Raw genomic sequence first — 140,752 nt, 5'->3', positions numbered from 1 at the left:
ACTGGTGAAATGGTTTTGGATTTGGGCTGCCTTGCAGCAGCCTCATTATGCCCCACCTAGGTCATGTGCAATATGAACTGTCTTGATGAAGGACAAATTGTTTATTTTTGGTTTAACCCTGTAATCGGTTTATGTATTTGCACAATTTCAAGCAGTGGGTGGGAAGAAGGGAATGTATGAAGGGAAAGCTGCGTCTCAACTTTACCGCTGCTGACTGAGTTGTTTGTTGAATGTATTTACCAGAAATTACAGGAGTCATAGGAAACCAAAACCCTAAATATCTGGCATTTGGTGCTATGTGATCCATAAGATGAAGCTGGAAAGACATTTCCCCAGTTTTCTCTCAAGGCAGTGTATGAAATCGAGCTGTTTGGATCATATTTGGATCATTAAGCATCTCGGCTGGGTGACAGAGCAGCTCCCCCCTGACACAACCTGTTTAGACACCTCTGTGCTGCAGGGAGCACCTGCCAATGCAGGGCATGGACTGGGAGCAAGATGAGTGCCTGGAATAGCCTTGAGAAGGTCGAGGGTTGTGTTCAGCATCTGCCCTGCTCACACTGCTGTATCATCAGACCAGACCTGTGCGGGGAGACCCCCCAACCCTGCCTGAAGAGCCTGTCCAGATCTTCCCCCAGACAGAGCAAATAAGTCAGGGACATGATCCTGATGGCACAGAAGGGTTTCCTCCCACCTGCATGTGTGCTTCTCATACCTGCAGCAGGACTTCTGCATGTATTTCTCACACTGCAGGGTAAAGGGATGCCCTGAGCTAACATATTTTGCAATATGCTTGTCCTTCACTGGGACAGGGACTTTGTTTCCCGCTCTAAACTGCTCTGTCTGTCTGGATCCTCGTGTCTCCCTGCATCATCGTGTCTCCCTGCATCCTCGTGTCTCCCTGCAGTTGCATCAGTTTGGGTTTGTTAACCCTCACCTGTGATTAACAGTCTGAGCTGCTGTGCAGAGTACATAGCACAGTGAACTGTGGGGTGAAGTTTGCAATATGTCCTCATTTCAACTTTAAAATACTAACCTCTTAAATAAAACCAGCTGCACAGAGCAATTAGGAGGCATGAAAATTAAAAGAAAGCTTAAAAATTTGATTTGGGAAGACTCTGAAAAGTCTGTGCTCCTCTCCCTGGGAACTACAGCCTTACAAGTTCAGTAAGTAAATGACATATTTTCCCCTCATCCAGGCACAAGAGAAATTTTATTTCATACAAGAAGATTTAAAAAGAAATATTAGAGAGTCATGTATACATGCACAGAAGCACACATGTGCTTACACGTCCCAATTAAGCTGCTACAGCTGTAGCTATAGGGAGACACATTTGGATATTGGAGAGTCTGCTTTGCTTAAGAGATATGGGAAACACTTTGGGAAAGTGTTAAAGAGCATCTAAGTTGCATGCTGGAGCAGTGTAGTGCCAAGGTGTTTTCCTGCAGCATAACTAGTGACTATTTATAATGGCAGTGCTTGCAGCTTGCGCTGAAGAGACTGCAGCTTTTTTAGGTAACTTGGAGAAGTAATGGGAAGAGAGTCTTCCCTGGGAATTTCACTAGATTTTCCTATCCAGAGGCAAACCCCATTCCCCCTTCAGTTAACAAGGAAGGAGCATGCTGAGACATCCTTATTGCCTTTCAGTTGGTCATAGGGGTTTTCTAGGTCCATCTAGGACTTGGCACCACTGCTGGGAGTGCTGCTGCTTTTGCACCTCCTTTGCTGTCACCATGGAGGTGTCACCCTGTCCCTAGCACTGCAGCTCGTCCAAGGACATTGGGGCCAAGGCTGCCCACTGGTTTTCCATCACTCATCACTGTGTGTCTTGTGATGGAGAACTTTGGGGGTGGATATGGAGGCAGACAGGTGGTGCCGCCCTCCTTCCTTCCTTCCTCCTCCCTTTTCTGTTCGCCTAAATTAAAACTGGAATGGTGGTCTTAAGCAGACACCCAGGGAAGAGCAAAAACTCCTTCAGTGTATACAGTGTTTCTCCCAGTACTTTCCCAGCCTTCAGCTTCTCCAAAATCAGGGATTTTCTGAGCCTGTTCAGCAAAGCTCTGTTTCAAGCCTCTCCATAAAGCTGTATGGCACATCAGCATATCAGCCTAACTCAGAATTAAATCCTCCCACAGGAGCTGTTCCTCAGTTCAGCCAGGCCACATCTTGGTGGCAACTGGCACTGACCAACATCCATGCAATGATGCTGAAGGTTGCAAACAAGCAGCAATTTGCTGGGGAATGTCCAGCCCCACTGCCTGGCCCCAGCGGGGCACCAGGGCTCTACCTCTGCCACAGAAGAAGCAACCACAGAAGGCTCCCAGCTGCTCCAAAACTGTCATTTACTCTCCTAAACTACCTCCACCACCTCAGTTTGCACTTGGTGGCTTCTGGCGAAGCTGCATCACCTTAACCCTTCCACCTCAGCTCTGGGCACAAGCACAGGTCAGTGCAACAGCCCTGCTCTGCAGAGGGACGAGCTGTGCTTCCGCAGAGGCTTCTCTGCAGCAGACCCTCCTGAGCAGAGCCCTCCCATCCCTGCCTCTTCCCGTGTTTTATTTCTCCCCCATGCTCCTTTACCCCATAGCTGCAGGCTACAATTACTAATACTAACTAATAAAGTGGCAGAGCAGCTCCAGATGAACCTGGAGAGGTCAAGCTGAAAGCAAGGGTTTAAGAGCAGCCAGAAAGCAATTGTCCAAGAGCAGCCTGAAAGCAATTATACTGCAGCTAACATTACCCTTCCACATAAATAACTCCTCCTGACCTCTCCAGGCCTTTGATTTGCTCTGTTTGAGGAGCTCTGCTGCTGCTGTCCCCCCCAGCAGGTCTCACCTCTCTGTCTCTCTCTCTGCACAGACGTTCAGGATGGAGCTGCACCTCTGCCCACACCAGCTCACCTGGAGCAAGTGACCTGAGCAGTGTCTGCTCTTCCATGGGCTCCTGGCAGCTCCATGTGATGCATCAATGGGCTCCTCACAGTGCTCTGCAGCATCCCTTCAAGGCTCCTTGGATTATTTTTACCTTTTCCATGGGTCTTGTAAACATACAGTTTTGGGCTCGAAGCTTTAAAAGCTCCTGTTTTGTTTCTACAAAACCGAGTTTTCCCGTTTTTTTCCCCAAGAATGCTGTACAAGTGGAAGGGGCCATTCAGCAGGTAGTTGAACAAGGTAGACACCTTGTTGCCAAAAAAACCAAAACACCTTTAAGCCAAAAAACCCCCCACCATTTCCACATGACCTTATGATTATTAAGCCTTCACATGACTTCAAACAAGTAGCTGAATGAATTTGTACCAGACAAAAGCCCAAAATACCAGAATTCATACCAGATAAAAGTGGGTATGAAATGCAAAGTACATTGCTCTGGTGCAGAAGGCCCTGTGCTTTGAGTGAGAGAGGCTGAGAGACCACTGTGGCTAGGCTGGACACCTGCTTGCCCCATTCCTATGACCTGCCTTGACCAGGTGGGACAGTGACAGGGATGGGACCCTGGGCAGGGTGGATGTCTGAGCCCACCTGGTTGTGTGCAGCAATCCCTGTGCTCTCTTGTAGTGAGCAGTCAGACTGCGGGGGCAAAAACTTCAGCAGCTTTTACATGATAATTAATATATTTGTAAGGGAAATTGCACAATGTGGTGACTACAGTGCAACCTCTTCATCTTTTAGACTCCTTCCTGCCTCTCACTCCAGTCACAGCCATTCCTGAGTGTCTGGTTTGAAGGCCTGATCCATGTAATATCAAATAGAAGCTCAAATCCCTTGTATTCCCAGGAGCAGGGCCAAAAATGAAACGCCTGTGTTTTGTTTGGATTCAACCCCAGTTTCTTGCTGATATTAGAGATACCTGGAATTTGGCCCACATGATTTAAAAATCTCAGGAGCTTTGAAGAAAGTGGGAAAGCAGTGTCAGATTTTTGACAAAAGTATATGCTGGGGAAAATCCTCCAGGTTTTAGCTGAAGTTCACACAGTTACCCCTGTTCTGGATGAATCACAATAAATCCTTTATCCTAATTGTACTCAGGATTTCATCACAGAGCTCTCTGCAGAGATTATGACTTAAGAAGAAGAAAATGGTTGCAAAATATGGGAAATGCAAAAGAGACTTTTGCATAGACTTATGCTCTGTAACAATGAACCAGCATTGCCCAGGTCCCCAGTAAATATTCAGAGCATTTTATAAACACAAGAAAGTTTGTGAGTTAATGAGAACACAATATCTGGGCACTGCAAAGCATTTGTACTAATTAGATGTACATCCTTTACCCAAACACAAGGATGAAAAGTCACATAAAAGAAGTAGCAATGAAAATGTTGTAAATGAATGCCTAAATATAGGGGTTTTTATCTATAGTAAGAGTGAAAGTCTGTTGTTTGGTCTTCAGAAAAGGTGTCAATAAGCAGTGTTGTTTCCCAGCATGTTTGAAATTCAGAACACTGTTTAAATACCTCACTGTGGAATTAAGAGTCTATTTAAGGTTTTGCTATTGATGTTTCACCTGGTAAATATTTGAGGAATTTGCAATAATTTTTTTTTCCCACATTTTTTCTCTGTTGAGTATAAATCAACAAGTCCTGTGAATTTTTAAAGGCAGATTTGTGTTGCTCCCTGCTGCACAGTATATAAGAACTCCAGGTACTTTATAGAAAAATACAGAATCTATCGAGACTTGCATATGAGTTATTGCTATTTTATGATAAAACACATTAGTTAGGTGTTAATGTTCTGATCTCGCAAATATTTACTCCAATAAATAACTTGAGTCAAAGGGGAAACATGGCTTACATGTGTGACATTAGTTACAACCATAAAAATGTACAGGATGGGGGTTTCATCTTGTAAACCTTCATTTGCTGAAATTAATATCATGAGAGGTCATGTTATTATTAACAGCATACAATTGGACAATATCTTTTGGATATTTTATCTCATAGGGCACCATCCATAATTTGATGGTTTGTTATTGGAGTGGCTCTACTGCAACCAGGTGACAGGACTGTTTGTACCTTCTGCCTGAAGGAATACAGGATCACCCTTCTGATTCAGTCTCCCTTGTGTTTCACTGCAGCTGCCCAGAACTGATCTGGGATCTCAGCAGCAAAAGCCTTTTCTCCAGGAAATGTCAAAACACAAAATCTAATATTTTTTCAGAAATATATTGGGTTTGATCAAACCCACTTTGAGAGTTACTTTTAACGGTAAAAAAAACCCAAAACCCTGATTAAATTTAGAGAGGTCCACTGCAGACTAGCAGAGCAGAGGAGTATCTACCAGCTTTCAGGAACCCTATATCTATTAACCGGTTTGGCTTAGACAGAGTAGGGACTTAAACCTTATTTCCACACATGGGCAGCCTGGCTGTTTGGTTTACCTTACTCTTCACTTTCCACATTTTCTGGCCAGTCCCAAGGGTGATGTGTACTCCTGACACATTAGTACATGCTGGGAATTTCAGCAAACGCATCGAGTACTGCAAGCTCTTTAGCAGGGCAGCAGCACCACACCACGAGTACATTTGTGCCCCAGGATTGCCTGTGGACAGTAAAGTGCTAAAGAACAAAATTACACAAAATGCAAGCCATCAATAAACACATTTTCATGCTGGGAACTCTGTGAAATGGTGACCTCTTGTTTTCCAAAGGGAATCTATCCAGCTGCCTACCAGGTTATTACAGCATCAGAGTTGCATCATTCCCAAGTACACTGCAGAGAGCACCAATATAAAGGCATCAGAACAATGAAATAAGACTGTGACAATTATTATGTGGGATGTAGCTCTTGCCTCATTAAGCAATCGGTTTCCCACTCCTTCAGGGCAACCTGAGCATGCTTGCAGCGGTCTTGCTTCATTCTCTGGCAGGACAAAGATTACAAGGCTTTTAGAAAAGAGCCTGAGTTGGGAGAACCCTTTTAAAACTATTTCGGGACTAGTTCAGTCCCTGGAGAAAATTTGTTTTAGGTAAAGACAACGTAAAACCAGATCAACAGGAAATTCTTGTCAAGGACTTAGAAACAAACAACTGCTGCACAGAGCATCCTAACTTCAAACACCTTAATGCAATAATTTGTTTTTAATCATCCATGAGATGGAAAATATGAGGAAAATGTAATATAAATATCCAAGAATAACAGCGGTTAGTTGTTTGGATTTAAAATCAAAGGCAGTTTCCACGCTGTTGAAGGTTTCCATACCCATGGGCCTGGGGGGACTCAGGGTGCAGTAGGCTTCCATCTGCCAAGGACAGGAATAAGTTGCGCTTGTCCTCCTCATATCCTCCTGCAGCTCCATATGCTGGGATAGCACTGCAAGGAACTGTGCTGATGAGGCACTGTGGCTTCACTGACACTCCTTGGGGAGAGTGAGACTGGTTTGAATCATTCCTCTTGTGGAGATCCTTACCTGGTGCCAAAGTTTCGCTCCAGTGATGCCTGGCAGCAACCTCACCTGGACCCTGGGAGTGTCTGCAGGCACTGCCAGCACTGTGACCCCACCGAGCACTCAGAGAGGTCTAGAGACAAAGTAGTTAGAGGTCCACCTTGGAAAGACCCCTCTTATTTCCATGGTGATAAAAATAAAATGTTTCTACCCTCTTTGCAGGGGCTCTCAAACCTGGTTTGGGATAGAAAGGAAATAAATTTTTATCGTGGGGAAATGGAACACAGAAAATCTCCAACGCACCTGTCTGCTTCTTTTGGTGCCTAAATACCTTTGAAAGTCCTGCCCTGAGTGCCAAAGCGATGATGGATCACACAGTATTTCCTTTTTATTATTGCACTGCATCCTTTGGGCCTCACATTAACATAATTAGGGCCATATGGCACCAGAATCTTTGTTGGTTCAAACTGATGCAGTTCCTTTGAAGTCAGAGAGCCTGTGCCAGTTTATACCTGCTGAAGATTTGGTTTATGGTCTGGGAAATAAGGGAGAGAAGGGGGGAAAAGGGACCCAGGCACTTTTTGTAGTTAATTAAGAACTACATAGATGTATTTGTGCCCTGCTGCTGCTGTCCACTGGGAGCAGGGCCTAAAGTGCCTCCATGGCTTAATATCCTCTGCGTGATTACCTCTCACTGTCAGCTGCTGTGCCTCTCCTTGTGACTCAGAGTGTTTCAGTGGCTGCAGGTAAAACTGCATGCAGTGAGTCAGAGCCAGCCAGCCACCTCTGGATAGCAACCAAAAACATCCCATTCCCATTCCCATTCCCATTCCCATTCCCCTTCCCATTCCCATTCTTGGTCCAAAGAATTGCCTGAGAGACTGTAGTTGCTGTGCAGAGGAATTACTCTCACTTTCCCTCTTGAATTTATTGTCAAAACACTTGACACTTATAAGTAAATGAATTCTTATAAAAATATCTACAGGATGACATCAAAAAGATAACAAAACATAGAGAAAGTAAGTTATGTAAATCCAAAGCACAAGGCCGTGGAATTAGAGCCAGGAAATAGAGAAATATTGTGACTAGATGAAGCTTCAAAGCCCAGGACCAAAATTTACACTCCTGAATCCTTATTCAAGGCACCCAGATAAAAGTAACTTAATGTCAGAAATGTTGCAGCCGGAGTCACTGAAAGCTCTGCGCTGCCAATGCCTGGAACACTCTAGTAACTGGCACCAGGAAAGTAGAGCCATGTATTTTGAGACACTGAAATATGGGTTTGTGCAGCTGCATTCTGCCCAGTTCCTGTAAGGATCCCAAAGGGATGTTTCAATTCCAAACGCTTCCCAGTTTTGAGGCAGTTCATATTCACATCAAACCCAGGCTGATCTTGAGTGGATCAGACACCCAAATCCTGCAGCCAGCCAGGGTCTGAGCCAAAGGGCTGTCTGTCCCCCACCCTCTGCCCCAACTCACACCCAGCGCTCAGACTCATCCTGGGATGCAGCAGCCGAGGTCACCCCTGCACACATGAAATGCATTCCTGGAAGTTCCCCAGCAGCCCCAGCTGGCACCAAAATGGGCCCAATAAGGAGTTTTCTGCATTGCAGTGCTGTAGGTCACATGGAGAGAAGGATAATCTGAGTGCTTAGCTATGGGCAGCAAATACCCAAGCTAAGTCTGGAGCCCAAACATGCCTTGGCCACTTTGCAAATATCACACAGGACCTGTCAGCTGAGCCACTCTGTGGTCACTGCCTTTTAAAGATCCCCTTTTAATCATAGAATCACACAACTTGCTGTGTTGGAAGGGTACTCATCAGGGTCATCAAGTCCAGCTCCTAGTGAAGGAAGGCAAATTTTGGTTTGAGTAGGTCCTTGAGACATGTAGCAAAAGGGGTCTGAGACTGCACTGTCTATCTGCTTTTCCCAGCTCTCTCAGTTTGCCTAAGAACATGTGTCACCACCCCATGCAACACAAGCTGTTCCTGTGTCCTTGGGTGAGAACAGCAGCACTGGATCTCTCCATGTTCTCAGGCACCAGGATTTAATTTGGGGTGTTTACATCACTGGCATATCCATGACAGTGGAAGCTGTCCCTGCCCATGGTGAGGGGCGTGGAACTGGATGATCTCTAAGGTTCTTTCCAACATAAACCATTCCATGGTTACATGGTTCAATCCAATGTAGAGGCAGCTCCTGAGAACAGGGAAACAATCAGCTCTTCCCATGAGCCAGCAGGGAGAGAGCACCAGCAGGACAAGGTGCAGAGGTGCCAGGCAGAGCCCTTGGCAGCCAGGCACAGTGTGCAAGACACTGCTGGAGCCAGGGATGCTGTGCAGAGGTTTGTGTTTGCTCTAGGTGTAGCTGATTTTCTAGATCACATCTGTTCTTAATCTTCTTCCACTACACACAGTTAAATATTTCACAGTGGTTTTATCAGCCAGCTCTCAGCTGGGACTAGGAGATAGTTATTCTGAGGAATTTCCTGCTTCTAAATTAGACTGTCACAGGGCAGAGAGGGCTCATCTCTGACCACAGCTTCAGCACATGAGGACCTCTTCCATGTCTCACTGGATGGCAAACTAGTTTTATGTGGCCATTACGTCTTGGTAACAATGATGAAGATTAGCAGCCCTTTGTAAGAAGATGCTCTGGAAATGTTAAGCTTTGAACAGACTTTAGACAATGAGACTTTAGACAATAAAATCCTTTGAACAGGATTTAGACAATGAGACCAAAACTTGGTCTGTGTGAGAAACTTACTTCCCCAAGAGAAATTTTAAAGCCCTCCATCTCATATCTCATCAATGCAAATCAATCTAATCCAAATATAGGGAAATTTTACCACTGAGATGAACAGATTGCAAAAAGACTTGGCTAGTTGTGAGGATTTCTAAGCAGGGGAGAAGTGTAGGTCATCAGGCATGGCTATTTAGTGTCAGTCATACAATATGGGATCAGTCAGTCCCTCATTCATGGGAGGAGAGGAAGTTCTGGCTCAGGCAGGTTGGTGGAACGAGGGATAGTACCTTCCTCCATCCTCTTCCTCTATGCGATGCAGAAAAAGTGGAGAATTGTGTTCTGTGGAGTCTGGTACACCTTGCTGAAGTAATAGCAATACACAGAGTAATTATCAAACTGGAGTGACTGTTTTACCATAAAAATCAGCAATTGATTCCTTGTCTGCATACACAGTAATGTGAGTGAGGAGGTTAAATTCTTAGCATTTTTGACTACCCCAGTTTAAAACATCCTAGCTTATCTTCAGTGTTTTGGTGTTGATGCCGCTGTTTTCATGTGGTTACATAACTCACAGCAATTAAAAGCTTTTCATTAAACTTGTTTTGCAGGTTACATATCACTTTATACTTCACAAGTGCCCTCCATCAAATCATCTTTGTACTTTTCGTAAGCATTCATTATATCCCGTGCTACTCCAGCAAGGTTTGGCAGCAGTGTCACAGTCAAATTGATTTGGCAGAGCAGTCATACACCTGCAGGTGCTGGAAGAGATCAAGAAGATTGTTTTGGGGGGCTCAACACTGCATAATTCACACTTCTTTACCCTGTTTTGGGGGCTCAAAACTGCATAATTCGGACTTCTTTAGCCCTATCCCAAACCAGCATAGGGTCAGAACAGTGGAAGATACTGAGCTTTGACCTCCAAAAGCCTTTGTGTATTCAGGTTTCAGAGCAGGGCATCCTGGACATGGATGAGTAGCAGAACAGAGATAACACAGCTTAAAATGTAGGTGTTGGAGAAACAGGAGTGGGAGCTGTTTTGCTTGACTGCAACAAGCCGAAAGTCTGGGGCTAAACCCTCCCCTCTCCTGGTCTAGCTTTGTTTTGCCTAACGCTGCAATGACACAAAATGCTCCTGGCAAGGGGCAGACATGAGTTTCCATCTGCCCATGGTGAGGACAAGGTCAGACCTAGACTGGTTATTCCTTGCTGGGAGTGCTCCCCAAGCTGAGATGTTTCTGCACTCACTCAGGCATTGAGGAAGCCACTGTGGCTTCTCTGGACTTCTCTGGCCTTTGTGCCTTGTGTTGGGGGCAGGAAAATGACCAACCCCTTAAGCAGAACATGGTTTGAGAGGAAACTACTTGGCACGAGGAGGGAAAGCAGGAGAGACATGAGAAGTGGTTGATGATAAGAAACAATGCAAGTAGGGAATCATACTCATAATTCCACATAAAGCTTTTCCTGGCTGGCAAGGGAACAGGTATGTCCTGGAGCATATCACCAAACTGGTGCTTATGCCAGGCTGGCAGAATTGGCAGCCATCTGACAGTTCTTCACTCCCTGTCTGACTCCATCACAGACACCACCACCAGCAGTCCTGACCTTGCTTTGTGCTGTCTGCTCTTCCTCCCACTCCTCTTTTCTGTCCTACACTAGCTAAAAGTACCCAAGCTTTCTGAAAAGCATCAAGTTGCAGCAATGCCCACCTCCAGGTGACCAGAATCCCCAGTAAATACTGTTCTAACCTATTTCTCACTTGAGTCCAAGCAGTCCCAGCTTGTCACCATTGACTCTTTTAGCATAATTTGGTCACCTTCCTCCTGGGCCTGTGTCCCTGTCATCTAACTTCAGCACCAGGCAGAGGAGCATAAGGTTGGAGCACTCCTTTGCCTCCTCAGGGGAGCATGACGGGAGGGAAAACAGTCAAACCCCTTTGGACCTCATATCCCTGGTATAATACCATTAACTGACTTGGCAGGAGTAGCATAAGGCTTAATTAGTAGCTATTTGTAAAGAGCATACAGATAATTTGAAGTGCAAGATGATGTATTAACCTGAAGAATTAGTCCAATTAAATGCTTGAAATTGCTATTAGATACCTAACATTATTAGACTAGAGGCTTTATATCAATATTGTAATGCAAACACACTTTTGATTTTCTGTTTTGAAAATGACTGCCATAAATTTTTATGTTTATTAAATTATTAAATAGCTGGTTAATTATTTTATCCCCATTAACAATAGTAGTATGTTACAATAATGTTGGTTTCTCTATGTCTTTCATGCAGACATGACTAATAATCGTTTTTGGTTCTAAGAAATTAATGTCTGAGCTGAAAACACAGGAAAAGATCAATTTTTTTTCCCCAAAATCATCTTTCAAAGGACTATAATATGCAAATTTGGCTCCACAGTGAAGTGATATGGACAGAGGTGTAAACTCTCCATCCAGGGAAATTCCGAGTTTTCTGGGATGGAATTTCATTATTCAGAATCTAACAGCAGCTCATGAAAAGCATACTTCTCTCTCCCATCCCATCCCATCCCATCCCATCCCATCCCATCCCATCCCATCCCATCCCATCCCATCCCATCCCATCCCATCCCATCCCACTGTTCCCTTGGACCAGTAAGAGTATTCTGACCTCATTGTGAACCACATTGTGGTACTCACCCTTGGGAACCATAACCCCATAATATAAGAAATCATTGCTGGGGGACTGAATCCCTGAATCAGCTTACTGTGGAGTAAGACAAGTGGCAGAGCAGAGAGGTGGCAAGAGACTGTGCAGCCAAGGGTGGAGGAGAAAGCAAAGCAGGAGCACTGTTTTCAACACCAACTCCTCCCAAAATGGCTTTATCGTAACATAAAGCCATGCTGTGAGAGATGAGGAGCAGCCCCCATGGCACACTACTGTCAAGCAAGGAGAAAACAATTAATAGCAATGCAAACCACTTGTGATCAGAGATGCAGCTGATCTCAGGCCAGCTGAAATATAGATTTGCCAAGGACAGGAGCCAGGGATAAGAACAGCTCCACTGAAACCTCTCTCCTGCTTCCCCATCCATGCAGTACCAAAAGGAAGCAGGTCAACAGCCTGTGTTTTTTGGTGTAATGCTGACAAAACCAAGCAGATGTGCACCTACTCTGCACAAAGAAAGAAATCATTTATGCCAGCTCCAACCAAAGGCTCAGCCAGCCCATGATCAGCTTGCCAACAGGGATCAAAAATGGACACCTGGGGAAAAATATAAGGAAAATGCAAATGTAGCAAGACACTTGCCCCATGTACTCTGTCAGCCTACAAATGCCCTTAGCTTAGGCTCAGGCACTGTGTAAAGAAGCATTTCATTTTGTGAGTTTTGAATTTGCATTTCTTATCTTTGTTTCACCTTGTAGTGACAGTAAAAGGCACTTCTCAGCTGGTCCTCCTCATGATTTTACAGACAGGTGTCTGTAAAAGTTCTCAGTTGCCTCTCATGGCAGATGAATTGAGGCACACGTGGGTCTTCCTCAGGTGGTAACCACCTTCTGCCTCCTCTCCTCCCTGCTGGCTTTCTTGGGTATTCCCTTTCTGTGTGTGGGAAGCTGGATCCTTTATAAATAGGAGAAAGGACAATATTCTGTAAGGTGTAAGGTGATAAGCAGGACATAAAAAGAGGAGAGCCAATATCATCAAAATATTGGTCACTTAACTCCCAGAGCAGGTACAAGTGAGAAGACTGGGGATCCTATTCATGTTCCTATTCTTTATCAAGATCTGTCAGTAAGCTATCCTTCAGACTTCTAGGGAAAACTGCTAGCTTTTTCCTGGTTTTAAGACTATTTAAGGAAAATTCTACTGTTCCTTTTATTAGCTGAATACTTTGAAGACTTTCCATACAGTCATGATTGGTCACTACTGACACATCCCATCTACAGTGCTCTCAGAGCTTCACACCATGCCCACTGTATGACCTCTAAGGGAGTTGTTTAAAATGTATTTGAGTGAATTACAAGCTGAAATTCTTTTTAAGAGGTACTCCAGGTGCTTAAGGTCAGATGTTTTAAAGACCTAAATGAGCAGGTAATGGGTTTACCAGAATTTGGATGTGAGTGACACATGTACATCACCCACTTAAGCACTACAGAAAACTGCACAAGAACTGGAATGTCCATGAAAGTCACACTACAACCCTAAGACACTGTGGAGAATTTGGAAACCATAGTCTATAAAACATTTATTTTATAGATATTTCTATTTTACTTTTTGTGCCATTTCCTTAATGTTTCCAGCCTATAAGAAGAAGCAAGAATGAATGAAACAAGGTATTTAAGAGACAGGGACACATTAAGTGAAGTATCACCAGAAAAGAAAAAAAAAAAAAAGAGGAAATATCAGTATTGTTATGCAGAGCCTCAATAAGACCTCGTTTGGTCATCCTAAGGTAAGAAAAGAAGGATTCAAACTGGAGCAAGCTCAGAGAAGAGCAGCTTGAATGTCTGGAAGAACTGGGATTCTATTAGACATGGAGAAACAAAAACACCTTGGCTCTTTCACCCATCACATCCAAGACTGTGTTGTATAATATGGCTGCTATACAACATGAGAGTACATGTGAGACATGGAAAAGATGCTTAAGGAAAAGGAAAATGTTAGTGCAGCAAATTATTTTTAAGCTAACCATGAATAAAGCTAGGATTGAAATTGGAAAGAAGTTTCTTCCAGAGGAATGTCACTCTCTGAGCCTTTCCCAGAGAAACAAACAATCCAGTCTAAGCTTAAACAGTTTGTGAAAGGGATTATATCATAAGGCCACAAGATTATATCACAGCAAGTCTCTGCCAGTCCTATTTGCCAACATCCTTATACCCAGATAGAGCTGAGCCAGACGAAAACAGCCTACATGAATGGGGAACTTGGCACAGGGACCAGACTGTGAAACTTCCTTGTAAAATCAGAAACCTCCTTTTGGGAGATCCACGGAAGAAAGCAAAACCATTCAGTAAGTATTTCTGTACTGGCAAGAAAGAGAACAGTGGGTTTCTGTGGCTTCCCAGTCCATTAACAGCACAATTGTGAACATGTTGGAGAATCAGCAGGTCCAGGTAATTTGAACTCGAGAACTACAAAGGAGTTAGGAGAGGGAGACTTAAAGCACTGATGATAAACACTGGAAAAGATGGAAAGTTCAAGAGGGATGAAAATGGGCTCATTTTAAGGCAGTCACATCAAGATTATTTGCATAACTACAGGCCAGGTATCCCACCATTCTCAGACAAGGTAATGGGAAAAATCCCATTAGCAAGATTAATTTTGCAAAGAAGGCACCAAAAAGAACATAAATCATGGTTCACTGTCTTATTCAGACTAGTTTGATTTAATTATTGGGGGAACTGAACAGCTGAGTGGTGATGGTAAAGAGGGCTTTTTAGAGACTGCTGTAGCTTTGCCATTATAAAGATCAGCATACACTGCCAGTAAAGCACACATTAATTGGACTGTGAACATGCTAATTGATAGTGTAGTAGTCTCAAACAGTGACTGTCAATGGGGAATCATCTAATGATGAACTGCAGCCATCAGTGTATACTCAATGCTACTCAACATTTTCTGCACTGTTCTGGGAGCAAATATAAGAAACACTGCTGAGATAACTTGCTGTAGGTGACACAGTTTGACAGAATGATAAATCATGATGAAGATAAGGCTGTCATCCAGAATCATCTGGATAGAGAGCTAAATTGAGCTGATTCAAACAACCTATGTTTTAAATTAGAGAGACAGAAAATGACAGATTTCATAGCAAACAGAGGTGACCATCTGCAGAGTGAGGCTGCCTCTGAAAAGCCATAACACTGGAAGGATTGAGAGGTTCTCTCTGTCAAGCAACACAATATGAGCTGCAACAGTGACAGAAGAAGATAAAGCAATTTCTGTCTGCACAAGCAAGGAGGTTGTTTAGTAGCAGCACAGAAGATGTTTTGCCTCTCTAATTGTCCAAAGTTGATCCTGAAAAAATATTTTTGCAGTTCTGGTGCCTTTTTTAAAGTACTCTGGCAGACTGGAGAAGTCAAAAAAAAGTGTCATGGGAATTAGTTGAGCAAAACACTTCTAATGAGAAATACTGACTCAGCCTCCTCAAATTATCAAAAACAAGAGTGAAGGGAGTTTGATTACAGTATATGCATTTGTTTTGCAAAACTGAAACCTGAAAAAAAGAAAGGGATAATAAAAGCCATGGCTGCACACTGTAATCAGGTGAATTTTGAGGAAAGAAAAGGCATTTTTCTAACAGCATGTGTGTTGCAGTATTGGAAATCACAACTGTGGTGTGCTCCTCCAGCGAGGAGGAACTGCACACCTCGGCAGACACATGTGAGCTGCAGGGCTCTGAGGAGGGGAAGTGTGGAGTTGTATTAAGTTCTAATTCCATTAAGTTTGGAGAGTATGGTTGCTGTGTATAATGGGACAGGAGTTTTCCCTGGACTGTGGATGGATGGCATGGCATATGCCTGACCCATGGTGTGCATGAAGCCACTGAGCACATGCCCTTCACACACTCAGGAATTGGCCTTATTTCTGTCTGCAAACCATTGTGGGATGGAAAGAAACAATTTGTGAGTTGGGTCACATAACAAGACAATGCATAACGATAATAATTGAGCCTGACAGCACAGCACTTCAAATGTTGATGAGTCCAAGCTTTTTAAAGCGCAGGCCAACATCCTCATTACAGCCAGAGCTCGATGCTGATTGAAATCTGACGTTTTGTGCTCCTGGAGAGCTCGGGGCTGTGGGCATCCCTCCCAGCCACCACACTGTTTGGTCCCATCCTGGTCCAGCCCTTTTATGGGAGGCTTGTGTCAGTTCTGCCTCTTGTGTGAGTGGGTGAGTAGCCCCACAATAGTCAGACTGAGAGCAGAGAAGCAGGTATAGGAGAGGCTGCTCTGGCAGCTCAGGAAGGGTTGGCACTGACCACAGGGTGACAGGATGTTGGAGGACACTTGGCTGAAGCCTCTCCAGCGGGTCCCCAACACAGGGAAGGGAATGTCAACCTGGCTGTGAAACCAGAAAGCTGCGATGGAGGCTGAGCAAAAGCTCCTGGCCAGCATGTCTTTTCCAGCCTTTGTTTAATTTAACTGTGAGAAGTCTTTTAGGAAACCAGGAGTCTCAAAAGCCCTAAGTAAAGGCACTGATAACATAGGAATTTGATAGATCCCAGTGAGGACATTTTTCCATGGGTCATTTGGAGTCTGGACGTGCAAACAGAGCAATGGGTGAGCCCACGGGTGAGGAGCAGAGACACCCAGCTCTGAAGCTACAGGAAAGGCAGGCAGACAGCCTGCAAAATCAAAGCCACGTGTTGCTGGACAGAGCGTGCAGGAGAGAAAACCTGGGAAAAGCTCTCATAGTTTGGGAACTGCGATTCAAAGAAAGCCAGTTCTGCATGAATAGTAACTTGCTGCTCCTATCTTCAGGGAAGTAGGACTTTGTACTTTCTTGTGACAAAGCAGCCGTATAAAAATGTTTGAACCCATCTTCAGCTTTCTCTCTGTAACTGGATTTCTTTTTCAAAATCCTGAATTTTAGTGAGCTATTTGGGTTAAAAAGTTCAGTGGATGTTTGAGAGTTTTAACTTTGTGTGTGTGTGTGAATGTGAGTTATTTCCGCTTCCAATCGAGGGCAGTAACTTTCTCTGCAATGTCAGCAGCCTGACTAGAAGAGCATGTTTCTAATGAGGGAAATGCAAAATATAGCCAGAGAGGATTTAGGAGACAGACTAGAAAAAGACAACTTCAAAATATTGTTAGAAATGAGCTCATTAAATGTGCATGTTTTGATCTCTGCATCCCACACAGTACAAAGGGTCCACTGGCTGCATATCAAGGGGGCTGGAAGGATCAATTCCTATCAAGGACATCAGCAGAAGTAGGCAAGGATTTAGGTGTCTTGTTTCAATTGTGTTTTTTTAATCTTCTGCTTATGACTGCATTTCATTTTAAACTTTGAACCCAAGAGCAAAGGTGCACTGAGTGACAGATGTTGGGAGACTAAAACATGGCCAGGCAGCAGGGCCTTGGATGTCACAGCGTGTAAATATAGGCCATGGAACATAAACATGGGAGAATGGCAGGGTCACAGGCAGTAAACATGGGCTGTGCAAGGAGATCCTGTATAAACATGGTAAGTCTTGCAGGATATGCTCTGAACACAGGGCTTTGGCAGAAAGACTGAAGAAGTTAGGTTCCTTCTCCTTGGAGAAGAGAAGGCTTAGGAGAAATCTCATCACGGTGTTCCAGTACTTATGGGGTGGATGTAAAGAGGATGGAAAGTCTCCTCACAGGGGAAACACAATGATACTTCATTCACCACAGGAGTGTGGTGGGGCCATGAGCTACCACACAGAGAGGGTGAGGGAAGGAGGATGCTCATGTGTGTGGAAACAGCTTGTCAGGACATGAAACAGCAGCAGAACTCCAGAAGGGAGGGATTTGGGAAAGCAGCTCCCCTGCTTAGCAGCACAGCAGTGCTGCATGGCAAATGTGACAGCACAGGGAGGAGGCTGTAAGGCTGTTCAGTCCTCAGATGCTCTAAGGGTAAAAAAGGTGTGAAAATCATCCATGCCTTCTTAAGGATGTGTGTATTATTGGCCATAAAAAGCAGCGTGAGACAGGTTGCCTTTCCAAAGGGAGAGAGACACTTTGGAGACGAAGTCAATATGAACATAAAGGAGATCCTCTTCTGGAGGAAATTGTTCTGTGGAGGAAAATGAACTGTTAACTTGGTAACTGATGCTTTACTGGTTAAACTGGAATTAATCTCATGTGCTTCTGCTTCTGATCTCATTGTTTCCACTGGATTTCATTGGGCTGAGCGTGGGAATCTCACTTCTGTTACCACACCCATAACGATGATCCATGCTGGGAAGATGATGCCTTTGCTCCACTCACCACATTCACAGGGAAGCTGTTCTTGTACCAGATTTTTAGGGAGCAATGTGGGAAAAACAAACATGTCACTCAGACAGAGACAAGGGCATTGGATTAAACCAAGTGGATAGAGAAAGAGACTGGATAATTAGGACTTTAGCTAGAGCATCTCAGTTGGTTGGCATGAATTCCTTCCATCCTCTCCTGTCTCATCACACGTGACAAATCCATGAGTTCCTTGTATGTGGCTTGTCTGCACCTCATCCATGGAAAACATTGAGTAAGAGGTGATGTGAGCCAGCCTATGTTAAATCAGGTCAGAGCTGCTAATGGGGTGCAGAAACCGTCATGGTAATTTCTGTGCTCCACCCATGAAGGACTACAGTATATATTTCTATTTATATAATTAGGGAAAAAAGTTATTAAATGGGATTCCAGCTGCAGATCTACTTGTTTGTCATAAGAGAGGTCATTGACATGAAAATGAATCAAGGAAGATGACCAAGAATTTAAGAAATCTGGGCATGTATTATTTATGGAAAGAGAGGCTCAGTGAGGAGCTGTGTGGCAATTTCTGGGGGAGGAAAGACTCATAGTGTCTGGGTCAGAAATACTTTGTGTAATCTGTCTAGGAAGGGAGAAGTCACCTGATTCAAGGAGAAAAGTATAGAGATAACTAAAACAACCTCAGGAGGCTGCAGCACAAAGGCTCCCAGGAAGAAACAGAAGGGACATTAGGATGCATTTTGGGAAACATGAAGCTCTGCAAAGCACTGAGCACACAGATGGGTCTGAGGTTTCTTTTAAAGTCTGTTCACCACAGCTGAGGGCAAAGCCCAGTAAACATCTGAGGCATCATCAAAAATCATAAAATGGCATAAACCACCCCCCACCATGATACACAGACCCGGCAGAAGTAAGTGCAGACATCCAGGGCATCCAAGTCTGCTCCACCCTCAGCAGCAGGGAGAGATCTAGGGGTCAGCCCTGAAAAAGCAGAGAAGCTCTGAAACACAAGGACCAGTGTGTGCCTTGGGCAGCAGCCCCTGAAAGGGGTAGATTGGCATTGGGGATAGGCTAACAGTTCTTTTTTCTTCTGCACCTTCTGGGTTTTAGGGTGGAACTGCTATTTTTCAGACCTCTGTTTTCCCTCTTGCTTTTCCAGAGTGACCCCATCTCCCCCGGGTGCTCAGCTCTTCCCTCAGCCTTCAGCCTGCCATTGCCTCAGCCCCTGGCAGGAGTTCAGTGATATTATAAATCCAAACTGAATTTGGTGGATTTAAGCCCAGCCTGCCTATCACTATGCTTCCCTACAAGCAGACATATCAATATCATTGGAAAATTATAAAGAAACTTAAAATACAAACCCTTTTGAGGGGAGCTAGTCCAGAACAAGTTTGAATCTGATCAAATTTTACGGTTTAAATATAAAACCCTTTAAGGGAAAAAGAAAAGCCAATAAACAGAAGAGATAATGTAATGGAAATAATGTTTCCCTGCCCAGGACAGAGCTGCCAGCCTGAGGCCTGGCTGGTGTTCACACAGAGCTACCTCACACCTACTGGGTGAGGATGAGGCCCCACAGCCACGTTTTATTGACACATTGATGTAGTGCAAATAAAGTAGGGCTGGAGCTGTGGCTGCTACAGGCAAGAGGAAAGGAAATGAGCCAACTATGATGTCTTTGTATACTTGCAGACTATAGGAATGTGTTTTGCTGGCCTTATGGTAATCCGGACTTTGAACTCCCGTTCATTCCCATTTCTCTCTCCCATGACATAAAATAATTCCTCAGGACTGTCTATAACCCCCAAACTCCTCGGAGCTTGTTCTGTGCAGTGTTACACCACTGGGCTCCTCACAGTATTGTGTAATGGGGTGAGATCACAGACGAGCTCAGTCCGTGTGGCTTGCGCTATCTTGCCCGCCTGATGGTTAGCTGCTCTTTAAAAACTAAAAAACCATTCCTGTAGGATTACAGCCATAATTCTTAATAGCAGCAGGAAATACAGACATGCAAGTGATACAGGCAAGCAAGAAATCCATTGATGTGGAGAAGTTTTCTGCTTATGTCTGTAAGTTCATATGCTGTGGCTGCAGTTTGGGAAATTCAGCCTTTATTTGTCTTACTGTGTTTTACAAACACATATGGATGGGTTAATTGTGGAGTCTGGAACAGGGGCAAGGACAAGAGCAGTGTCATGTTGTCAGATGTGGTGTTTGGCCTATAAAGGTTAAATAAAAACCTGAACAGAATTCATGGATTTAACCTCTCAGCAGATGCACCATGATGCTCAGACTAAAGAGTCTCTGAGAATCAGGAACTATCATCCCATGGTGGGGTTTTCCTCTGAAGTGAGTCATTGGCCCTTGCCAAACTCTTGTGTTAAAAGGCCATTGACCTATGAGGCACAGAGACCAAGCACTCCAGCTTCCTGGAGTTTGTCCTCATTGAACAGTCAGGGGGATTTTGCAGCCTTTTTGTTTACACAGAGCCTCTGGAAAATGCAGTTTGAAAATGAACCTGGAGTGATGTCATGAACTGTGTCCTGACTAGGAGGTCTGAGAAACAGGGATGGGGCTCAAAACTGTAGTCTTGGTGACTTATTTAGCTTTCTAACCACAATTAAAATCTCAGTGCATCATAATGTAAAAAGTGAGTGCACTTGATCAAAAATAAGGTTATTTGGAAGCTTCAGACACAGACTTCTGTGATGGTTGTCACAAAATCAGAGAATTCTAGAATGGTTTGGGTTGAAAGGGACTTTAAAGATCACCCAGTTCCAACACCCCTGCCATGGGCAGGAACAACTTCCACTAGACCAGGTTGCTCGAAGTCCCATCCAGCCTGGCCTTGAGCACTTCCAGGGATGTGGCATCCACAGCTTCTCTTGGCAACCTGTATATATTTTATATATATTTGCATCTCTTTTATTCACTGAAATTAAAATAACTAAAATTTGAAAAGGTTAGCATGTGTACATGTGAATACACTGATGCAGGACAGGAAAATAAGAACACACAGTGCAGTCACTGAAAATTATTTAAGTCCTCTGGGGAGTATAAAATCTGTCCTGGCTGAAGGGACAGGAGCACCAGGCTCCCAGCAGCAGCCTGGCAACTCATGGGATGTTTTGGTCTCCTCCAGGATCAGAGTTCACCCATCCTGCTGCTGCTTCCCTGATGTCTATTGCCTGTTCTTCACTGTTGACTACATACAGTTAATGGATAATGAAAACATACTTTGGGAGAGATTTATACAACCACATTTTATCACTGGGTCATTTTCTGTAGGCCTGTGTGGCTATAAACTGGAAGGAATAGATTCCTTTAAAATAAGCCCTTTGGTCAGAGAGGATGAGCTTAGGTTGCAAAATGCCATTCACTGTCTAACACAAGCTGAGAGAAGAAGATTGCAAATGCCCAAGAGCTTAAACATTTACACTTGGAAGTAAGACAATGACATTCAGTCTCTCTGGGCCTGGTGTTGGCATTGGCACCCTGCCCTCAGATCATTCTCTGGGCTGTTTTCTGTAGCAATGACATCCCAGGCTGATTATAGAGCAACCCAAGCCAGACAGAGGGCAGGACTGTGCCTGTGGGTCTAGCCTGAGTGCCACAAAATGAAGATTTGACAAGAAACTAGTTTCCTGTTTGCTTGATTAAATACAACTATCAAATTAAGATAAAACATGTCCACAGCCCACTAGAGGTGTGTTATGAGATGCACCACTAAATGCTTGTAAAGTGATTTGGATGTGAAAAACATGCTGCAACACAAAGCCCTGTTCTTATGAAAGACAGTTGGTTGCTTCTTTTATAAAGCAACAAAATCCAGAAAAATGGAGTGGAAATCAGCATGTCTCCAGATCTCTGGCAGCAGTCCTACCCCTGGCTCATGCCGGCAGCTGCAGCTGACATGACCTGATGCTGCAGTCTTTGGAGAGAAGAAAGTTGTCTAGCACTCTGTGACTTCAGGATGTTCACTGAGTCACTGTTGTTATTTATTCAGAGGGGCACTGCTGCATCCCCCAAATCAGGAGTTCAGGCCTTAATTCAGCTGCCATCACAGTGACTGGTATGACTTGAGAAAAACCTCATCATCCCTTATTGCCAAATCTGTAGTGTTTCTGACTCAAGGCCTGTGAGTGAATGTTTCTTCCAAAAAGCTGGCAATTGGTGTTCAGTGCCTACTATATGATGGCAGAACAAGCATTACTCTTGAATTTTCAGAAGCATTTGTGCTGTGAGGATCAGTGTTGGTATACATTTGTGAATCTATGGGACACAGGACCATGAAAATCTTGGAGGGGCAGGAATATATACAGTGCCTGTCAGTAGCTCTCTTGAAGAAGGTTAAATCCTTAATTTTATTGAAGGATCTCTGTAGGATATACTACCATGGAGACTGATAACTCCAGACCACAGTGTGGGCAGTTTATAGCTTGTATTGAGAAATCTAACTATGCAATGAGGTACAAAATATCTTCCTATTTCCTCATTACCAATATCCAGTTGCCCACCATACTATTTGAAATGTATTTCTGAACTGAAAGGTAATTGCAGAGATCTACTGAAACTGCAAAGAGCACCTGTGCACTGCTTGTTTGGCTTCTGAAGGGCTGTGGTAGGCATCCTACCCTGTTTGCTCTCACCTTCTGCTGCAGCTCACCACCCCTTCAGCTGTGCTGGGGCAGAAGAGGATGTTTTTATTTCCAGTGGGGATGATTTCAGTGATACTGTGGGTAGGAGGTTTTAGCACCAGTGTGCTCACCCTCCCCTCCTGGGCAGGGCTGTGCCCTCTGCTCCAGGGGACATGGGTGTTCATGAGATACAGCACTGCAGAGCCTGGGGTGAAGCTCTCAGTTTAACCCACAGCAGTGGAGTTATTGTGGACAGGGATGGTTGAGCCATTGGGAACAGGAACAGGAGTCAAGCACCATCTTTGCCAGAGCCAGCTCTGCTGTCCTGTGGGACCACCAAGATCACTGGAAAAGGTACAGAGCAAAGAGAGTATAAAAGTCATCACTTTCCCAAAGCCCTTCCCATAAATGTTGATTTAAATGCAATTCCCAATTTAAGCTTGCATTTCAGGATCATCACCAAAATGTGCAGAACAAAATGCCTTCCCTTCCCGCTCTGTAAGCAAGAGGCAAAATGACTTTTTAGGAAAGCCATGTAATTCCTGCCTGAAATTAAAGCACTGGTTCTTTTTGGTTCCTCCAAGCTATTTTTTTACCGTTCCTTAAGCCACAGATGAGAAGAAAAAAGCACAACAAAAATCCAATTAAGGAAAAGCCTTGGGAAAGAGAAAGTGCTTGTTGTTTAAACGTGAGCTGTAAAGGCAGCCAGGAAAGGTGGGTTAAATGCACAGCCTAAATATCCAGCAGCCATAAGTGTTATCTGAGCTTCTGCACCATTAGCGATGCAGCAATACTGGTTTGGGTTTTCCCCTCCACTCTCCAGGTTCACATGTGAGCAGGTCTCCACAAGCTCCTCACTTATTGGGCTGATGAAAAATTGGTTTGAAAAAATAAAACCCTGTTAGAAAAAGAAAGTGTGTGAACAGGCAAAGTAACAATCTTGGAGCTCTGAAAAAAAACCAAACTTGGCTCCAAATTATTCTACATGGAGAAAATTCATCAGGTGCCAAGAGCAAAGAACAAAAACCCAAAGGCCTTGTTTTGATTTCCACCTATTCCAGCTGATCACTGCTCTTCAGGCTGAGTTTATCTTTTTAAAGAGAGCTTCTTATTCAGTGAGCCCCAAGCAGTGACTGCAGGGAGAAAGCACAACCTAGATTTATGTAGGATATTTCAGCTGCCAGTGAAAAGATCTTCCTTTCCTGAATGTCGCAAAACCTACTCCACTGAAATGTGCCATAAGCGATGTGCATTGCAACAGGATTTCCTTGTACTCCACTAAACACAGACAACCTGAGACCCACTTACACCATTTACCCATGGAAAAGGAAATGGGATGAAGAATTAGAAGAAGGAAGAAGACAATGAATGCAAAAACATTTGCCATTCATTCCTCACCTGACTTTTGTACAGGCTCTTTCTCCTCTGCCTTGCTCTCCCTTTGACCTGTATGTTTAAAACCACTCTGGAGGGCTTCTGCCTTTTTCAGTTTGCTGGCCTTAGTGGAAAGAAAAATTCAGCTCTATTAATTTAAGGTATCTGGCAAAAGGCTTGTTTTCTCAGATGGCTGCACAGATGCAGAAGGCCACAGACTGAGCTGTGGTAATCTGCTAGGTAAAATGAAGACAGAGTTTTATGGGGAAGAAGTAGTTTTAGGTAGGCAAATGACTGAATCTGCAGTCAGACCAGAAGAAAATAAACCAGCTCACTGTGGATTAAATCCTGCCAGTGGCACAAAAAGGGAGCACAGCTGTAATAAGGGCAGCATTGGGCCCTGGGTGTACATTTGGTTAATTAGAGATTTTTCCTCCTTCCCAACCAGGATAGCTTTGTTTTGTGTCTGGACCTCTCCCTGGTCTAGCCAGCCCCAACATGATGGAAATGCCTGTTTCACACTGCTCAAAGGCACAGGGATTCCTGTCTTTGGCAGGGGAAGCAGGGAAAGCTGGGAAAGCTGGGAAAGCTGGGAAAGCTGGGAAAGCTGGAGAGTGTGTGTGTGTGTGTGTGTGTGTGTGTGTGTACGTAAACACACACACACACACACAAACATATATATATGTGTATACATATATGTATATATGTATATATATGTATATATATAAATCAGCTCTTCTGGAAGCTATGAGCACTGACAGCTCTGAGTTCAAACTGAAGTAGTACAGGTATATGCAGGAATGTCTTTGTATGTGTTATTGAAGTATGTATGTGCGTAGATATATACAAAAATGCACATATGGCTGCGTACTCCAAGTGATGTATTTCCACATAAACTCATTTATCTTGAGAGGCAGGCAAGGAGCAGTTTCTGGAGCAGTTTTCTCCTGGAGACTCTGACTGACTAAGAGTGATCTCCCTTTGGTCATTTAACAAGTGGTGGGGTCAGATTGAGATCTCTGAGGCTTTCGTCATTTAGACTTCTTTCTCCAACCTATTTGTCTTTCTTTCTCGTATTATGCAAGAGATGAGACGCTCTGATAAAAACCCTTCTTGTGGGAGAACATGACTCAGTTTTCACAAGTGGATACCCCACGAAATAGCCATCATCCCCTCACAAGTCTTCATACAACCAAAATAATATCAGAAGTGGAGGTAGGAGAGAAGCAGGGTCAGAGGGGTGAAGTGGGGGAGGAAGTCACAAACTTCCTTCTGTATTATTTGCACCCAGCTCCTACAGCCTCTGAATCACAACTATGTGCACAAATAACTCACAGTCATCTGCAGGAGATCACCGCAATTGTAGTCATCACCCTTTTTACTTCAGAATTTTCAAGGTTAAAGTATTAGTGTCATAATATATTTGTACACATCCAAATTATACCTCTATCGTGGTGGGCGGAGGGGGGAAGGGAGTCTCATTCCTCTAATCTCATTCAACTGTTGAGCATCTCTTGAATGAGCCTGGGAAGAAAATCTAATGGAATAAACCAGATCTTTATCCACCAAGGGAGATGAAAACTCGAAAACTCATTGTTCCCTCAGACCCAAGACTGGATATATCTAATTCAACCACAAATTGCTGGGCAGAGCAGGGTTCATGGCACAGCCAGGAAGACTAATTCCTTCCCGTGCAGGAATTACCATGTTAAACTCACTGACCTGGGTTACACAGGACGTCAGATTAGATTATCATTGTCCAAAATTCTGCTCCCAGAAACCAGTTTCCAGTGCCCATCTGGCAGCAATCCCAGGTAAACATGAAGAAAGAAACAAAGCAAGCCTGTGGTCAGGGTATCTCGTTTCTGTGTGCTGCGGTGGAAGGGCTCTCACTGCTGTCAGTAAGAAAGCAGCAGATCTTCCTGAAAACAAGAAAAACTTCAGCAGATGTCGAGGGGGACTTTTAGGGTCATCAGTGGTCACACGAGCCCTCCCAGCATGGCCTTGTGTGCATGCAGGCAGTCCCTGCTGCTGACTCAGGGGTCCCAGATGCCCTGAACATGGTTAAACACAGAGAAACTGCCCCATGGCACAGTGAGTCCCAGAGGGCAATGCTGCCAGGACTCTCCTCTGGGCCATTGGGTCCCTGCTGGAGAAGGGGATGCCACCTTGCCCTATGCAGCCACTCAATAACCATTTCTGCCCATACAAGCCCCAGTGACAGACCAAACAAGCTCTGCTGCCTGTGTTCTCTCCACTGCAAGAGCCAGAACAGAACACAGACTGGAATGGTGTATTCCCATGCCATGGATAACCACAGCCATGCCAGCCCCATACATCTGAAGGCCACAACATGACTGGAGGGGCAGCAGTTCCCTCCAGTCAGCCTAAGCAACAGAACTTTACTTCTCAAGGAGTTGCATGAACATCTGCTCAGTAGCTGCTCAGCTGCCAACACAGGCAGCAGAGCCTGTTTCCCTGGTTTGTTGGTGCTCACTTCCAGCTCACATTTATCCCTAAAGCTCCAGGATCCCTTTTTAGCACCTCCTGTGTGAAATGCCTAGGCAGACGGTACCAGCAAGGCTTAAGCTTTCTTTTGAGGTGCCATGAAATCACCTGCCCTTCCCTGATTACCAAACACTGGCCTCCATCCGCTGTCCTTTCCCCACCCCTGGAAAGCTGGTGAACTCAGAGCTGCTCTGTGACTAAGGCCAGCGTGAGCAAGCCAGGAGGCCATCGGCCATCCAAATCAGCTGAATCAGAAAGAGCAGGGAAAGGAAAAAAGCGCTGTGTGAACAAGCACTAATCGCTTACAAGCTGCAGCATGAACATCAGGCACATTAGTGACTCACGGGTGAAATGTGTGACAGTGACTTCGGAGAGTGCTGGGAAGGGCTTCACGCCTGGGCGGCGGGAGAGGAGGGCGTGTGGTGGAGACAGAGCCCAGCCAGCCAAGTGTTTCCCACGCACATTCCTCTACTCCACGCACTATGAAATTCGGTCAGAAGATAAAGCATGGAAGCAGAAAGAAATTCCTAGGAGGAAAGCGAAACAGAAAAACAAAACAGCATGGTAATTTCTTGCTTGTGAAGAGTTGTGTTTCCATGTGCAGGCTTGCTCCACCTGCAATTTTACATGTGTACAGTGATTTCTGATACGTGCCTCTGGTAAGAAGCTTGATCTGTCTCAGGAAAATCCCTTTCTTGTTAATTTATTATTTGATATATATGTAAAACAGCATACAATATAGCCTCAATCCACAGAGACTCATGCCTTCAGGGCTGCGGGTAAAGGAAAGAGTACACAAGAGATAAACCAGAGAGAGAACTGAGCAAACAGCTGAGCACCCTGGGTTCAGAGCAGCCCCTGGTGTTATTTGTGTCATGATTACCAGCACTGTGGTAGCACCCACAGGCTCAGCAGTGCATGGTGCTATAGTTACACACAGCAGGTACCTTCCCATGGGCATCCCTCAGCAGTACAACCCTGACAAACCCAAAAATCCACCCTAGAGATTTTTTGGGTAATGGGACCCGGACCCTTCAGTGGTGCTGAACTGGGTAAGCCTTTGAATTGGAAATGTTCAAGGTGCGGTTAAATGGAGCTTTGAGCAAGCTGCTCTAGGGGAAGGTGTCCTTGCCCATGGCAGGGGCCTTGGAACTGAATGATCACTAAGCTTCCTCCCAACCCAAACAGTTTGGTGATTCTGTGATTCAAAAAGTCCCCCTGTGCCTCCGTGCATGTGAACTTGTTGCAGCAGAAGAGCATTTCTGAAGGAGTGCTGCCTGTCTAAGGGCCCATACACTCCAGACCTCCCCTCAGAAGTTATCTGTGCATGATGTGTAAATCGGAGAAAAAAACCCTGCTCTGTAATGAGGAAAGTATTGTTTCAAGCAGTGACCTCACAGGCTGCCATGCGCTCCCCATGGTATTTCAGTCAGCTGCACTGACATGCAGGTACCTGCCGGGACACCGACCCCACACCCAGCCCTGGGGTGCTCCGTGCCCTGCAAAAGCAGAGCAGAGCTCCAGGACGAGCCAAACTGAGATTACAAAAGAACTCTGAGGTGCAAAGAAACCCCAAAATACAACAGCAGCACTGCAAACAGTGGCCCAGATCTCCTCCAGCCAAATCACTTGCTGGGTTTTGATGCAGCCAAAAAGGACTGGAAGCAGCAGCCTGGAAGAGACCCCCCTGGCCAAACCTCTGCAGGGGAGGGTCAGCCCTGTCCCAGCATTCCAGAGCATTCCCTTCTGCTAGGGCCAGCACACAGGATGAGCCTTCCATGCAGCAAGCTCTGATTGCAACACAATGACTTGCAGTGTATTAAAATTAAGCAAGCAATTAAATCATTTTCCAAATCAGGTCCTAACATGAGACAAGATGCAAAGACAGTTTAATAGAGGAAGCAAAGGAGGTGGAGGAGAAAGGGAGGCGCACTCCAGATGTGCTGTAAAATAAACCAACAGCGCACCCATCTTGATGGCTACCAATCTGGGTGTTTTTTCAGACATACCTGATAATGGGAGCTAAATACCAGAAGCCCAGGGATACCGAGAGCCCCCCACAGGCCCACAGGATGACCCATCTCCTGTGTGGTTCATGTTTATCTGCAGCATCTGCTCCCCCAGTGCACGGTGTGCAGTGATGCCTCGCGGTTGCAGGGCTCCACAGGTTTTGTGCTGTGTGGGCACAACCCAGCCTGAAAGCCCAAGTGTGCAAAGCTGTGTTGCTTGCAGAGGCTGCCAAGGCAAGCCCATGGTCCCTGCTGCTCCCTGCTCCCCTTCCTGCTGCCTGCCTGCAAAATTTTCCAGCGGTTCCACACATCTTTTGTTGTTTATTCTGCTGACCTTTGCACAAAAAACAATCTCTGTCTTTTGCAATGAGGAGGACACTTGCAAAGAGCTGACAGATGCACACTGGCTCCTGGAGCAGCTTTGGGTGCTAACAGAGTGCTGAACAGCCTTGGGCATCCCTGGTGCCTGTGAGTGACTGGCTCCAAGGTAACCTTTTTGTGGATGTGAGAGTTTTACTTCACGCTATCTCATACAGATAGCCAGAGGGGCTGTGGGACATGTGCAACAACCCTTCACAGACCCTTTCATTAGGTATTAATGAGTTACCATGACCCTGGCTTCCAGGTCTCCATTCAATTCACACCAGTTCCTCTCAGGCAGTATAATTTGTGCACCTCCACCACCAGTAGAGTAGCTGGCCACTTCTCTATCACAACTCTACACTTAGTTTTATAGCAAAGAGATTAAGCCTACTTCCATCCTAGTATGAAATGAACAGTACCCACAGTTCTCCTTTCCTCAGTTTTGTCTCTTGCCTCTCCACCATCATTGTATGGCAACAAGGACCTAGCTTCAGTCCCCTGAAATGTCTTTTGCATCCCAAGGATGTATTTTTCTAATTATGCCCTTCCCCCCCACCCCCCAAGAATTTTTTTTAAAAGCTTTTAATTGTGAGTTAGGGTGAGCCCATGGGACAGATGGGCAGAAACACAATGAGAAGGGGCAAGACTCTTCCTTTCTATAATTTTCATGTGGCAGAGGACATCTACAGTCCTAGCCTGGCCCCAGACTTAACTGCACAAACAAGATGGGTGGAGAGCCTGGCTAACACCTGCTGCAACCCTACCATGTCTGGCAGGTGTTGGAGAGGCTTGGGAGGCCAGGCACCCTGTCCATGATGGAATGGGGTTACAAGATCCCATGTCAAATGAAGCTGTGGCTAATGCAAGCTGTATCTGGGGCTGCTGTAATGAAACTGCAGTGAGCGCTGAGCTCCTGGTGCCACTGAAGCGCTCTGCCTTCCCCAAACTTCCTGGGAAGTGTTTTGAACTTTATTTTTAAAAGTGCAATTAATCACGGAGCAGAGCTTGAAATGAGTCCAAGTGCAATAAAAGCAGCCAAGCAGAGCCTACTCAGCCCAGTGAGCATTGTTCACCACGGCCTGACTTCAGGCATCAGGAAACTTCCAGATGTGTTAACTTTGCCGCTCCTGGCTCCTGCAGGAATCTTAACTGCTTCCATCTGTACGGGGAAAAGACTTCGGAAAAGCAGCTCTCCCTCTCCTTTTACTTACATTCCTCCGAGCAGCAAGAGTTATTATCCCACAGCCTCTGCAATTTCTGCTGGCTTCACCCTCATTGACTGAATACTGCACCCTGCAAAGGTGCCATTCCTTGCTGCTTCCATCCCTTGGCAGGGAACATCCTGAGAGAGCCCCTCCATGGGGCAACGACAGGCCCCTCCATCTGCTTCTGTTCTGCATGTGGTTTACAATACGCTACAGGAAGGCATTTTCTCACGCTATTAAGTTTTCACTAGATGCGGAGGGGGATCAGGAATGCCTCGGATGGTGTAAAAATTCCCTTCTTGGTTTGGTTATTAGGATCTAGCGGCAGCAGCAGGCAAAATTATAGCCTGCATGAAATCTGAGTCTGCTGCTCTGCCATGGGCGAGGGGTGCACCCTGTCCCCAGTCCAGGTACACTCAGAATGTCCTGGGCCAGCCCCAGAACCTCTTCAGTTCCTCCTCAGGCCTCCAAACACAGGAGTAATTTGTACCTGTGCAAGCTCCCTGTTTATGCCCAGAGTCAGAGGGTCAGGCAGCTTTCTGGCTAAAAGGCCCCGAAATAGCACTTCCATCTTAGTTGCTGCCCTGGGGAAGTTGTACTTCACTCAGTTAGCTGTTTTCTTTCCAAGAAGAGGTTGCTTTTTGCTTCATGTTTATCACCTTTTCCTCTTTCCCAAAGACTTCCAAGTAACAGCCCCGTGCACAAGCTGTGCAGATGCCCCTAATCATCCCAGCACATTTAGCATTATGAAGCACTCCGTGCTCTGTGAAGCATCAAAAGTGTCTCAGAAATGTGAATTAATTGATTTTTTTCACTCTCAGAGGGTGGAGATGAACAGGGGCTGCACTCCTTTTGCAGATGAGGAGGCTGACACAGGAGAGGTTCATGCTTCACACAGGGCCACACAAGGGGTTAGTGGCGCAGCTGCGATCAGAAAGCTCTGGCTCTTAAACTGAGCTCAAACCACCAAACATCAGGGCAGAGGCAAATGGGAAGGACTAGGTCCAAACCAGAAGTGAGCAGTGCCCAGGACTATAAATAATTTCATCTGACGCAGCTTTTGTGAGGCTTCTGTAAAATACAGAAAAGGCTGGTGTTGTCCTGGGGTTTATGACTGTGTTTCTTTCCAAAAGCCCACAGATCACTCAGCCCCACAGTACCCAGATGAGTCCTGGAAATGAAAACCCAGTGAAGCAGTTTGTGACCAGAGACCTTGTCTGTGGCCAGGGATTTGGGTGCTATCATAACAAAACCTGTAACAAAGTACAGCTGCTCAAAAGCAAACCTACACACAAGGCCTTGGAATAGTGCAGCAGTGAGTGAGAAGCAAGGAGGAGCACAGCAGAGAGGAATGGAGATGCTTGACAAGAGGAGCTCTGGCAATCCAGGATCTCTGGGGAAAGCTAAAATGCAGCAGTGTTTACCTGTCTGGCAGCAGTATGAGTGGATGTGTTTGCATCCAAATCCAGAGTGGAAGCTATGTGTTCAGAGATGTAACTCTGCCTGCCCTGTGCTCCTGGCTGGGAATAAACCTCATGCCCTTCTGTTTGGAGAAGGGGGAACGTGACTCAGCATGGAGGAGCTCCAGTCATCCTGCCAGCCTGCCAGAGCTGCTGTCCTGGGGCTGTGCGTGCCCCAGGGCCACATCTTCCAGAGCGGGGATGTTTTCATAGACACTGTGCCAAAGCAAAGGCAGGATGCAGAGACACACAAGTTACTCACCCTGGCTTAAACCCCACAGGATGTCTCAAGTGACTGAAGTGTAGGCTGAAATAGAGACTTAAACTATAAACTTGTGGATTTTGGCAATAAGTCACTGTCCGCAGGGAGGGCCAACATGAGGTGACCAAGTAGATAACATCAAATGACAGCAGAAAAAGCTGCCAGATGGAGTTGTCTGTTCCCGAGGGATTTTGGCATCACTAGTGACTGTCGATGCCCAGGCTGTATTACAGCAATATCAGAGCAGAGAAATTGTGGTCACAGGGGGAACAATGCCTATTTTTTGCTCATCTGTGCTGGGTGGTTTTTTTAGCTGTTTATAAAATTTTGAAATCAAGAAGTTTCTGTCTTCTCCGTTTTTTCTGCCAATGCAGCTTCTGTTTCAGAGAACAGTCCCCAGATGGGGAGCACTGGAAATGAGATGTGAAATGAGAATTCAGATTTCACATTAGAACCAGAAATTAGGAAGGACAGTTAGCTCACCCTCTCCACTTTCTATGCAGGACAAATTCATTCTCTCAAATTTTCAATGCTTTCAGTGTCACTTGCTTAATTTGATGGAAGAGATCTCTTATTTGAACATTAAAATGTTGTAGAGTGATTCATCAGGAAGCAGATAAAATATATTTAAGGAACTACGGTATATTATGATTTATCTAAACATGTATAATAAAGTGAGGATTTTTGTATCCAATTTATACAGAGGATTGTAAGAGATTTATTAGAACAGACATTCTAATGCACGTTAATTGTGGGTGTAATAACAGAAATGTGAAGCAAACTAGAAGGCAACACCTGTGACAGTTGTGACATAGTGGAAATAATTCAACACCACCCACTAAAGCTGAGCAAAGGAAAAGGAAACTGAGAAGTCAGGAAGATGATACCACAGAAGAAGGGAATGAGTTGTTGGTCCTTCAGAATCAGACATGGTTTCTGTCTTTGCCATTTCTTAGCTCATTACCCCTAAAACAGGCTCCAGCTGTAGTGCTTTGACTTAGCAGAGTCAGCCATCCTATTTCACAACTACCTTCTCATCAAGTCTCTCACTAGAAATGAAATCAAAACCACTTGTGATAGCTCCGTTAACTGCCAGCAATCTGCTCAGTGGATTTGGAAGCCGTCACCCTCAAACACCTTCCCACTTGTATGGTTTTGCTCACTTGTTTGGCTTTTTCCTTGGATTCTTGCTCTGTTTGCACCCATATATACAACAGTCTCACGGATGCCAGCTCCTCCACACTTGCACAGACTGCTGTCCCAAGGGGGCTCACTAATATCTGTGTGGAGTAGGCAGGATTATGATGTTTTAAATGCTTTCTAGCACTGGCTTTATTTACAATGCTCCTCGTTTCAAGGATTACTTGTGATTTCTTGTGACTGATAGTGCTACAGATGTTGCACTGGAGCTGTGATGGCAGCTGGAGCATTCAACGTGAGAACTGAAGTTCTGTTTAAAGCTTCTGCAGTAACCCAGGAAAATAACATTCATTTGCCTCCCATTCCATTCAAATACACATGTGTGGACACTGTGACCAGATGGCAGCCTGTACAACATTTATTTCTGCAGCTTTCTGAGATACTTTACAGGAGATTTTCTTTAGGATCCACATCGAATGGTGTTTGCTATACTAAACTTGCTCAGCTGGCCTGATTCACTCTGGTCAGATGTATAAGGTGTTTTTCAAACTTTTTTTTCATGGAAAAAGAAAGTAAATAAAAAAAGAAAAATACATCCTGGCTTAGTGTTGCATTTTGCAAAGGTCTGTGCTCTTCACCAGGGTCTATTTTGGCAAAGCAGCGTGCAGATCAGTGGATCTGCCTGTGGGTATCATCTCCAAGCATGTTTGCTGTTGAAATGATCAGCATCTGATCCCTTCCTATACAGAAATCTGGTTCCCATGATCTCTTTAGAAGTGGGAGGGAAATAAAAATGTGACCCAAACATCACAGTGCCTTGTATGAGGGCACCCTATGGCCAAGCTTCAGGACCTGTTTCCACCTGCATGGGGTCAAACCAAATGACATACAGAAAAAATCTGGACCCATTCTCACCAGGTACTAAAACCACAAAATCTGGGTCCAAGCTTAGAAAGTTTTTCATTATCTCTGTTCCAGGGATGGCTCCTGTGGATTATTGAGCAATTCAATTGCTCAGGAAGCCTAGCAAATGCCAGAGCCCCACAGCTCTGAGGTACCTGAGCAAAGGGTCCTTCAACTGCTCAGCCACTCCCTGCTGTGAGATGACAGGCACTGTGCTATTGCCTAAGCTCATTTTCATTAAGGTCTGTCATCAGTGTGTATTTGTTTGCCCAAACCAGCAGGGTTCTCAGGCTACACCTAATTCACTCAGGCTGCATCAAGGACTCGTGGCACCCTTCTCCAGTAAATGTGAGAGTCCAGTAAATTGCTGGTGGAGTAGGAGCTCCTTTTGCTTAGAGAACTTGAGAAACCCAAAGGTAATATAGGGTGACAAGTGCTGAGGATCCAGAGAGGAGTTAAAAAGAGAACTTACCTCTGTAACATAGAGCTCTACTGTTATAGCAAAGATAAATAATAACAGCAACCACAATAAAAGCTGTGACTAGGACAAAAGTGTTGATTCATGCCAACATCCTCAGGATACATAAATACGTATATACACACACACATAAACACACTCTTGAGCCTGCAGGTTCCAAAGTTGCATAGATAAATGTCCAGATATTTGTCACATGCATTTTACTTCTGTAGCACTTCCCTCTCAAGGATCTCGGGGATCTTTGTAGACATCCATGAACAGCTGAAGCAAATAAATATTGAACATGCAGCTCCAGTGAGCAAATCTTCTCCCTGCTTTGTGCAGGGATGTTGAACCAGGTGGTCTCCAGAGATCCCTTCCATCTCCAGTGAATCTGTGGAACAGTCTAAAACAACCTGGGAAATCTGGGTTAGGATCAGATCCCTTGAGTCAGTGTTGCTTTGTAAAGGAAAAGAATTGCAGCCAGGCTTCATCACAACAGAGCATTTCTAGCTGGAAATGCCCAGCTACAACAGCAACCTGTACCATTCCTTAGCTCAGTCACGGGTAAGGTCTGGGATGAGAGTTACACAGATGAACCTATCTTGGGAATAAAATGGTGCTGAGCACACCATTTATCAGATCACTTCTTAGAACTTGGATGGATGGAAGAAGTACTTCCCCTTTAGGAGGGCTAACATCAGGAATTTTATGCTGATCCCATCTACTACCTTCTAAGGAAGTTGGACTTTGATGATCCTTGAGGGTCCTTTTTAATTCAGGATATTGAATGTTTCTAAGGCTAGTAAAACTTCATCTTTTTTCAAAGTCTTAGAAAAATTATTCTCAACAAGGCAAAATTCCTTCTTTGAACGGGTGTTTCCAAATATCTCAGGCCTTGACTTGCTTCTAGTTGAATCCATGGGAAAAATCAACACATTAATTTGATAAGACTCGAGCTAGGTGGTCTATGGAAAACTCCAGCATGTAGCTTTTAGTGAAAAATTACTATTATTGCTAATAATCAGTTTTCTCTTTTGGTGCAATGGTGTACTCAGGTTAAATGATTGCTGCTCATTACAATAACAGGTATAACAGAGGTGTGTTCAGTGCTAGCTCAAGTGGCACTGAATCTGTTTTTCCTTTGTTCTCCAAATGGCAGTGCACAAATCCCTTGCACACAGGGACAGACAGACATTCATATGCACACAGCCCAAAATGACTTGAGCCTATCACCCTCCAAGCAGCACTAGTCCATGTTGTTGCATGAGATTATTCACGTTCTTTTTCTCTCCTGTGTTGTCCTTTTCCAGGGCTTCCTCACTGCAGCTTCTTTTCCTTTGCACACTGTATACCTTGTTCAGATAAGATATTCAGATTTGTATGTCTTAGTCAGCTTCCATGGTATGGAGCTCCACAAACCTCTCTGGTGAGGCAAACCAGGCTGCTTGCCTTAGTGGTTTAGTTTATCCTTGTCGTAAACCTTAAGGCTGGTGTGATGGAGTGTGTGTGGGGCAGTGGGACAAGCCAGTTGGGAAGATGCAGAATGGGAGAAGCCTATCACTGCTGAGAATATTTCATTCACCATTCATGGGGAAGAAAGGTCACTGAGAGCAAGCTATAAAGTGTATGAATTGCCCAGGCAAGATATACAGACGCCAGAGGTCGTACATTAAGTATGACACTTTTTATGAAACTCATTTAAAGGGGGGTTCTGTATATCCTAAATTTTATTTTTCTTCTGACACAGGAAAATTCCCTTAGGCTATCAGCATCAGCTGTTCTCTGTTATGCTGCCATCTGTTATGCAAAATAACTAGAATTCCTTTTTTCTCCTTCCCCAGTGGCTTTCCTGTTTTTCAGCTTTGGTCAGTTTTGTCTTTTTGGCTTCCTTTTATGATGCAAAAAAGCCTTTTACTTGTTAAATAAAATATTGCAAAACAGACTTAAATTATTTATCTTTACATATAAAATGAATCAATTTGGTTTACATTAGTCATTTGAGAAATACCCATTGCTTTGCTTTATAATTGCTGACTTAGATCACAATATATTCCAAAGTGTATGTGGCATTTATGCTGGGACTTGAGGCAAGTCCATTCTGGTGGTATGGTGGTGTGCTTCAGATCTAAATCCAGATTCAGACTTTTAAGCATTTGTGAAATGCAAATGTTATTGAATTAAGGGTTTGGATTTAGAATTTTCATTCATTTAAGATCCAATACTCTAATTAGTGGGCCAGGAAATAAATATATGTAATATTTATACTGCCAGTCCTTAACAGGGGACACCACAGATGGCATTGAAATCTTTGGGAACTTGTTAGGTTGATATGGACTTTGGAAATATGTGCAACACACTGTAAAACAGACTGCACAGTTGTGTTGTTGAAATAACTCTTTTCTTAAAACTCTAACTGTTCTTTATCTTTTTCTGGTGACCCTCAGACAATTTTTAGGGCAAACCCTCTGCACATCTGTGTATTCACTCTTTCTCTAAAACTGAAGAAATAATCACTGTACATGTAGAAAATTCAAATTCCATCTCACCAAAGGGGTTTTACAGAAAAATGACTCTTCTGCAGGTTTTCAGATGACTGTACTCAACCCAGGGTTCAACAGTCTGCACTGCCCTCAGAAGACAGAAGATGCTGTGATGCAATGTCTATCCCTCCAGCTCCCCTTCCTCCTGGGAGTCTGTGCAGCTCCCTCTGTTCCCTCAGCTGGTGGAAATGACCTTGGAGTGTGCAAAGTCCACAAATGTCTTTATAAATGTAAGGGAAGGTGGAGCTTTTCCATATGTTAACCTCTATTTTGAGCTAGATTTCCAGGAAAAGGGAAAATGTGATGGCATGGGATCAGCTACAGGAAATTACTGATCCTCTGCAGTTGTAAAAGGGACAACAAGAGAAAAGGTGTTTGCTGCCTCCTGCAAAATAGCTCTTTAGTGAACTTTTGTGGGGGAACTGGGAAGGAAGGGGCTGTGTTTGCCTCTTGGAGTTGATAAAAGAAAAGCAAAGAGGGAATGATGAGATCTGCTTTCATTGCAGACTGTTGTGTCTGCTGGCTTCCAGCAGATGAGCTGCTGGAAATAGCACAGCATTTGTAATTTTACAGATTCCTAAACCATTAAAACTCTTTTTTTTTAGTCTTTGAAATGAAAAACCCCAAAACTCACACAAAGCCTGCCTGTCTCTGTGTTTAGATGCCACTTACTTGTAGGTATTGTGGCTCCACAAACCTTTCCTGGATGGCTCTTGGTATTTAATTGATTCAGATGTGCTGCCTAGGAACTGTGACCATCCTAAGGGTAGCAGCAATAGGCTTGTGGGCCTCTGCTTCCCTGAAAGACTAAGAGACAGAGATGACAGGTATCATTCCCCTTCAATTCAGATATGTAAATTTTGTCACTTAGTTCTCAGCTCTTCTGAGCATCCTTTAAAGTCATTAGAGGTAAAATGGGAAGTTGGAGGAAAATTTTCTTCTTACCTAACTTTGACTTTTCCCTTTTAATGACAAAAATACTCCCTCAGCATGTTCCTTTGGCGCCACAGAAGGTAGAGGGAATCTAAACCTAACTTTTACACATTGAAATTTAGGTGAAGCTGATTCCACCTGGAGTCTGTGCCTGATGTGTACCAGGAGGGGCCTGAGGGAGACACAGCAAAGCTGAAAGCTGGCTGGCAGTGAGCTGAGACTGTGAGCACAGCAGACTGGGAGGTGGCATGAAGATGTTGACCACATCAGTGGCACCACCACAGACCCAACCAAACTTGCTTAAAGTCACTGTCAGCTGCCAGTCCCAGACAGAACCAAATGCAGCTCCACAGAGACATTCACTGTCACTCACTAAGGTCCCCTGGAGTAAAGCAGCAGTGTCTTTTAGAGGTTTCTGTGCTGGAGGTGTGCTCACTGGGAATTACCCAGACTTCAGCCTTGTAGCAACACTGAAGACATTTCCCTCTTTTTTAAGAAATCATGCTTTCTTGGTTCAGTTGGGGAATTTGGCAATAAATAATGGCTTTGACCTTTATGCCTTTAAGTCTACTAAATATGGGGAAATTACAAATATACAGTTTTTACTCTATGCAAGCCCTCTAAGAAGGGGCTAATCATCATGTATTTACTGAATTATTTTACAGGAATTCTCTGGGTAGGAAACTGCAGGACAGCTGTAACTAGTAAGTTACCCAAGCCCCAGGATAATGGAGTTTGCTCCATGAGATGTGTCTTTTGGGGGCTTTAAAGGGAGTTTAGAGAGATTTGTATATTAGGAAATTCGAGACAGGACACTCAGATAAACCTTCCTGTTACACAACAGGCACACTGAGCACTGTGGTGAGTTGCTGAAACTCCCCAGTCATGGCAGCATAGCATGTTCAGTATCACTAACAGAAACAAGGGATTTATCAGTGGGAAAAAGCCCAATAACTCATCCTGTCTGACACTTTAGAATGGTATATACTCAGATTTCTTCCTCTTCCACTGACTTGCAGCCACCTTCAGGGATGGGACGAGCAGCTGTTCAAACACCATGCAGCAACCCTAAACCATGCAAGGAAGTGGAAAGATTTATCATTACTCTCCATCTCCAAGGAATTCTAGGAAAACGGTGGAAATTACTTCTCATCCCCAAGCATACCATGTCTCTTATGGCAAGAGTATGCCAAGGTGTCTTTAGTGTCCAAGCACATTTGACTTCTTTGTTTTGTGCCCACCAAAGGAAGGCCCCACCATTGCAAGTCTTATGGAAGAAGCAACATTAAGTTTTCAGCTCAGTTTTGATAAATTGAGAAGAAGCCAATGTTATGACTGAGAAAGCCTCATTTAATGGAGACACTGAAATCCACATGCTCTGAATTTCATTTTTTCTTCATATCTCTGAAAATGCAGAAAATGCAAGAAATCTGGGTAAAACTCATTTTGTTTATGGCCATTTCTGACTCTCATGTTGACATATTTCTTGATCCCCTTCTCTGCAATCAAATTTTTTGTCTCTCAAAAGGACGTAGAATAGCTGTTCCCATGTGATTATTTTCAGGAAAATATTCCCTACTTGATGATACCACAGAGTATTTATCTAATCATGTTCTTCCAGCTGTGTTAAAGAACTACGCCGAGAAGTGCACTACAAAGGAGATGTACATGATCACACAGATAACACATCTACCATTGTACTGGGAAGGTTTGCTGTTAATTTAGTTAAAACTCAGACAGTGGCCTGGGCTGGCAAGACTTCTCTGCTTTGTTCAGGGTGCAGGAGTGGCTCCCGAGCCCTCAAAGCACAAAGAAAATCAGAAACAGAGAAGTTCTTTGCTGTGTCTGCAGGATCCAGACATGTGCTAGTGATACCTATCATCTATGTCACACAGGTAAAGGGTTTGATCCTTGGGCTTTGGATCTCCCCAATACCAGAGCAGAGCAGCTGAAAGTGAAAAGCTATCTGAGGCTTCACACATCTTTAATTTTGGACAATGAAGCCTCCCTCTCTGCTTGACAGATCCAGTGTTGCTCCTGGCGTGGATTTAAGTAGCTGTAATGTCAAGAATTTACAAAAATCAAGCAGCAGAGTATAGCCCAGGGCTTCAGCAAGCCCAGTTTAAATGATGTAATTAGGCATTTATTGAGACATTTTTTGGTGCAAATTGTATTACCTGTTCTTCACACTTGCTTACAGCCTTTGTTAGCAGAGGCAAAAGGTACCATCATAAGTCCTATTGAAACATTCAACCTACTTTTAATGCTGGGTTAGTAAATCCATAAATTGCAGCATTTTTAAGAAATGCCGTTTTCAGACCTTTACATGGAAACAGAAGCTGTTTATTACAAACCAGGTCCATTGCAGCTCACATGTTTTTTCAGGTATGGCCTACAGAAATCCATCCTGGAAGCGCAGGGGAGCAGGGCTGTCCTGGCTGACTACACTTGCTTTGCTGGAGACTTTTTGACCTTCCTCAGCCTTCATCTCACGTGTCTATCTGGACTCTCCCTCGGTCATACCAAGTAGTCCCAATGCAGACCAAGGTCTGTGAGCATTTCTCTAACATACAGATATAAAACATTTTCAGAGGAATAACAAGAATTTGGAAGTGGGAACTACTTGCTTTTCTTTTTGAGGTCCCTGCAATGGGAAATGCTTACCAATCTACCAGGAGCCAACAGCTCGTGTTGTCCTTTTTTCCCCTCTCACCCTGACCTTGATACAGCTCTGAAATGTCCAGATACAATATTCCTAGTATTGTTAAACCTCACTTCCTGAGAGACAAAAATCTTGGTTCTCTCCTGCTGAAAATGTGACTCACAGCACAAAAAAAAAACCTCACAGGAGGTCTACTCTTCCAGAATAATTCCTCTTAATTCTTCTAATTCTTGAGCTAGGAAATTATATCAGGAAATTATATAATACAAACAAAACACAGTTTAAAGGGGAAAGGGCAAACTTAGATTGAACAAATATCTTTCCTGTTAGGATGCTCACAATGAAAACTGCAAATGTCTGTCAAGGACAGCCCTTCAGCCAGGGCTGTGCTTTCTTTCCTGGACTGAATACTTTTTTCCTAAAAAACAGTTTACCTGCAATCTTACAACAGATGCTGAGTGTGAAGAAAGAATTAAATAACTGCAGTACAAATGTAACTTTTGAAACTATTGCCGATAGGTATTTGTACAAATAACTGAAGATCTGATTAAAGTCAGTGTAAAGGAAACCACCTGTGGAACAGAAGCATTCCACTTATGTCACCAGGGTACAAATAGTAAACGACTTTGGCTTCCAGCTACGTTTACCAATAGCTGACATATATATATAAAAGTGGATGTTTATTCTAGCACATTGTCTTCAAGCAAGCCTTTGAGGAGCACTATCAGCACCACGAGCCCAAAGGCTGAGCAGCCCTGGCTGGGCATTGCTGGTGAGTGTCCAGTTCCTGCCCCAGTCCTGGCCAGGATGCCAACACCACTCAGTTTGGAGTCCAGCACCTCTGGAACAGCCACAAGGTGTTTATCACTTGTAACTAACACACCCCAGTTTCCCCCTCTGTGCAATGTGTGCTGCTCTTTATCTGCAGAGTACATAAGACAAGAATAATTCAGTTATTGTGGCAGCTAAAGAAGCTAGAAAGGAAATCTAAGCTGTTTCAATTCTTCCTGTGCAATATGTTGAGCTTCAGAAAGGAGGGAAACATGCAGTGGCAAGTCTGACTGCGAATGTTTTTAGGGGGGGTGAATCTGTGGGTGTAACTGTATCTATCATCCAGTGCACCCAGGTTCACAAAACAGGCCTGTGAGCCTGAGAAAAAAGGGCATGGAAATAGAGACACAAAGAGGGAATATAAAACAGAGGGGAGGAGGGGAGAGAGTGAAGAGGGAAAGAGAAAAGGAAAGACAGGAAGGAAGGAAGGAAGGAAGGAAGGCAGGCAAGAGGAAAAAAGAAAGAATAGAGGAAGGCAGGGAAATTCATACATCTTGTTCAAAAATTATAACTTTTCTCATAGTCTAATTTTCATTACTGAGTCAAAATATTAAATATACTATTAAAAATATACTTAAGGAGTGTAACACAGCACATACCATAATGATGGAAATATAATCACAACAGTGTACTAAAATGAGTCAAGGCAGACCAGCTCTGCACACTAGCACCAAACACCTCTCCATCCTCAAATTTTAAGAGACAATATCAGGATAAATGAATATCTCTGAAAAAATTTTTCTTCCTAACTGTTCAACTCCATATCTGACCTCTGCTGGCCAGGTTTTTCCATGATCCATCTGCAGAACACTGCATGTCAGCTTCCCAGGAATGGCTGAGGCTGCAAAGTGATGTTTTTCATATGGCTATTTTGATTCTTCCCTCAGTGGAGTTTTTAAGCAGCTGAGGAATCCAACCACTGTTTCTAACTGTTTCCAAAGCCTGGGCAGTCAGCAGTCCTTTGGCAGATAGCACTGGGCAGGGAGAGGTGTGTGACTGCTCTCCTGACACAGGCAGCTTGCCTTCGTTTCAGTCGCCTGCCTGGGAACTCCCCGGGTCAGGTTTCCCACGGGCCAACACACCTTTACTGCCACCCATCCACCGGGACAGCTACGACTCTGCTGACACAAAAATCCCACCCCTTGTTCATAGAATGCTTTGTGGTCAGACTGTTATTAATGCGGATTTTCATGCTCATGTTCTTGCTGTGTTTATATAAAATGCAATTGACTTTACTTGCTAGTTTTAAACTTTTAGGAAGTGCAGAGAGAATGTGACGGCATGGGAACATGCTGGACTGGCCCAAAGTGGGGTGGATTCTCCTCTCCAACTGCAAACCTGCATCTGAAATGCATATGGTGAGGAGGTGATTAGTTTAATACATCACTGAGAGGCATTCACAGATGGGGTGTGCTATAGGGACCTGGGAGAGCACAAACATACCACAGTGAGATGCATCTTGCAGAGGTACAAGTCTCCACAAACATCCCAACCCTGTGCTCAGCCCTCCGCAGGAGCCATGGCCTTGTGGGGAAGCATTCCCCTTCCCAAGTGCTGCAGGAGCATCCCAGCTCTTCAGGAATAATAACTGAATAATTTCATGTGACCATCTGACAGTGACAGATCCGTGAACGTTAATCACAGGTAGCCTCTAAAAGTAGCTTCAGACACAAATTATTGTGTTCCTCAGAATTACCAAGTCCTGTTTTAATGGCAGAGTTTGTGAGCTCTTGAGCTTTAATATAAACCATATCATGCACAGGAACTGGGGGAGCTTTGCGTGAACTCAAAGCTCTTCTTTCACGCGTTAATATGTTTTGTTTACACTGTAATCCTCGGCTAACCACAAAACTCTGTAGATTTCTAGATGCTTGTCCCCTGTTAATGAGCCCACAAGACTGATTTCTTGGTGTTATGACATCAATGTGACCTCATATTTACATGGAAAAACCAGTGGCTGAAAGTATTGGTGCAAGTCAAATCCTGAAATCCTTTCCCAACCAGAAGCCTCCTCAAGATCAATAGGGCCCAAGATGTAAGAATTGCTCATGTAAAAGTTTTAGGGCTCTTCTTTCAATCTACATATCTAAAAAATACCTTTTAAAATTCGTCAGATCAGTTTGCTTTGTGTCTTTTCTTGCCAACTTGAAAAATGCCTTGATGATTGCACAATCACAGTCCTTCAAAGAATAGTTCTGATTTGACTTAAAAAAAGCTCCATAATGCTGGCTTTGCCACACAGACTACACTTGCCTTTGGGATGAATAAGGTACGTTCTGCCTATCGAGCCGAAATCCATGCAGCAGGGCTCAGATTTTAATGAGCAGAAAATCTTTGTTGGAAAGACAGGTTAGACTTGATTTATTTTTTTTAAGAAGAGAAAATATTGTCAGTAGCAGTGGGAAGGAGTCAACGTGTGTTCACTGGTTACAGCAGTTATAAGCCCTTGTATATGAAAAAGGATTAGAGCAGCATGAATTTTAACTTTTGTAGGGGTGGAAAATTTAGTTACAGATTCACATTGGTGAACAAATGCCATGAGCTCATCCCACTGCTATCAACATTAAGGGGAATTTTGCCATTCATGTCCTAAGGAACAACTTTTGGTTATTCTCTTTATTCCATGCACAAGAATGCCAACTGAGCAGCAGAGGGATTTAACTTCACAACATGCTCCTGGGACATTATAACACAGACAGTGCACAAAACCTGATTTTAAAGATACGTCTTAGTACAGACACTGCTGTAGGACCAGGGAATGAGCCTATTGTGTAGACAGCAGGCAGCCATGGAAATCAAGGACCGCAGACTGAATTTAAGTGGGTTCCTACTGTAAAGCAGGAGGGGATAATGAGATTCATGGATGTATGAACAAGGAAGTAGTGAGTAGGAGTGGGGAGCTGATCTTATCTCTCCCCACTGCTCTGGTAAGACTAATATTGGCAAAGTGCATAAAGTTCTGGTGCCTGTACTTTAAATTGTAAAAGCTGGAGACAGGTCAGAGAGGGGATGAGAGAAAAATGTCTCTCTCTAGTGAAAGCCTGGAAGGGATCTCTCTGCTTACCTTATCAAAAAGATGGAGACATGACTTGATTAAAGCATACAAGTACCACCACAACAAGATAATACCATATGCAAAAGATCTTCTTCATCTAGTGGAGAGAGCATAGCAGGAATCAACGGCTGGAAGCCGAAGCCAAACAAATTCATACAAAGAAACCCAGGCATGCATTATTAATAGTAAGAGCAATTAATCCTGGGAACTACTTACCAAAAGTAGGGCTGGATTCTCTGTCTCTTGATGTTTTCAGATCAAGATTGGATGTCTTCCTAGTAGAGATGCCCTGGGCAAACCCTCATGAAAGGGAAGCAAGGTGAGACATAATAGTCCGTGATACACCATCAGACCGGTTGAGTAGATGATCCTGTTCTTACTACTCACTGGCTCTATCTCTGCTAGTAAATTAAAGTGTCAGGACCCAGGCCCAGACTCCAGAGCAAGATCACCTATGCTATTAAATTGTTAGGATAGTCCTTCATATGTTGTTGACCAGGGTCCACTAGTCCTCTCTCAGACACACAGCACAGTTTGGGAACAAGCATAGTCCAAGGTTACAGGAAATTTGGACGTGGGTACTGTATTTTGGAGAGAAAAGGAATATAATAGTGGTACATGCTGACCAGACCACCCTCTGGTCGGCAAAATCCATTTTTGCCCACATTATTTGCAAAGATTTGATTTGGCTACAGTAGCTCAAGGTTCGACACCAACCAAGAGAAATGTCTGTGAATCAAATATTCCAGAGCCGCCCTCAAGTAGGTGGAATGATGTTGCCTCACTCACAGCTTTGAAGAGCTTTAAAAGGGCAAAAGGAAGAATGTTTTGACATTTTTTGAATATTCAGAAAGGCTAATTGTTTCCTGAAGTAACTGACATTCCATAGGAGTAGCGTATTCCTGCCCGTCATGTCCATACTAGATGGAGACACTGAAGCAGCACTTCCCACACAGCCCTGGCAATTAGGCAACATGGAGCCTGATAACTGGGATCTCTTAAATGTCAACACAGCTTCCTATTCCAGTACTCACTCTGCGCTCATTAGCAGCATTGAGTTAATGTGTTTGCTGCTGCTGGTGATGATGTACAGGGACACCAGTGCTACCCCTCAATGTCTGCTGTAATAGGAGAACAAGGAGTGCAAGTTCATTACAAGATTTAGTATCTCATCTCAGGGATCCCACAAGGATGCTCTTCACTGTTTCTGAGTGCTGGAAACATTTCTTGCCTCCTGAATATTAAACAGACACTAACCCTTAGGCTTTTTATAGAAGAAAAAATCCCATATACTCTGGCTAAAGCTTCAGCAGGCTCTAAACAATTTCTACAGTGAAATTGCATCTACAATTCATTTTTTTCCACCACTGTTGAACCTGGCAGCACAGTAAATATTGCATGGGCCATAAAGACAGTTGGGCAGTAGTTCCTGGGCTACCACTGTGCATATCAGAGGCCCCTAATACATTGGTTTGTCTACTGGGATACATGGGACAGAGGACTGGAATCATAGCAAGCCCCTATGGAAAGACTTCCAGATTTCATCCCTGTTTATAAATCAACCAACACAAAACTGCCAAAAAAAACCAAAATAGTGCTGCCACTTCTTTCTAATGGAAAAAATGAAGGCAGAAAGGCCAGGAGCTTTTGGTCCATGAGATGTACAAAGAGAATTGGAGGGCAGGTCTGCATTGCAAAGTCTTTGTGCAGAGACACCATGTAGCTTTATGGCCCTGGATACCTCCAAAACAGATGTTTTCCTCCATGCAGAGTACTGCAGACCAGGACTAACTTAACAGACAGTACCTGAATGGGGAGTTTAGCTTCAGTTCCCATATCTCCCAAAAACATTGTTCTTGGTGTGTATCAGGACTCTTGCCCAAGAAAACAGAACAATTCTGAGTCTCTCTGAGACTCTCCAAAAAAGCTCTACAGCTGCAGCAAGGGAATGCAAAAAGACCCTTTTCAGTTCTCTTTTGCAAGCCTGAAGATCCTCTGCTGACAACAAGGTCATCTATCTCAGATTAAGGTTTATTATTTTTGTGAAACTCAGATCACTCAACACCTGGAGGCAATTTCCTAAGCATCTGCACTTTTACAATGTGAAGCCAAGGTGGGATGAAAGGGCAAAACCCAGTCAGCTCTCAGAAAATCTGGCACTCCTGGGCTTTGCAAGCTTGCTTTAGCTGAGTAAAGTTGCATTTTGCAGGATATCTGTGAAAAGACTCTGGATTAAGTGAAGCAACATTGGGGTTGTGATTTTCTATATGAAATACACTTATTTTAGAAAATTTTATTCACATTTCATCCTGGCCTTAAAACATTATGTTGTCATGAAAGGTGGATATAACACTGACAAGCAGAGTTCTGAAAAGATGATACAAATACATGAGTGAGGTGTAGAGAGGCCCACGGTTTGGTCATTCCTCATCCCAGGCCAGCTTGCACTCCTGCAGTCACAGCTCAGCCACAGTTCAGGAGCTGAACCACTGCCAAGAGGCATTTAGGGTGGGGCCACTCACTTTTGGGAGAAGGTTGCTTACCTGTGGGGCCATGAGGATTGCCACAACTCAAGGCCATGGAACAGAAAGCAATCCTTGAACTACTTTTTTATTCACAGTGGTGCCATCTTAGGATTTATCTTGCCAGGACATGAGAGAAAAGGAGCAAATGAAGCTCTCAGAAATAATCAAGGCATCAGGACTTAGCAGAAGAGAAGTCATTACTAAATTTATTGCACTGTCTAAATCTGGGTGTCAACACGTGAGGCAAAGGAGAAGTAGTTTTTATCACCTGAGACCTTCTTGGTGCCTTCTGGGCTCTGGACAACTGTGCAAATATCTTTGGGACTGTGCTGTGTCAATTCTCACAGCACCACATAAAATTCCTGTGCATCCCAGGACATGTGTCTGGCCAGCTGAGCTGAGCCTATGGCCCCTCTTATTACAGAGCTGAAACCTACTCCAACCTTCTAAAGAATTAGTTTTTAAATTCATAATACTTGTCATTAATTTAAAAAGACAGACAAAGTCATATATTGGTCTTTTAATTAGGATAATTATAAAGATTAGGATACTAATGTTAGGTGTTTTATTCACAGCATAGAGAGTTATCATAGATATCAAGGACTACCACTGTGGATTTCCATACTTTGTATTACCCTTCATTCATTCTGCAATTCCCAGGCACTGAAATTGCCTGAGTGAGATGGCATTGCATTTTCAGACAAGGTCATGGATGGATCATGTCTCTGGATGCAGCAGTGGTCTCTAGTGCTTTTTAATATTTTCATAGAGCATAGAAAGCAAATGTGGGGATAAATTCCCAGGCCACATCTATGCTGCTACTGCCCATTCTGTGACAGTGACAGTGAGACTTCTCAGCCCGAGGGTGTGCAGTGTGAGACCTTCCAACAGAAGAAACAAAAGGACAATTGTAAGAGAGTGGTTTGGCAAATAGATGAGTAAGAGACTTTATTGGGCATATTCAGAGTTGCCAAACTGAGCCTGAACATGTGACCTGGCATCTGTCAGGACATGTCCATGTCCATGTCTATGTCCAGTTCATATCCAGTCTCGTGATGGACATTGTCCGGCAGAGGAATCTGACTCAGAGATCTTCACTCTGCTGTTGATGGTCTGCTGTATCATAGAATCACAGAATAACTCAAGTTGGAAGGGACCCATAGCTGGGTCACACAATTTCTTAAGGTGAACAGGGATCCTGGGAGCATCCCTCACCTCATCGTTGTCATCCCATTTTTTAGGTCTTGTCTTCTTACTTCTGTGACACTTCCAGCATGTGCTGCTGAGCTGGGTCCAGTTTTGAACCATGCATCCTTGGAAACTGGAGCAACCCTGTCTCAACCTAATATTCAGAAACTTGGGACACTAAATGGCTCCTTGGATTAGGCAGTGTTTTACCAGTCACAGCAGCAAGCTTTAGCAAAGTGTTTTAAATGAACAGAACTTTATTAGAGGGAAGGGAGGGAAGGAAACAGAAGGAAGCAATAGTCTGGGAAATCTGGCCCAGCCAGCCCCAGCCTTGCCCCTCAGCAGAGTTATAAAGGAATTAGCCTGGACTCAGCTTTCTGCTCGCAGCTGTGACAGCACTGAGGGGACAGCACTGCCCTCCTGCCTGATCCCATTCACCTTGAAACATGCCTGTGTTCAGGGTGCTTCAGTGGGGTGACTGCTCAGGCCATTTCCAGGGCTCTGAGTATCCCATGGACAACGTTCCTAGCCCTGCTGCTGGTTTCCCCATGGAATCGTCAGGCCAGACAGGTGCCCCAGACTGGAGCCCAGTAGCCTCCATGCCACTGGTTTTGCCAGGGGATGCTGTGGCTCTCAGGGGAGCTGTACCAGCTCTTGCTTACAGCCAGGAACCTGCCCCTTTCTGTAGTCATCTCTTGCTTGGGCCACCTCTGGGCCAACCCACCCGCAGCTCCCTTGAGAAGCTGGGGATGCCTCTGCTTCAGGCTCACCAATGGGGCCAGTGACCTCCACACCTTTTAGGACATGCAGCATCCTGGTTGCATGGTCTCCTACCATGGGTTTTCATCAGACCAAGGCCAAAAAATGGAGTCTCTAGCTATTACTATTGGAAGTCACAATGATGTGTCTATGATACACTACTACATTGTCCATGAGGGGATTGTAACTCTACCTAATGGCCAGAGGTGATGGGAGAGCAAAGAGGGTGGTGGGCTGAAGACTAACACAGATAGTGAACTGGTGGAGCACTGGCCACTTGGAGCATGTGGATGATATCCCTCAGCACTCTGAGGCCCAAGAAGATGGATGGATGCTCAGGTACAGGGGGAGGAATGACACAAAAGGAGGGTGAGGCAAGAAAACACAGAGAAACAAGAGGGAAAAAGAGTGAGCAGAGCACATAATATGAAACAGATCAAAAGAGCAGGATGAGGCAGAGAAACAGCCCATGTGGGACATGGTGCAGCTGTTTCCTACTCACAGTGTTTCATTTTCCCTGAGGATACCCCAGAGCTTTTCCTTCTTCCCCTACAAGTCTTCACTACTGGCACACTCTGTGACCCTGGGGCTGCAGCCCAGGACACCTCCTGCCTGGACAGCCACAATGGCACCAGTGCTAGTAACATCCAAAAGAGCCTGGAAATACTTGTTTCCACCCTCAGCATGCTTTAGCACTGATATTAGCCTTGAAGGTCTTTGTATCAAGAATGAAATGCATTTGGTTCAGGTTTGCCAAGTGCTGTTATAATCCACATTTTTATTTCTCCAAAACTGAGTCCTAGGATGTATTCTCCCTCTTACTACATGTTACAGGAACTCCCTTTGAGTTGTCTCCCAGCCCTGCACACACGGAGAAGTAGGGGGTTAACCGAGTTCTTCACAGCACTCAGATTTTGGAAAAACGGGCCGTGGGCACTGTATCTTTCAGCACTTTCTCTCCTGTGCGGAGGTGCGGAGCCGGAGCGCGCTGCGGGTGGCAGGTGTGGGTGACATGGGACAAAGCTCAGGCTGCTCAGAGTCCCTCGGAGCTGCCGCTGGGTTATGGGCAGTGCTGCTGGCTCAGCCCGGAGCGGAGACTCGGTGCTGTGGGGTCCCATAAGGGGATGTGAGATGCTGGGAGGTGAAGCCCTGGCAGACCCAGCCGCAGCAGGACCCTGAGAACACCGCTCTCCTCTCCCAGTGCCCCCGAGGAGGTGACTCATGGGCACACTAATCACGGGAAACGTGGAATATTTGACATTCCTCTCACCCTCTCACAGCAAAAAATACAGTAATCAAGGGAAACGTGAAATATTTGGCATTCCCCACAGCCTCTCACAGCAAGGAACGCATTGGGTTTCATGCCCTGCAGGCACCTCGCTCCCCAATGTCCGCGTTCCTCGGAGCACGGAAACGAGCAGCGGTGTTCCACCGGGGAAGGGAAATACCTGAGCCGTGCCAAGGATGGTGTGGGATGAGGAGGAGAAGAGCAAACAGCCGCAGCACCCGCGGCTGAGCGAGGCCATCCCTGCGCCTGGGACTTGCTGGCAGCCCCGGGGGCGTCAGGATGGAGCGACAGTGCCAAGTTTCTCGCAGTCAACAGGGAAGAGCTGTGAGATTGAAATTGAGACTTTCCATGTGGAAGAGTCCTGAACTTAAAAAAAAAAATCACATTAAGAAAATCATCTGCTGCCACATGCCTAGCTTGGCCCTGTTACAATTTGTGTGTGATTTTTGAGCAGCCTGCCCTGTGGCTGGGCAGGTATCAGCTATTTTGTGCTTAGGTACAAATGAAAGAATGTCTTATCTTTGTTTACCCATCGTCTGTCCTCTGTGTACCACATACAGCTGATCTTTATACATCCTTACTTTACAGGGAAGGACAAAACACTCAACAATTCACTTATATTGCGTTGAAGAGAATGTTTTAAAAAACCCCAAACAACAAAACCACAAACCCCCCACCCTGCCTCTGTTTCTCCCTCCCTCCCTCCCTCAGGTGGAGAAGAGATTTTGGGACTTTGCAATATCAATCTGGAAGTTTGGGCTCCTGTTTCAATGAAGTGTCTTCATCAAATAAATCTTACTGAAATCTGCTTCTCCATCACCAGAAAAGCTACTCTGGGCAAATCCCACCTCTCTCACTTCTGAAAATGGCTGTGATGATCTCACTCACCTGCTCTGAATCTGCGTGGCTTAAAGTTAGCAGCAATGTAGAGAAACAAAATTAGCATTTTTGCCACTTCTTTCTCAGATTCTCATTTCCTGATTTCTCTTTCTTACCTACACAGGAGAAAAGAAAGTGAAAGCCTTTCCGTCTGTGAGTCAATTAATTCATCTTTTAATTATGAGGCTGTTTTGTCATAAATGATTTAACTTCTACACAGGTTGTCTTCTGCACCTCTGACATCTTCTCAAAACCTTTAAAATATATAATGTGTAATTGCTTCATGGGCTCCCTAACTCCCCCATTGTGCTGCTTCTGGAATATACTCCCATGAGAATACCTATTAAGTCAACATTTTAAAAAATTATAGGGACTTAAAGCAATCCTTGTCCCTTCCTGTCCTGATTGCATTGCTGAGGACACGCAGGCCTGAGGCTGCCCCTCTGCCCCCTTTCTATGAGGTCTAGGTGGCCTGAATCCCTGCTTCCCTCAGCAAGGCTGCTTTCTGTGGACCAATTTCTTCATTTATCACCCCTGCAACAGCTTTTTCCATCGATGAAATGGGAAAGGAAATCACCCTACAAGTACCCCAGCAACTGGAGATGGTTAAAAGTTTCCTACAGAAACCTTCCCTGTCTGAAAATTTTGGTCAATATGAACCAAAATTATTTTTTAGACTATGTGCATCTGCTTTGGAGGGGGAAAAAAAGGAGTGATCTTTTGCTTAATAAAGGGGGAAATTATTGCACAAAGGTAACTAACAGATCAGGGACCTTTGCCTAGACCAAAATTCAAATGTCCTCTCTACAAATAACTGGACTGAGAATAAGGACTCGACTTTTCCTCTACAATCTATATCTGAGTACGAAAACATTTCCTGTTTAGGCACAGATTGAATGAACAGTTAGAGGGGAAATTTTGCTTTAAGTTGAACCAAGAAACAGAAGTTTGGGGTTTCGGGAGATGAGAAATACTTTTGTTAACATCTAAGATATTTTTGATCTAAACCAACATGCCTCTTGGGGGAGGTAGAACTTAACCCTTCAAAGCCTTTTATTGTAAATTTAAGATAATTTAAAAATTCAATATCGTTTTCTACAGTGAAAAGTGAAAAGTTTTGTTTAGCAAAAAGCCAGGAAGGGATACCAAAGTAATGTTTTCAAAAAATAAGCCTCCGTTTTGAGGATCAATATTTTTGGCCAAACTTAACCCAGATTTATAAGTAGATTTAGTCTTTCTAAACTTGTTCTGATTTTGATGTGGGTTTTTTTTGTTTTGTTTTTTGTTGGGCTTTCTTTTTCTTTTTCTTTTTTTTTTTTTTCCCCAGGAAAAAACAGACTGTTTGTAAAACTAACTTTAGAAAGCTTCCATGTCCTCTCACCACATCTGGAATAAGGATTGTGACTGTTTGGTTATGCTGGAGTAGGTGAGAGGCTTCTCCCTCACTCCTATTATTTTTTCATCTCTAAAAATAGTGGTTTCCTCCTGTGGTGAAACAAGTAATCAGTTTTCTAGCTGGATTTCTTGCCAAGCTGCGACTTGTCTCCCAGGGGGATGAACTGCATGGCAAACCTACTTTCTCATTTAATGCCTGGCCAAGGCATAGGAGCAGTTTTTAAACAGGAAGACTATCAGCAAACCCCCGTGCCCTTCCCAATCCTCTGGCGTCTCACCAGGCTGCAGACAGAGAAAAAGGTGGCAGAGGAATTATCTCAGGCAGTGGCAACTAATTCCTGAGGGAATTATTTGAAAAAATTGTCCTCCAGGTTTGAGGCTCTTACTGTCCAAGGAAGAGAACAAAACACTAGTGCACTACTTTTGGTGAGTTACCTGTAGGTAAAAACATGTTTAATTTCTTGAGCTGGATATCAGTTACACTATTGTGAGTAATATCAGCTGGATTACGTTGATTTTGCCAGTCCTGCAGAGTCAGAGGATGGCAAACTGAAATCACTGCCCTGATCTGCTCTGCCTGTTTGCTCTTGTGAAAAGGCTAGGGATGGGCTTTCGAGTGGGACAGGTTTTTGAGGGCTCATTGTCAAGAGCTGTAAGTACTTTCAGCTCAGCTCACACCCAAAGGCAGGTCAGCGAGCATTATTTTTTATTCCCTTGGAAATGTACTGAGCGACGCCAGAGATGCAACTTTATGTAATGCAGGGATGTGGTACAGCACTCTGCAGGCAATTTAGGGGCCTTATGATCTAGATTAGCATGAAGAGGCAAGGCTACTTTATTAAATGCTCACTCCTGCCTCTACTGAATCACCAAAACAAAAAGTTTTACTTGACTTCAGCTTCAGGAATGCTGGTTTTCAATGGCAGTGTGGTGCACTGGTGCACATGGCAACTTCAGTTTCACAGCCAAAGCACGTGCCACAAATTAGTACCAAAAAAATTTAGGCTTCCCCTATATTTAGAGAGCGAAAATTCTGCCGTGCATATGATTGTATCTTTAGATTTTACAACAGAAACCATACAGCCCCCCAGATAAATATAATTAAACCAAAGTAAACGCCAAGGGAATAAGGGCTACTATATGAACTGCCAAAAATCTGACTCCTCAATGGATACCTTGCTTTTATAAAAACCACTGAGTCAGAGTAGGACCCTGAGTGCTCACTCATTGCCTCCAGGCTGTCGTGGAGAAAGCAAAGGCTCATCTTGCCACCTGTTAATTCTCGAAAGTGCGTAGTGAAATACAACATCTGAAAGGGCAGGACTGAGCTTTGCATCACTTTTTAATTCAAAGGCTCATTCATTCAAATAAGATTTACAAAGACATTATGCAATTTTGCTGCACGCAGTCATCAGGGTTGTGTAATGAATATCTAACCCTCAGCCTGTGAGCATTAATTGGATCTACATCATCTCATGACCCTGGTCGGGAAGCAAACAGGGGCTGTGCACCGACTGAGCTTGTAAAAATGTGTTGAAGTCTCTGACTCAGTTGTTGTCTTATATAAAAGAGAAATGCTAGAGAATTGTGAAACCTCATGAGTTATGCAAGGAGGGAGTTTAATTAGTATTATTGAATTTATATATTTTTTGCACTGCTAGTAGCTTTTAATTACTCATTACATTTTGAGCACTTGACAATTAGAAATAAGAACTGCAGGTAAATTTGTCCTTGATGGTGCTTTTAAAGCAATGGAAAATTAAACCTATCTGTACAGGTTATTTTACAGAGATATTTTAATTCACACATCATATAATGAAAAAGAAAAGCTAACAAAAATCTTATTCACACATTTCTCCCTGAGTACTTGTCAAAGAGATTAAACGTTTCTCATTAACAGTGTTTTAACTTCTACTAGAAAGGTTTTCCCACCTTAAAAGACACCAAAATCATTTATTTGTTACCAAAAAGCATTTCTGGAGGTTGTAACACACACCCATCTATTTTCCGGCCTGCAGTTTACTGGTAATATTGACATGGTTTCTTGTAAATAAAAGATGTTAAAAAGGTAAAAATACAATATTTTTTGCTAAATGTATGAAAATCTAATAATAAAAACTTGACACAGTTAATTGGAAGAAAAAACTATTTATTTCTCATTTTAAAATTGTAAATGTATCATCAGGAAGGAAAAACAGAAACCTAAGTATGCCTCACTATCTTCCAAAGTTTTTGAATGCTAACAGAGTGGAAGCCAGAGTGCTTTGAATTTTTTTTACATGTGCATCTGCAACCATTCTTATAGAAAATACCAGAAGAAAAACAAGCAAAAATGCATTTGATAATGATTCATAATGATTGCACTTGTAAACATGGCACAAACACTCAACACAAGGAAATGGATGTCGTTTCTGTGGAGCTGTGGAAAGAAACTTAATGTACTCTAGCCCAGAAAAATTATGATTATTTCAAGTAATGCTGACTGTGGTCTCCCTTGTCCCTTAACATAATCCCCATGCCCATGGCAGTGACAGTGACTGGACTTAACTGAATTCTTAGTTACATTTGAGTTGCCACTACTGGGTATAATTTACTTATTTGGTTTATTAGGTAGCTAACGACTTGTGTGAATTCAGGTGTCTGTGATTATCAATACCAGTGTTGCTCAATATTTGGCATTGAGTCTCCATTGATTTTTTTTAACCAGTAAGGAGTACAGAGCCTCAATTGTGGCAACATGAAAAAAAAAGTATCACATTGGTGTCTCTGTATTTTTAAAGTCATCACTTTCCACTTAGTCTGTGCTCTGCACATCCTCAGGGTTGCAGCAATTCATTCTGGTGGCTGATCTCAGTTTAGTAATTTAATTTCTTCATTTCTCATGTAGCAGAGTGATGGCACATATAAAAAAAGCATGTCAATTTGATTTGAGTATTTTGATTTCTCTTCTGACATCTTTACAGCATGAGCACAACAATAATAAATCTCTGCTATTATTTATTTTTTGCACCCAAATGCCCTGGCCAGGCTCAGGAGATGAATATAACTTATTTCTGCACAGAAGTGATGATTAGGTTTTTGCCCTAAAGGTGCAAGGTGGCTATAAAAATAATTGAGTCACTACCCATGGAGGTATTTAAAAGAAAGACTTGCAGATGTGGCACTCAGGGACATGGCTTAGTGGGTGACTTGGCAGTGCTGGTTAATGGTTGGACTCTATGATCTTAGAGGTCTTTTCCACCCTACATGATTCTATGATTCTATGAATTAGCATAACTTTGAGGTTTATTCCCACAGCCAGGTTTTCCTGGTAGCCAGAAGGAGGTGGCAGGACATGGAGGGTGTTTTGGGGCTGGCTGTGCCCAGGTGCTGCACAGGACAGCACAGTGACCCAGGCCAGCACCCTGACACAGGTCCTGCTGCCTGTGCTCAGACCTGCTCCCTGCAAGCCTGGAGGCTGCTGGTGCCAACACACCCAACGAGGCTGGACTTCCAGCTCCAGCCACCTACCCGGGCTAGTTACAAAACAAGCCCCAAATTACACAAAGCTCACTCATCCCACCACTGGATATTTATTTAGCCTTGCCACTCTTGAGCAAAGTTTTCAGCCGGGTGGTGAAGAATTTGATGCTAGACACTGAAGCCAAAACCCCCAAAGGCTAAGCAGCAGTGAGAGGCAGTGGTGCAGAGCTGAGGATCCTGGCAGTCTGCGGTGCCCCTGGCTCTCCTGCCCCTGTTTTGGGTTACACAGTGTGGGTGACTCAGCCAGGGAGAGGGAGCCCCGGGAGGGGTTGGAAATAAATGTGTTTGGAGGAGGAAATTGAAGGAAGAAGAGTGTTTTCTGCAGGGGAGTAGAGTGGTATGTCGGACTGCATGGTGGAAATCCAACATAAGCCTTGCACAAGCTTGACTGCTATGATCCCCACGACTGTCTTCTCATTCCTTAAGTAATTGAGGCCTCAGCTCAGCAAAGCATTAAAGCTCAGGCTTCATTTTATGCTGTCAGTAAGTGCATTGCTGAACAGGGGCTTAAAGTATCAAGCTCCTTGCATGAGATTTATCCCACCTAATTTTAGACATTTGCAGTGCAGATATCTACACCAGAGCTAGTGACCCCAGGATCTCCCCATTATGAATGAGGACAAATGAGCATCTCCAGGGTGCTTTTCATTAGGCCTACTCTACCCTAGAACAAGATGTACCACTCAGTAGAAGTATTTGCAATCAGAGCTCAAAATAGCTAGATCAGATGTAAACAACTACAATCCATGTTTCTACATTCATTCACCTGAACCACAACAGCCTCTGACGACAGATGAGCAGGAAAAAACCATACCAATTGGGAGAAATCAGGAAAATGCAAACTGAATTTTAACAGAGAACGGAAATTGAACATTATTTTCTCCCTGAGAAAGTTACAGTTGGAATTGTTTTTAAGACAAATAGAGGAAGAACAGAATAGGCCATTGTTATTCTCTTGTTTAAGGCATTATTTCTTTTGTACTTTCGTTGTCTGAGATTGCTTCCCTGCCTCCATCAGTTACTGAGGGTTCCTGCTCACCCGCTCTAACTTTTAGAAAGCTGCAGTTAGGTGAGGTTAATCTCCTCCTGTGTCAGACAGATATTTTTGAAGAAGGAATCTCAAATATTTGAGACCTTTCTGCAAAGTTATTTGACTCAGAACTCATGTTTCTCTGAACACTGAAAACCACTGCTCTCCCTGCATAGGCAACTGGGATGTAAACTTCTCGGAATCACTGCAAATATGGGAATGCCTGGAATCCCTCTGGGAAAAACTGCAAAACCTTTAATCCTTGTTATCTCTGAGAGCACATATTTTTGTTTGCTTGATTAGCAGTGGGAGAGGATGAGCGATTGGTGTGTTGGGCAGTAAAGCCTTGTGCTGTTTCTCTGCTGCTGCCTCAGGCTGTCTCAGGGAAGATGCTGCTTCTTGGGCAAAGACGAAACACCTGAGCAGAAGAGCAGCAGCAGTGCTTGGTGTGCAGCAGTGGGGGGCAGGGAATGTGTGGCAGGGAATACAAAAAGCAGCAGCAGCAACTGTTGAAAGCACAACATGGCAACAAATACACTTCTGTTCAACTTCAGTGAGTTGGTGCTTAATCACCGAATCACAGAATGGCTTGGGTTGGAGTTCCAATCCCCCTGCCATGGGCACAGACAACTCCACTTGACCAGGTTGCTCAAAGCCCCATCCAGCCTGGCCTTGAACACAAGGGATTTGGCATTCACAGCTTCTCTGGGCAACTTGTTCCCACGTCTCCCCACCCCCACAGTAAATAATTTCTTCCTAATATCTAATTACGAAAAATATCTAATTAATGTGGTCTGCCTCCTATGACAGGAGTTTAGGAGTGCCCATTTAAGCACTGAATTGAGGAAGTGAGTCAGGAGTAAAATTTCTTGACATTTGCTTCTATGAACAGTAGAGACAGGGAGCTCCAGAAAATAATTCATCCTATCCCAAGGAAGAAATTTAAAATTTGTGGATTGAATCTCTCTCTGAATGCAACAGCCTCTTTCTAACTGCAAGAAAGTCACCAGATTCTTAACAGCAGTGGATAACCCAGTCCTTAAATATTGCTAATACAAACTACGTGCTTCTTTACACTGGAAAATTCTTTTTTTCTGCACATTGACATCTACAGAAATGAGGACCATGCTGAGATTTCTGCTTTCATGTGCTCTCACAGGGCAGCTGATAACAGAGCTCTGGGCTCTGTAAAGCCCGCAGAGGGAAAATTCATGTACAGGACTACAAGACATCTTTCTATTTTGGCATTCTAACTTAACTTTCTGACTCTAACATGAAAGCTTCTATCACAAGCTTGGAAACTACATGGAAACCAGATTTGGTAAAGAGTATATTTTACATGGGGACAGATTCTGTCTGGGTGTTTTGTGGACCTGAAGAAGAGGAAATGATTCACTGACAAAAAGGGGGAACAAATGCCTTGACTCACAGTTTCCTGCTCTAACCACTAGACAATTCCTCTAGCAATTCCTTAGTGCATCAAAAGGATGGATTAGTTTCTTAATTCCTTAAACATCATGAAATGGTTTTCCTGTATTATGCATCCAGGCTTACCATATTGCCTACTGGAGGAAGATCTCTAGATTTTATTCTGTAAGTTTGTGGAGAAAGTGCCAAATTAAGTGTATTTTCCTGACCTAATGCTAATTGCTAATGGAACCAAAGTGCCAGGTCTACTCTACTGCTTTCCACATATGTGGAGGGCTGATGACTATGGGGTTGATATACCCAAATTTCACTTAGTTCATGAAATTCCAAACATAACAGAACACATTTCTTTTGCCTAATTTGGTAAGATTCTGGATGATGGTTAAGAAACACAAAAGTGTTGTGTCCACATAAAAGCAAATTTAAGACATTACTGTTCCATTAAATCATTCTGGGACTTCACTTTCTTTCCAGTAAATAGAATTCCTTTGTATCTATGATCACTGTAAATGGTTTCTAGATCATACAAAGATGATTGAAAAAGTTATTTATAAGCCATGGATGTGAAAAAAAAATATAATTACACTTAACAACACTTAACACAATAAGCTGTCAGCTGTACTTGAGAGTCTTAAACTAAACTCTGCCTCTGTCAGAGTGTCTCATATATGCAGTTTATTTTATAAATTATTTCTTCTACAGAGAAAATACACTGTTTTCAAAACTGGCTTGCTTAGGCTGACAAATCAGTAGACTCAGTCCACAGGATCCTCTCGAGGCAGCGCCAGATTCACAGCCCAGTCAGTATTTCCCCTTGCAGGCTGATTTTAGTTTTAGGACTGTGCCATCTGCTGTTGGAATTGCAGATTTCCCCGGGTCTGCACAGTCTGCAGCAGTCAGCTCCGACAGCCTGGCCACACATGGCTGCGATTTGTCTCAGGTGAGGGAGACGAAGAGCGACTGCCATCCCTGTCGGAGGCTCCAGCCTTCCCAGGAACATTTATTTCACTGTTTTAAGGGCTCTCCTTTGGCATGGACACGTAAGGGCTGCCATTCTTCCCTCTTGTTCAGAAGTATCAGAGGTGGTATGACACACATGGGATATAGAGTCATAGTCTACAATACTAAATTTTAATGGAAAATTGAACCTCCTTTCTGCTTTTCAGTTCCATGAGCAGAGAAGGTGCACAGACAACTAAGGAATGGGCAATTTCACCTTCCCAGCCTTATACTTTAGTTCCCATTGTTTATATGCTTGTGGGATCACAGAGCTATTAAAAACTAGACTGAACAACAGAGATATTGTTCTGCTACTGAAACTGCATTGCACTTAACCACAAGCATCTCCTATCTGCCAACATGAAAGCAATTTCACTTTGGGAAAACTGAAAATGACTGTGCATTGGGTAGTCACATTCCTCACAAGGGTAACCTACATCCTCCGCAGAAGCATTTCTGACTCAGAGGTCTACCAGGAAAAACTGGCAGGGAAATATTCCCAAATGTATTTTCAATTTTAACATTTAAACACAGGGCACCTTCTTGGCTGTCACTGCAGAACAGGCATGCTGTGCTCCATGCCTATGGCAGTTCAAAAAATGAGGCAGTTGGTATATGGATGAGCTCTCCAAGGGAATAATGTCATATATTGAGAGACACAACTAGTTCCTGTTCTAACTACATCTGACTGCCTCACATCACCAACATACTTATCTATTGACACTATTAGGAAAGGAAATGTCTTACATTTTAGACACAGAATTATGTAAGTAGTTAGGAGGATTCTGTTACTGAGACCTACAGGACCTGGCATCTTTGGCATCTGGACTGTCTAATGCAGGGGGTGTATATGCCTAGGGATCAAACCAAGAACAGCCAGCACACCACACAAGAAGCTGTTTAAATGAGTTGGTTAGAGATACTGAGACATTTAAATTTATATCCTGTTCTGCTTCAGGTAGGCAGTTTTTAAGGCTTGTTTTCCTCTCAACAGCATGAAGAACTCCCAGCTCAACAAGCATCATTAATACTTACAGTTGGCATGACACCAGTGCTCCTCCAAGTACCTGTCTCCAAGGCTTTAGATGTCCATCCTACTATTAACAACTCCTGCACCAAAACATAATCCCACTGGCCATGCTAGCCCACCCCACTGACCACACCAGCTGACCCTGCTGGCCACACTAGCCCACGGCTGGAGAAACCTGCCCCGATGCTACTCACAGGCACAGCACATCCAGAAATTAAAGGAGAGCAAGGGGTGGTGTTGCTGTTGCCTTTTGTAGACCATGGGCTGGTGGAGTTTGGGGAATGCTGATCCGAGAAGACAAGCAGATGAAGGATGTGAAAGCAAAGCCATTAGCTCCTGAGCTGAAACGGCTTGGCTAGTGTTACCCAGCAGAGCTGGGAAGTGAACACAGCCCCCAAAGGTCATGTAAACCATGGTTTGTTTTCTAGTTGGGAAATAAAATGGAAAATATCAGGAACACAAATAAAAAATCCCTTTTGCAGACTGAGAATGTGGCTAATCTTACTGTTCCTCCTCCACTTAATTTAATCATCTTAGAGTTTGTTTATAACAGCAAGTGATTCATTTTCAGATAGAAACGTGATGAAGTGTCAGCAGAGACCCTTGACATAACAATATCCAGCATTTCCTTCAGGATTTGAGTTTTTCCCACAGGACATGCCATCCACACCAAACTGTTTTTCCATGGGAGCTGCCTTCCCCCAATACTGCCTGTAACCTAATTAGAGGAGAGCTGTAAAGAGGTCAAGTGATGCTGAAGACCTTTCCCAGTTTTCCTGGCTTCAGGAGGTTTCAGAGAGGACCAGAAGAAGCACTACATATTAAACAGGAGGGCTGAAAGCAGAAGGTAAAAGTAGCTGTGAACTTTGACCAAGAGGGCTTTGGTGAGAGCAAGACATGAAGGGAAGATAACTCCTCCTGGAGGGAGGCCTTGGGATCCAGCCATGGCTGGACAGACCTGGCAGAGGGACCTGGGCATGGGGGCACCTGCTCCTGCCCTCTTCTAGCCGTGCCGAGGCCAGCACAGCTCTGCCCAGCTGCAGCACAGCTCAGATTAAAAAACTGAGCCTTGGTATGACTGCCTACTTTTTCCAGCCTGGATTTCCTCCTGAGACACTTTGCTGCCCACATTCCTGAGGTAGACTTAAAAATAGGAGTGCCTCCCATCCATGCCGGGTAAACAGATCTCATTTTCGGGGTTTGCATGTTTGAATAGCATGTGTGGCATGGTATGTAAAGACCATGGCAAGCAGCAGGCAGAACAGTTTCTGGAGGTTGAGAAAAGACACATCTCATCTCTGGAGATGCCTCATACAGTGAATTTAAGTGAATTTGGCTTCAACACACACTCCTACAGACACTCAGAAAATTGCAAGATACACCCTTCTGAAAAACAGCTACCAAATATGCAGCCTTCCCTTCTGAAATGCTGCATTATTTGGGAAGAAACGTGGAAGAACAACCCTGTGCATGGGAGTCTCCAGCAGCACGGCTGCAACAACATGTTGCTGTATGGTGTGGCTGGCAAGCTGGTGGGATGGCTCTGAGTGCTAAATTATGCTGGTTTTTTGAGAGATACAGCCTCAGAAATTAAATGTTATCAGTCCAAGTTACAATATAGTTGCCATGGCAATTATAAAATGGGAAACCATCGATGTCATTTATTTCATTGTCACATGCCTTGTGGTGAAATCTTGGCACCCTGGGTAGTAGGAGGAGACAATACATGTGGGGTTTATCCCAAATGGTTGCATTATTTTTGTGCAGGCTGAGCAGAAGAGCAACAACCCAAACAAATCCTGACTGTCTGGATCCTTGGGGCACAGCTCAGGGACACAGTCTTGGTACCTAGACAAAATGGCAGTTTGAAAAACCGTAGGACTTAGTTGCTAATAGAGATTTCTGCTAAAAAGCCAGATCCAGAATCTTCTTTGTGATGACTCCAGTCCTTTGACTGGCTGCTCACAGGACAGAGCCCTTGTTAGAGCAAACCTATGTTAGAGCAAACCTCAAACCTGCCAGCTGTGGAGGAGCCACAGCCCTTAGGAGTGACACCTCCTTCAAAGGAACCAGGGTCACACATTACATTTAACTGAAATGAGTAAACTGGCTAGGAAGCAGAAAAAACACAAGCAGCCAACTCCACTGGTGCCCCTCACATGCTGGTGAGCAAAAGAGAGCTAAAATGATCCCACACTATGTGCCTAGGAACATATGAATAGGTTACAAAGGTATCAATGTCACCTCTCCATAAGACAATGCAGAAAAAGGATGTCAAGGGAATGTGCAAAATAGTAGCCTCCAAAAGCAGCATGAGACTTGTTGGAAATGCCTTTTGGTGAGAAACAGAGTTTTAATGTCTTTTATTTATCAGAAGTGAGTTTAAGAGGTAATGTACTTGTGACACTGAAGCACTTTCTCAGGAGGAACACAGCAGATATGAGAAAGATAGCTCTGTCAGAGCAAATCACAGAAATCAGTGGTGGGAAACCAAAGCTAGATAACATTAAATTAGCAACAAGATGTAGGTTTTTTCCACATGGAGGATGACTAAAGATGAGAAGAAACCATGGAGGATGTGGTGGATGTGGTACATTTTTCAGACCTCCACATCTCCAGATCAAAGTGGAAGGTCCTCTTCAGATGCGAAGCTTATCTGAGCATATCTTGGGAAAGCCATGCCTTTGATACCCAGATCACATGAGAGTGTGATATTGCCTGAACACTGCAGTGTGAGCCACACTTTTACCAGTGGATGTGTATTCAGACACTTCTGACACTAAAGCCTCCCTGAGGGCAGTGATGGCTTCCCTCCTGCGTGTCTGTCAGCTGCATCTCTCTGAATGCTGTTTTTGATAGCAGCAAACTGTGTGTCATCACTCATTTACTCCATCTTCACGGTGCCAGTTTGGAATAAAGCTAGGAGAGACATCTCGATTTTAGGAGATTTCTCTGTAGACATCATGTTCCTGTAAAATTGCACACGTGCTGTTGGTTGCTGATGAAGGGACCTAGGAAGTTTTAAGGCAGGAGTTTGAAGTGTTTATCAAAAGGAACAGCAAATTACCAGCTGGTTTCCCAGACAGCTGGATGTGGGACACAGGCTGAAAAGCACTGAGAATAAATATGCATGGAAAGAACATAATAAAGCCCTGTCTTTTGCTGCTAAACAAATCCATTTATTACTTGCATAAAATATTTATAATAGTATGTTGTAGGTTGCACTCAGCTTTTTTTTTTTCTTTTTTGCAGAGGGGAAGGGAATAAATTTTCCTGCCAGACTCCCAAATCACCACTGCTGAGGAGCTGTACAGAAGACCTACTGATCCTGCTGTATATTCATGCAGCTCTGCACAGGCTTCCACCCAGGGGAAGAGTGGGTGCTAAGGGTGCAAGTGACCTGGGGCACTTAACAGCTTCTTTCTGAATTGTTTGACAGGGATGCAAACCTCTTCACCTCCAGGACAGCCAGTTATGCATACTTTTATGTCTACTTCTGCTTTGCTCTCAAGGCCTTTGATTTTTATCTTTAAGCCGGCAGTGTTTATGGTTCTCAAGATGATCGTGTTCTGCTAAACAAGTTCCTTTGTCCCATAGTGTGGCTGACAAATCTGCTGGTGAAACAATTTTACTATTCAGTAACTTCAGTTCTGCCTCCAACTTTTTCTCTGTCGCCTTTGAACTGCCACTGCTGCATTGATGCCTGCTATGGCTCTGCCTGCCATGCATGTCATTGCTATAGCCCATTAAAAGCAGTTGCAGCCGTGCTCACCACTGGCTTCCTCCTTCCTTTGAAGCCGTTTTCTTTGACTGGTCTTAATTAATGCATAAGCTGGGAAAGTGCCTTCTTTCCTCCTTTCAAGATGTTTTTGTTTCTTTGTTTTAGTTTCATGTCTTTGGCTGAATAGATGTTTCCAGTATGTTCTTTATGAAAATGAAAGGGAAATTGAAGCTTACACAACTTTTTTATTGGTGAAAGAAACCCAGGCCATAGCTTTTCTTTGACTGCGTTACCATTGCGTGCTTTTTGACTCCATTTCTTCTCCCTATTCAGGAAAGCCAAGAAACATGATTAAAGTCCTCTTCCAACTCAAAGACTTTGACAGCAAACAAAGATGGATCACTTACCAACCAAATGAATCATGTACAGGAAGCCAAGGCAAGTGTTAAACATATTTACTAGGGGAATCAGTAAAGAATGGTATGCCGAAGATCTGCAATTAATTAACAGCAGTTCCCTGTACTGAAACAAGAGATTGAAAAGCTATTAGATAATTAGTAAAATTCTGTAAAGCTGCATTCCTCAAAGCAGCCACAGATGCCGAGAGGAAATGCCGGACTGCTAGGCCAGATACCAACTTGTCAAGGAATTAATCATCTTATTTAATGGCAAATACCTGGCCACGTGGGCAGCCGTGCAAAAGAGCTGAATAGTCTGAGCAGATGGAGCACTCCTCTCTCATTACTGCTTATTGTCACGCTGCTGCCAGGTGTGCAGCTACCACCTTCCTCAGTTTCTCATCAACAGGCTAAGCAAGCTCAGTACTTCAACAGCTTTAGGCCTCTCCATGGAAAGTCATGGCTGCATCACGGCTTCAGACAGGAGGAAAAATGGGAGAAGTTTGCGAATTACACAAATATGTGATGAATCATGTCCTGCAGGGCAACAGATGAACCTCAGGATTTGGTTCAAGCCTGTAAGCAAGCAGGTTGTGAGACCATCTCAGCCTCTAAATGAGCTTCATTCCAGCAGAGCAGAGGGTTCCAGCCCACAGCAGGGCCGTGCAGCAGCAGCCTCGCTGGGGAACACATTCTTGCTCAGCGTTTCATTACCCACGAATGTCTGAAACAGAGACCTGTGCTTTGATCTCAGCCATGCCCAAACATCCTTCTACCCATGTCTGCACAGTGCTCCCCCAAAATGTCCCCCAGCTGGGGGCTCAAAAACACAGAGATTGCTCCATGTCACTTAAATGGCTGTAAAACCCCATTATTTCCCATGCAGTTACCCCAAGTCCCAGAGAGGAAAAAGTGAAGCCTTGGAATCCTGTGAGAAGGGTCTGTTCTGAACAACCTGGTCAGCACCAACGGCTCCTCAAAGGGAAAACACAGCTCCTTCTCTGCCCTTCCTCAGGGGTTTCTGAGCAGCTGCTTAGAAACAAAACTCGCCTGCTTTCTTACAGATGCAGCTTTCTGAACCCCTAATCAGGGAGTCTGATTAGAAAGGTCTCCTCACTGCCCATCAAAACATGTTTTTGCTGGGGCAGTTTAAAAGCTTTCTCTCTATATCTCTGACTTGCTTGAAATCACTAATTTTTCTATCACGTCTGTTGCTGTTGATTAAATATGAACAGTGTTACAGTAGGGCATTTCTCTTGGCTTCTGTGGGAGAATCCTTAAGCCTACTGTTAATACATCAGGTCAGAACCTTGTAATTTCTGTGAAGTATTGTTAAAACAATAATTTCATTCCTTCATTTTCTAGAAAATTTAATTCAAAAATACAGTAATTTCAGAAAATTGAAATAAATATTATGCTTTAATTTAATTTAGAAAACTCTGGTCTTCCTTTACCATGAAAACTGCCCAAACCAACATTTTTGCACCTTTTTTTTTTTTTAGTTGCCACATGATTTTATCACATTTAAACAGCTTTAGTGAAATATTTAGATATTAATAAGACTGGATTTTTCTCCAGAAAACTTCTCAAAGCCTACTTTCCTAACTTCAGCACTGTGAGTGACAAACTCTGCACAGAAGCAGACAGGTTTGAACAGGACCTATTAGGCATCAGTGTCTGCACTATTTTGTCAGTGAAAATCCACCATATTTTGATCTACAACAAATAGGTGGTTCCAGCTCCTAATTATTGGACTTTCTGTCCAGGTATGAAGGGAGAACAACTCCCCATCTGACATTTGCAATTAGTTCATGTCATACATAAATGGAAAAATACCTCCTCACATTTGCAATAAAATTTCAGCCTTTCCATATAAGATGACATGATACTAATTTGTGCTATTTTCATAGAGCAATATTGTAAGAGATATGCTGCCAAATGAGCTTGTAATAATACTAGGGAAAAAAAGGTCTAATATGATGATGCTTATCTTTGAAAATAAATGCCATTAGAGGCCAGCCACAGTAATTGCCTCTATTGAAGAAAAAAGAAATAGAAAGGAATGGTGCAAAGCAGTAATCTCATACTCAATTAAGCAATGCTGACTCCTGGAATGTCTTTCAGCTTACGTTTTCCCAGGAAAAGAAAAACAAACTAATTTAGATGAGCTGAAAGTAGTGAATTTATGTATGAACTGAGGCATAGATTGTAGGCTTTTTAACAGCTCAGAGCTGAAGAGATGTACCTTCCTTTTATGAACAGAGAAATCAAGACAGAGTAAAAAATAAAAATCAAGATAGGGAGAAAAATAAAAGACAAGTATCTAAACTAATCACATAGCTGCCATTTTTAACTCTGGGGGAAGTCCCCCTGTCTCTGACATTTGCACATGACTACTCAGTTACCAGCTCAGGGCTCCAGATGGGTGCAAGACAGACATATTCTCACAAGAAATCAGTATCAGACCTAGGAACACAAACACTCAAATTCCTGAGGTTGTAGACCACGAGATTAGACAGTGCTGAATTTTAGAAGATAGGCAGTATGAGATACAGACAGAAAACAGTAACTTGTGGGATCCATGTTTAAGCAGAAGCTTCCTATCCCAACAACAGTATCACCATACCCCCACAACATTTTCCTATGTATTTCTCCCTCCCTCCCTCCCAAAACCTTCTCTTCCCCATAAGGTCATTCAGCACATCATTTTATCTACAATTCTCCTGTATTTTTTTCTGGAAATTTCTAGAGTGCTATAAACACCTTACTGTGCTTTCAAAACCTAGACTTATTTAGGATTAAGTGCAATTAGGCCCAGAACATGGGAATAATAAATCTTTCATGCCTGAAGAGTTGGTAATCCAGTGGAAGGATGGATAATGAGCCTTCCCTGTTGCTCTTTTCAATGGGTTTGAGTTTGAGCTCCAGCACTAGGATCCACACTCAAAAGAGAGCAGTCTTTGCTGGGTGTGAAATAAAGCCATGACAGATAAAAGCCATTCCCTTACCAGCCCCTTCTCTGAGCTGGCTTTACTACAAACATTGCTTTTTATGCTGTTTTAGTTAAATAAGCTTTATTTACTTTTTTTTTTTCTGGGGGGGGAGTAATGGCGCCTGGTAAGTTCCACTGTATTTGTGCCAGGTGTGAGACATAACCAGGCTGAGAGAACGAGGAGCTCACTCCCCTTCACTGCTATTCAGCGTTTATTTATTGCTAAGAGGTTGTCCCTCTAGATTGACCAAGCTAAAACTCAGTGTTCCAATTTAAAAGAAACTCGGTGACTTTGAACACAGACTTTCCGAGAGCATCATCTGCTCTTATTCATCAGGTGGCAGGAGAAATTTTCCGTTCTGCACGGCAAAGCGGTCCGTGGTTCGAGGCGCTCTGCTCCGGGTTCTGCTGGCGGCGGTAAAATGCTGTTTCTCCGAGGATCAGCCCGAGATGAGAGCGCATCTCGCGCTGCGTTACATGGCAGCGCTTGTCATCATCACAGCGATGCTGCTCGAAAACGACGCGTTAGTAACGCTGCCTGACAACACGAGTGCATCCCTAAAAACTATTCTGTCTAGACTGGGGAATTTCGCAGAAAAGCGTCACTTGTGAGCATCCCCGCGCACCCCAATCCGCGGCCAAACATCTGCTCGCAAACCGACGCTGCCACCCGCAGCTCCGCCGCTTCGAATGGCATCGCCTTCACCTTTCATCGTGTACCACACTCATCCTTCCCTAGGGAAGACGCATTCGGTGCATTAACCCCTTCCTCTCCCCGCACCTGCGCTCGGCCGCGCCCGGGGTCCCTCTCCCGCCCCCCGCACGGCGCTCCCGCCCTTCGCCACGAGGCTCCCGTAAGCAGCGCCGTGTCCGCGCCCCCCGGGCCCCCCCGCCTCCCCCGCCCGGCCGGCCGGTCCCCCCGCCCGCGCCGCTCCGCAGCCGCACTGGTGCCGCTCCGGGCGGCGGCGGCGAGCGCGGCTCCGGCACCAACTTTGGGAGCGGAGCGGAGCGGAGAGGAGCGGAGAGGAGCGGAGCATCCCCGCCGGGGGGAGCGGCGCGGCCGGCGCGGCCATGCTGGGGCCGGTGGAGCGGCTGGCGCTGGGCGCGGGGGAGCTGCCGGGGCGGCTGCTGGCGCTGCTCTGGCCGGCGCTGGTGCTGGCCGCCGCTGCGGCCGCGCTGCTCGTCCTGCGGGGGCTGCGGGACCGAGGGGCCGTGCCGGGACCCCCCCGCCGCCGCGCCGCCGGGGAGGCGCAGGAGGAGGAGGAGGAGGAGGAAGAAGAGGAGGAGGAGGAGGAGGATGGCCCCGCGGGGACCGGCGGCCGGGCGGCCGGGGCGCTGCCGGCTCGGCAGCCGGAGGAACAAAGGCGCACGGCGCAGGTAAGGTGAGGGGGGGTCGCGCCTGGCCCGCTCCCCGGGACGGGACGAGCATCCTTCCCTCTCTCCTCCCCGGCACCTTCTCATCCCGCCTGTGGCGCGGAGAACAGCCCTGCAGACAGCCCGGTCTGCACCCTCTGCGTCCGGCCCCACCGGGCTGCTGCCATCCCACCTCACCCCATCTCATCCCGTCCCTCCCAGAGACGCACCGTCCCGAACCTCTCGGTGTGATTTAGGGGTGAGGGGGCTCATCGTTCCCCACTGAACTCTGTGGTGCCATCAAGATGACAGTGCAAGGCAGCAGGTTGCCCGAGCACCTGGGTGGGAGTTGCTGGCACTGGCCTTTCATCCACCGCTTTGTCTGGCAGCGTAACTCCAAATGGGATTGATCCTCTTTGCAGGGAATTGAGAAAACTCCAGTTAATGTCCATCATATTAAGAAGGGATATACAAGAACCGTATCCATACTACAGTGTTAATGCAATGTGCTAATGATGTAGATTTACTCCAAATCAAAGCTTGCTGTTATTGCATTAGGATGGGCTAGTGGCTGTGAGCTGATGACCATGGCCACCCTGTTGAATATATGCTGTGAGTTAGATTTGATGCACAGTGTTGAAGTTTCTGTATGACATTGTCATGACTCTGTTGCTTTGACATGCTGTAAGCTGTCTGTAGCAGAAAGTTTCAGTTCAAATTACAGAAAACAATTGCACCGAGGCACTGCAGTATGGAAAGTAAAGCTCTGAGAATAACATACCAAACATAAGTATGTACTTAAAATTAATACATCGAGCTTTTTTTGAACATTTTAATCTGTTAGTATTATCTCCTAGGTCTCATTTCTGAGGAAGACAAATAAAATTAATGTTCAGGATTTTTTTTTAAAGTGTGTTATAAAATAAGTTGTTTTGTTCCTCATGAACAGAAATATGTGAGGCTTTCTATTGTAACACTAGTTTTCAAGTGTTTATTATTTTGCCATGGAAGTTTTAGCTTTTAGTCTTATTACAGTTATCTTTTAATAAACTATTCCATTTTAGGGCATTTTTTCTTTCATCAGTCATAACAGAATTTTGACCTGACAGCACAAGTACCCCATAATTAGTAAAGAAGAATTAAATCTGAACAGAGCTGCTTGTGTCAAGGGGTGAAGAGGGATTTCAGTAACAATTTATTATAGCTTTATAATCATCAATACTAGATAACTTGAGTTAGTGGCAGAATGAATGAAAATTTTCCAGAGCCAATGCTGGAGGCAGTGAGGGACAGAAAGGGGAGACACCCACCTTATTGTTTAATCTGTTACTATTATCTCTCATTTCTGAGGAAGACAAACAAAATTAATTTGCAGGATTTTTTTTTTTTAAGTATGCTGCAAAGTAGGTGGTTTTGTTCTTCATGAACAGAAATGGTTCAGATACAGGCCAGGTGCTGTGATGGTGACAGGGTTATTAGTTCAAGCTGGAGGCATTGATTTGAATAGATATCGTCAAGTCAGAGATGCTGCATCTCACAGGCCTGAGTAACAGAAACTAAGGAAGAGGATGGATAAACAGAAGGTATAAATTTGTTTACAGTCATCTGCAGTTTCTGCCATTAATCTCATCTTTTCCAGTGCTAAGTGATTTCTGCTCTTTAGAGACTGGGCTCTAGCAGTTGCATTTGCACAGTAGCATCATCCTCTGTATGAGACCCACTGATTATTGTGCTGAGTGTGGAAAACATGGTCCTGAGTAGGTGGAGGATGAGAAGAGGATGATCAAGAAAAATAACTTAAAAGATCCTAAAGATAGATAACCCAGAGAAAACATCTTACATACTGAAATGAAAAACAGAGGCTTTTCCTTCCATGACAGTACTGTGCCCTTTCCCTTCTCTGTTTGTCTCTTTTGTTTTCTTTTCCCCACCCTGTCTTCTCCACTGCTCCTTGTCATTTCCCATCATGTTCTCTCTGTCTTTGGAACACCATATCCTTGAGGCAAAAACTTTATCTCCTTACGTAAGTGTAAAACGCTGCACGCTGCTTTGGCACTTACCTGATGTGAGGATGCCAGAACAGCAAAACACTTTTGATATGCTGAAATTTGCATAGGAAAATCTCCACCAAAGCAGCAGCAGAGGTGTTATTAATAATGAAGTCTCCCATTCATAGACATGGCCAATGCCATTAGATGGGGTGTGCAGGTATTACAGGATGGGAGCTCCTCTCTGCTGCCTGCTGAGGGATGAAACCAAGACACAAATCGCCTCCAGTGCTCAGGTGTGTTGATGCATCCCAGCAGCCAAACATATGCATATCCTGGAGTGGTAGATAAGTCAAGATCTTAATTAGAAGAAACTAGGTGGTTAATTATTTTTTCAGTTTGGGAATGCATGTTTACCAGTGATTCCCACTTGCTGCTCCATGGGTGGGCTGTAAGGTTCCCATGAAATCTGCTCTTACTTGGCTGCAGTTGTCTGATGTAGGACTGATCTTCCCTTTGTGTGTCCCTACTCCTCATAGCAGTAGGCAGCCAGAAACTGTGCAGGAGCCACTGTGCACTGTGAGACCCAGGCCGAGTGGGGTCCACAGCTCATTTGAGATAAGTCTGTTGAACAAACTTTCAGAGAATCATAGAATGGTTTGGGTTGGAAGGGGACTTTGAAGATCATCCAGTTCCAAGTCTCTTGCCATTGGCAGGGACAACTTCCACTAGACCACGTTGCTCAGAGCTCCATCCAATCTGTTCTTGTATGCTTCCAGGGATGGGGCACCCACAACTTCCCTGGGCAACCAGTTCCAGTGCCTTACCACCCTCATGGTAAAAATTTTCTTCTTAATATCTAATCTAAACCTACTCTCTTTCAATTTGAACTCATTCCCCCTTGTCCTGTTGCTACATGCTCTTGCAAATAGTCTTGCCCTATCTTTCCTGGAAGCTCTCTTCAGGAACTGGCAGGCCTCAGCTGGGTCACTGTTGTGGTTTAGGAACAGTAGCCCCCAGTTTAGTGCCCCCACCAAGACTCTCCAAAACCTCATGCTGCTCTCTTCTGCTCCCCAGCTTTTCCCCTCCCACCTGCAGCAGGATGCAGTTGAGACTTGGAGGCACAAAAGTAAAGATTTCAATTTGAGATAAGATCAATTTACTAGAAACAGCAACAAGATAAGAAAACAAACAGTAACAGCAACAATAGTAAGGCCAGAGGGTACAAGAAAAGAAATTAGTCACACAGAAACCCCCTTACGATGGACAATACCAGACTGGAAGGAACCCCTTCTCCCCAGAAGAGAGTCCCTTCCCCTGGCACCTCTGGCAATGACTGGAATGTGGGATAGAATAACCTCCAGGTCTTGGCCATGCTCCCTCCCAGTTTCTGCAAAAAAATTAACCCTGTCCTGTTCAGAACCAGGACAGTCACCCTGAAGTCTTCTGTTTCCCAGGATGAACAATCCCAATTCTCTCAGCCTTCACTCATAGGAGACATGCTCCATCCCTCTGATCAACTTGGTGGCCTCCTCTGGGCTCACTCCAACAGGTTGATGTCCTTGTGCTGGGTGCCCAGAGCTGGATACTGTAGGTGGGTCTCACCAGAGCTGAGCAGAGGGGCAGAATCCCCTCCCTCACCTGCTGCCCACAGGGCTTTGGATGCAGCCCAAGACACGTTTGGCTTTCTGGGCTGTGAGAACATATGGCCAGGTCATGCCCAGCCTCTCACCCACCCCTTTGTTCAAATGGATACATGGCCTCCACACAATCATACAAGCACATTTTGAATTTGATCTCATTATGCATCACACAAAACAAGTTACATTTTGGATGTTGTCGCACAGCCACGTACACCAAAGAAATCCCTCTAGAAATTATGCTGAGAGTGTAGAGTCTTTTTCAGGATTGTCTTTTCCCTAATTTCTTTTGGGAAATTGCTAATGAGACTTGCTGGAAGCCAACTGATTTGAATGGGAGAGCTGTTGAGTTTGGGGGGTTTGTGTTTACTCACTTTTTTTTGGCTGTTCTGCAAATTGGTCAGTGGTGAAGAAGAGCATTTTTTGCAAATGCAATGACATCATCTTCCTTAGGCAGCTTCTAAAAATATGTGCTGATACATTCCAAAAGAAAGCTTTCTGCTTTTCAGTAGCATCTTTATAAACTGGAGATACTTTTTGCCTCTTGCAGGATTGTAGGATTGTTGAGAAGTACCAGAAGTACTGATCCATCCTTTCAGCTCTATAATTTTGCAGATAGACTTTTTCTTTTACCTTTCAGGTTACACTGTATTCTTCATGCCAATGCAACACAGTTGCACAATTATTTTTATACAGCTGTCTTGGATGAGAATTGATTTTGAAAGTATCCTGGAAGGTGTTGGAGTTTTGTAATTGCCTCCTTAAAATGAAGCCTTTATCCCTTGTTGAGATGGTGCTCTAATTAATCAGAATAGAAGACCCCCGGAAACTTGATTTCTTCATCCCTCCTCACAGCAGTAGTTTTAATCCACTCACGCTGCAGAAACTCTTTCCCCAGATATCTTTTTTTCCCCAGATGATGAGAGCAGCTGAACCAAGGCAGGCACCTGTCAGTTCCTCGTGTTTGTGGCTGCTCTGTGGCTTCTCATGTGTCCTGGGAAGGCTGGCCAGCAGGAGCATATGTAATGTAGGCAGCACCATCTTAAGGCTGTTTCCCTAAATTTGATCTTGCAATTCCTTTTGGATATGAATGGCTACATATGGAGTTCTGGCTCCCACTTCTTGTCAACAGCCTGTGTTGGTGCTCAAGGGGTCCCTGTGGGCAACTTCATCCCTGGGAATGTGTGCAGAGGAATGGGTTTTCTGTGCTGATGGCCCAGATCCTTTTCCACAAGGTTCTTGGAGCATCTATTTGATGGGAGAACAACACCTTTCTTTTCTATGTTAGGTGCCTTAAGGGAAAGGGGAAATTTCACATATTCCTAGTTTGTATTTGTCATGTAATTCTGTCTATTCATTGCATGTGTTTCCCATGTAATTTTCCTTTCCAATAGACTATTCTTTCCTACTGGGAACACATTTGTCTGAAGTGATTTTGCCAGGGAAAACTTTGCATTACCACATATCAATAATAACTATTAGGAATAAGATTATTAGTCCTTACAGTATTGATCACAGACCAAGATTATGCTCACTTTTCCATCCCCTTTTCAGATATGTCTGTATAGTGTTGTGAGCAGCCGTGTCCCAAAGAAGTTCCCTTATGTTCTTCTGCTGTGCATGGAAAGCCACTCAATTTCCTTTGCTAAGAAATCCAATATGGTTGGGTTTTTTTAGCTTTCCATTGTCACTATAGCAGAAATTACTGTTGTGTTGTCCTTTCTCTAGCTCATAGGACTGAATGAGTAATTTTCTTTGAGGCTGGTACTTTCCTCTTTGGTGGCCTCTGCCTCTGCCTAAGCCCCATCCTTTCTCCTCTGACAAATGCAGGCTAGTCTTTTCCCATTTACCTCGTTCCCATTGGTTTAGGGAATAAATCTCCCAGAGCGAAGTCCATCACCAGCACAAAACCATGTGCCAAAGGCAAACTGGCCAGGATGTCTGCTTCCATTTATAAAACTCTGAATCAGAATTAATGAAACCCATGGCTTCATTTCCCAGCACGTTTTTCTTGCTGGTTGCTCGTTGTCTGAGGATGAGGAAATGCGAGCTCCTGTCTGGCTGCAGCAGCAGCACTTGGGTTTGCTCACCTCATGGCCCAAACAAAAGTGAGCTGCAAGTGGTGCTGGGAACAATCTGACTCATAGCACGGAGTGTAGGGAGCAAGGACCACATCTTCCAGAGGATGCTGAGAGGGATGAAGTTTTCCTGCTCACTTTTCAGCTTGTTGAATATCTGAGAAAGCTGAAGAGTACAGTGATACCTTGTTCAGTTGTAACAGAGCATGTTCAAGGGAGGTTATTTATTGCCCTACTTATAAAGTCCTTTTCTTTTTGTCCTTTTTTTCCTGCCCCCTCCCTTATTTTTTTAATTTCGTGCACGTTGGTGTTACTTTTGTCATAGCAGTATTGCCTTTTGGCCTAAATCCACCACATTTATCTTGTAACATAAAGTGAAAAAAACCCTATTTTTTTCACTGGAAATGAGCACTAAGAAACAATTTAATTGAAGTATTTCTTAAATCTGGAAATGGTTTTGTGTTCACAGACCCCCTGCCAGAACGGGGTAGTTTTGCTTCCTTTCATTTCTAGTGTCCAACCCACTTCATTTGAGTTTTCTGAAAGTGGTAGCTGAAAACAATTTTCTGAATCTTTATTCATGTTCTTAAATGAATTCCCTGATTTCCAATGTGTGAAGCATATAATAGCTCCCTTTGGGTTTTGCAGGCTGAGTTTATTTTGTCCTAGTATCCCTCTACTGGGCAAACCTTTCCATGCCTTCTTCCTAAGGAAGGCAATTTTAAGCACCTTCCCCAAGAGGGACAAAGCACAGTTAGTGAACCTGAAGCTGACATTCACATAATTTTTAATTAATCCTCTAACCAGTTGGTGGCACTGAGATGTGAAAGCAGGCTGCCTGATCTGATAGACACTTACAAAGGTGTTGGGTTTTATCAAAATGACTAGTCTAAAAAAACCTATTGAAATGCATAAAGGTAAGTCTCTAGGGGTACAGCTTTATGGCTTTGAATACAAGGTTTATATACTAAGAATTAAACATGGTATTTTTTAGCACTTGGAGATGTATCATTTTGCCTCCTTTCTTTGTGATTTTATGTAGAACTATATTAACAGCATAAAATAAACACTAGCTCAAGAGAATCAGAAATTGCTAGTTTCAGAGCAATCATCAGAAATATAACCTTAAGTTACATAAAAATGGGAAAAAGACGGGGGTGGGGGGGAAATCCTGTTCCTCTGGGTCACGAACCAAATGGCCATGAACTAAAAATAATCTTTCTATTGTTCCATAGAATGTGAGCAGAAATTAATATGCTAAGTCTGATTCCACTAAAAGTCCTGATTCTGTTTCTCTGCATATATTTAATTTATTTGGAATTGCACTTAAGACTTAATATAGTCACTTAATGTGGTGGGTTTAGATGTGTTCTCCCTGTACAAAACTACATTTTTCATTAAGGAAAAAATTTCCCTGACAATATTAATTTCTCTTTAATGATTCCATTAGGTTAAATGAAATAAAATAATGAAAATTCCTTTTTCCTTTTCATAGTGTCCAAATGGCATGATAAAGAGGCATGACTAATCCCCTACCCTAAGGGCTTCAAAAGGGAAGAATAGGCAAGGGTGGGGTTCCTCAGCCACACAGCCAGCTTACTGCCTCAAAAAGGGTTGGATAAGAGCAGGATTTAATACAAAAGGTCAAGCTAACATAATACATTTCTACTGAAAGGAAGTAGAACTCAGTAAAAATTCTTGGTGATGAAAGGAAGGGAGTTGCTGCTATTGCTGAAGGATGGCAGAGAAGCAACAGATATTTCAGGTTCGAAAGAAGAGCATCACCACAGTGGTGGGCTGTTTGCTGAGCATCAGTCACCTGTCAGGTTTGGTATTTTTTTGCACTCAGTTGCTCATTAGGAAGGATGCAGCAAGGTTCAGGAATCCCAGGTGGGCACTTAGGGCTGAATAGCCACTCAGTCATCATGAAGGCCCTTGGGACACAGAAAGTGACTGTCGACAGTATATTTTTAACCTCCTAGTCAGTGATGGAGAGGGGGGGTATGTTTGTCTAGCAGATGAAATATCACTTAAGTAGCAAATGTTGTGCTTGTCTGTAAATGTGTGCAGCAGTCAGGTTGGCAAAGCACTAAAACAAAGTGCTGCAATTTTTCCAGCTCCTTGCTTGCTGTCATTTATATGGAGAGAAGGTCCAGGAATGTGATCCTGCCCCAGCTGAGACACATCTGTCAGAGCCAATACAGTTTGCATCTTCCCTAATCCTCTATTGCACTCAACAGTTTCCCTCTGGAGTTTTCCTTGCCTGTGTGAGGGCTCTGTACAGCCTCAGGCTGTGCTCCCTCATGTCAGCCTGGGGGAGGAAGGCAGTTGCATGTCCTTAATCCTGACATCTCCTTGTTTCTGCCTGTAGTCCCTCATGCTTGCAGAAGCATCTTGATATAAAGAGAGGCTAACAGGAGGTGGGATGTCTCTTATCCTCTGTATGTGTCTGAAAGAAGGCAAAAAAGCGTCCTCCTCCCTGCCTCTTAAACTGGTGTTGCTATTTCTGTGCCCATGGTGGCAGTCTTGCTCAAAGTGCCTTCACTTGGGAGGTCCATTTGCAAAGCCTTTAGAAAGCGATGAAGATTTCATTATGAAAACTGGGAAATTACCAGGGTTTGATGACTTTAGGAAGGAATATTCCACTTACATATTTTGTGGCTTCCCCCAGTCATCTCTTCTGGCATTCATCCCATAAAATTCGGTTTTTCTGAAGTTCTCTGTCATATAGTGGAAAGTAACTCTCCCAACATTCTATAATGCATAGGACTTGTTGTCCACTGAGACAAGATCTGTTTGTATTTCCACACATTTAAAGGACAGAAGCATATGCTGAGAAAGAAAGAATAGTATAAGCTCAAGATTTTCCTTATCTATGTGGTTCAAATTTTCACCAAAATGCTCCTGGTTTTGTGTTTAATATCCCACATCGTATGTAAGAGGCTGCTTCCCTCCCTGCTGCAGGCACAGTGGGATTTTTCCCTTGAGCAGAGCAGGAGATGGAAAATGGTTTGCTTTGTGGTGGGGTTTATAGAGTGCCTCTAGTAAATGAACCTGAGAGCCTTGGATGAGAGTGCCCATGGGAAAAAACAAGACAGCTTTGCTAGCTGTTAACAAATGTTGCTGGGTTTTAACAGAGAAGTAATTATTTTACTAATGTTCAGAATAATATAATTGTAAAAAATTATATTTGCAATTGACAGCCAAGGGAGATGGAGGAGATGTAAACCATTTGGGCTTAATCTTACAATGTGAAGCTGAAGTTTATAATGTGAAGACAGTGGAATTACTGATATGACAGGCAGGGGTTTTGCCTCCTGTTACTGTGATGTTTTACTGGAAAACCCAGAATCAGTATTGTCTGTGGGCAAAGTCCACAATTTTGGGGCTTTCTCTCCTAATAATTGTGGTACATGAGATGAACACCAGCCTGCTGGGTGCATGTCCCCCATGGGCTTGTAACTGGTCTGGGATTCCAAGCAAGCACCTCCAGAGACAAAGCATTTGCCAGCATACAGGTGCCTGTCATGAACTTCAAACCAGACCTTTCTGAGACTTGTGGAAAATAGCTCTAAAATCCCCAAAATAGCAAAGAGATGAGCATTAAGAGTCTGAAGGATTGCAGCCCCACTGGATCTGCTGGGAACAGACATGGGCAATCACCCACAGGGTTTTATTTGCGGGTAACTAACCACTGCCACAGTGTCTTGGGGACAGAGGTGATTTGTGAGAATGGGGAGGAGGAGGAGACAGGAGGAAGCATCAGCTGGCTTCCCTTCCCCAAGAGGACTGTGGGCACCTGAATTCAACACCGGCTTGTGAGAGGGTGCCCACTGTCTCCTGATGCCCAGGGATCAGAGGGGTTTTGCTCCGGGCAGGGCTGCCTTCACCTGCCAGGGATCTCCTTGCTCCAGGCGGAGGAGGAGGAGGATGGATCAGGGACTAGGGAGACAGCCTAGGTCAGGCTCCCTGCTGGGAGCTGTGGGTTCAGCTGGGCAGCCCAACAGGTCTGATGGGGCTGGAGGAGGCCTGGGCAGTGCTGAACAGCAGCTGCATTGCACAAGGAAAGCAACCTGGGTGAGGCAGAGAAGTGCCAAAAATCCAGCAATGAGCTCCTGTGTGTGTCAGGGGGAAAGAGAGGCGCCTGAGGAGGGAGCTTCTGCCTTATCTAGATGCTGCTGGCTCTGCACAGTGTGCAGTGGCCCTTGTTGGCACAGCCCTTGCTGTCTCAGCTGCAGATTTACACCTTCCCATCCCTGTAGCTGGTGGCTGGCAATCGCCAGGGATTTCTGAGACAGCTGAAACATTAATCAAACTATAATTTGAAAAGTCTTAAAACATTTATTGTTTGCCTTACAGGGTCTAGGTAGGATAAAATCTATTCTTTTAGTTGGTCAGATAGACTTGAGAGGGAACATAAGGTCCACCCCAACTGGTAAACAAGAATTAAAATAAGCCTTCTCCTTTCTATGCTGTTTTTTTAAGACAGGCTTACCCTATTTGAATAACAACTTTGATCCTAGACAAATCTTATGATAAACCACAAATACGTCTGCTTTGGAATAAATCTTTGTGGAGTTTCTGGATTTACATTCATAAAGGCTTAGCAGACACTAATTAATTTGGAATAAACTACTCTAGTTGGAACAAGGCCACAAATTCTAGCCCAGATTTGTACAGGGGGTTACTTAGCTGTATCTTTCAGACTATTATATGTATTATAGGCAGGTATTGAAATAAATGCATTTATTTGTATATTTACACATACACACACATGCATGTATATGTGGCATAATGCATTTTTTTGTTGTCCATATTCTAGGTTCCGGTGAATGGACATCTTATCACATCAGTCAACATCAGAGAGAAAAAGCTCCTCAAGGTACCACCAAGAGTTTTAGAGTTCATACATTGTCTTTCAAGAGACAGTTGTTTTTAGAATGTTCCTTTTTTTAAGGTAATTTGTTCTTCCTGGGTTTGCTGCACTTAAAAGATGATTTTGGAATATAAAACCATGTAATGTTCTGGCACAGTCACACTAGTGTTTGTCATTGCCACCACAAGGGGGACAGTCTCATCATCCAAGCCCAGAAGTGAGTGCTGGGATCTCCTGTATTTCCATTCCAGCTCTGACCAGGGATATTTATTCCCTTGGGTTTGTTTAAGGGTTTTACCTTAGGCATTGAGCACTTTTACTGGTATATGCTTTAAAGGACTTCCAGATCTTTACAGCAACTTCCAGCTTGACCAGAGAAGCTATGGACGCCCCATCTCTGAAAGTGTTCAAGGCTAGGCTGGATGGGGCTTTGGGCAACCTGGTCTGGTGAAAGGTGTCCCTGCCTGTGGCAGAGGAGTTGAAACTGGATGATCTTTAAGGTCCCTCCCAAACCATTCTGTGATTTTGTTATTTTAAGTGAGGAGCAACCCCTGAGCCTGGGCAGGGAACTGTGTTTCTGGCAGGGATTTCCCACCTTGGAAAAGTCAAGAACCACGATGTTTAAACTAGAACATTCTAAATTGAAGGCTTTAGGTTAGCCCTATTGTTTCATCAAGCTATATGAAAATGGCCTTGACTACTCCTGTGCCCTTTGATATTAGTGTAAACTACAGATACTGTCATGAAAAATAGTCTGTTCCATGGTTTTGGGGCGTGTGGGCTTTTGGGGGGGGTGGTTGGTTGGTTTTTTGGTTGTTTTCTTGGGGTTTTTTTGTTTTGTTTTTGTTTGTTTTTTGTTAAGCATTGGCAGGGTCCTAACTCTTCATTTTAACGTTCCTGATTTTAAGGGGGGTAAATACTTTAGACTTTCCTCCTTCAGAGGAAGACTATTAGGACGTAGGAACAATGAATGCAAATCTTACTATGGAGCAGGTACCTGAATTAAAATGTGAACTTTCTATTCTGGCAGATAAGATTTTTAGGTCCAAAGCAATAGCATTTATAGGTTTGGAATTTTCAATAAAATCTGCTCAGGAAGGCTTTTGCACACACTTACAGGCTCCAGCAATCCCCTGCTCTGAGTATCATGGGTTGCCTCCATTTCAAAACTACTGCCCTGACTCTTCTTTTCTTCCTGATGAAATGTAACAACTACCTGTTTTATCTTTCTGCTGTGTATCTCATGAATGCTGTAGCCTAAGAAGAAGAGGAAGACCCAGTGCTCAGACAAGGAAGTGCCAAAAGATCTGCTTTCTGTGGAAAAAGACAAACTGCAAGAGGAGGAAGGTAACAAAAGATCTGATTCTTCTGTTATCTGATGTATATTACCAAATAATAACATGGGATGAAATATGTCAAAAGGGAGGTCTTCTCTACTGTTCTACAGTTCTGTGTTAGTGGAGAAAGCTGCCAGTTTGGGAGTTATTTCTATCACCTGCCCCTTCCTATGTGTAACTATGTTGACAGGAGCTGTTAGGTTCTGGTCTAATTACAGAGCAATAAAGAGAACTAAGTCTCTGTGAATAAAACTAATTGAACCATGAAAGGTTCAAATATACCCAAAAAACATGATTAAAACCAAATGAGGTTAGATGTTGATACCAAAAATTTGAAATATTTTATTAAATAGTAAAAGGCAAAGAGAATGAAAGAGAAAAGAAAGAAAGACATAGAAAAAAGTGTGCATGGCAGGAGACAGGGAGACTGACCAAGATTAAGTAGAAACATATCACCCCTCCATAGGTTCCAATGACATCTCATGGCTTCCCTCCATCTGGTCTTCTTGGTGGTGAGGGTTCCCCACCTAAAAGTATAGAATCCAGTGGATTAATATACATTTGGGCAGGTGGGAATGCCCAGGTACCTCCCCCTGACACTGTCCCTTGCAACACTGTGGATTTGTGGCATCATCTGCAGTGTTCTGGTGCAGGGTCTGGGGACCCTTTCGGGGGGCTTTTGATGGTCCATGACACCATGCCACCCCCTCTGCTGTCCCTCACGTGGATATCCCACAGATGTGGCTTTCCCGGGGTGCTGGGCTGGTCTGCACAGCTGAGGTTGGGTGTTCACTGCCTCTGACCAGAGGCTTTTTCACTGCACACCCAAAACCTCTCCTCCTTCTCCTCCTCCTCCTCCTCCCTTTGGTGTGGGGATCTAGGAAGGCCTGGGAGCAGATAGCCCTGGGGCTGTGGCCTCCACCCCGAAGGTGCTGGTCTAGGCCCTGCCATGGATGCTCTTCCAGATATTTTGAACAGTAGTGTCACTTTCCTTATCTCAAGTTGCCTTAGGCAGTTTGACTCACCGTTCAGGGTTTCAGTCAGGAGGCCCATCCAGGGTGGGCTTCGGTGGTGCAGCTTGCTTATACCCTTTTCTGTAACTGGCAAAGTCCTTCATAAAGATGTTTAAGCCACAAACCGTAACATTTCAGTCTCCCACGGGGGCCCTGTGTTTTCCTGCCACACTTTCCAGGCCCTGGCTGCGTACACAGGGAGGGCAAATCTGCAGGTGAGGAAGGATCTCTGAAGTGCTCAGAGGCCCAGTGGTCAGTGGGATCCTTCTTCATGCTCTTCCCCTAGTGCTGTGGCCTCTGCCATGCTGAGGATGGAGCAGGACATTGTTGTGCCAATGTCTGAGGCTGGTAAAGGTTCTGGGGCAATTCACAGCCAACTTCTAACAAGCTCATGAGCAGAGCCAAGACCTTTGTTTGCAAGCAGATCTGTAGAGAAATCTGGCAGAAGCCAGCAAGGCTCAGGCAGCTAGAATTTCACTGGAAAATACATTGCATCCCATGAGCCCCTCTCTGCCTCCCCCCACCAAGGGTTATATTGAAAACAACAAATTCTAAGCTTTTCTGGGCTTAAAAGATTACAATGTGATTAGTGTGGTGGCGAGAGCAAGAGAAGCCCTCACTGCTGTTGGACCAGAGTCCTTCCTGGGGCCGGTGAGGCTGCTCAGGAAGAAGGGGACACAGAAGAGGCTTTTCTCAAAGGGATCTGTAGATTTTTGAATGGATGAGCCAGCTGAACAGTTTCATGTGTTTTTCAGGGATGCTTCATGTGTTATTCAGGGATGCTTCAGAGATGGAAAATGTCTTGGTCAGCTCCAGGGGCTGTGTTTTTTCCTTCATTAACCATTTTTGCCAGCACCCTCTCTGACTTCTTGGGTCGTGGAGAGCATGGATGGAGATGGGATGTGGCCCCATGAGTGTGAATGAATGTGTGTATAAACCAGCTGAGTGGGACAGGGTGTCCACATTGCAGAAAAAGTCTTAGGGTATGTTCAGAGCTAGAGGAACCCAGTAATTTCAAGTCTTATTTAATGGTTAAGATTTTCATTAACTTCTCCCTGCTGTCAGACATACAAGGTGGTTGGTGCTCTGCTGTGGTATCTTCCCCAAGGGAATGGATGTCACATCAGGCTGACACACAGGACAGAAGAGCATGTGCAGTTGTGTGAGTCAGGACACATGACAGGTTTGTGATGGGGATTTCTTATGTAACACATTTCTGCAGAGGAAGCAAAGGCTGCACGCAGGGGAGGAGCTGCACACAGGGGAGGAGCTGCACACAGGGGCATGCTGCACGAGATCTGATGCCTCTTTTACAGCCAGCATCAGAAAGTATCAGCTGGCTATTTACCTTGGTGCTAAGCAGTAAAGGCAATGAAGAAAGTTCTTTGATAGCTTAAAAATGAACTTTGTGTTGTAGGAGTTTGGCAGACCAAGATCAGCAGCCGCGAAAAGAGACACCTAAGGAAGGAAAGGCTGAAACAAAAAGGTAAATGTACAGACTCAATTCACACACCTGATCTGACTGAGTTTGTCACCCCTCCTCACACCCCAGCATCTTTCTGTTTCCTCTATTCATCATTTGGCAGCAAAATCCCTGCACTTACTGAGGCTATTTACTTAAGAAAAAGCAGCTTTGGGAGCTTTTACTTGGGAGCTTGCCTTTTACTCCATGCTCTCATTAAAACACACAGCATTACCCACAGGACTTTCAAAGCAGATGTCTGTTAGATCTGAGATCTGCTAAAGGCTTGGTGTCACGTGGGCTAGTTCCTTTTGCATGGCTTGACAGAAGTTTTCTGATAACGGATGTATAAAAACACATGTAATTTGCTCAGTTCCAAACGGGTTCTTTAGTCCATGATTGCCCAGACTAAAGAACTGTAACAGAAATATACTCTTATCCTAATGAGATGAAATGAAACAACACTTTGTGCTCACTCCACATTTTTTCTCCAGGGATTTCAAGGTGTCTGCCATGCATTTATGCCTATATACATTTCTACGGATCATGTTATATGCAATAACCACTGTATGAAAGAAGTAATGGAATTAGGGCATTTGGAAATATTTTCATTATCTGTGATAAAGTGATCAAAATAACCTGTAAGTTTAATATATTAGAATAATTTAAAAGCAAGATAGAAGTTTGGATATTGGAAAGATGTAGCTGGATATATGTGTGAATTCATTCACTGACTGCAATAAAGCTATCTTAAAGTGTTCTCAGATGCTCTATTAAAATTGAAGGGTAAGGGAACAGCAAATTTTAATTGAAAAATATACAGGCACCTTGGGACAACTTTATCTATCATTTGGATTACATTGAGTTAAATACCAAGAGTTTAGATTTTTAACTCTTGGATTATCAAGAGTCTTTAAAGGCTTGAGGTGCTGAGATCTCTGCTTTCTCTCCAGCAAAGTGAATGGGTCCACATTTCTTTCTTCATGTAAGTTGGCCTATTGTCATCAGTGGTGCCAGCTGCACATGCAGAACCACACAGGGTTTAACCCTAAGGTCATGCAGGCGTTAAGGGCTTTGCTCACCTGGGAAAGTCTCATTTGAAGCACCAGAAGTCCTTGGTGCAGTTCTGGAGCCTGGGTTGTGCAGGATTCCGAAACCTGTGATCGTGTTAGCATGGGCATTTACAGAGTAGTGAGATCTGATCTTCCAGGAAGAAGCCCTAGCCCTGCAGAGTGCTGGTTGATGATCCCTGGCAGGGGAAAATCAGCAGCATCAGCATTAAGGTATGTGTAGGTGAAGTTGATGTCAGCAGTGGTCCCCTCTTCACCAGAGCTCCAGAAAATGCTTTGCTATTCTGAAGGCAGAAGTCATAAAACACTTTAGGAGTCCTTTGGAACAAAAACTGTTGGACAAAACTATAATTATTTAAAATATTCATATACCTGGCACTGATTTCTGTAGCAGCCTTGAACTACCAACATCCAAGAGGTTTGCTTTCTTTTTCCTTGGAGGTCCAGCTGTTCTCTTTCCCTCATTTCACTGCCCTGGATCCCCAGCTGGATTCTGGAGGCCTTGAGCCTCCTCTCCAGGGAGGGATGCCCAAGGCCATTGTGGCGTCCTCCTTATCACATTGGCCTTCCTGTTTTCTGCTTCACTGTGCCATCCCAGGAACTCTGCTTCACTGTCATCATATCTGTAAATAATTTCAGTTGGAAACAGTCATTACATCTGATGGGTTTCGATCAGGCTTTGTTCTGTTGTCTCTCCTGCACAAACTCTTCCTTGTAATTAAAAATAATGATGATCCTGTGGTAATGTTTATTCCCGAGAAGACATCAGCAGAGCATCCCTGGGTAACTCAGCAGTTGAGCCAGCCTTTGACTGGGATGAGAAGAGAGCAGTGTGGCCACTCACAGAGGACCCCAGTGGTGGTGGAAAAGGTGCTCTCTTTGCCAAGGCAGAGTGTGGAACCGTGCTGAAGGGCTCAGGAGCCCTACGGGAAGAATCTGGGCACTCCAGGTCAGAAGATGATGTTTTCTCAAACGTAGGTGAGTGTTGACATTCAAGTACAACTGAGAGGAAGTCTGACAAATAGTGGTGTCCTCAGCAGAGTGTAGGCCCACTGACATTCATCCTGCACACACAGTGTTGTCCACCCCCCTTGGACCCTGCTAGCTGTCATTTATTTCCCTGCAATGTGAAAAGAAGGGTCCTTATGGCAGGAATTTTGTGTTGTAGACTACATGCTGAGTGCAAGTTGTTTTCTACCACAGGTATTTAGTGTTTGTGTCTTTTACAGCCAAAGCCTTGCCCTCTGAGGATGCTCACACATGGTCAGGGTTAAGCTGCAGGGCATTATCCATGTGTGTCGAAGCAGGATAAGGCAGGGTATTCCTAAATCAAAAGCATTGGATTTTGACTACATTCTCAGGGATTAATTGAGTGTGATGGCTGAATTGAATGGTATATAAGGCTACATATATGGTATGTAAATAATGGTATATTACTGCTATTGACTCACCTTCAGTAGCAGTAATCCAGTATTCTGAAGATTCAGAAAATGCTCTTAGGTTGCCCTCACATGAGTTGCCTTCTCTGCTAGAGTCCTTTTCTTGCAAAGTATAGGGCTGATGGGGGAGGACATTAGTACCATTTTTACTCTACTGCTTTCAAAAGGCCAAATTCCAATACAGGATGACAATTTCTGCCATCAGTGCATAAAGGGGACATCAGTTCAGATGAGTGAGGAATTCAAGTCCAGAGAAATGCCATGGTGGTGTGACATGGACGTTGAAAGGCCGACAAAGTTTACATGGTGATGGAGCTGGACTCTCTCTGTCCATAAAGATGATTTCTCCTTGCTTGATGCTTGTCCAGCAACAGCAGTGGATGCAGGCTAGGAATGGAGAGAACATGGAAGATGTGTAATTCACTTGGGAGCATGAGGTAGAAACTGTGAACATGATGTCAGATTTTGGGTTACTGTTTGTTTGCATTTTAAATGCAGGAACATGGGATATTGCAGATGTAAAATCCTGTCCTGTGACCTTTGGGACATTGTCAGATCTCTCCAGGGATTTAGGTGAGTGGCTTGTTACTGTACTTCTATCTTCTATCACTTTCTCAGCTGCTTGGCTGAAAAGGGCTCTCAGTGATCACATATAGGTCTTCTCCCCTGGAGCCACATTTCATTAGTCACTCTCCCTTGCAGAGCTCGCTTGCATCTGCAATCCAGCACACCAGTGTTTTAGGGAGTGACAGCACTTTTATTGAGCGCTTTCCAAACTCGTGTTCTCATCTTGGAATAAATTTTAAGAAAATATTGCCTCCCCTACAGATTCTTTCTGTTCAGTTGAATTGCACAGAAGGTTTCTGTTGTGTTCTGATAACCAGCAAATTCAGAGAATTTCAGACCGAGGGAGGGAGTGAATGTGCAACTTGGAAAGGCTGTGTTGGAGGCTGCTTAGCCAGCAGCTTCCCATCCAGCAGAGTGAGGGATTTTCATCTTGAGCCTCTCTATGCATGGCCTTGAGAAGGATGGAGCACCTCCTTGTTTTGCATAGAGTTAAGCCTCGTTTCTGGCTTTCACTTTGCATCTTTGCAACTGTCAGTCCTCACTGATTGACTCCAAGCACCCCTGGTTCATACATTCCCTGCCTACCAGAAACTCACATTTGTCTGAAAGTTCAGCTGGATGATGAATGCAAAGTCTGGTCCTAAATCTTTTAGAGATGATAAAGGCAAGCAAGATAGATTTAGATAGACATCTGTGCACAAAACAGCATGTGTGGTGTTAGCCAGAATGCTGAAATTAGCTTCTAAAGCCAGATAAGACAATTAATATATTACATGCCATATTTAACCATCTGTTTTCCAACACTTCATCAGTGGATTCAAGCAGTTCCTAATGTGCAAATATTCAAAAAGGAGAAATATTCATTAGCATCTGCATTTATGCAACAAAAAATCAAGCTGATGCGCAACTGCATAAACCACAGAGTTCATTAGGTGAAAGGAAGAAAGGAAAAATCAGAGATGTGGAAAAAAGCCCCTTGATTTATGAAAGATTTGAAGATAACCCTAGACTGTTATGTACAGGCCTTAGAAAGGGGTTAAGGGGAGTCATTCAGGGCAGTGTGTGAATCCTTACTGGTTGCTTTAGTTACTGAAAGTAATCATCAAAACAACTTCTTTTTCCTCTGGCAGCTCTCTCTCACCTGTGCTCTTTCATGGAGCAATTAATTTGGTAATTATGGATTTCTGTTAGCTTGAGCAGAAGCCTTCTCACTGAAGGTGGTGGAAGTTAGAGCTGGATACACTGGATGAGGCTTTTGTTCTGCAGGAACGACAGCTCCCTCCTTAGGTCCCCAGCACAGATGTGCCAGAGGTTTACATTTCTGAATATTGTTAGTGTAGCCACTCCCGAGTGAGTTGTTTTTAATAACTTATCCATGTAGTGTCCTCGTCCAGCCTTTGTTAATAAATCCACTGTGATGAGCAGCATAGATTAATGTGTGGCTTAAATTACATAACATCCAGGCATCATGACATAGTGAGCAGACAGAGGCATGATTAATTGGTTTTAATGTGAATATACCTATGTGATTATCTTTTAAATTTGGGATTTGGGGTTTTTTCATTTAATTTTTTAATGGAGATGCTTTCCTATGTGCAGATAACGTGAAGAGTAAATCATCTGAGGACAGTCCTTCCAGATACTGTTGGCATGGCAGCTCGACTTTCCTCCCAGTGGACGATGCGTGGCAGGGGCAGGGTACGTCTCTCTGTCCTTTTTCTATAGACAGACTAGTACACTAATTCAGGAAATCTCTTCAGCCCGTTCCCTAAGCCTCAGACATCAGGGTCCACTTCCCACGTGGCTCATCTACTGGTCAGGGACAAATCCAGTGTGGGTCTGGTTTTGAGCAGGTGCCCAGAGCTGCTGTGAGGTCAGTCAGGGCAGCAGTTGTCCACGTGGGACCCTTGAGAAGGGCAAGAAAGTGCATTTTATTTATGTTTTTCCTCAGAAGATAAACAAACGATGCAGGAGGTACAGCCTGTTTTGGTGCAAAGTGTAATTAGAGCTCCTGGGCAGCAGCACTATCTGCAGGGAGGCTGACTGCAGGCTCCGTGTCCTCTCTCCAGTGGTTGCTATCAGCTGCAGGCAGATAAGCACAGGAACAGGGCAAGCACGGGGCGATCCCTCCCCACACCCTCAGAGAGCAGGTCAGGGACTTCCTGAGCCACAGGCAGCAGGATGAGCTCTGCGTTTCAAAAAGCCCCACGTGTTAGCAGTCAACTCAGATTTCTGAATTTGTGAAACGAGTTCAAAGTTGTGTTTGGTTTTCATAACTGAAGCATTGCGTTTCCCTGCCTCCCATCGCTGTGTGGGAAGATGGAGCTGAGTGGGCTTTTCCAGCCAGCCACAACCCCGGGCTCGGGGGGGTGGCTGGGGGAGAGCCATGGGAGGACAGGCTGCTTCTCGAGCTCTGTGTACCTTTGCCAAAACTTTAAATTTCCTTGGAAATGCCCTGAACCCAGATGCAGAGTCCAACTCCAGTGCACTTTGGCAATCAGGATTTCAGTCCTTTTATAACTGGTAATGGTTTTTTTTTGTTTTTCTTTTTGAGTTTTGAAAGAAAGACAAGCATGGGTCCCGAGTGGCTGGAATAATTTGGCATGAACAGTGTGGGTATTAGATGACATTTTCTCTTGACCTTTTGGTCAGGATTGAGTGAAGTATCTATATATACCCCTGTCGTTGGGAGGCCTTCCTCTGCTCTTGCAGGAATGATGGCTGATGAGCTGAGCAAACCTCTTCGTGCTCTAGCTGCTCTGATTGCTTAACTGCAGGAGAACCCGGAGGGGTGGAATGCATTAAGGAGAAAAGATTGTGGTTGTCTTGCTTCTCTGCCCAGCGGTAACTGAAGCTCTGCAGCAGATGCATCATTTTGGCCGTGATTTTATAAATAGCACAGTTTGCTTTAAAAAGAATAAAAACAAAACCCCCAACCCCAAGCATTCCCTTCCTGTGGTGCTGTGTTTCTTTACCCCTGCATTGCTGCAAAGGGTGCCTGGCCCTTTCCAACTCTGGAGCCCATCTCGCCCCCGCGGGATGGAGGGCGGCAGTGTGGGCAGCCCTTCAGCAGCATTCCCTTGCACTACATTTAGCACATGTCAGACTTGGCACACTCTGGGCTTGATCTGCAGTTGCAAAGCCAGGCAGAGCTCTGCTTTTGGAATTCCCTGTCTGTCTGAGAGTGGAACCACTGGAGAAAATTCAGCAGCTTGCTTCTGCAAACGTTGGAGCAGAAGCATTTGGAGGATTCTGTCTGCCTTACAGCTTGCTTTTTTGTCCTGGCATTTTTTTTTTCCTTTGAATCATCAGCCTTCATATTGATGCAGGGGAGGGTTGTGTCATGAACATGTATTCCCTGAATTTAGATGAGGTAATGGTTGGCATTAAGGTCAGTGCTGCAGGCAAAATGAGCTCTTAAGACAGTTAAACACGGCCTGTTAGCTCTTGCAGGCTTGGGAACTAAAAAAAAAAAAAATGCCATTCATAGCCTAAATATGAGCTGGGGTCATTTTATCAAATCCAGAGCAGTACATGTAATGCATCTCTTTGTTCTGTGCTGGGCTGGTACAGCTGAAGGAGCTGGATGCTGGACTCCTGCCTGTGTCCCGGCTGGTGGAGCTGCCTTGGCCAGCTCCCTGCTCCACACTGGGTTATCTTTTTGTGAAGTACCAGCAATAATAACACGCTCACTTACAAAAGGCTTGAGGCTTAAGTGTTGGCACAACTGGGAGCATATATACATAGAGGGAGAGAGGGAGTTAGTGGTAAAGGCAACTGGGCAGTCACTGAGATTTTGGAATATTGAAAAGACTATCAATCAGGCTGGTTTCAAAACAACACACTGCTGTGTTGACAGTCATTAATGATACACACTGCTGGTGGTTAATTCTTAATTATGGTCATATCTGGAGTACTGTGTCCATTTCTGGGTTCCCCAGTAGAGGATAGGTAGGGATATACTGGAGCAGGTCCAGCCATGCCTGTCTATGGGCACCTGATGGGGTCATTGCCCATGGTCAGCCCAGAGAGCGGGGAAGAGGCAATGGGTAAGGAGTGAATTTCCACTTACATGTAAGTGAAAGCTCTTTTTTTATGGTGAGTGTGGTCAGGAAACAGACCAGTTTGCCCAGAGAGGTTGCAGACTCTCTACCCTTTAATACATTCAAAACTCTAATTGTTACATTCCTGAGAAACCTGCTGTAGCTGAGCCCTCTGTGAGCCGGGGGGTGGGACTAGACAATCTCCAGAAGGCCCTTCTAACCTCATTGATTCTGAAATTCTCATTCTGTCATACGTCATTGTCTCTGCATATTCAAATAATAAGTCCTTAGCAAACTAAGCCTTTGTTAGCTGGGGACATTCAGTGTCTTGAAGCCACATGGTCAGCACTAAAGGCTGCAGTCCCAGCAGTCCCACCAGCAAACTCAGGTGGCCAGGGCTCTGCCATGAGGGAAGGGGATCCCAGAATGGGCAGCTTTTTTCATCATCATTTTTCCCTGCTCATCATTAGTGTTTGCATAGTTTTCATTCTTGTCACAAAGAGAAAGAAAGGGAGCTGAACCTCTTCTCGTCCTGGCATAATTCACTTTAATTTTGAGCCTGGGAAGTGCCCTGCTTTTGCCAGGCACCTTTCTTGCTTCTTCTGCAGGGTTGTTCTTGATCTTCCTGCCTCTGCCTTGGAAGCTTTATTTGCATGTGTTTCCCAATACTCCCTTTGTGTACCTATGCCACTAATCTGCTACTGCCTCTTTGGTGACATCTATTTACTTAGGCTTTGCTGTCCCACAGAATGCATGGCAAGCTGTGGCTGGTTTTGCTGTTATAAAACATGTAACCCACACACTGCAGCCAGCTGGGCTGTTTTAGAGCACTTGGGTCTGGTTCCAAGTCAAGGGAATACTAATTTTATCCCATGCATCTGCTTCCAAGTGCAGTGGACCTGCACTTTGGCAACAGTGTGGTGCAGTCTCAGAAAACCCACATGCTGCTTTGCAAATGCAACGTGTCTCATGACCATGAGAGTCACTTTTTACTTGTGTCTTGGCATCTTCCCAATGAATCCTTCTTAACTGCCAATGCAAATTTTCCCCAGAATCTTAAGAAAATTCCTGTGTCTCCTGACCCTATGTCTCCTTACTCCCAATTTTCCTTCTGTTCGGGGTTAAAATCAATTTTAATTCCTTTGTTTTATGGGAATCAGTAGCTTTTTTTCCTTTAAAAGAAATCTTCAGTCTGGGATTTATTTGATATTTTGCCTCTACTGAATTATGCTGAAGGAAGGTGCCAAATAAGTGATTCCTCCACCCAGCAATTGGTAGCAATAATTTTGACCTGTAACACAGATATGCAACCTTTAGACTGGAAATTATCTACCCATTTCAACTGACTGTATTACACTTGGTCTACAAGCAATGGCTTGGCAAAGATTTGGGTTAGGATTGTGTTCATTACACAGTCAACTGCCCTTTGCAAAGGGATAGGTTTTCTACAGCAGCCACAGAAAAACTCAGTAACATGGACAATATGCAGCCTATTGAGGGATTTGATGAACCTCCCTTAGGTTTCTGCTGCCCATATTGAGGGACAGCACGCCAAGAGAGATGCTGGTAGATTAGAATCCAAATGTACAATTTTGGATTAGAAATTTTTTAATCCCCTTCTCGGTGACTCAGCCCGAGTTCTGAGTTTTGCTGCAGTACTTTCCAGTTTCATTTTCCAGGCCAGATAATTAGGTTCAGCCTGTACAGTACTGCACTCCACCCTATCTATCAGCAGGCACAGAGAACTTGCTGACTGCCCCCTTTGACCAGACCCTGCTGCTGTGGGGCCCTGTTTGCTTTCTCCCCAACACCCCGCAGCAGTCTGCTCCCCATCTGCTCCTCCTCATTACACAGGAGAGAGACTGGAGACCAAGGGCATTCAGGTAGTTGGTGCTGGGCTGTACTTTCTGCCTGCAGAGGTGCTAGCAGCCTCCCTGATTTCTGAAGACACCTTTAACATTGTGCCTTTCAGGGTCTAAAAGTGCTTTCATTGCATGGGGTGCATGGAAACCACCTTGGCCTTGAAATGCATGCTGCAAATGTTTGTTGCCAACAGAAAAGTACAGCTTTGCCTGGGTGGGGTTTGCTGGAGGACTGAGGTGGTTGCAAGCAAGAACTTAGTTGGAAAATTATATTTAACAGCATTGCTTTTGTAAAAATGAAGAGCAGGAATTGCCAAGATGTTGGTCTACATTGGTGCTGAGGGAGATATATATCACCTCTGTCAGGACTAAACCCACATGAGGAGCAGGGGTACGTGCTGCTGCATGGCACATTCCTTTTAGTGTTTATGTTCACAGGAATTACTGATCAGTTTTAGCTTGTGAGAGAATTGATGACCAAAGGAGAATCAGTTGCTGATTTAAAAATACTAGAGAGTATTCAAAGTTTAAAGACACTGTGGAAGATGTCACTGAAGAAGGGAAAGATGCTACACAAGAGGAGAGATTTTAAGCCAGAGCATTGTGATAAGTACATTTAATCTGATTTCCCCATCAAATGCAGCAAACTTTAAAGAATCTTATATGGCCCTTAATTTTAGTCTGAGTTGATTTTAAACACCCCTGGGACACAATGCTTTGGGAAGAGTAATTCTGAGATGAGGCAGAGTCATCACTGTCTGGCCAAGTTTCATGCCCACATGTGACAAAGGTGAAGCATTAATGTAAGCCCAGTGCAGGCAGTTTGCCATCAAAACTATTTTCATGTTTTAAAGTATATACATAAATGCACTTTTTGAGATATCAGACGTTAAAAAGGTGAAAACAACAGTTGTGGCTTTCCATGTGTTATGATCTGTTTTGCTTGCACACCCACGAGAGCATCCATTAACAAAACTGCTGCCTTGCAGCTCAGGAGACTGAATTCTATTTTGGACTGGAATTTTACTGGGGAATGCATTCAAAATTAGCTGTTCCTTTCCCTTTTGAAGAAGGAAAGACATATTGTCTATATAGAGAGCATGGATTTTAAATTGAGAAACTTGAACAATGTTTATAATCATGTTTATAACATTTGGCAGTAAACTGGTCAGAGCAACTTTTTGGAAACAGTTTTCTTTTATCATTCCCAGCATGCTTTTGGTTTTGGCCCTTCTTCAAGTAGAAGTTTTTCCATCCGGCTTGGGATTTTTTTTTTAAGAGAAGTAATCAGCTAAGAGTTATTATTACGTGTTGTGTTTTCAAAGTATTTCTCCCTGTTAGGATAAGATTTAAGATTGTTACATTCAAATTGTTAAAAAAATAATCAAGTAGTGCTTTCAACATCTTATGCCAATTTATCTGCTTTTTTGCACCTCATTCAGTTTGGGTGAAGGAATTAAACTGGTCAGTTTTGCCTTCTTGCCTCAGGATAGTTTGCCAGTGCTTTGTGGAGAGGCAGCTGAGGGCTTGCAGCCAGATTTTCAAAGGTACCAGATGCTGAAAGATGTGGAAACCTAAAAGATTTTGAAAAGTTTTTTGCCTAGCCCCCACGAAATGATCAGAATTGATACAGGGTAGGTGTTACCTATTTCATGCCTATTTAGAGTTGCATCTTAGGCAGATTTGGAAATCAGTGCTGGGATGGTGCTTTTCTGGCTTACATTCAAGAAAAGAAAATAGAAAAGGAAGGTGAAGTTGAGAATGTACTTGGTTCTATTTTTTGTAAGAAAGAAAGCACCAATGAGACCAATAATGAATGCACAAATCCTTTGCTAAGAGTACTCTTCCTTACAAATAATTGCCCAGAGGATGGTGTGTTGCAGTGAATGGAAAAGCCTGCTGTGTCTGCCAGTGTTTCTGGATATGCCTCAATCCTTCTCCATAAAATTAAAAGGAAATATTTGACAAGCCACGCTATTAGTTTTGTAAAGCTTGTTTCCTTGAAGTACAGGCTGGAAGGGCTTTTGTTTCTGTATGTGCTTTTCTGCCTTTCTTTCATTTTTCTCCTGTCCTGAAGAGTGCAGTCACTAATTGTGCATTCGCAGTCAATGTATATGTCTTTATACATTTTTAAAATAAATTTGTAAATGTTTTAATGCATTTAAAACTTGTACATACATGCACATCCAGTCACGACACAGGCAAGCAGGAAGATGTCAGGTATTTTTGCAGCATTTGTGCTACTCATGTAAGGCTGGGAAGTAGGATGAATTTGAACGTAACTCATTCATATGCTTGCTCTAATAGGTGACCCTTCAGTGATTGACCTGGACTCTGACTGGAAAGCTCCCACAGAAGAGTGGGGAAACTGGACTGGAGATGAGGAGCATCAGATGAGGAGTGAGAAGAAGGTGAGGCAGTGGTGTTGATGTCCAAGGCAGACCTGCTCCACTGGGGTCAGCCTCATCCAGGCTGGCGTCTCCAGTGCAGCCCTGGAGCCAGGCTCCTTTGGCTGTGGAGGCTTTCTCACGCTGGGAGGAAGTGCTTGGCATGGTCACTCCTTGCCCTGTCTGAGATAGCTGGAGCTGGGGGACACACTTGCAGGATGCATGAGATGGGCTGGGGGGAGTTGCCTGGTTCTGGGAATTCATCATCCAGGTGGTATTGCTGTCCAAAGCAGCAAACCCTGGGTGTTTGCACCCTACTGCTGCTGACCTTCTCAAATACCCAGGCCTTAAAAGAAGTGTGAAGTCCAGAGCTGACACAGCCTTCACAGCATCTCAGGCAGCTGGGACATATTTATTTAAGTTTGCTGATAAGAAGGTTTGGTGATAATGATACTGTGGTATCTTGGGTGGAGATGTAGAAGCAGAAGTCTTGCTGTTTAAATGCTTTCTAGAAGCCCAGGGAAATTTTCCCCTTGGGCAGCAATGGGAAGAGCATGCTGAGCTTTTTGCAAAGAGCTGAAGTGTGCACCTTGTCCAGACAGACAGCCCTGCTTGTACTCTGTCAGCACACACTCCTGGAGGTAATCAATCAGTTTTCCTGAAAACAAAACAAAATTAGTTGTCCCAAGACTCCTCTTACAAAATCTCTGATGCTTTCAGGATTTGCCAAAAGGCAAAGTAGGCATTCGTTTCTGCCTTTCTGGGCTTGAAAGCAAAACACAGCGGAAGAAGAAGAAAATGGAAGTGAAGGAAGCAAGGGGTGGAGCTGGACTGAGGCATGTGAGTATTTTGATTCCAAGAATAGTGTTTGGTTTTCCATGAGCAGAGGGGGATTCTTCTCTGTTAGGATGACCTAAGGGAGACTTTTCTTCCTCTCTGTCTTCTGGCTTTCTCTTCTCTTTTCTCCCTGTCTTCCCATAAAAAGAAGTTATGAGCACAGTGAACAGTGGAGTTTTGCAACATGGTATTCCATAACATATTTTCAAAACACTTTGATTTTTCAGTACAAAATGTTGTGCACTAAACTTGGAATGCATCTGCCTAAAAATTTTTTCTTCCATGATTAAAGCCAGATGCACTCCAAATTTAGTGTACAATTGGCCTGTGCTTCATCTATAGCTGAAGGTAACACAGAGATATTAACAGTAATGAAAAGGTGGTTCCCAAAAGTCAGCGAAGATAAAATAAGGCCATTCTTATACCAGTGAAAAGCTTATTGAGACAAAAATGTCTCGGAGTGCAACAGAGAGAGACTGTGGAGAATGTCAGTTCATTTTGGATGGGAAGTGCAAAGGAACAGAGTGTTTACTGGGTTTTGGACCAGTCCTTGCCTGTTATTGGTGCTCAGTGAAATGAGAAATTGTGGGGGGACCTCCCAAAATGTCCAGATTGTATTTCACAGAATATGGTTGTCTGGACATGTACAGCTGCCTTTTTTTTTTTTTTTTTTTTTTATTTTTATTTTTAACCACTTGTCTTCCCCATACACCCACTGTGGTTTCTCATGATCCTTGGGACAATTTTTCTCCCCGATCTTCTGGTGATCCTGTTTTAAGGGAAAGGTTTTAACTACCTCACTGACCACAATCCACATAATCATTAGGATATCCTATCAGTTCCCAGAGTGCTGCCACACCACTCTTCCTCTTGCACATCTAATTAGTTCATTTAGCTTTGTATGTACCTCAATGAATAATCTTAACAGTGCTGTTCAGACTCCCCAGGACAGCATTCCTTCTTCTGACATGTTTATGATGGGACAGAAGCAGCTCATGTTGCATGTCAGCCCCAAATGCTGGTGTCTGGTACCCCAAATGCTGCTGTGCAAGCTCATTCTTCAGATGGACATAAAAAAATGAAATTATTTATGAAGCCAGAGTCACAAAGTTGCTCATCACACTCCTTGTGCTATGTCCAGTGTTTCTGTGGACTCCAGTCATTTAACAGTCACTGGGCACATCTTACTCTTCAGTGTCACTAGACAATGACAGTACTTTCATCTCAGTATTTCTTGCTGCTCTTCAGTTCACTGTGGGAAGCCAGGGGAAAAATGGTAACGAAAGACAATTTCAACACTTAAATCCTTTCTAAAACAAATAAATAAGAGGAAGGCAGATAACATGGCAAAAGATTCTAATCATGTAAAAATTAATTTGTCCTGCAGTTTCTTTAAATGCCCCACAATAATGACATTTTCTCTCATATTTTGTACTTGCATATGCTTCGTTTAACTCATATGCTTAGTGAAGCATATTGTTTCAATTAAGCCCCAGCAAGGTTTGCAAACAAGTATGGAAGAAGGCCCAAAGGACTTGATATCTACAAAACATAGCAGTGATGCAGTCTGCGCTTCCTTCAAAAAATCCTTGGACATTGCTAATAATTCATCCAATAACGGTAAGTGATTGTTTTTGCACAGCTGATGAATTTTCAGAATAATGTGTAGTCTGAGAAGCATTCACAAATGTATTTTTAAGTGAGTATGCAAAATGCTTCTCCTTTAGCTGTATGTGTTAATTCTTTGAGAGGCTCTGTATTACTCAGAGGCTTTTCTGTCACAAATACCAGTTCCTGCTCCTCTCAGAGTCACTGAGCAAAAAAACAAAAGCTACTATTGCACTTACTGACAGTAATTTTTGCACAGCATTTTTCAACATGAAACAGAAGCAAATGTAAGTATGAGTGAGTCAGAGCCCACTAAAAACAGAGTCCTCCCCACGACTTTGAATTACCCTTGAAAGTAGGTGGCCCTTGTAAAACACATCTAAGAACTGTTAAATCCCCTTCATCAGGCAAAAAGCCAACAGTACTCAGGGACACCACTGCACGTGGAAGGTTTGTACACTGGCCATGTGGTTTGTATCGCAGGTGTACCTGGAAAAAAGGAGAGGAGGAAGAGGAAGAAAATGAAGAAAGAAACTTGAGGGAGCTGTGTTGCTGCCAGAGTGCCAACCCAATGGGGCAGACATGCCAATGAGCTGCAAGGATTCTGCTTTCTGTGATGCCGCTGAGCCCCAGGCAAAGAGAGGCTCCAGGAGACCTCCCAGCGAGAGGAAGAGGAGAAGAGGAGCAGTGAGCCAGGGAGCGTGAGTGTGTGAGAGAGTGGAGAGAGGGAGCAGGCTGTGCACAGGTGGTGGTTTTGAAGCAGAGTGGCTGTTCATTGCAAGCTGCTGCCTTTGATCAAAAGCTCTTGAATGGGGTTTGATTGGTTGCATTAAGTCCTTTCAGTTTTTTGCTGTCATGTTGTTTGTCAACTTGTAGTGTTCTATGCCGTTGTAGAAATAGTTGGGCTGTACCTGACTGTGATTGTACTTTGGTCCCATGGAGGATCCACCAGCTAGTCTAGTCTCCTCTGACATTTCTGCAGAGGTGCTCATCGACAGGCTAGTAATGTACAGAAGGAAGCACTGTTCAGAGACAAAGGGAGAATAACATGGATCATTCTCCAACCTCCTAACTTTTCAATCCTTGGTGGCTGCTATCGTCAGACTTGACCTCTTACCTTGCCATATTTATACTTTTCACCCCACATCACACCAGCTTGCTCCTCAAGGGAACATTTCTAAAGGAGGTTTTAAATTTGCTTGGAAAGATGGGCTAAACCCTTTTTTCTCCCTGGATTTCATGGTGGGCTAAAGTTTAAAGTCTCGTATGTCCAAAGCATGTTGCATCTGTACTTATAGTAAACTGAGGTAACTTTTTAAAATAATTTTTCTTAATCTGATGTTTGGAAGTTTTTATCATTTTGTCACTTGAATATTCTAATATAAACTAAATTTGTAAATGAAGTTTTAAAAAATGTCAGTTTAGTATTTATTGAAGAGTGTGTATTTCTCCTTGTCAGAGGGCTCATAGTACGGAGGACAGAATGTGTTACAATTGAATACTGTGGTTTATAAACAATACTGAACTGACACCACTAAAAGCAGAAGCCCTTTATGCCTAGAGGAGCTGCAGCTTTGGTGATAGCTGGGGGAGTTTCTTCAGACAGTCCTGAGACTATGCCTGACCCATCCCAGAAGTGCTGCCTCGAAGGATAAGATAGTGTTTCTCAAATCTCCATCTGCATTTGACTCTGTGCCTTTGGAGATGGTGTGGGAAGGTTACTAATGCATGTTAAATGAGTGCATACTTGTAGGCTTTGGGCTGATGCTGTGAAATTCTTTTCACTAGGACAGTGAATAAGAGATGTCCTTGGCTTTACACTGCCACAGCTGCACTCCTGTTTGCATCATGGAGCCAAAGGAGAGCTCTGTGCTTCTGCCATTGCATTCCTGATCCCAGCTTGTCTGAGCTTTACCTGCAGCTCAACACTTTTCCCTGATGGCCTTCATCTGTTGCATAGCTGTCAAAGCAGCTGTACCCTTCAGAGAAGCAATTAACTGCAGCAATGTATTTGTGTTTAGAGTTTAGCTACTATATGTTAAAGGGCAGTTCTCTTGTGCTGTGATTTTTGGGGTAGTTAGCTGTACTGTGTGCCCTGAAATTTAGCACAGCAGGGTTGTTTCAGACAGGCAGGGGAGGGGTAATCTTAACTGATGCCACTTAGCAGCCCACTGTCTAAAATCTGCACATCTTGGTGTTTGTGTCTCAGTGTAGGCGAAATACTGGCAGTTCATGAATTGGCTGAATAGACCAAAGAGGAAAATAGCTTTTATCTGGAAAGTAACTGGTTTGGAGCAGATGCCTAACAAGAAAATACATGGCCTCACTGGAGGAACAGGTACAGCAAGTTCAAGGATTTAGAAGATGTACTAATGAGTATGTGGGTAATGAGCAAAATTCTGCTATCTCTGAAGCCACTGGAAAACGTTCATTTGACCTCATTGGGGCCAGGATGTTGCCCATGGTGTTTGCTTAGCATTGAAGATAACCTCTGTCATCCAAAAAAGAAATAATTTTAAAACAAGAGTAAAGAGAAGCTCACAAGATTCATGGACTACAGATTTCTGCTTTTTTCTCTATATCTGCTTGTAAACTTTTTGATGTCTTTGTAATTATGCTTTATTTCAACATTTTTCAGTATTTCAAATGTCACCGTTTTTATAATAAAAAATTAAAACTTTTGTCCAAAGCCCAACACTCATGAGCTGTTTTATTTAATTTGTGTGTGAGTAAGAGCCCTTTTTTTTTTTCTTGCTAGAACCATTCCATTTTCAAGCTTTTTCAAGATACTATCAATTTTTTTAAGAGATTCCCTTCATCTGAACTCTTCTATGTTTAGGAAATCCTCATGACACTCTTTTGTTGTTGGGATGAAAGAACAATCCAGACTTATAACACTGACAAGTTGACTGTGGTGCTGATGAGAAGCAGCAGCAAATTATATTACCGTTTTTCCGTCACATTCTTCAGTACCCCTCTGACTGACTTCAGCGGTGTCTGGAGACCTGCATTTTTCTTCTGGCTCCTATGTTTCACCTCTGGGAAGTCATCACAGTAACACAGATGGGCCCAGTAGTTTACAGCAGCACATTTTTTAATACCACACTGTCCCGGGTTAATGATAAAACTCTCTCTCCTCCGAGAGCGAAGGGCCCCGACACCTCCTCCCCCACCCACAACAGAACCTCTTAGATGGAAGTGAAGAAAAAACTATTTATTTGACAAAACCACGCAGAGTGCCCTGCAAGGCACAGGGGAAGGGGAAACCAAGGTGAAAAGGAGTTATTCAACCTGATTAAAAAGTCCTTTTCCTCAGACGCAGTCCCTCTCCTCCTCGCCCCCCCCGGGGCCTGGTGGAGCTCCCTGGAGAGCTCTGCTGTCCTCTGGCCCTCCTGGGTCTCCGGGTGGCAACGCAGATCGAAGAGAAGGGGTCCAAACGAGGAAAAGAAAAAAAATGGAAAAAAAAACGGGAACAGAGCTCACTCCGACCCCCGTCCAGCACGCAGTCTCTGCCGGGCGACAAATCCTCCCCCGGAGCGAGGCTTGGAGAAAATGTTTTCAAAACAACCCGCGCTTCTCTCTTCGGCTGGGTGTAGTTAAAGAGACAGGACCACACATTTTTACACATTTTTCTTTCTTGGGCATATAAGCCAACGATAGGGGATAAAGGATTATCATAACATCAATCCAAGACACACACTCTAATGCAGGAAAAAAACTACACTCCTACAACCAAATATTCTTGATAGTACGCTTTCCTCAATGATTGAAAAGCACCTTTCAGGGTAAATTGGGTGGCAATGTTCAACATACTTGGGTGATTAATCTGTTTTGTCAGCACTTCGGAATGGATATGTTGGGTGCTGCTTGCTTGATGTGGCTGAGGCGATGCCTGGAGCCTTCCTGTACGATGTCCCCCAGCAGTGCTGCTGCACGGGCTCCCAGGGATGCAAAAGTGTTCTTCAGTGAGAGAACTGAGTTTACAAAAACAACCAAACCAAAACACAAAGCTCTGAGCAACTCTGTCAACTTCAATTCTTCCACTTCCCAGTAGTCAGAGGCTGAAAAACAATCCCACAGCTTAATGAACGGTCTCTGCAGATGCTTTGAAAATCAGACCTTTGAGTTCCTTAAGAAACTCCCCTTCATCACCACATGTTCAGGCTGCTCCCTGGTTTCTGAGTTTTTAAAACAGAGGCTGAGAGGCTGTGCAGATCATCAGCCTGCTTTGCTACTCCTGGCTCCAGGAGGGTTAAATGAATGTGCTAGATGTGCGCATTCTCCCAGTCTCTGATCTTTGCTAGCTGGAGACAATTGTAAATCCTCAGACAGAAGATTCAACATCCCCCCAACACGCTGAAGCATTGCTTGAGCTATAACTGAATGTTATCCCTTAGAAGAGTAAATCGAGAGTAAATCTGTTGTCATTCAATAACCCAGTGTAGTCTAATTGCCAGTCCATGGGCCAGGTCCAGCTGGCACCCCTTGCCTTTTCTCTGAGCAATTTATTAGCTGTTTGGGAGGCACTTGCTTTAGGAACAGCCAAAAGCTCTCTCTGAGCCTGCAAATGGCCCAGCGGCTGGAAATCAAGCCTCTGGTGCAGCCACAGTGTGGGAGGTGGGATGAAGTGTGGCTGGCAAACATCTATGATCTGGTTAGGGGCAAGCAATTAATTGTTAGAACAGCAGCTGTAAATGATGAAATACATGGCTTTAAGTTTCCGCTTTCTCTTAAACTCAGCCTGCTCTATTTTTGTAATGATGCTCTTTCTTGTGGGCAGCCTCTTGAAGGTGGAAGGTTGGCTATATCCCTAATAACAGAGCAATATCCATACATGATGAGTCCATAGTATCACAGGCATTAAGATGTGGCTGATTATGTAACTGATGAACTCCTGACCTACAGTTGTGTTTACTTGCAGGCAGACAGCAGGATGGAGATGCAGAGGCTGAAGCTTTGCTTCACGCTCAAACCATGGTGTAACACTGCCAGGGTTAAGAGAGGCAACCGCGGAGAGGAATTTGGCCTGCTGTTCCATAATTATCCATAACTGATCATTGTAATTGTCTATAATTATCAAGGTCCCACCCACTCCGCAGATCGGTGGCACAGCACAAGCTGACTAGCAGGTAGACATGCTAATTGTCTGGCAGGAAATAATTTCTTTACTATGTTTACAACATGGGCCTACTCTGTAACACTGAGTATTTTCTAAGGGTAGCTAGATGTTGTGAGGAGAAAGGGTTTTCAAGTCATGTGCCACAAAAATCAGATATAGGAAACCTTGTCCTTCCTTGATTGTACTGAACCAGATCCAGGGATCTTCTCAAGGCAAAATGAACTTTCCAGTATGTGCCATCCCTGGCATTCCTGCAAATGTTCCTGCAAAGGAAAGGTTCCCCTTGTACTGACTGAACAGACTGTAATGCATTGATCTCAGAAACAACTTCCTGTGTGTTCTGGGGAAAAGGCCACTGTAAGAATAATTGACCCCTGTGTCATCCCATCGAGAGAATATTAGAAGTTTGGTAAACTTTATTTTCTATCAGACTTTGATTTCTCTTTGCAGGCACAGTTTTCCTTTGGTGGTGGTTCTGTGCAGTGCACATTACAGACACACGTGATAAATGGCTTTATCCAGCTCTTCTGGCAGCAACAGCCGCCTGCCACAGTATACCTCCTGGAAATCTGCTGGCATCCCGAACTGCAAACCTAGTCAAAGAGCCAATGTGTAAAGAAATAACAACCACCAGAAGACAACTTCCTGCTTCCCTGAGCAGGTAGTGCTCAGGTCCTCAGGCTGCTCCTGTTTACCCTGCCAAGATTCATGGAGGGGCAAGTCTGGGCTGAGGACTGGAAGGGGGAAGCTGCCAGTGAGTACAGGATATTTTCCATTTCCAGTGCTCGCTGTTGTTCATGTGAAAGCACTGAGATATCTGAAAATGCAAGTACCATTTTAGATGATGTTATTTTTAGACATTTTCATAGTTCCTCAGCTGTGTGGAGGCTGCTATAAATGAACTACAGCTCTTTTAGTTTAGCAGATTATGATTCTCTAAATGAAGACAAGAATTTTTATTCAGTGTTTGAGATTTAGAAAATCTGAGCATACAGCGAGTAACCCAGAAACACAGTGCTGGACTTAGAGAAATTTTATATCATGCTGTCATATTTTAGCTTATTTTCTAACCCTGACTTTCTGATCCATCTGTTATGAGTTTAAAAGGTTTGGAACTTAGTTAAACTGACTCATACTGGTAAAAGATAATTCATATTGTTAACAGCAACCAACTAGAACACATAGTACAGAAGCTTGGAACATTACATTAGGAATCCCAAAGTGAAGTTGATTAATTCCGTAAACAAGAGTAAAATTCAATAACCACAAAACTTATTGTGATACATTCTTATTACTTTCTTACCCCTTTTACAAGAAACCACTAATCCTCCAAATTAGGTTGTTTTCTTGCAAAATTCATCTTAGAGAAAAAGGATGGTAAAATTTGTTAGTGCTGACTTCAGGATATCTATGATTTTGCTGTATGAGTCACCAACATGAAAGTTTCCCCCTGACTAATTTATACGAGGGTTTTTTCCCCTCATTGATATGTTAATGCTTTGCTTTTACTCTAGTACATTCTTATCTTTTTTAAGGAAGCAAAAAGTCAATCCATGCTTTCAGCCTGGGTATTTTTCACACCTTCTGCACCAGTTCTATGGATTTTTCTAAATTCTGTTAAGGGGATATGGTGTTATATATTTCAGTTTCTATGTAAAGATATTACTTTCTCTGTGATGTTGAAAAATTTCGGTTTTTTTAATTTAAAAATGGTTGTTCAGCATGGAAAATAACTGAGTCTGAGATGCTAAGTAACCTTTTCTTTTTTTTTTTTTTAATTTTAGAATGCAGAGTAGCAGGCACATGCATAGAGTTATAGGAAAAAAAATAGCAGTAGCTTGTTCATGCCCTCATACTCAAGCACCCTCCATGTGGGATGGTGGAGATCCAACATGTCTTGCACTGCAACTGTTATTGCATGGCAAAGAAGCCAATGGACAACAGACTTCCTTGATGTTCCTAGAACTCTGATTGACCTTTAGTGGTGTTGGTCAGATCAGTTTGTCCAACTGTGCCTTAGTTTCTCAACCCCAATCAGGACAATACTTTCATTATAAAGTTATATGAGCTCTGCCCAAGGTTACATGTGATTATCAGTCCAGGGTCTGTAGGTTTCCCTTCACACAACAGAGCAAATGCTGAAGCAGAACAGCACCTTATTCTTCAAAATATTGCCATCCTGCCAATAGTTCTGTGCATGGTTACAGCATTAAACCACCATCTTCTAGCCAAGGATAGACTGAAGAATGGCACAAAAGGAAAAAAATGGTATTACAAAAATTAGCAGAAAACAGTCTTAGTGCTACATTGTTTTGACACCTTGCATGTGTTGAACTTCAAATTTTTGAAGCAGTTGAAGCCTGGTCTCTCATTTACCTGACCCTTGCTGTTCTGCTGTCACCTTATTAAAATATGACTATCCAAAACTAATTTGTGTTTGGTAAAACATTGCCAGGCCCTCCCAAGACAGAAGCACAAATCTTCTGTCTAGACATGGGTTTTGAAGCCCTGACTAGTTTGGCTAATGAAGAACACCATGCTATCGAACCCTCCCTTCCTGTTGAGAGGGAAGGAGTTAAAATGTCATGCTGGTAAAGGAATCCAAATCATTCTTTTGCAGCTGCTTCTGACTTGCAGATCTGTGTAGGGCTTCCTGCTCTTACTGTTGTGGATGCTTTGGTCCTGCATGCCATGGTCTTTTTGCTGTTTGCAAGCAAGTTTTATCACTAGTACTTTCTGTCTCTCTGAGATTTTGCTCTGGCTGTCATGACTGCAAGCTGAGCCCCTCAGAGTTTTTAGTATGTTTAGCCTCACAAATCCTCTCTGAACTAGCAAAAAAGGAGAGAATTAAGGCTCAGTGAGAAGGAAGTGTCTTGCCTGAGGTCATCTGGGCTGCTTGTGCCATGGAAGAACTGGAATTATTTGGAGAGGGTAGGGCTAAAATCATTAACCTATTATCTCTTCCTTCAAGTACAAGAAACAATGCAATCATTCTCAAAATACTATTTAAATCCTTCTTTTCCTTTATTTTTTTTTTTGAAGGAAGGAGAAAGTGGAAAAGTTTTTTTAATGCAAATTCAATAGTTCCACATCAGCCTATCCTGCTGTGGAAAGCTTCTTTGTGATGTTAAATGAGATTCACATTATTCTTCCCAGTATCTTTGTTGTTTGCAGAGTATAACAAGCAGTGAAGCTCAAGGGAATTGCATCAATTTTTATTCTGAGTCTGGCTGACAAAGATATGAACACTTAATTAAGATTTCTTTCATCTCGTGAACATACCCCTAAAAATCTGAGCCTGACATGAGAGCTGCTCTTCGTGCAGGCAGTGTCCAACTGCAAGATCTTAGTTAGAGTAGCTTCCCTCACAAATAATTTGAACTGGGAGTGGGATCTAGGTGTTTCCAAGTGGATGTCCAAAGTTTGAGGGAGGGGCTCCTGCTTTCACCTCTGACTCATTCTAGTCCTGTGAATTCCTGTTTCACACAGGGACAGACCAACATGAAGAAGAGTCTCCCAGCTCCGCAGAACACTGTAATCAATCCAGGCATGCATGCAGCAGGAATAGTTAGCTTAGGCTTCCCAACATGCCATCTGTGAGAAAACCGATTTTTTAAATGACTGATTACAACAAAATGCACGTTGTTTTTACTATTTTTTTTTTACATGGATGCATGTATATTGGTTAAAATTAGTCCCTTCTTGCTACATTAAATCAGAGTGTTGATAATTAGGCATCTGTGCACAGGGCTGAGAACATTAGGAGCACTAAAGAAACAAACAATAGTTTATAATAGGATCATTACAGCCATCTTAGCAGCACTTACAACATGTTTATTCAAAAATGAAATATGCCTTAAGGAAGAAAAACACCAATGATGGAACTCTGGGGATTTAAAATAAAAAGGTCACTTTTAAAGCCCTTAAATAAATAATTTCAAACAACTCAGCAACAGCTCACGTTTAAAAATAGACTAAAAAACTAAAACAATAAAATGTGTTAATTATACGACCTGGAATGTATCAAAAGGACAAGTCCAGTCACCATCATTACCTTCTCATTGTTCAGAGTGAAAAACCTCAGTATTAGTACTGACATACATCTTGGTGTACATATGCACAGCAAATATTTATGGTTCTGTGAGTGTCTCAGATTGTACACTGCCAAGAAGGAAATACTTGCAGCTGCAAGTAAGAGGTTAAAATAAACTGTGTGCATTTCTATATCAACAGCTCAGGTCTCCAGAAACTATTGCATCAGAGGAAGTTTATAGGTCCTGCTCCATGTGGGAAGAGGAGACTGTGTATCTAAGTGGTGGTGAAACTTACCACAAACACATAGGAAGACAGCACTTGGATTCATACATGTTATTTCTGATTAATGTTTAAAAAGTGCAGCACCCCCAGATTTCGGTGGAACTAATGAAGCATTTCTATTACCCACTCACCATCAACGGCTTGAGTGGGGCTTGGAGTCACCAACGACATAAAGCACTTTGTGCACTAAATTTCACCTTTTCTGTTTTCCCTCTGATGGCAGATCCTCTTAGCATGCAACACAATCTTAATATTATTCTTTAATCCAAGGAATTAACACAAAAGAATAGCAAAAAGTTTCACGTGAGCTAAACCCTCTGCAGCACTGGATGAATTTCAGCAAAAGCCAGGGGAGGCTGGCAGTACCTCAAAGCAGGCCTCTTCAGGTGTCGTGGTTTAGGAATGGTACTCCCCAATTCAGAAGCCCCACCAAAACTTTCCAAAACCACCCTTTGCTCTCTGTCACTCCCCCTTCCCGTCACCTTTCCTACTGCGGTGGAATGGAGTTGAGAATTGGAGGCACAACAATATACTGGAAACATCAATGAGATAAGAAAACTGCCCACTCCCCCCAGTACACAATACCAGTTGGCTCCCTCCTCCATGTTTTCTCCACAGGAAGAAAGCCCTTTTCCTCCTGCTCCTGGCAGCGACCAATGACGTGAGGTGGGACAGATTAACCTCCACATCCTAGCCATGCTACTGCAAAAATTAACCCTGCCCCAGCTGGAATCAGGACATCAGCAGACATTACTTACTCATTACTATTTTGCAATTAAGGGATGTCCATAATCACAAAATCAATTAGCTTGGAAATCACCTCTGAGATCATCGAATTCAACCCATGACCTAACACCATGTCAACCAGACCATGGCACTGAGTGCCATGTCCAGTCTTTCTTTAAACACCTCCAGGGATAGTGACTCCTGTTCCAAGGTCTAATCATCCCTTCAATGAAAAAATTCCAGAAATTCCTCCTGATGTATAGACTAAACCTTCCCTGATGCAGCTTGAGGCCATGTCCTCCCATCCTGTCACCAGCTGCTGGGAGAAGAGGCCGATCCCCGCCTGGTACAACCTCCTTTCACGGAGTTGTACAGAGCGATAAGGTTCCCTCCGAGCTTCCTTTTCTCCAGGCTAAACACCCTCAGCCGCTCCTCATCAGACTTCCTCTCCAGACGCTTTACCAGTTCTATTGCCCTTCTCTGGACACTCTCCAGACCCTCAATGTCCCTCCTGAAGTGAGGGGCCCAGAACTGACGAGGACTCGAGCCTCGCCTCACCCGCGCCGAGTACAGGGGAATGTCGCTAGACAACGCAGCTTTGCCCAAAGGGTTTCGCTGCCTCCCGGCTCCCAAGTTCCGGCTCCTCACACCGCCGGCGAGATGCTCCCCGCACACAAGGCAAGCAGAGCAGGACAAGTCCCCACCAGACCCGCCGAGCGGCACCGCCCCAGGGCCGGCGGGAGGGGCGGGCGAAGCCCAACATGGCGGAGGGGCGCCGCCCCCGCCTCAGCCTCAGGTGCGGCCCCCGCCGCCGCAGGTGAACGCCGGGCGTCGCTCCCAGGGCTGTCGCGATTGGTCTGTGACGCCGTCAATCATCCGTCGCCGCGGCAACGCAGGCCCGCCCCGCGACACTCTCTCGGTGGTTGATTGGTCAGCGCGGCGGTGACGCTCGCGCCGGAGGTTTTACGGCCCTCGGTGTCGAGAACTGCCTGGAGAGGGCGGGTGGCGGGTCCGGCGGTGGGAGCTGCTCGCTGCCGACATGACGTTCAAACGGAGTCGTGACCGCTTCTACAGCACCCGCTGCTGCGGCTGCTGCCATGTGCGCACCGGCACCATCATCCTGGGCACCTGGTACATGGTGAGACACGGGGACGGCCGGCGGCGGTGGGGGTCGTGCGCAGCGCGCGTGCGCGGGGAGTTCGGTGGGGTGGGGGGGCAGCGGCCGCTCTGAGGGGCCAGGGGCGTCCAGCTCCCCTCGCCCGGGGACTTGTTCCCTTTCCCGCGGGGCCAGGGGCGTCCCGCTCCCCTCGCCCGGGGACTTGTTCCCTTTCCCGCGGGGCCAGGGGCGTCCCGCTCCCCTCGCCCGGGGAGTTCCCTTTCCCGCGGGGCCGAGGGCGTCCCGCTCCCTTCGCCCGGGGAGTTGTTCCCTTTCGCGAGGGGCCGGGAGGTCCCGCTCCCCTGGTCCGGCGAGTTGTTCCCTTTCGCCATGGCCCGCGGCGTCCCGCCCCCCTCGCCCGGGAAGCTGTTGCCTTTCCTGAGGCAGTCGGGGGAAGCTGCACGAGGGGATTTCCTGGGGTCGCCTGGCGGGGCTCGGGTCCCTCTTCTTTCCTGGGATCTCCTTCGGGCTAACTAAGTCCTGCTGTCCCTCGGTAGCGTCCTTGTGGATGGAAAAAGAAAGTGAAGAGAAAGTTCAGAGCGTTTTAATCTACGCCTCAGAGGGATTGTGTTGCTCTTCCCTTTCTTGGTTTGGAGGGATTGAGACTTTCATGCAATACGGAACGTGTCCTTGGTAAGGGAGGAGAGTTGGGGGAGACTGGAATTTGGGGTATATTACATGAGAATAAGAGGTACCCGTGAGTGATGTGTAACCTCTGAGAGGAAGGTGAGTGTCTCCAAAATGATTAAGAGCTTTGTGGCAGGGGAAGTTCTTGGTTATTCCATACTCTGTTCTCAGCACGGTGATTGAAGAGCAATGGAAACAAACTTGGCTCTCAAAACACCTCTTTGTTCTGACTGGTGAGTGCTTTCTGTCAAAGAAAGAGCTGTGGTAGTGAAGCTGAAATATTAGAGATATAGTCCTGAACTAGGGCAAAATAGAACTATGAAAACAGTACCAGCAAGTTAAAGGCCTGGAGCACTAACTTCCCTTGGTTCCCTTAAAGGGAACCTGAAGTCCTCTTTACTGAAGTAATTTCCTCATGTTTCCTTACCCTTGTGGGCAGTAAAAATGAGAGGATAGTTTACAAAAGTTGCATCATAGCTTCTCTGTTCCCCTGAAGCTATAATCAAAGCATGTATTCTCCTTTACCCTTCTCCAGATTGTAAGAAACAAAGAATCCTGAATTTTTGTGTTGATATGAAACAGCTATGCACAGAAACTGTCTTTAGATTCATGGGGATTTGACTTTGGAGAGTTTGTGGTTTATTTTCAACAAGTATGGGGAGGTCCTTTATTTTTATTCATCTTGGTCCCCTCAATCGGCAAAAAATGTACAGGCAAACAATAAAGTCACTGGAGGAAAAGGCAAGGTAGGGGGTTGGAAATGTAACAAAGCTTTAGGAAAAGGATATTTCTTTTTCAAAAAGAGATTGGGCTGTCTTGGTGCTGATTAAGTTCTGTTATTAGTTCATTTAAAATAGAAAAGGTCTGTTGTGGTATCAAGAATCAAACTTGTCTTGGAAACCTTCAAAACCTGCAAAACACCCCGTGCTGATGGATGAAGTTCAAGAATATGCTTCTGGTACCTCAACTAAAAGCACGAATCGTTAACAGTAAGGAGATCAGTACTCCTTGCTGCAGAACAAAAGCACCTCGCTGCCTTCCCCACTGCGATTCCTGTTCGCGGGAGTGCCTGTAAAACCCAGCAACTTGCTGGGGGCGGAGGACAGGGAGATGTTTCCGTGGCCACAGACCCGGTAGCACTTCCAGCTTCTACCTCTCTTGCTGTGCTTATGTTTCCTCTCGTTGCCTGGATGCAGCACCTCTTTCTTCTTTCTGAATGGGTGCTGCGGATGGTGAAAACTGCGCCCGTGAGGCTGCTGCTCGAGCGGCGGAGTGCGGCTTTGATCTCCAGTAACCACAGCGACTCGCTCTGCTAGAGGGAGAAATATAGTTGAGTTCGGGGTAGCAGGGGCCATGCGAAGTGCTTCATAGGTGCGGGTTTTTATTTAAAAAACCCTGTATATCAAGTGTCTCAAGCACTTCGTTAAATTGTGCATTGGATATTTTTGTCCAGTTCTCAACCTGGGAAAGGGTGAGAGCTTTTAAGTCTGGCAACTACTGGCTGCTTGAGCTGAAATAAGGTTATAACATGAAGCCTTAGGTGGTCTTGCCTAGTGCTTTAAATCGGAATTCAGCTATAAATTCTACTTTTTTGAAGGTAAAATACAGTTTCGAAAGTGAAAGTTACATTTGTCTGCTGCCAAACTTTAAAAAAATTAAATGGCCCAGACTATGTCAGGTTTTTAGGCATGCTAATTAATGTACCATTTAAGTATAGTTCTTAGTCTTTCAGGTTCCTGTGAGAAGTATTTCTAAATCAGTTTAATAATCTCTGGCTGTAAGTTACAGTGGGACAAATAGTAATAACTTTGTGTAGGTTAGTGGTTTTTTGTTTGTGGCTTTGGTGGGGTTTTTGTTTGTATTTTGTGTGGCTTGGGGCTTCTTTTTTTTTTTTTTGAAGGAGGTAGCTTTTTGGTGGGGGAGAGTGTTTAGTTCAAGAATAGCTTTGTGTTACTGAAAATCATGCTATTTTCTGCATAAACTGTGTTCTTATGCAGTGCAGTCCTGAAGGAATTTGCTATCAAACTTAAAATGGAGTCTCACAGCAATCTACTCCAGATGTTTTAGTAAGATAAGACTTTCGTCTACTTAATGTGTTAGTCTTATGTAACCATTTCTTAAGGCATTTTCCTATTCCTTGCTTGTTTGTATACTCTGAAATCGTGCATATAATTAACTTTTCTCCTCACTAAAACAGTTTTGTCGCTGTCCTTGTGTACTTCTGCGAGTCCAGAGAGAATGAGGACTATCTTCTAAAATGTCTGCTGTTGATGCTGTGTGATCAAACTGCATCTTAAGCACGGTTCTGTTCGTGTACTGCTGCTGTTTGTGATGATTAAATAAAACTGTATTTGCCAAAAGACGAGTTAAGAACGCTTTTGGCAGAATTGTACTTGAGTTCCAGGACTGATAAAGCTTGGTTAGCTCTGCAACACCCACTGCTCTTTTGTGTAGGAAGGAAAAAGAAACCTTCTGTTCCTCTCTCCATAATTGCAGTCGTGTTGCTTTGAAGTTTGTTTCTTCCTGTAAACTTTCATATTGGGCACTGTGCTTTCCAGAAACCGGAAGCATGAACACTGCACTGGCAAAAATGGGATCAGAGTTCAATAAACAGCCTAAAAGCCAATAGCATTGTTTTGGAGGGAGGGGCTGGTGTGATCTGGCAGCAAACTCCAGCGCTGGAGTCAGTGGTGCAATTGCCGCTGGTTAGCAGGAGCGTGGGGGAGATCTCTGGAATCGTTTGTTAACTGGACAAGATTTACAGAAGTTAGGCAATATAACTGGTCTCAGTTTAATAGTGGTAGTGCTAGAGGCTCTGAAGTACCCTATTTAACATTATTCTTTCTCCGTTTTTATTCTTTTAATATAAAAATAAACCAAACAAAATGTCCATCACGGGATTTTTTTTTTTTTTACCTTTGGGAACGTGTCTGGGGAAAAATACTGGAAAAGTGGAAAGAAAATTAAGAGTGTAGTAGTGCAAGGCAATTTCCCTCTTTCCCATCATGAAAGGAAATAAGCAAATTATGAGTAGAAATTCTCGATTTTGCTCAAGTCACTCAGAGTTCTTGGAGAAACCTAGACTTATGTTCAGGCCTCCAGAGAGATGAAGCACTTACATGAGGTATTAAGTGTATACTGTGGAGATAAAACTCACTAATTAAAATGCTAATGCTTGTTAATTTTTCCACAGTCTTTTGAGTTCTAATCATATGGGGAGCTAATACTTCTGCTACGAATGTGTAATAAATGCTGACTTTATATTTGAGAATTTGAAATTTCAGCTATTTGAATTTTGATACAAGCTACACCAAACTGTTAAACCTAGCTATCCCAAATATAAAAAAGCAAAATACACTCCTTAAACTACTACAAAACTAAATTAAGGTTATTTTCGTCTCAATGGAATCATCTTTTGAATAAGAATTTGAACATGCGTTTTGCAGATTTTTTTTTTTTGGTTACTATTTTTGATTTCATAGTAAAAAAGGCCAGGATGAGGCCTCTGGGATTCCTGATCTGTTACACCAGAGCACTGCAGACCCACCGAGTGATGTCTTGTCAGGTTTGGGGGTTTTATTTAGGCTTTTTTTTTGGTCTGTTTGTTTTGTGTGGGGTTTTTTTTGTTTGGGGTTTTTTTGTTTGTTTTTTGGTTTTTTTTTTTTAAGGTGGAGAGAGTGATAGATTTAATCCTCATATTACACTGAGGCACACATGGGTTATGTTTTTTCTGACTTCTCCATGTAGACATTTGTGAACATACATTTCATTTGCAGTGAGTATATACTTAAAAGCTCTAATGATGTTTTGTGGTCTGAACCATATTCTTGCTGCCTGTTACGTTGCTTATTTTGAAACAAGCCTTGTGGTCTTGCTGTTATCAAGCTTCTGAGCCCTTTCTGTGCTCAGCTAGATGCTCAGTGTTGTGATGGATTTGTAAACAGCAGTAATGGAGCACTGGAAACCCTGAGGTGTTAATTAGGAGAGGTCTGAGTTCGTTTTTGTTTAGATTTGGTTTGTTACTATTTTTATTCGGTCTCATGGATTCTAATAGATGAGATTTTGAATGACTCTTTATTTTCTGTTCTACTTGCATACCATTTCTTGTTGAGAAAATAAACCTTTAATACTTGGAACTGCACTCAATGACTAGTGAAATTACTAAGGATTTTGGTAAGCTGAATTAGGACCACAGATAGGATGAAAATTTTTAAAAGTGACAGATGGGGAATTACAGTCTCAAAATTCTGAGGCATTCAAATTCTTCAGGCCTTCTGTAGTAACTCAAGTGCTGCTTGCTCTTTTCCTTCATACAGGTAGCCTATCATGGCAGTTAAACTTGTGACTGTGTGTAAGCAATAAATGATTTTGCTGTAATTGAACGTGTCCTTTTGTGCCTTATAAAGTAGAGATCAATGTTTCAACTGCCAGAGACCTGAATCTTGACATGGGCTTTTTAAAACAAGTACAGTGCAGGAAGGTATTTTCCAATACCCCCAGATAATTCACAGAGAGGAGGAAATATAATGGTTTAAAGTGCATTGAGAGCAGAAGGCCAGAGCACAGAAGCATGATCCAGGTGAGAAATGATAGTGTTCTATACATGTGAATGTATAGAACAATGGTGAAGGAAAAGATTTATAGACAAGAGGCAGATGAGCAACTTGACAGTTTGCCCTGTAGGAAGTGTCCTGTGAGTGAAAATATGCTCATTTCAAGGCTAAAGATACTGGTGCTTAAACAATTCTTCACTGACAGCTGTTTTGGCTACTGTATTTTATATTCCAAGGCATAAAATGCCTTATCAAAATACAAGCGGCTCAAAATAGCTGGAAATTTTAATAAGTTTGTGTAATACATTGAGATGATTGCATTTCTACAAAGTGACCAACTTTGATTCCACTAAAGAGCTCTTCTTAGCAGAAGGTGGAAGCAAGGTTATCACCATGTATCTCTAAACTCTGGAGGGGAAAAAAAGACAAAGGTTTGAAAGTCAGTAAACCCACTGAGGGGAAAGAAGTTATAGGAGCTGTGAATCTCAGAATTTTCAAAAGGTTCAAAATGTTTCTTTTTTTTCCCCCTACTGGAATCTGCAGTCATTGTACAGAGACTTGCCACCATCATTGACTCCTGGAACCAGTCCAGTAGAAGAAGAAATACCTGGCAAATATTCTTAAGTTGTGAGAAACTGCAAACTAGTTGGTTTTTTTTTTCCTTTTGATGCTAATTGTAAGAGATCCTGCGGGTGGTGGTGACGGTTCTGAATACTGATTGGAAAATGTGTGCAGCTCAAAAATACCATCATGACTTTTTTGTGTTATGCAACCTTTGGCATGTGTGTCCAGATATTAGTAACAGAAACTATGTCCATGTAAATCTTGAATACATTATAAATGCTGTCAAGGCAATTTTACAGAGGCTTATGCTACTTTTGATTCTTGGAGCTCTTACTGAAGAGCTCAAAGTACCAAAATGGGGCAACAGGAGTCTTAAGTGGTAGCATGAGGGAGGAGAAAGATCGGTGAGCACACAGCCCGTGCTGAATGCTTACACCTTTTGGGGTTTGATCTTTTTGTGAAACTTCTTAACTTCTGCTGTGGTTGTGTAGACCTTTCTGATAAGGACTGATGAAGTTTTAATAAATTATCTGGGAAGTAGGGGGAGATGCTCTCTCTAAAGCTGCAACATGGCATAAACCCAGTACTTTGTGTGTTAACTCAATTTGTTGTAGAAAGCAGAAATTCTTTCCAAATGTTCCTCATTCTGTGCCTTTACCTTCCTGACCTTTTTTAACTGTTTCCAATTTTCCTGTACATTAATCATGCAGCATCAGCTTAATTGTGTCATTTGAATCCCTAGGAACCTTAGCAGTCCCTCAATTTGCAAAGTTATTTAGTTGTGATTCATTGAACCTAGCAAGTGCTCCATGCTCTTTGGGTTGTTTTGGTAGTGGTTTAACTAAATCAGCTTGAAATTTAACTGTAAGTTTAGCTTTTTTTTTTTTTTCCTTCCACATCCAGGCAAAGGGAAGAGTTTCTTTTTAACTGAAATAAAGGATTATCAGTGGTCATTAAAGAGATCTTAGCTGTTGCAATGTAATTAACCTTGAGATAACTGTGATCTCTCTCAGGTGGTGAATTTGCTGATGGGCATCTTGTTGACAGTAGAAGTGACTCATCCAAACATGGTGCCAACTGTTGATATCCAGTATGAAGTCATTGGAAATTACTATGCTTCCGAGAGAATGGCTGGTAGGTCTAGAACTCTCCTGGCTGATTTGAAAATAAAGCATGCAGGGTCATGGATTTGCCTCACACTAGGGTGTAATACATGCATACACCTTTTAAATATGGTTATCTTGTTTTCTGAATTTCTCCTTAATTATTCTGGGATTGAATTCTACTACAAGTATAAAAAAAAAGGAACTTTATGGACTATTATTTTAACTTCATATTATGCCTAAGCATCTTAAGTGATGAGATTTCTTGGCCTTCTGATGCTTTGAGTGAAGTACGTGTGGGACATCTGATTCACTTTCTCCATAAACATTACCTATCTTTGCTATTATATTAAAACAAGCAGCAGAAAACAAGTTTAAAGACTTTTCAGAATTTTTGATGATCTGGAAAGAGCTTAAAGTGATTGTGTATGTATTTACTAAGAAGAAAACCATGATACCTTTCTAAGAAAAGTGGAAGAATTGGGATGCCAAGTAGTTGAGTGAAACCAAAGTGTTTCTTTAAGTTTCACCTGCAGAATAAATGAAAGAGAAAGCGCCAAAATTAAACCCAGTTTTCACTCTGTTGAGTGTATGATGTGTACAAATGTAATTGGTGTCAAGCTTTTTAACTAATGCATCTGTAAACTTGTGCGTGTGGTTTGCTTCTCTTGGTTTTAAATGTGCAGAAATGTGTTAAGTGTGGCACTTCTACCTCAGTCTGTTGTATTACATGCAGATTTAGGGAGGGTCAGATTCAGAGAAGGTAGAGCACAAAAACCGGGTTTTGAGCATTTTGGGTTAATTGTTCATGACTTGAGTTCAGGATCTGTCAGTTCTGACCTGTGACTGTAACTCACATTTATTAGTAATGAAGTAAGAGTGGGACCAACAAGGACCAAATTCTTCATAAGGCCGAGATGTTAAGTGAAGTCACAGCAGATATCTGTAAAATCTCATATGCTCTGTAATGACTGTTGGTGTACTTGGTAGCCTTAAACTTATATGAGTGAAAGATGCTTCTGAAGCTGAAGGTGCTTTCTTCACTCTTGAGTGTAAAACCTGTCACATGCTTTTGACTTAAAAATTCTTATTCCTTGTGTTGGGATCTGGGTTAGAGAGTTTTGTGTGCATGAAAGAATATTACATATTCTGTTGTGGTTGTGAATATTGTGAGAAATAAATCCTCAGACAACCACACTTACTGGTGCTTGCTGAGACTTGGGTCTGATCAACACAGTGCGTATCAGTCAAGGGGGACTCTTTCTTGATGCCATCTGTGTTTGTAGATATTATTACCTTATACTGAATTGGATATTTAAGTGCTTCCACAGTGTGTCTTTCCAAATCAGTTGCAGAGTAGAAAGGATTCTCAGATCATCTCTTTTTCAAGCAGGGGAACCACAAAATTTTGGCTTCGATATTGCTAAAAAATGTTAATTTACTGTATCTATAGACTCTAAAGCTGGTTTCTTCGTATTAAAAAATAACAAGTATAATGTAACTCATGGAAAGCAGCTATGCTTCTGTCATCAGTAACTGTGATGCACTAGGAGGATCTTTATCATGCAGTTTCCATGAGTGTCCTGGATTTTGCTACAAATTGGTTTCTGTTCAACTGCCTTTTCTTGTAAATAGTGGGATACCTTCCACACAGTGATTTCCTGTTTTCCTTAGTGTTACTGAAGGAGCAGTGCTGCTCCCACTGCCAATGACCAAATTACGTAACCAAACCATTTTCAAGTGTAAAGGTTGATACTGTGTTTGCTTTACTTAAGATTCTGTCCAGTTGTGAAGTTAATCACACGCATACTTTTAGCACTGACACATACTGCAAATCAGCATCATTATGGTGCATTACTGTCAAACTATGTCAAGCTTCTAATTGGTGTGTCTGAGCTTTAGTCAGGCTTTTGATTAAGACAGAGGGATTTTTCCAAATACTTGTTGGTTTTCTTGAACCAGATCTTTTTTTGTTAGGAGAGATCTGAGCTACTGTATTCTGCTGCTGCTAGTTGGCACAGATGACTCGACTGAGAACAGATCATAGTAATGGACAAAACTACTATTATACCCAAAAACTGGGATACCTGTAAGCTGCGGTGTGACAACTCCAGGAAATGACTGATTCTTACTGTTTTTCTTTTAATGCAGAAAATGCCTGTGTTCTGTTTGCTATCTCTCTCCTCATGTTCACAATCAGTGCAATGATGGTGTATGGTGCCATTGCTGTAAGTATATTTATAGTTCATGGTTTTAAAGTCACCACTTGAATTTTTAACTAAATAAACTTAGTTAACTGTTAAAAGTTAACAGTTAACTAAAGTTAAACTGTTCCTTTTTTCTATTACTTCTTAGCATCGTGTAGGCTGGCTCATCCCATTTTTCTGTTACCAACTCTTTGACTTTGTGCTCAGTTGTCTGGTTGCCATCAGCTCTCTAACCTACTTGCCCAGAATCAAGGATTACCTGGATCAGTTGGTAAGTATTCAGCTCGAGTTGATATTTTACATTTGAAATTAAAGTTTGTTTTCATTGGATCAGTGACTGAATTATGGTTCCCTTCCTGTGCATAAGAAAAAGGAATTTGGCCTGCAGCAACCGTAGGTGGTTATGGGAATGGTAGCTTATCAGAGGTGTAAGAGTCAAAGGTGTCATTGCTTCCTAAAAGGAAAGCTAGGGAATGTAAGGAAAGAATTGTGATGAGAACTACTGGTTTAAACTGTGTTGGCTAAAACTGGACTTGAAAGCTTGTTTGTAACCCTTTGAGCGATGGGGCTCAGTGGCAAATTTGCTACTGCAGCTTAAAAATGTGTTTGACCCTTACTTGGTAGGGAAGAGAAGTGTAGGTAAGGACTGTAGAAGTGTAGGTAAGGATTCCCACAGCATTACACATAGAATCTGAGAGTCTAAGGTTTCCTTTTTACGTTCTATGTGGCTCTGCTTAATTCGCAACAATACTTTCTGCAGAAACGCCATTGGAGTTCTCACTAACACTGCCTGTGTTTTAACTGCAAGAAGAGTCAATGGATAGAATATACTGTCAGTCAGCAGGGACCCAAGCTCTGTCTGGCTGTTTTGACCTGTTCAAATAGGTGTTTAAAACCAAGTAATTTCAGAACAGAAAAAATGTTAGATTGGTGTTTGAGAGATTGGTGGTCAGGAGGGAAAAGAGACTCAAGTTTGCAGAAGCTCTCTTTTGGCTCTTCCAAGTTTGGGGGCAGCTTCCTACACTACACACACTTACAGATTGGACTGACAATGTAATTAACAGTAAGTCATTAAAGAGTTGTAGAGACTATTCCTACAAATACTGTACTGCAGCTGTGAAAAAGGAAGTCTTGTAGCTATCTATATTGGCATGAGACTGAACTGACTAGGGACACACTGTACTGCAGTGACCTGCTCTTGCAGTACAGAGGCAAGATAAATACTGTGTTTTGTGGGAGGATAAAGAGGAAACTTACTAGAAACGGAACTTTTTGTTTCTGGGGGGAGTAGTTTATGCAAGGGTTTGTTTCATTTGGTGTGAAGTTTGGATGTTTTTGTATTATATTTGACTGTGCAGTGTTCATTCTTATCTCCTCCCTTTCTCTCCCTTCTCCCTTTATTTTTTTTCACTAGCCGGATTTCCCTTACAAAGATGATCTCCTTTCTTTGGACTCCAGCTGTCTCTTGTTTATTGTTCTGGTGTTCTTTGTTTTATTTATCATTTTAAAGGTAAGTTGAAACTTAATCATGTGTCTGTTGCAAGAGTTAATAAATATTAAGATGCTGTCAATCTGAGTTAATTCTCAATGCTGAATTCAGAACTCAGCTGCCTTCTTAGTGCTGAGGTAAGAATTTCTTTGAGCACAGTTCTTAGGATGTTTGGTTTTAGTATGACTTAAGTCTAGTATGTTGTGTACTCGTGTCCTTGTGTGTGCAGTGAGGTGTGCTTATGCAGCTCTGCCTTTCCTGAGCAGGAAGTAGGAATGCAAGAAGACTTCACACCGTCTTTTTGTATATGTGGAGATAATTTTAATATTTGTAATTAAGCTAGTAGTGAAAGAATATTTAGTTATGCATACAGGTTTCTAAACAAAACATTAAAAATCTCTCACTGTGCCGAACAAACCAGGATGCAAGTTTTGGAAGGAAGATGATGGAATGAGGAAATGCACAGGTTAATTCAGAGCTGCATCTTCCTTGCTACTGAAGGGTGATATTACCAGTTATTTTCCTTCTAAAGGTCTAAATACAGAGGCATTCATTTGAATTATAAAAACTCTTGTGTAGACAAAGCATAATGGAGAAATGAATTGATAATATACATTGGCCATGATACTGTTCCTTTATGGCATTCAGATTGCATTTAAGAAAAAATGATGAAAAATAATTTTACTGATTTTCTATGCTTTATCCAAGAGGAATGTTTAACTGGGGGGAGTGGAAGCCTAATACAGTGGATGACTCTTTTGTATTGATTGTGCAAAAGATACCAAATTTCCCAATGAAGTGGTAACTAGCCAATGAGAGATTTGGGGAGAATAACATTACACAATAATAAAAATCCCCCTGATCCTCATCATATCATGAGAGTGTGTCTTTCTGCAGTAGTCAGTGTTGACTCAGAGTTCAAGGTTCTTTGCCGTGCTATCTCCATGCTGCCACACTTGTGTGTTTGAGCCCTCTCCTTCACACTGGCAGTTAGTTGGACAAATAGTGCAAACTGGGGGGTGACTGGGATTGTGCTGTTGGCCTGTCCTCCTCCTCCTGCCAGGTTTGGACTGAGATCCACAGAAGCATAAGCCAGTTGGGGATTAATTTGATTAGCACTGCTGAGGCAGACAGAGATTAGTTGAATGGATCTGTAAATTCTTCAGCTAAAACCTGTGTGGTGTATCCTCTGAGTCACTGTGACAGCAAAGCTAAATGGAAAGCAATGTAGGTATGTGGCCAGGTCTGTAAAATGGCAACCATTCCTCAGATATGTATTGCCAAAGTTGATTTATGCTCCTTTTTATCATAGGAATGTAATCCACCATCTAATTTTTTAATCAGCCAATGCATATGAGGTGTTTAAAAAGGAATATCTCTTCTTCCAGGCATATCTAATTAACTGTGTATGGAACTGCTATAAATACATCAGCAACAGAAATTTGCCAGAGATTGCTGTGTACCCTGCTTTTGAAGCTCCTCCACAGGTAAAGCCTCTTTCTGAGATAAAAGGAACCAGCATCATTAATTTTGAAGTAGAAAATCACCACATCCATGTATGTTTCCAAGTCTTGTCCAGCTTTCTAAAGAAAGACTGGAAAGATAAAAAACATTAAAGCAGCTAATTTTGTGGTGGATTATTTTCTAGTTAAATTCCGACTGCCTAAAAGGAGGGTTTTTAGAGAGAAATCTTGGAATGTTTTTCTTGTAGTAGAGGGAAACTTTGCTTTCACCAGTCCAAACCTTCCTTGCTGCTTTACAAAGTCAAGACGCAGTGGGGTGTGGACTGAATTATCCAGGGTTAGGCTCAGCAGAGCAGTAAACTGCTCCTGCACATTCTTTCACTTCTTCATTTACTTACTAGAAACAGCAGTCAGTTCTTAAAATAGCTGGGGTTGCAACATAAGATTAAGTTGCTGATGGGGGCATGTATGCTTTTGGGTTTTTTTTTTCTTTATTTGAAACCTTCTGCATTAATCACTTCAAAATGTCTTCTCTTTAGTATGTTCTGCCAACCTATGAAATGGCAGTGAAGATGCCTGAGAAGGAACCTCCACCTCCCTACATACCTGCCTGAAGCAATTCTTATGTTCATTAACATCTGTACCAGCTTCCTGGGGGTTTTGTCTTTTAATCTTGCAAAACTGCTTAAGTAATAGAAATATTCAGGGCTTTAGGAGCAAACCGTTCTGTTTAAAATACGTTTGATATAAACTTACTAAGCAAAACACGTCTGAGAGTGATTTTGTTTGCTTTAATTTTTGTTCTCCCTAATGCTCTTAAACATTTTATTGCCTTAGGGCCTTACACCTGCAAGAACTTACGAAGGTAACTAACTTGCGGCTTTTAATAATACCAGTTGAGCCCTTCTGATTAAGTTAGCTATGATTATAAGTGTCTGCAGGATTGTGCCCTTAATTTATATTAATTTTTTTGTAAAGTAGTTCATAAAGACAATCTGATCGTGCAGCAAAATGACAATTTGCCTTTATCCATTTTTTTGGAACGGGAAGGGTTTGAATGTGGTATATACATGACTTTTTTACTTTGCACTTTTCTCATATGTTATCTTACCTTTTATTGTGGTTATTTTTTTTTTGGTTATCCTATGTCTCGAAACATAGTATTTTTGAGGAACAAGTGAGGGTGGCACAGGAGTTCTATTACAAGGGTCTGGGAATGCAAGAAAAATAAATAGAAATGTGGAAGATGGTTGCATGCTTCTAATCTTCTATGTATTTTCCTCTTTGTGATAAATGATACTTAAATAAATCTTTTACAAAATGTTTACCAGTAGTGCTGGTTGATCTATTTGGTTGCTTTTTTGTTGAAGTGCTTCAGTGTGCTGCTGGTAGTCCAGCATACTTAGTTACAGGTTAGTGGTTGATCTGTTCTTCAGAAGTCCTTGTGTGGGTGGAGAACATGGATTCTCTCTAACACACAAGCCTGTGTTTAAAGCCTTTGCAGTCCAAGTGCTTGGTTGTCTTCCACTTGTCTGGTACTTACACATGAGCTGGGAAAAGGGAATTGTACTGGAGGCTTCGAGCCCTCAGGGAAATCTGATGTCTGGTCAGTTCAAGCATTAAGAGCAGGACAGACACCTGTTAGGACTACATTATTTACATTGAACAATGTCCAGAGCTGTTGGAGGTATGCTATAATTTCAGAGATGTTCTTCTCAAATCAGCAAAAAACCCAACCGAAAAAAACCCCAACAAGCTACAAACAACTTTCTACTCTTCCTCTTTTTTGTAGGAAGAGGTAAGAGGTGGTAAAAGATAATTTAGCAATTTAGTATGTCTGAAGAAATAAAAAAGCTTTCTGCTTTGGAAGAGAAAAGTTATCTGGTATTAAATTCTGGAAAAAAGGTTCAAAATTGTTTCAGCATATGGTTAAGGAGTTATTCTTGTATTTTCAGTATGTACCTCTGTACACATTTCAAAATGCTCTGTCAGGGCTGTGCTATCAGCAATAGTTAGTTCAGGTGCCACCTGCAGCACTGTGAACTGCAGTGGTCTCAGACCCTTGTGCCCTGTTCTGACAGCACCCTCCCTCCCAGGTGCTCTGAGGGTAGCCAGTGCCAGGGTGTGCCCAGTGCTGGTGGCAGCTGCGCTCTGTTTCCAGATTCTGAGGAGCTGCATTGGATCTGGATTCCCAGAGAGGCTCCAAACCCAGGGCACCTTTAGATGCTGGCACAGACTACTTAAATGTGACTGGAGGGAGGGAGGGAGGAGTGGGGGACGTGGAAGACATCTGTGGTTTTATGTGGTCTTAAGCATCTGAAGCTGTTGGGCAGTTGGGTGCTGTTCAAATATGGATTCCAGCACACACTGCTCTGGATCCCTGTGCACCAAGGGAGTGTGTGTGTGTCTGACCATGAGTGGTCAAAGAGATCCTGCCAAGGGCTGGCTATTGAGACTTTCCAGGTGGGTGACTGACCGTGTGGGTGAACAGCATTTGGCAGCAGGAGGCTCTGCCTGAAATTTGTCTGGGGAGTGTGAGTGTGTGTGCTCTTGCTCAAAAAGCTGTAGCTTCTGGGAGAGAAAAGCCATTATATTCCCCTGGAGCCCTGGCCTGTGGCTTTCTCCTGCATGAAGGGGGGTGGTTCCTCTTCCCTGATGTTTGCAGCCTTTGGGCAATGGTGGTCTCTTCTATTGTGCCTTCACCACAGAGCTTGAAGTGAGTCAGTACCTACCTGATACCGTACAGCTGGTGGGGTGGTGGTTCTGCGTCTAAATCAAGGCTTCCTGTTTCTGTGATGGAGGTAGCAGGAGAGGACATCCTCCAGTACGACACAATACAGATTTGGCAAAGGTGTCTTCTAAAGCCCCGTGCTGAAGGTCAGGGTGGCTTTGTGCCCTAAGCGGTGCTTTCCGTTAAAGCTCAGTGTAGCTTCCTCTCAGGAACTGGCAGGAGTTCCAGTGCCAGGAGCTAGACAAAATGCCCTTGGCCAGATTTGGCAACAGGGTAGGCACTTACTTGTGCTCACACTGGGCGCTTTATCTCCCGTTCTTTTCAAATACTGTCCTGAAATGCAAAATTAGCCTGGATTAAACACTTCTAGTGAAGGAAGAAGTGTGTCTCAGCTGCGCCCAGTTTTGAACGCCGTCCAGGTCCTGCCGCACGTTCCAAGGAGAAGCTCTAAGGCTCGCCCCCTTCCCTCTCCCCGCCGCTGAGCGCCCGTCGGGGCGGGGGAGCGAGGGCCGCCGGCCCGCCCTGGGGAGGAGGCGGCGGGGCGGCCGATGCCCCCTGGCTGTCCCGTCCCCCTTCCCCGTCTCGCAGCTTTAAAGCGGCGCGGCGGGCGCGGGGGGCGGCGGCACCATGGCTCGGGCGCTCGGCATCCTCGGCTGCTGCCTGGCGCTGCTGCTGCCGCTGCCCGTGGTTCCGCGGGGCTCCGCGCTCCGCCCGCGCCGGCAGCCGCGCCCGAGCATCCCCTCGGCAGGTACCGCGCCGGGGGCACCCAGCCCGCCCGCTCCGCGCCCCGCTCGCTCTGACCCGCTGCCGCTCTCTGCACCCCGCCTAGCGCTTCCCTACCTGTGCTCACTGCTCCAAACGGCTTTCTTTCAGACTCATGGAAGGACCGGGTTGCTGAAAAGCTTTTTTTTTCTTCTTAATCTAAAAAAGAGATTTTTTTCTACCTACAAACTCTGCATTTGATTTTTTTCTTTTTTTCATGTCTTAAGCTATGCATGCATGCACTAACATTTCTTCATGTTTTCTCAGCTTCCCAAAGGCAAAACTGAGTTACAGTATACGTGTAGAATTATACAGAATATACCTGGATGGGTTCCTAGATTCATCTGGTCTATTACTCCATCCAAAGGCAAAATCAACTCTGCTGCTGTGCTTCCTGAGGCAATTTGTGCAATTTCATTTTTCCCCTGTTTTCACTTGAACAAGAGAAAAAAGGTGCTGTTTTCACCTCCTCTACTTTTAAGACACTTGTGAAGATTTGGGGTTTTTTTCATTTCAGCTGGAATGCAATAATAAAAGTGAACTTGGTAGTAGCCAGCAGAGGTGTGTCAGGTTCCCAAAAAGCCCTGAAGGTGTAAATTCAAACTGGACATCTCATATTTTTCTATTTAATGCACTGGTGAGCCAGAATGTCTCTTTTATAGACATACTCTGGTTTTGAGTTGTCCATTTTTCATCTGTAAATCCAGTCTTGATGATATCAACTAAGTACATGGTACCATCAGTGTCAGGACAGGGAGAGGGCATTTTGGTTGCTTGCTGTCACTGTCTTGATTGGTTTTTGTCTTCCCAGAAGTAATGCTTATCTCTGATCTGAGCTATGGCTTTTCTGCTTCTGTCGAGATTTATATGGCAGCAAGGAATTTTGGAAGTGTGTGTGTAAATGTTCATTCTTACATGTAAAATTACTTCATAAGTAATTTCACTTTTCTCTCTGCTCTACAAGCCTGAAAACAGTAACAATTTCCAAAGAAGCCTTTTTACAGAAGCATTTGTGTCTTTTTCCTGTTGGCCTTTATTTCTTCTTGTTGTGTATTTTGGATTGTGATATACAAACAAGGAATAATTCCCAATTAGCAATTTAAATTGTTATTATCCTAAAAACTATTAGGATCTGTTCCCTGTGTGATCTACTCAGACATTTGGTCATTTTATTTCTTTGTCTTCTAACAACTGGAATTCAGGCTTTATGAAAAGAAACAGTAAGTACATTTATATATAATTGCTTCATGTCTGTGTTAGCTGTTGCATGAAAACCACAACCCTTTGGTTCAAAGATAGACATTTTGAGGGCTCAAATGAGCACCTTTATATTAATGCTTAGAAAAGGTCAGTTATTTATTAATTTTCAAAATTAATATTTAAGAATCTCTATTGTGTTTCTCACTAAAATTTACAGCCTCTTCATAAAGAATCAACCAACGTTATCTGGTAGGAGTAGTTTGCCATGACTACTGCCCTTGGGTGAGAGCTCCTGTGCTGTGTAGGAGGTGACTGAAGCATTTTCCTTCCTTCTTGACAGACACTGCCTGTAAGAACCAGCCCCTCGACCTTGTCTTCATCATAGACAGTTCCCGCAGCGTCCGACCTGAAGAGTTTAAGAAAGTGAAAACCTTCTTATCAGAAATGATCGATACTCTGGATGTTGGTGAAAGAACAACTCGTGTGGCTGTCATGAACTACGCAAGCACCGTCAAGGTGGAGTTTCCCCTCCGGACCTACTTTGACAAAGCCTCTCTGAAGGAGGCTGTGTCTCACATTGAGCCCTTGTCTGCTGGCACAATGACTGGCCTTGCCATCCAAACTGCCATGGATGAAGTCTTCACCGAGGAAATGGGCACCCGGCCAGCAACCTTCAACATCCCCAAGGTGGTCATTGTTGTGACAGATGGACGGCCACAAGACCAGGTTCAGGATGTGGCGGCAAGCGCCAGGGCAGCTGGCATCGAGATCTACGCAGTCGGGGTAGACAGGGCAGACATGCAGTCCCTGAGGATAATGGCCAGTGAGCCCCTGGATGAACACGTCTTCTATGTGGAGACCTATGGTGTGATCGAAAAGCTGACATCCAAGTTTAGAGAGACTTTCTGTGGTAAGGGGATCGGTCCAAGAGGGTAGTGTAATTTGGCTCCTTTTTACTTCTGCTGTGGTTCCATTCCCTAAGAAAGAAGTTTTTCAGAAGTGCTGTGTAACATCTAAATATTTCCTTTGCTGTCCATTGGGCAAACAAGCCAACCCTCAGTGGAGACCAAGTAATGGCTTTTCCTTTTGAATAGTGACAGTGCAGGTAACAGACCTGACTTGAGTGGACCTCCTTGTGCAGTCGGTCAGATTTAGAGCAAGAGAAATCACAGCAGTCTGGACAGGGTTTGGTTGCATATTTACTGAATTACTGAAGGTGCATACCAGAGCTGTGCATTTCCCATATTGCTGGGAAGTATGGAGGGTGGGAGTGTGGAGCTGAAGGGCTCCTTATAGGCTCAGAGTAGGAAAATCAGCATGGCAGGTAAACCACCATACAGGCTTGAGAAATCTGGTGCAGGATGAAGTGCCCAATCCCAATGTTAGGTCATCCCAGGATGGGCTTTCACTCCTTAGGCACTGCTGGGCTTTTCCACTGTACCAGGCTCACATCTCCCTCTGTTTCTCTGCAACTTGATTTAGACAAGGAACTGTGGGATGGGATGAATTATCTTTGCTTTTTCAGGAAAAATGCTGAATGTATTTAGTAGAATTCCACTAATAATGCTAGGCCGGAGTGGGCTGTTATTGTCATTTACAGGGAAAAAGGCATCTGAAGTATTTAGAACTGCCTATAGATAGCTGTGTCACAGCCTTACTCACAAGAATCAAATGACAAATTTCTGACAATTAAAAAACTTGTACAATGTAGATTGTAGATTTTTCTAGTAAATTTCTAAGAAATTTGCTTTAAGATAATTCTCCAGCAAGTAATAGGTAAAATCAGGTGTAAATAATATTGTAAAAAAATTAATATAATAGCCACTGTCTTGGGAACTTGGTTGGCAGTGTGTTACTTTGTTATTTCAGAACCTTACTAAAAATTACCACCACACATTTTGAGTATGTTTAGAGTGAATAGATCTCTTTCTTTAGGTATGAAATAAATGTGTAAGACCACCTGCAGACAGGACACTTTGCCCAATAATTAGCATAGGGAATGCCTTGAGGTTTGGCTTGACACCATGTTGTGATGCTGATGTGACCAGATCCTCACAAGTGCCCACCTGGCTGGACAGGTATGTGTGCTGTGAACATAGCACTCATTTCCACCTGTGTTCTCGCCAAAGCAAGTCCTTTCATAGCAGCAAAGAAAAACCTCTTGTTCTTAAGAATAAACTTACTGTTTGTTGTGCTGAAGCATAGAAATTATGACCATACAAGGCTGGAGGGTAAATCAGAGAGCTCACACATCTACACTTCCAGTGTAACTCAGTGGTCTGTGTGCAGTTCACCAAAATCTGTGGGATTCATGAAAAAAACACGGTGAAGGAAATAGTCTTTAGAAAGACTCCTGTAAACCAAATGAATCTAAGAGGGTCTTGTACGACAGTGTGGTAAACTGGGTCCCTTTTCAAATCCAGACTGCTTTTTTGGTCAGAAATCTGGACTCAGCAGTGACAATTAGGATTTTCTTTACTTTGACCAAAGTAAATGAATTTGTTTGTAGGGTGAACTGAAAACAGGAAAACTAATGTTCAGGGGAAAAATAGTTGGCTAAGATCAAGTTCCTGATGCACTGAGAGCATTATTCAGCATGAGACCTTCCCAGAAATGGAAAATCTTAGCCTTGAATTGCTGTCCAAGTCAGTGGACATTTGACTTTCCTACCACAAAAATCTCACCATTTGAGTCTGACCTTCTCACTTATGCTTGAAAATATCACCCAGTGATTTTGTTCATAAATCATGGAGATTACTTCTCCTATTCACAATCAAAAAGTGCTGCCTTAGTTGCAAATTTGTTTTTACCAATGGAAAGACAAGACAACTCTATCAGCCTTTTTAGCTAACTTCTAAATCATCCGTCTTTTAGAAAATGGGAAATGTTGCCATTGTGTTGCCACAGAATTGCCTTGTTTTCAGAAATACGTGAGAAGGTTCAAGCACTCTTGCTTCTGATTTCTTAGCTCACCAGTATTGCTTTGGAGATTGATTTTACCAGTAGTCCATACCTACACTGGAACTACTAATCTAAGTAAAATCTCAGGTAAAAGCAGACCCACCCTTCCTCCCTTCCTTCCTCCCTTTCTCCCTCTCTTTATTTCTCCGCTCTTTCTTTCTTGTCTCCCCTCTTTTTTCACTCCTCACATCTTTTCTCCACCTTTTTTCATCTCATTCCTTCCCTCTCCCTTTCTCCCCTCTCCCCTAAATTTAGTAATCTAAAAGGCATCTAAGTTTGAGTATCTAGGCTTGCTTGACAGTCTGTGGGGATAAACAGGGGCATCTTGAGGTGATCAAAGGAGCAGCATATCCAAAGATAAATACACTTGAAAAAAATTGGTCAGGAGTTAATTAGTTATACAATTAGACCTGTGAAGGAAAAGACTGTCAAGCCATACATTTCACGACAGCCCAGCGTTGTACAGGCATTTTGTCTGCCCTGTCACCACAACACACTTCTAGCACTTGCATGTCCATCACACTGCAGTTGTGTCACCATTTTCTCTGTTCTCAGTGTGATGAAATAGCCTTACTGTTTGCCGGGGAATCAGTTGGTCGTGAAAACTTTATCTCATTTTGCAGTTTCACCTTCTCAATTCTCTGAGATTTGGACATTATTTCTGTACTCTCCTTCAATTATGAGGTTCACGTGCCTGTACAGGTACTTTATTATAGAGACTTTCCTGCATATCCGCCTCTGGTCCTGACTCTTTAAATTTGATGGGTAAAGGCAGCTGTAGCCCCTACATATCCCATCTTGCACTGGTGGGTTTCCTTTCTGGCTGATACATCTGCAGTATCATTAAGGCACTCTTTTTGTTCCTGAGATGAGAGTATGTTATTCCAGTGCCTCTGAGTAATTTCTTTGTTCCTCCTGGTTCTGAGCTCTTTCTGTATCAATTTTTTAGTTTTATTTTATTTTTGCATTTAATTTCATTTAATTTTGCTTTCTGTTGCATTTCACTTTACCTGGGAGTTTTTTACAGGGCAGCAGGAATTCATAGATCAGGTACTGTGACAGTGAGCTGAAGTTCTTAAGCCAACAGATAGCGCCTGATAAATTTTAGCATTATTTCAGCTCGTTGTCTGTAATAGAAAGGGACTGGATACAAAGAGCCAGATGGTCCCTTTCATTGCTGAGTTCTCATTTCCAATGTAATGTTACCAAATGCTTAAAATCTCTCCTCGTTGAACCCTTGTCAATTCATCTTTTCTCCTGCCACCTCAGGTGGTGAGTTATTTCCGTGCCGTTTATGACCTCTCTCTCCTGGTTACATAGTGGAGCAAAGGAAGACTGTCACTTGTTGTGACAGCGACACAGCACTGACATTTACTACCACTAATCCAGCAAACAGTGCAAGACGTACCTTTGTAAGCATGAATGATTAATGCCTGTTCCTTTCCTCTGGGATGACTGAAGTACCTGTCTGTCGATGCCCTTTGTAGCTGTGAACGTGTGTGCCCTGGGGACCCACGGCTGCCAGCAGCTCTGTGTGAGTAACGGGGCATCCTACCTCTGTGACTGCTATGGAGGATACACTCTGAATCCAGATAAGAGAACCTGCTCAGGTATTGCTCCTTTGGAAAATGAGTTCAGCTAGGGAAAAAGTCATTTTTTAACACTGTAATTGGATTTGATATGCTACTTGTGTGCTTCTGTTGAGACAGCAAACATCTCTATCTTTTTCAATAATAAAAAATCTGGTAATGAATAATAAATGAGAGTCAGCTGCAAGTAATAGTGAGACATAATTTGATTCTATCACTGTCCTTTTTATTGTGCCTACAGATCCATTCATTAGGGCCAGATTCCAAAACAATCTTTAGATGTAGACACTGTATAGATATTTCTCCTACCACTTGTTCTAATTCCTTCAATTACTATTGGCATTTCTGAGCTGATTCTAAATTGAAATAATAATAATTGAAATTAAAACATGTGAATGTGCAGTCCATCCCAAACTGCTTGCTATTAACAAATTGTTTCTGTAACATGCCTGACAAGCTGTGGACATGTGTGCACCTGGAAGGCATGAATGTGATCAGATCTGTGTGAGTAACAATGGATCCTATGTCTGTGACTGCTATGAAGGCTACACCTTGAATCCAGACAAGAAGACTTGCTCAGGTGAGAATTAAAGGCTACTTGAATAAATGAAACCCATGGAGATATGGACATGTTTTCTGTGACTTACCCTAAAATGAGAACTCACAGGTGGTCTTTCAACTTGGTTCCAATAACAATAAAATTGCATTATTCTTTAAATGTGTTGATTAAAGAATGTGATTTGGCATTTATCTACCATTTTATGGTCTTCACAGAATTCCATAAACATTGTTTAGTTACTCAGTCGGACATGGGACTGCTCGTCTCATGTGGGTTTTTAGTTTCATCCTTACTGGGGATGTACAGAGCTGTTGGAATTGCTGATGAAAGACAGAACTGCATGAAATGTGGTGTAGTCATCTGCCTCCTCCATTAAATAATTAATTACTGAATTCAGTTGTCTGTATTACATTATATATAATATAATAATGTAGTAGGACAGTGATTAAATTGTAATTAAATTGTAATTACAAATGCTGAGCATTTAAAACAGGGAAGTGTCTAGGAGGGATTAATAGGTTTCTTTTCTAAACCGTGCCTCACCACAGCCATGGACATGTGTGCACCTGGAAGGCATGACTGTGCCCAAGTCTGTCTGAGTAATGATGGATCCTACAGCTGTGACTGCTATGAAGGATACACTCTGAATCCTGACAAGAAGACTTGCTCAGGTAAGATCTGATTAAGGAAAAATTGTGTTCCACTAAAAGCAAGTAGCTTTTAAAAATCTGGCTAATTTATGTTATTTTTCTGATAAATTATCCCAGAGTTTCTGTACAACTCCTGAAAACTTGGGGTAATTTTGTTTCTTCATATGAACTGTAGTAATTTGAGACCCTTGGCTATTCTGCAGTTGTATGAAGATTGTATTTGGTAAGATTTAAATGCCATTTGGCATTTCCTTGAGGACTTCACAGTATTTTCAAACCCATGGAGCATGAATTGGCATATCCAATATGTGACGTGTGCCACCTCTGCCAGAAAACCCTTCAGCAAAGCAGCACAAGGGAATGAGATGAGGGAGAGCAAGGACTGTGCTGGAAGAGAGATTGCAGTCTGTATCAGCTTGAGTGTGATTGCTCTTTCTGGTAGATGTGTTTGGACCTTAAAAAATATTCCAGCCTTAGAGCTCTAGAGGATGGAGGGAAATGTTGCTTCTCAGTGCTGGTTTCTTGTGGAGAACAAGAGCATAGATGTAGCTGGTACTCAGGGATGTACACACATATATTATCTACAAATTAATATCTATTCTATATTATCTTCACTTGATTAGGGTTTGATCTTCACTCTTAATTTCTTTGGATGTCTCACTGGTGATTTATATAGGGAAAATGCTTTTTTCCCCACTTCCACTATAATCCCTTTCCTTACTATATTTTGTGTGATAAAGTGTTGAATTAGGCTTCTAATTCCAGGAGGTTCCCAGGCAAATCTGTCCAGTTAACTCACCAGAGGGCCTCAGTATTTCTTCCTGCCTAGGTTAGGAGCTGATTTTGTAAATATGGTGGCAAGGATTAGCTCTTAGCTGGCATTACAGAGAGGCGATAAACATATGAGGGAATGTAAATTTTATTAGGCATCCCCTTTTGGAGTCCAATCCCAAATTAATTTCATAGCACCAATTCTCCTCCTGCATAGTCAAACTTTAAATTATTTTCTTCACATGCTTGCTTTTTTTTCCCCTTTTGAATCTCATTTTGCAGTATGCTGCTAATTATTTCCATCCAGGTCTTTGTGACAATTATATCACAAAGATGTGCAAAAAAATTGATGGAAAAATAATCTAGGTCCAGGAGAGGGTCATTTTATTCCTTTTTTCTTCTTTTCCTTTGCTTCCCTTCCCCTTTCTTTCTCTCTTTCTTCTCTCTTTTCTTTCTCTCTTCCTCTCTTTCTCCGTCCTTTATTTTTTCTTGTGCCTTACTGGGCCTCCTTACTGCAAAGATATCCAAATATAGGAACTTCTTCTCAGCTTGCCCTTTCAGAATTGGCATGTTAAATTTGGCAGAAAACAGCAGCCTCACACATAAAGTGCCCACTTTGTAACTGGCAGTGGGTGTCACATCTCTGCTTTTTAGCAGCCATGTATACTTTTCTGTTTATGGTCTTTTCACTCCATAAAAAAGTGTCTTCTCCAACTCAATTAGAGCTGAAGTAATGCCAAATAGTCTCTTAAAACCAAAACATTTGTTTTCTGAAATTCCGTTGGATAATTGCTTTGCAACTGCATCACTTCTAGCTCCATTTCTTTTGCAATCTGTTACAGCTGCAAAAAAGTGTTGCCAGTATTCCAAAACTTCTACTGATTTTGTGACGCTGATAGCCAGATAAAAACACACTGTTCATCCTGCTCTGGTTAATAGCATGCTGACATGCAGTAAAAACATTCTGGTTTGAATCTAAATGAAGATACATTCACAAATGGGAATTACTGCAATCAACTCTGAAGGCTGAAGTTTGGACACTGATTAATGTTCTCCTCTGAAATGCTCCCTTAGCTGCTGATGTGTGTGCACCTGGCAGGCACGACTGTGAGCAGCTCTGTGTGAGGGATGACCTGTTCTATACCTGTGACTGCCACCAAGGCTACACCCTCAACCCAGACAGGAAGACTTGCTCAAGTAAGAGCAGATTGCTGATCCCTTTCTACCCATGTCCTCCCCAGCTAAGTGTATGTATTGCAGTAGCTCTTGCTAGCACCTTAATACCCTTGTAGGGGAGGAATTTGCATGTGCACTCAGGTGTTAAAAGACAGCTCTATGTCACTCTGAGAAAAATTCAGAGATACAAAGAACTTTATATGGAACAGTGTTAGTAAATGATCACCATGCAGTCTTTATCATCTTATAACTAAGGCCTTCCCTAATTTATGCAATATTCAGCAAACCCAGAACTGAGAAATTGTTGAAGAGAGAAGATTTGGGGTTAGTCATACACTTTGCAGTACCACCATGCAAGACGGTTTAAGGTGATGTCCTCCCCTCCAGCCTCAATTTCATCTTTCTGTTCCTTTCTTTAGCTTCTCAGTGACTTTGTGTTACAGTAAAAATGTAATAATTTCAGAAGTGTTTCTTTCCTTCCCAGTCTCCTTACTGCAGTTATTGTATACTGGAACCCTTTCCTAGCATGCCTTGGGAGCTGATGTGGCACTTCACATCTGGTGGGGTTAGGCAGCTGGGTCAGAGGGAGCAAGGACTGAGGTATCTCTTGTATCAATTAAGATATTAATCCCTAGTAAAACAATTATTTTATCTTGCTGCTCCAAGGTAAGATCAGTTGCACATCTCAGTAGTTCCTGGTAAGATTCATAGAGGATAGGCTCCCAGCGTGGAAAAGCATTGCAATCGGGAAGCATTAAAAAATGTTGTCTTGTTTCTGGGTAACTCCAAAGCACATCCTGTGTGAACTGATGTATGTGCACCAGGAATCCATGACTGGCAGCAGGTCTGTGTGAGTGCATCATAGACCTATGACAGCTATGAAGACTTTGCCTTAAATTCAGATGACAAAACATGCTCAAGTAATAATTTAATGTTGGGGCTTTTTCTGAATATGTCTATTTATTGAAGCACCTCTTTTTAATCTGTTAAACATTTCCAATCTGTTTGAGAAATGGTCTATCAACTCAAAAGATCCCAGGAAGTATAATCCCTTTTCATTCTTTTATGCCTCTTTCTATGAACATTTTGAACTAGTTTGGTCCTTCTTGTTTAGTTACAGCAGTAACTGTATTTAAAACTAGCTTATGTTTAATGTTGACTCTTATTTACCACCACACATTTAAGGACTCACTGTATTTAAAAACATAATCTGCCCTTATCTGCATTCCTTATGAAATGGGAATAATTTGGGATGTTGGCAAACACCACCTGCAAAAGTAGTTTCTTGTTGATCTGGACTGAACACAAAAGCAGTGTAAAAACACAGCTTTAGCATGTTTTACGTGACTTGTTGTGCATCCCAATGGCAACAGGAATGCCCCAGATTTTGAATATCAAATACAAGAAAACACTCAGTTTCACAGAAGGACTGTAGAAGAATTCAGAATACCCGTGAACAATTGCCAAAGTTGGTTGGACAAGTAATTTTGTTAAAACAGACAAAATCCAAGGAGGATCTATGTCTGTCATTGGAGAATTTAAATGCAGACATAAAAAATTAACTGGCAGTTGGTTGGAAACCGACTGTGTTGGTGTGATATTTTGAACTGGCCTTCCTCCAGCTGACTCTTGAACAGCTCTTCTTTGTACATTGACCATATAGCTGGTGGAATGTTCCAAAGAAGGGAGCTGAACAAACACAGGTTCAGTGGAATCAAGGAGACATCAGTTTCAACATTGGCTTTAAGACAAATTAATTTCTGCACTGCCAGAAGATTTTTCAGTTTCCTTGAAAAAGTGGGAGTATCAATGGCATGACTGATAAACAAAAAAAAAAAAGAAGGTAAAACAATTGAGGAAAAAAGGGAAGTGTACCCAGGTATAATATTTCTATTGTTTTACTGTAACAATTCTCACCCACTTGGTTTGGCATTGATCAATGATGCATTGGCAATTGATGCATTGGCAATGATATGCATTTATATACCTAGAGAAAAGAAATTGATTAATATGCTATTGTTGCCTTTGCAAGTAATGTAAAAAATCATGTATGAAGAGATGGGTATTATATACAGGTAATACCTCTTGATAACTTATTGAAAATGTATTTGTAGGCTCTCTTTTAAGAAGGCTTTGCCTTTGGAAGTTTCTTATTCCAGTCTCAGGTGTAGATGGTGATCTCACTACAGTACCTGTGCTACAATAGCTCTTGATATGTTTGTTCTCAGCCTTCAGCAAGTTGTGCAGCCTTAAGTTAGTTTATGGAGTAGGTGAGGTTAAATTGCCTTTAATGCAGCTAAGAATTCACAGCCATTTGCTGATGCTTGCATTATTATACCACAATGAAATTGTTGTCTCTCTGAACCTGTTGTCATCATTGCTGGTTTTGTTGTGAATATGGACAAAAAGGAATTCTTGAGGACAGCTGAGGCTGGTCCCCTATAAGTCTGAAAGACTGTGGTCAAGATCTAGGAACAGATTCAATGGAAGCACTGTGGAGTATAGCAATGTTTGCTTTCTCTTTCTGAAGAGACTAGTGACCTCTGTGTCATTCTAGCTGGCTCTACCAGTGATACTGCTGTGACTTTCTGCTGGATTTAAAATTCACTTGGGCTGATGTGAATGATGTCATTCTCTCCATCTGTATTCATTGGAATGCATTTGTGTCCACCCTCTTGAATCAAGAAAGATACTCCTTATGCACGCCTGTTGCCAATGTTAGAAACCAAGAGTCCTTATGGGGTGACACAACTAAAGTTAATGGGGAGGCTGGTTGTCTTTGCAGCCTGGACTTTTTTTTTTTTTTTTTTTTGCTTCATAATGGTCCAATTTAAAGAGTGTAGAGGGTCCAGGTAGGCAGGTGAGGACTCCGTGCTCTTGGTTAGAGTCCAGCTCTCTCTTGCTTGTCTTGGATTATGACACTCAGGTCTCTGGCTGCACACCAACCCCTGTTCACTGCTGCCCCTCCTTCCCAACTGCCCTGGGTTGCAGCGCTTGCTGTAGTCTCACAGCATAGGTTCGACTTCTGCAGAATCAAGTATTTTCTTGGGATTTAGATGTTCAATAATTGTAATAAATATACTAAATGATGTTTTCTCTCTTAGGAGCCATAACAAGCAGTCTCATAACAACTGAAGAGTCCTGTAAGTGTGAAGCCATCATTGCCCTCCAGGACTCAGTGACCTCACGCCTTGAAGCTCTGTCCACAAAATATATCCTTTTTCCTACATGATCTCCTGCATTCAGCAATTTACTGGTATTTTAGAGGCAGATGTTTTGATATAAACCAGGGAGGAAATATCCCTCAAAAGAGAAAGTATTTTCAGGGTGATTTTAGAAATGTTACAGAAACAAATCTTGATTGTTGCAAACACCACTGTTTTCACATTTCATTGAAGAGCAACATGATACAGATAAAATAATGCATATGCCCACATCCCCTGGATTAAATTTGCCATGTTGAACATCAAGCACTACTCTACTCATAATTCTTCTGGATAACTTGTACTGTTAGAGCAAATGCTCAGTTTTGAGTCCTCCTCTCACGTCCCAAAACTTCTGAGACAACTTCATGGTCAGTGTGACAACAGTACCATTACCTGTGGTATCCCTCTGCATCCCACCTCCACCGGCAGGCACTGTCCCAAGTGATCTTCAAGCACCTTCTTTTCTCTGAAAATGTGTGAGCCTATTAGCATCCTGGGGTACAGGAGAATGGGAGAGGTGGAAGGCAGGGTGCTGAGGTTGGAGGCTCTGGGCAAGCCTTGTGTCCAGAGGAGATCCGAGGTGCTGGCTGGTGGGTGGAATTTGCCAGCTCCGTTTGCTGCAGTTCCATGTCTGCAGCTGTGAAGGGAAATGTGGTCAACCCCCGGATTAGACATTCCACAAACATGTGGGAGAGAAAAAAACCCCAACCAACAAACAAAGAGAAAGTGGTGAACTCTATGGTACCACAGCAAGCCTGAATGCTGGGATAAATTCCCTCAGATGACATAGCACGAACTAATAACTGGAAATTAAAGTGAGATGAGCTGTGGTACATCATAAGGCATAATTTCTAGAAGTGAGAGTGGTTGATCACTGTTACAATTTACTGAGGATTGTGGCAGATTTTCTTTGCTGAAAATTTTGAGACTGAATGCTTTTTTCTGTCAAAGCTGCTCTTGTTCAAATAGGAATTGATTTAAAGGAGCATTATGTCTGTAGTTATCCTTCTGATCCCTGTGGCTTCAAAATCAAGGAAGAGAGGGCTATTTCAGATTAAAAAAAAAAGGAGAGCAAACTACTGAGTTTTATACATGAACTCATCATTTACATAGATAAAAAAATGTCTCAATTTGCTGAAGTTTCTTAAAGTCAAATGAAAACTTCTGCTGAGCATGCAAGGCTTTCCCAGTTTTTGAATAAATTCAAAGTAATTTTTATGAGATCTAATTGCACATCCCTCTTCTTGCAGTATGTTGGAGTTCAGTTTATCTGTCTGGGAAAAGCGAGGGGAAGAACTCTGATTTCCCTGGATTATAATGTATAATTCTAGGGAATCTAAGTAATTAAAACTGAACACCAAGATATTTAAACTTGTAATGACATCTCACCAGTAGCACGTCCTTCGGAGATCAATCTTTCTGCCCCAAGAACTCATGTTAAGCAAGAAAATGCTGTGGGTTTAAGTTAGGAATAGGCTTTACTACAAAGAACTGAGGCTTTCAAAGTTATTTTTGATGGGATATTTCTATCCCTAGCATCCTTTCAAGACAACCTGGAAACCATAGCTGAGACCATCATCTTCTGCTCTTCATCTCTGAATTTCACCTGATCCAACTTCTTTTAAGAAATTAGGGTTGAGACTAATTGGGAAGATGCCAAACCTTGACAGAGCTCTAAAATGTTTGGAAATGTCTGTTTCAAGCATGTATTGACCTCATCCAGAAAACAGACTGTTTTTTGAAATTGCAAATGAGAAAGACTGTAAATAAAACAAACCTTATTTCTGTCTATTTTATTGCCCTTAACAACTGACCACTAGAGGAAGTGTCTGAGAAGCTGCAGGCATATCAAGACAGACAGCAGATTGTCTGAGTTATCACTCTGCTTGATTTTAAAATAATCTTTCAGAATCAAACCTTTTTATTGTTTTCAGCAAGCTTTATTTTATTGCACAGCTTACAAAACAGCAGCTGGTTTATTAGTATTGACAAATGTCAAGAAGACTTCAGGAAGACAAGAAATACTTGAAAATACAATGAGTGACTCTGAGGATCTTCAGTTACTTTATAGCCATAAAGCTACTCATACCTGCTGTGCTTCAGTTTGTACTGCAGATACTGCTTTTCTGTAGTAACTGCATTTTTTATTCTCTTACTTCAAAGTAAATACAGAAAAAATGGAATGGATACAGTATATCACATTATATAAAACTTTGAAATGGCAAGGCAAAATGAAAAAAAAAAAATAGTCCCTATGTCTTCTTTCCATTAAATAGGAAAGTAAGTTGGTATCTTGTAACTTATTTTAATAAAATACAATATAATATGCACATTGATGTTAGCAGTTTTTTTGTATTCAATTTAAAGGACATGTGTTAGGAAATAAAATGTTTAAAAAACCCAAGGAAACAAAACCTCAAAGATAAAGGAGGCATAAATAGAAGAATTAAACAGAATACTGCCCCAAGTCAAATGTTTAGAAAAAGAAGTATTTTATTTTAAAACTTAGAAGTCATTGTAATATAGATAAAAGATTTAACAGTAATTTCAAGTATTAATAATGTTGTTTAACATGCAGAAGAAAGACATCCTCCAATTAAATATTTTTATCCTGCAAGATTTACTTATGTTATTAGTCAGTCATTCCTGCTGTCATTACACAGACTTTACTGACACTTTACTTGTGTCAATCAGGCTTTTAGGATAAACCACACAAGGTAACAATTAAAAAAAAATTAGTAGTTAAAGGAATCCAGTCATTTCATACACTTGGCATTTATAATTATCCAAATACTTTAGAAACTATATTTAAATTAGGAGTCAAAATGATGGGTTTTTTATGGAAAAATCCAGCATATTTTGTAGACCCTTACAATATAATTACACAAAATATTATATCTGGTGGCTGGTTTGCCAAGAACACATTAAACAACATTTGTTCTTGTTTCATGCCCTGCACATAACATATTCAAGCAAGTTCAGTTATGTTCACTTCACTGCACATGGGAGTGTGACTTCAGCTATGTCTACACAGTAATGTTAAACTGCAATATAACACAAAATAGCACAAGTGAACACGGGACAGAGCTTCAGCTGCAAGGGCTAAAAATGAGCCTGTAAACTCTCCAAGAATGCTGGATTTGGCTGTGCTTGATATTTTGTGCTGTGGCCCCAAACTGCTATTAATTTGCTGTAGTACAATTAAAGTTAGCATGGGACATCCTGGCTACGCTAACTTGCTTCCTCAAAGAGCTGTGTATGCATATTTTTTTTCTGTAAATCATGGAGTTTTATATCCAACACTTCACTTTGCTTACTTTCATGTCCTCTGCTTAGACATGGGTATTATAGAGGCATTTACAGGGCCAGAAGTATGCCTTGGCCTCTGTAATTGGTAAGAATAAACAAGTTGTAAATCTAATGCAAAACTTTACAACTTCTTGGCAATTGGGAGGGGATGACATCAGTCCCATTTACACTAAAGCCAGTTGTCAGATGAGATGTAAAATTTTATAGGATAGTGGAAAATTGTCCTGGAGGCCAGATGTGTCTTGAAAGCTGTCAGCTGGGCAGGCTTTGATTCATGCAGTAGTATTAATAACTTCATTTTATATTACAAATGATAATATTTACATTCAATTCCTCTGAGCAATTACCTGCCTCACTTTGTGAGCACCAGGTAAAATTCCAAGATTATGTAAATGATTTGTTTAAAACAGGACATACTGTTGGTTCAGAAAAATTGGATTTATTATCCAGTATGCTACAAGCCAATAATCACACACTCAAAAGAGACAAGATTGTTTATTTCAGTGTTGTGCATCCAAACCTGGGCGCTCAGTGGTGATCCAAAAATCAAGCCCATTGATTATAAAACTTTTTAAACTTAGTAAAACAGAAATATAGTAAGTTTTTTTCCCTGAATATAAATCAAAATGCAGTACAGATTCTACTTCTGTCCACGTGCAGTTCCTGAGTCCCGAGTTAGTTTCAGCTTCAGGGGTCCTTCTGTTCAGATCACCACAAAGTTGGAGGAATACCTTTGGTCTGTGTGTAATGAATTCGTGAGTCCAGTCCTTTTAATTCCTTGGCTCTGTGTGTGGCTAGCAGTACCTGATAAGGGCCTTCCCACTGCTCAGGTAATGGAGTATCTTTCCCGGTTTTCAGGTAGACTTGATCTCCATGCTTGAAAGAGTGTATTGGTGACTTGATTTAGACTTGTACTCCAAACAGCAAGTACATGTGTCATATCTTTAGGGCTCCACTTAAAGACAAGAGATAATAATCTGTTAAAGCTTCTCCTCTACCACATGCATCTGGTCAGCTTTTCCTGTCAGATTCACATCATGTGGTGTACCATACAGAATTTCAAATTTTTCTGGATTTTTCAGTACAGCCTGGAAGACTCCTTCCAATGTATCAAATCAGTGGTTTAAAGAGGAACCTTTACATATACAAGGTTTTGGTGTGCCCAATTCTGCCTGCAATTGGACCAAATGCATCACGTCCTCCAGTCTTACCATCAGTACTTTCCTGGTCCCAATTATCACTATCCTGATTCTTTTTCAGCGAAACCAACAATAACACACCCTCTTCCCCATAACCCTCTTTCAATGCCTTTTCCCTACATTACAAGCAGAACAGAAACAAGATAATTTCTTTTTCTCTTCCATCATCATTAACACATTTGAATCAGACACCAACAACTTGCATTTTT

General features: G+C 43.2%; 3 protein-coding genes across 6 annotated transcripts; all 3 read left to right on the top strand.

The window, feature by feature from the left end:
• Window positions 1-68,471: 68,471 nt before the first annotated feature.
• LOC146440333 (uncharacterized) lies at window positions 68,472-99,801 on the top strand. 3 transcript variants are annotated; one of them, XM_085056942.1, is made up of 11 exons: window positions 68,476-68,923; window positions 79,428-79,487; window positions 80,738-80,828; window positions 83,249-83,317; window positions 85,126-85,341; window positions 86,301-86,375; window positions 87,969-88,067; window positions 94,582-94,685; window positions 95,382-95,501; window positions 96,989-97,118; window positions 97,590-99,801. In XM_085056942.1, exons 1-11 carry the CDS (start codon window positions 68,618-68,620, stop codon window positions 97,643-97,645), a joined length of 1,326 nt encoding a protein of 441 aa, XP_084913068.1. In that variant the 5' UTR covers window positions 68,476-68,617; the 3' UTR covers window positions 97,646-99,801. The 3 variants fall into 3 exon arrangements, with proteins under 3 accessions (XP_084913069.1, XP_084913071.1, XP_084913068.1); XM_085056943.1 differs by lacking the exon at window positions 95,382-95,501 and having other exon boundaries at window positions 68,472-68,923; XM_085056945.1 differs by lacking the exon at window positions 97,590-99,801 and having other exon boundaries at window positions 68,473-68,923; window positions 96,966-97,098.
• Window positions 99,802-108,226: 8,425 nt separating this feature from the next.
• On the top strand, window positions 108,227-121,757 carry LAPTM4A (lysosomal protein transmembrane 4 alpha). Its single transcript, XM_085056941.1, has 7 exons — window positions 108,227-108,406; window positions 115,182-115,302; window positions 117,423-117,499; window positions 117,627-117,749; window positions 118,893-118,988; window positions 120,356-120,454; window positions 120,970-121,757. The coding sequence occupies exons 1-7, from the start codon at window positions 108,308-108,310 to the stop codon at window positions 121,042-121,044; spliced, it is 690 nt and encodes a 229-aa protein (XP_084913067.1). The 5' UTR covers window positions 108,227-108,307; the 3' UTR covers window positions 121,045-121,757.
• A 1,211-nt stretch (window positions 121,758-122,968) lies between these two features.
• MATN3 (matrilin 3) lies at window positions 122,969-139,284 on the top strand. 2 transcript variants are annotated; one of them, XM_085056939.1, is made up of 8 exons: window positions 122,977-123,909; window positions 125,464-126,033; window positions 129,572-129,694; window positions 130,131-130,253; window positions 130,781-130,903; window positions 132,728-132,850; window positions 135,934-136,041; window positions 137,853-139,284. In XM_085056939.1, the coding sequence occupies exons 1-8, from the start codon at window positions 123,789-123,791 to the stop codon at window positions 137,906-137,908; spliced, it is 1,347 nt and encodes a 448-aa protein (XP_084913065.1). In that variant the 5' UTR covers window positions 122,977-123,788; the 3' UTR covers window positions 137,909-139,284. The 2 variants fall into 2 exon arrangements, with proteins under 2 accessions (XP_084913066.1, XP_084913065.1); XM_085056940.1 differs by lacking the exon at window positions 132,728-132,850 and having other exon boundaries at window positions 122,969-123,909.
• Window positions 139,285-140,752: the final 1,468 nt, after the last annotated feature.

The sequence above is a fragment of the Lichenostomus cassidix genome, chromosome 3 (assembly GCF_008360975.1).
Source record: "Lichenostomus cassidix isolate B80296 chromosome 3, HeHo_3.0, whole genome shotgun sequence".
NCBI classification, from domain to species: Eukaryota; Metazoa; Chordata; class Aves; order Passeriformes; family Meliphagidae; genus Lichenostomus; species Lichenostomus cassidix.
The sequence above is the reverse complement of the archived record's forward strand: the minus strand, read 5'-3'. Positions and strand labels throughout refer to the sequence as shown.

Excerpts from the sequence above, each read along its gene's own strand:
- LOC146440333 (XM_085056942.1), top strand. The coding sequence starts at position 68,618 with ATGCTGGGGCCGGTGGAGCGGCTGGCGCTGGGCGCGGGGGAGCTGCCG. Across the intron at positions 80,829-83,248 it reads CAAACTGCAAGAGGAGGAAG|GAGTTTGGCAGACCAAGATC; the intron begins GTAACAAAAGAT and ends TTTGTGTTGTAG. Across the intron at positions 86,376-87,968 it reads AGATCTCTCCAGGGATTTAG|ATAACGTGAAGAGTAAATCA; the intron begins GTGAGTGGCTTG and ends TCCTATGTGCAG.
- MATN3 (XM_085056939.1), top strand. The coding sequence starts at position 123,789 with ATGGCTCGGGCGCTCGGCATCCTCGGCTGCTGCCTGGCGCTGCTGCTG. Across the intron at positions 129,695-130,130 it reads AGATAAGAGAACCTGCTCAG|CTGTGGACATGTGTGCACCT; the intron begins GTATTGCTCCTT and ends ATGCCTGACAAG. Across the intron at positions 130,904-132,727 it reads TGACAAGAAGACTTGCTCAG|CTGCTGATGTGTGTGCACCT; the intron begins GTAAGATCTGAT and ends ATGCTCCCTTAG.
- LAPTM4A (XM_085056941.1), top strand. The coding sequence starts at position 108,308 with ATGACGTTCAAACGGAGTCGTGACCGCTTCTACAGCACCCGCTGCTGC. Across the intron at positions 108,407-115,181 it reads TCCTGGGCACCTGGTACATG|GTGGTGAATTTGCTGATGGG; the intron begins GTGAGACACGGG and ends GATCTCTCTCAG. Across the intron at positions 120,455-120,969 it reads CTTTTGAAGCTCCTCCACAG|TATGTTCTGCCAACCTATGA; the intron begins GTAAAGCCTCTT and ends TCTTCTCTTTAG.